Raw genomic sequence first — 144,179 nt, 5'->3', positions numbered from 1 at the left:
ATGCCTTTTCCAAGTCCACAAAACACATGTAGACCGGTCGGGCAAACTCCCATGCACCCTCCAGGACTCTGCTAAGGGTGAAGAGCTGGTCCACTGTTCGCGACCAGGGCGAAAACCACACTGTTCCTCCTGAATCCGAGGTTGACTATCCGACGGACCCTCCTCTCCAGAACCCCGAATAGACTTTTCCAGGGAGGCTGAGGAGTGTGATCCCTCTATAGTTGGAACACACCCTCCGTCCCCTTTTAAAGAGGGGACCACCACCCCGGTCTGCCAATCCAGAGGCACTGTCCCGATGTCCATGCGATGTTGCAGAGACGTGTCAACCAAGACAGTCCTACAACATCCAGAGCCTTAAGGAACTCCGGTATCTCATCCACCCCGGGCCCTGCCACCAAGGAGTTTTTGACCACCTCGGTGACTTCAGTCCCAGAGATGGGAGAGCCCACCTCAGAGTCCCCAGGCTCTGCTTCCTCATTGGAAGGCATGTTAGTGGGATTGAGGAGGTCTTCAAGTACTCCTCCCACCGACCCTAACGTCGAAGTGAGGTCAGCAGCGCACCATCCCCACCATATACGGTGTTGACACTGCACTGCTTCCCCCTCCTGAGACGCCGGACGGTGGACCAGAATCTCCTCGAAGCCGCCCTAAAGTCGTTCCCCATGGCCTCCAAACTCCTCCCATGCCCGAAGTTTTGCCTCAGCAACAACCGAAGCAGCGTCCGCTTGGCCTGCGGTACCTATCAGCTGCCTCCAGAGACCCACAGGACAAAAAGTCCTATAGGACTCCTTCTTCAGCTTGACGGCATCCCTCACGCCGGTGTCCACCAACGGGTTCGGGATTGCCGCCACGACAGGCACCGACCACCTTGCGGCCACAGCTCCGTCAGCCCCTCAACAATAGAGGCACGGAACATGGCCCATTCGACTCAATGTCCCCACCTCCCTCGGGACGTGGTTGAAGTTCTGCCGGAGGTGGGAGTTGAAGCTACTTCTGACAGGGGACTCTGCCAGCCGTTCCCAGCAGACCCTCACAACACGCTTGGGCCTACCAGGTCTGACCGCATCTTCCCCACCATCGAACCCAACTCACCACCAGGTGGTGATCAGTTGACAGCTCCGCCCCTCTCTTCACCCGAGTGTCCAAGACATATGGCCGCAAGTCCGGCGACCACGACCACAAAGTCGATCATCGACCTGAGGCCTAGGGTGTCCTGGTGCCAAGTGCACATATGAACACCCTTATGCTTGAACATGGTGTTGTTATGGACAATCCATGACGAGCACAGAAGTCCAATAACAAAACACCGCTCGGGTTCAGATCGGGGCCATTCCTCCCAATCACGCCCTTCCAGGTCTCACTGTCATTGCCCGTGAGCATTGAAGTCTCCCAGCAAAACGAGGGAATCCCCAGAAGGTATGCCCTCTAGCAACCCTCCAGAGACTCCAAAAGGGTGGATACTCCAAACTGCTGTTCGCGCATATGCACAAACAACAGTCAGGACCCTTCCCCACCCGAAGGGGAGGGAGGCCACCCTCTCGCCCACCGGGGTAAACCCCAATGCACAGGCTCCAAGTCGGGGGGCAATAAGTATGCCCACACCTGCTCGGCGCCTCTCACCGGGGGCAACTCCAGAGTGGTAGAGAGTCCAGCCCTCTCAAGGAGATTGGTTCCAGAGTCCAAGCTGTGCGCTGAGGTGAGTCCGACTATATCTAGCCGGAACCTCTCGACCTCGCGCACTAGCTCAGGCTCCTTCCCCTTCAGAGAGGTGACATTCCACGTCCCAAGAGCCAGTTTCTGTAGCCGAGGATCAGACCGCCAAGGTCCCCGCCTTCGGCCACCACCCAACTCACACTGCACCCAACCTCCTTGGCCCCTCCCATAGGTGGTGAGCCCATGGGGAGGAGGACCCACGTTACCTCTTCGGGCTGTGCCCGGCCGAGCTCCATGGGTGCAGGCCCGCCACCAGGGCTCGCCATCAGCCCCACCTCCAGGCCTGGCTCCAGAGGGGGGCCCCGGTGACCCGCGTTCGGGCAAGGGAAAATGTCGTCCAAAGTTTTTGCTCTTCATCGGAGGTTTGTTGAACCGCTCTTTGTCTCATCCCTCACCTAGGACCAGTTTGCCTTGGGTGGCCCTACCAGGGGCATAAAGCCCCGGACAACATAGCTCCTAGGATCATTGGGACACGCAAACCCCTCCACCACGATAAGGAGACGGTTCAAGGAGGAGATCTCTTCTCTAAACTTAGCTTTTTTTGTCAAACTTCAGTCGTTTCTGTAATTAAAGATACTTTACTTCGCCTTCAGTATGCTCTAAATATATGGCAATGAACGATTAATAGAGCATGCAGTGTCTGAATGACTTTGATTTATGTGGGGACAATTCCAGTTTGGTGCAAAGACGTTTGTTCATGTTTTCAGTTCGCACACTTCTCGATGGCCTGGGATTTTTCGGGTGATTTTTTTATATAATAAACTTAATAAGTTATAGCGTAATGAAAATTGCATAATTAGATCTGGACCACCTTATAGTCAGAGAGAAAAGAAATAGTTAGAATATACCAATTCAATTCAACTTGTGTGGGTTATAAGAACCTCTCTTAGACTATGCCTTTTTTTTTATAGGCAAGCATTCAACATAACCTAGCAAACACTTTTATCTACTTAACATATCCTAAATAACTAGCAAATGGATAAATCCAGATGGCTGTTAAACCAGTGGTGATGATAATGACTATGATGAAATAGTCAAGAGATTTTCAAATTCTTCATAGATGAAGACTTAAGAAAAACTAAAATTTAGAAAATTGACTATATCTTTTTTCAAATGTTTTGTTTTGAACTTGCCAGTCTTGCTCTATTACAGACTAAAAAAATACTTTCCATAATGCTGTTATGTACTTATCAATAGTATACACTAGCAGTCAAAGTCTAGACACACCCAAAAATGTTCTTGTTTTTAATAGAAATTGATACCTTTTTTATTAAGATACCATTATATTGATTTACAAATATAGCCAAGGCATTTCTTGTGCATATAATGGCTAATAATGCTTAGTCATGTATAAATGTTATCTGGTTACAGAAAAAGGTTTGTAAGTGCAGTAGCACTCCTGTTATTTTGTTCACTTGTGTTGCAAGTACTGGTATTTGTAAAGTTCAGCTTTGTGTTCAAAAATAGCCAAAATGAAACTGCTTTCTCAAGAAACATATTTATCTATTATTTTTTGCAGAATACATGTTAATAGTATTTCATCAGCAACAGAGAAATCATGATTCTAGGATGCTGGCCTTAATAGGCACAGTTTTGAAGAAAATAAAAACAAACAACGAAAAGGTTGAAATGTGTAAAAAAACTCAGATATGGGATGGAAGATGACTGGTAAACTGTAATATGGTTGGCCAGCATCATGGAATTGTTTTTTCTCTGTTGCATGTGATACTGGTATTTGATGTGTATTTAAGAAAGAGGCCAGCTGAGGAACTGTAAGGCATTTGTTTCTCCAACTACACACTTATCCTATAATGCAGTTCTGCATCTGGGCTTTCCCCTGTTTCTTCTATCCTGGTTAGTTCCAGCTGTTGTAATATGCTATTTTCTTTCATTTATGTTGCCCAGTGAAAGAAGTCAGGATTTTTTTTTTTTGGCTACAACCTAGTCTTTTGGCCTTGATTTTTGCTTTCTGTTTTGATTTTTTACACAAAAAAAAAAATTTAATTGCAATGACTTACTGTTATTTCAAATGTGAGTTTTGCATTGCTCCACTGAAAGATATTATCATGCAGTCTTTCCATTCAATTTTCCAAACATGCTTAACCAGGTCTGGGTAAGCTGGAGCTAATCTAAACAATCAAATCCAACAATTATTTGGTAATTGTTTTCAGATTGTTTAGTTTATAATGACTGTAACACATGGCACAGTGGCTCACTCACACACCTAACTTAAACAACCATGGTGTTCTATTGAATTTAGGGCAGGCGAGTGAGGGGGCCAGTCAAAGGTATCCTTCATCCTCCAGAAACTGACTGCATATTCTCACCACATTAGGCCGGGCATTGTCGTGCACCAGGAGGAACCCAGGACCCACTGTACCAGCATAGGGTCTGACAATGGGTCCCAGGATTTCATCCCGATGCCTAATGGCAGTTAAGGTGCCGTTGTCTAGCCTGTAGACATCACTGACCATCACTGACCCACCACCAAACTGGTCATGCTGAACAATGTTTTAAGGCAGCATAACGTTCCGGACCCTTTCACATCTGTCACATGTGCTCATTATGAACCTGCTCTCATCTATGAAAAGCACAGGGCACAAGTGGTGGATCTGCCAATTCTGGTATTCTATGGCAAATGCCAATCGATCTCCACGATGCCGGGCAGTGAGCACAGAGCCCACTAGATGATGTTGGGCCCTCAGGCCACCCCTCTTGAAGTCTGTTTCTGATTGTTTGGTCAGAGACATTCACACCAATGGCCTGCTGAAGGACATTTTTTAGGGCTCCGGCAGTGCTCACCCTGTTCCTCCTTAAGCAAAGGAGCAGATACTGGTCCTGCTGTTGCGTTAAGGACCTTCTATGGCCCTGTCCTGCTCTACTAGAGTAACTGCCCGTCTCCTGGAATCTCCTCCATGCCCTTGAGAATGTGCTAGGAGACACATCAAACCTTCTGGCAATGGCATGTTTTGATCTACCATCCTGGAGAAGTTGGACTACCTGTGAAACCTCTGTTGGGTCCAGGTATCGCATCATGCTACCAGTAGTGACATTGACCATATCCAAATGCAAAAGTAGTGAAAACACAGTCAGAAGAGATGAGGAGGGAAAAATGTCAGTGGCCTCCACCTGTTAAACCATTCCAGGTTTGGGGGTCATCTCATTGTTGCCCCTCTAGTGCACTCTTTGTTAATTTCATTAACACCAAAGCAGCTGAAATTGATTAACAACTCCTTCTGTTACTTAACTGACCAGATCAATCTCCCAGCAGTTTCATTGACATGATGCTATACTTTAAGTAAAATGTGTTTCTTTAATTTTTTTGAGCAGGATATATTCTAAAGTACCATAGAATAAAATACCCAATGTCCAATATAGAGTTGTATTTACTGATATCTCCTGTATGTTTGATCTGTTTTACCTGTTAATGGTGTGTGCCATCAACACTCCATCCATCCCTTGTGTTTTCCCTGTTAGACATACAGGAGTTGATAACTTATAACTTATCCTTTAACACTAGAATTACCAAAGTTTACGAGAAAACTCCAGCCCATCTTAATTCTACTCACACGTCTCCATTCAGCGTCTTTTGTCTTGTAAATGTGTCGATAATCCCAAGCAGCAAGCTGCCTGCTATACCATCCCCCCACTGCAGAAGAAACTGCAATGAAGCCTTGTTTATCCATGAGTCAGGTACCTAGGCTAAAAAATATATCGTTATTCGGAACACATGCATTTCACATGTGTTCTGTGTCCACAAAGATCTGTGTAAGTGTAGGATGACAGAAATGTTGAACACATACATAAAAGACAAACTTTGTAGACATGAAGTGTATAATGTGTGAGAACTGAAGTCCAAATATTAAATAAGCACTTTCACAAAAGATACAAGCATAACAGAACAAATGTGCTTTTTTCCAAGACTATAACCGATGATCAAGAAATCAGGTTAGTGCTGCTTGTAGTCCTGACTTCTCGGGTAGTATACTGGTTAGTGCTGCTGACTCAAATTCAGAAGGTTCTAGGTTCGAGTCTTAACATCTCCCAAAATAAGCGTTTTGAGTAGTGAGCATTTCTTATTTTTACTATTATACAATAAAAACATACATTTGATTTGAGTCTGTAACAGTCAGTGTAAATGTATGGTACTTGTAAAGGTTAACGTTTTTTTTTTATTCAGTGTTATTCTCTCAGTCGCGTTCATGCTCGCCCCCTATCTGACACTGCTGTTTTCAAATAAAGACGTTTTATAACAGAGGTGAACTCAGATCAGAGAAAGAGAACAGAAGCCCTCCCTGCAAGAAACATCCACTCACATATAAGAACAATGCAGGTTGTCACAGACGGCTGGGGTTCTTACCTGGCCGGGGCGACTAGAAGGACCAGAAGGTGGCATTAAAAGCTTCCGGGTCACGAGGGAGCAACTGTCCTGGATAAAAAGAGGACCACAGGAAAGGGACAAAAAGATTTTAACCTGTTGGGACCTGTGGCCACCGCCTGGGGGCGTCTTAACCCTCATCATACTGGGAGAATTGTCACTTCTGCCACACCAGGCAAGATGGCAGATGAACCTGCTTCCGGGGCAAAGGGCAGCACTTCCGCCACACCATGAAGTGCTGCCGGAAGATTGTTACCAGCCACCTGGAGCACATCCGGGTGGGAATAAAAGGCGCCACCTCCCAGCAATCTGGGAGCCAGAGTCAGGAGTGGGAGCAGGACGAAGCTCCCAGGAGGAGAGTAAAGGCGGCTACAGACTGAGAAAGGACTGAACTGGGGTGATTATTGCTGTGTGCATTGTGTGGTGTTTTAGGACTGCGTTTATTTATGTCAAATAAATGTGTGAATTTTATAAAGATGTGGTGGTGTCCGGGCAAGCCTCACAAGGTGAAAAGGTGAAAGATGGCGCTGTTTGGATACAGGACGAAGTCCAGCGTCATCCTGCCAATCACCTGTCCTTCAAAGAAACAGCACAGCTTACAGAGCTCGCCAACGTATCGTGCAAACTCATGTTTGTGATTATGTTTTGTGATGGTCTTTATGTAAGAGGCATTTATGAGTTACTAATCTTCCTACAGCATAAAGTCACAAGTACTGTATACTGCAGAGCTTCCTCTTTTTGATCGTCAACGGCATGCTCACAAATTACACATGTAATGCCAGGTAAAATACCTGCTGACACTTTAGTATGCGAGCAATGGTACGAGAATGCAGTTAGACTTTTTTTGGGCACATACACCACGCTAGTGTTTAGATCTGGATGGTGTAGCGTTGGCAAGCTCTGTAAGCCGTGCTGTTTCTTTGAAGGACAAGTGATTGGCATGATGATGCCGGACTTTCGCCTTTACGCCTGGTGCAGCTGTGTTGTTCTTACATGTAAGTGGACGTTTCTTGCAGGGAGGGCTTCTGTTCTTTTTCTCCGATCTGAGGTTACCTCTGTTATAATATGTCTTTATTTGAAAACAGCAGTGTCAGATTGGGGCAAGCGTGAACGCAACTGAGAGAATAAAACTGAATAAAAAACGCTGACTTTGACAAGCACTATAAATTTACAGTGGCTGTTACAGACGTAATTCAAATGTATGTTTTTATTGTATAATATTAACAATAATAGCAGCTCTCTACTCAAAACGGTAAACTTGAGAAGCTGCCAGCTTCGAACCCAGAAACTCTTGAGTGGGAGTCAGCAGTTCTTAGCATTGCACCACGCCAGCTATCGCATCAACCGCCTACCATAACCCGCTTTCTTTTTTCTTCTGTCATATTCTTGAATAAAAGCGCACTTATTTTGTTATACTTTTACTTTTTGTGAAAGTGCTTATTTGATATTTGGACTTCAGGCTTCACACCTTATACACATGTCGTAAAGACGGTCCTTGGGTGTGTGTGACAACTGTTAACATTTGAATCTGATGATTGTATATAGCGCGGAACTGAACTCTCTATACTATTCTGTCCTCTGCAACTCCTGGAGCTCAAAAGAAATACCAACATGCAGCAACATGTGGACACTGGCCAAGATCAGAACAAAAAACCAAATGCGGTCACTAACTACAATCGGATGAAGGTATGCAAATAAATATAATGTTACATTAGTGTAACAACGTTTTCCGAAATGTACAATACAGATCATAAAATGAATTATTCCAAATGTCATATATATCTAAGTCTCTTTTTTTTGTCAGTGACATCATGGATCAGAAGGTGCATATTAATTCAGCGTGAGCAGGAGTACTCAATAATAAAACTTAGTAAAAACAAATTGACATCCACAGTCATTCTCAGTCATGCACAACAGTCACATCCCCAGTTTTCCCAGTCCCAGTCTCGTTTACGCACAAGATCTGACACGGTTTTCAAATAAAGAGGGGGTATAACAAAATAAGTTTGTTTGTTATACCACGTCTTTATCTGAAAACGGCGTCAGATCCGGGGGGTTGGGTGTGTGGGAGCTTGAACATGAGTGAGAGAATAAAACTGAAAAAAAAAACCACTAACTTTAACTAAATTTACAGTCACAAATCAAATGTATGCTTTTATTGTATGATATTAACAATATAAGAGCAGCTCACTACTGAAAATGGCAAATTTGGGAAGCAGCTGATATCAAAACCGCAACCTCTTGATTGGAAGGCAGCAGTTCTTAGCATTGCACCACGCAAGCTTTAGTATCAGCTGTCTACCGTAACCTGCTATCTTTTTTCTTTGGTTAAATTCTTGAATAAAAGTGCACTTGTTTTGTTATACTTGTACCTTTTGTGAAAGTGTTTATTTCATATTTGTATTTCAGGCTTCACACATTATACATTTCATGTCTACATTTTTTCAATTATTACTAAAACATGAAAAACGTTTCTGTGTTAACTACATAGATTGTTGTTGAACACAGAACACCATTTTCCAAATGATGATGTACTATTTTACCCTATAAAGCTCCAACACTTTACTTGAAGATAAACACTGAGCACTGAGAAACTTCTTTGCGAATTGAACTGCAGCGGTGGGCGGGAGGATGGGATACCAGGCTGCTTGCTGCTTACCGACACATTTACAGGACAAAAGACGCTGACTGAGAGGTGAGAGTGGATTTAATGTGGGCCAGATTTACGAGCTTTCTCGTAGGCTCTGGTAATTCTAGTGTTAACAACTATTGCTCTAAACAACTTGTGAAAGCCTAAACTTACTTTCCTTTGTCTCACCTTGCTATTATCAAAATGAATATTGTACATAATTTTAATTTAATAAAAGCAAAAATGCTGCCAAACATTTTACTGAAATCAGGTTGCTGATTTCAAGGATTTTATGGAATGGCAACAGACCAAGCCTTAACCATGCAACTCTGATCAGAGATAGTCTGAGTGTCTGGAGTGGCTAGAGTGTCAATACCTAACCATAGAATTTGACCAATGGGGTTTCACCCATCACTCTATTTGGACATCGCTCTGTCCTGTCTCTCACCACCACCATATGGCGTCTTAAAGAATCTACCCTTGCTTTCCCAATTTTAGGTTTATATTTCCTTATTGGCAGTATATTTGGGTTATTGTGCTGATAAATTTGTTTCATAGCTTTTATTTAGGATTCTTTAAATTTTCCCAGTTCAGTTGTGTTTTTCTACCTACAGTACAACTGTAGTCAGTGATCAGAACATGTGGGATTTCTCTGAACACTCCTCTATCAACTTATACTCTATGTTGTTCTTTCTCTTTTCTGGCATGTTAAAAACTTATCCCACTGATTTATTTTTAGTTGACAGCCCTTTACCCTCTCTCCTACCACCTACTGATGTCCCTCACCCTGATCCTCTTTTCTAATTTTGTCCCCATGGTTTATCTGGCACTTTTCTTCATTCATATCTTATTTTCTCTCTATAAATACTGAACTGTTACCCCAAATCCTGCTTCTTTAAGAACCTTTTATGTTTCCGCTTAAACCTCTCAACATAAATTATTCTGCCTCAATACACTGGCTGTGAAATTAATTCTTGCCTCCTGCTGGAAAACACCTAGCGTGTTACTATGGATAATTAGCTGTCCTCCTTCTATAATTTAACCCAACTTGAATTGTCTGCATCATTGATTGATGGTGTCTCCAGCAATTCAATTGAAACTTGTACTACTGGTGCTTAATTGGTAGTTTGCTATATCCAAAGATTCTGTGCTTTATTTCATTTTGTTGGTGTGGTTTGAACGTGAATGCTAAAATATTTTTCCACTGCCTTTCATTGGGGTTGTTTTACTCTGGTTGTTATTTATTCTTATTTCTCCTCTTATTTTGTTTCATATTTAATAAAAATGAAAGAACAAAAATCTAGACAATGAAATAACAAATATAGCTTATAAAACACAAACCAAAAACCATAAAAATGAGCCTCTTTCATTCAACAACAACATAATCCTGTGAATGAGAGGAAGAGAGAGAAGAGAAGCGCTGTTCCACAGCAATTCAGTTGCAAACCAACTGAGCAGTGGCTGACTACTCATCAGCAGTGGTATTAAATAACCTATTGATCCAGGTTACGAGAAGTAATTTGTTAAAAAAAAAAAAAGATTTCCAGTGGTTAGAAAAAAGAGCATCGGTGATTGCCATTGAGAAGTTAAGACCAATTTGCTGCTATAGTGTCTAATAACAAGAGTTTAAACAATACATAAGAAAAAGATAATGAAAACAGATCAAGAAGCAGCAAAGTCTAAGGTAGTAGATGAATATCTAAAAACACAACCTTAGAAACAGAGTTACAGAAAAAAAAGGCCAGAAGGAAGCAACAGAATGACAGAACATGTGGTAGGGACTTTAAGAGAGCATATATTACATGAGAAAAAGGGGCAAAGCACATAGCTAAATGCTATTGTGAGGTAATTAATAAATGTAACTGAATGAGATGATATTTAGGATTTTGGAACAAAAGAAAAATTCTTAAAATTATTAGTCAAGGACCATAAACTAGCAAATAGGGGATGTTTTGGGGTAGTAAGCCTCAGACAGAAAAGTATAATGTATGGATTATGGAGGTTTCCTCTCAAGCATTAATAAATAAACCATATCATACAGTGCTGAAGAGAGGGACAGGGAGAGTTAGATAATTGTACACCACATGTTCTTAGGACTAATCTGAGTTAGAAAACCTGAACATAATGAGTGTAATGGGAAAAGTCCTTACTTACCAGAAGTTATCCACCAGTGTCTTTAGATGTGCCCATGAGGGAAAATATATTACAACTACCAACTAACTCTAAAGGTCTTACTGCAAAAAATGAGAGCTTGGGAATGCCAAACTAGGGAAGAACCCAGATGTCTCTTAACATGGCACCCAGTCAGTTTAGGGATTAGAATGCCATTTTTACAGTGATGGGATTTACTTGTTGACATTAAATTATACTTGATGAGAAACCAAGAAGGCAGAATAGAGGGCAAAGGAAACCAGAAGCACAGCAGACATAGAATAAATGCCTAGTGATAAAGCTCTAAGTCTGGAAGTGACACCTCTGCTTCAAACCTGTGATATTTAATGAACCAATGATCCAAAATCATTGAAGCATATTGTATATTTAGTGTTGCTTAGGAAACTGGAAAAAAGGGCTTGAACCACTGTCTAGAATTTATGGGTTGAGTGAGCATGGCACTAATAGAAGTTCAATCACAAAAAAAGTTTATTTTCATAATTACCAGCCAAAAGTGAAAACATTAAAAAAAAATTAGTTGAGAGAGTCTTCATTCCCTAAGCTCCCCACCCAACAAAACACTGCAATAGCTGAATATGGCAATATTTTGAACAGTGGAAGTCTCAATAACAAGTTATCCAAACAAGTTTGCTGTCAGGGTGAACAAAGAACAAGTGGCCTGTTGGCAGAAGCTGTTCAGGGAATTTACCGTAGGATTCATAAAGGTGTTGGGAGGGAATACTAAGAATGATTTCAAAATAATTTATTAGTAGTAGATAGCAAAATCCAGTATCAGAATTTGAACCTGGTCCTAGAATCTTGAGTTGTAGTAAATAATGTAAAAGAATAATCACTCCACATTTACTAAAAATTCATAGGTAAAGCTATTACAAACTAACACTTCTTTTTATGTTGGGCACATTGTTCTCTAGTAATTTGATTTCTTGTAAAAATAGTGCTTAGTCCTCACCAGATATAGTGCTTTGCACTTTTACCCCCAAAAAAATTTTTGGCTCATCAGACCAGAGAACATGTTTCTTTAAGTTCTCAGCATCCTTTAAAAGTTGTTTCTGTCTAGCCATTCTACCATAAATGCTTGATTAATGTAACACTGCTGAGATGCTCAGGACATGTTTTGTCAGCAGAGAACGTCTAAAGCTCTGTTAGAGTGACTACTGGGTTCATGGTCACCTCGATGAATAAGGTCCATGTTGCCCAATTACTGAGTTTAGTTGTGGACTCTAGAATGAGTCCTGGTGGTTCCAAACTTCTTCCATTTTATAATTATTGAGGCCACTGTGCTCTTGGAAATACTCAAAAGTTTTATAAATGGTTTAATACTTTTTTCTCTGATCTACTGTATGCCTCACCACAATTTATTGCAAAGGTTTACTTTGAGCTCCTTGACCTTAATGGCTTGTTGACAATCAGTGTGAATTGTGGGACCTGATATATTCAGGTATGTGTGTGCGTTTCTAAACTACAGTTGTGGCCAAAAGTTTTCAGAATGACGCAAACTTTTATTTTCATAAAGTTTGCTGCCTTAGTTGTTTTTTGATCTTTTTGTCAGATGTTTCTGTGGTATACTGAAGTACAATTACAGTTTCAAAGGCTTTTATTGACAATTACATTAAGTTTATGCAATGGGCAATATTTGCAGTATTAGCCCTTCTTTTTCAAGACCTCTGGAATTTGCCCTGGCATGCTGTCAATCAACTTCTGAGCTAAATCCTGACTGATGGCAGCCCATTCTTGCATAACCAATGCTTGGAGTTTGTCAGAATTTGTGGGTTTTTGTTTGTCCACCTGCCTCTTGAGAATTGACTACAACTTCTAAATGGGATTAAGGTCAGGGGAGTTCCCAGGCCATGGACACAAAATTTCGATGTTTTGTTCCTTGAGCCACTTTTGCCTTATGATACAGTGCTCCATCATGCTGGAAATGGCATTATTCATCACCAAAATGTTCTTGGATGGTTGGGAGAAGCTCTCAGGGAATGTTTTGGTACCATTCTTTATTCATGGCTGTTTTCTTAGCACACTCCCTTGGCTGAGAAGCAACCCCACACATGAATGGTCTCAGGATGCTTTACTGTTGGCATGACACAGGACTGATGGTAGCACTCACATTTTCTTCTCTGGACAATGCCCCAAACAATCCGAAAGGGGATTCATTAGAGAAAATTACTTCACCCCAGTCCTCAGCAGTCCAATCCCTGTGCTTTCTGCAGAATATCAGTCTGTCCCTAATGTTTTTCTTGGCTTCTTTGCTGCCCTACTTGATACCAGGTCATCCTCCAAAAATCTTCATCTCACTGTGGGTTCAGTTTCACTCACACCTGCCTGAGCAAGTTCTGCACTGTTGGTGCCCTGATCCTGTAGGGGAATCGACTTTAGGAGACGATCTTGGCACTTGCTGGACTTTTTTGGGCACCCTGAAGCCTTTTCACAATAGCAGTGGAAATGTTTTTTTGGGGATTAAGTTCATTTTCATGGCAAAAAGAGACTTTGCAATTAATTGCAATTCACCTGGGGCCTCATGTATAACGCCGTGCGTAGAACTCGCACTATAACATGGCGTAAGCACAAAAGCCGAAATGTGCTTACGCACAGAAAAATCCAGATGCAGGAATCTGTGCGTACTCTAACTTCCACGTTCTTCCGCTACATAAATCCCGATCAGCGTGAAAACTAACGCTCGTGCACGCGCATTATGTAACGCCCCAAATCCTCCCAGAATTACGCCTATTTGAATATGCAAATCAATATAAATCGCCTTTAAGCGCAGCCTTCTGTGAAAAGACAATGGGAAAAGCATGGGGAAAATATAAGAATTTCAGCGAATACCAAGTGGAGGCAAAGGAAAAACATACTATTTGTTCAAATAAACTGTGGTATAATCAACAAAAGGAAGTTGATCGAGTGATATAGCGTGTTGGAGAAACATGAAAGCTCACATCCACAAAATCGCACAGTGCCGGAAATAAAAAAGAAGTCACATATCAAAGTCGCCGTGGAAAGCCAAGTTGTAGCCCACTGTCTGAGTGTCATATGAAAGCTTATTAGGGTACAGAGAAAAAAGCCACACGGTGGGGAAAAAGCACGAAATGTCAACTTCAATCTCGACATTTCCACTTTAATCACGTAGTTTATTTTGTCATTAAAGTAGAACATCATAAAATTCATCTTAAAATTGTTTAATTAACCAGTTTCTAAAATCACATCGTAATTAAAGTAGCACGTTAAATGCTTTGTTTTGTATTTGATTTTCTATGTGCTCTATGTGTGTGAATCACTACTTGCTTCTTAAACCGGCTCTCTTCCTCCAACTGGACACAGAATCCATTACATTCGTGATATTACAGCTCTCTGAATAACTAAAATACTGAGATGTATACGTGATGTCATTTTCATGATGATAGGAGTTAAAGCACGTTATTAAACATGTTTCACTTCGATGAAATAATTTATTGCAGCAGTACTCAGGGGCGGCTCTAAGCTTGTGGTGGCACTGGGCAGAGGAAGAATCGGTGGCTCCTTCGCCCGCCAATGTCAGTAAAGTATCTTATGCACGGTGGATGGCCACGTATGTTGCAGACACTAGCTGCCTCGTGCTCATGACACAAGCATTTATCTTTTGTCGAAATTTGTTGCTGTGTTTTTAGCTGTGTTGTTATTTTATCTTTCTGTTTTATATTCAATATATATTGGCGTAGCCGTCACTGCAGTCAGTGCTTTTCTTTCCCCAAGTAACCGATCGCCATACAATCAGCTCTGTAATAGACGTTAAGCCATCTGTAAGCTTAGCGCCGATTCTTCAAAACGTTTAAAGAACATTGAAATATCTTCGTAGTACATGTTTAATTATTTTATCCTTAAAGACACTCCCAGTGAAGAATATAGATTATTTAAATGAAGTTAAAGTTTTATCTGTATAATAATTTAACAAACATATTTTGCTGCATTTCACCTTAAAAATGATATCGTCATCATATGTAAATACGCGCTTTATAAAGTGGCCCAGGTTGTGAGATATTATAACTGTAGTGCAAGTTTACAGTGGGGTGATTGTACTTATAAGTACAAACCGTTCTACAAGGAGCAATTGATTGGCTGCATTTAAAGTTCTTGGGATTAAACTGTTTTGAACCGCGAGGTCCGTACAAGAAAGGCTTTAAAACGTTTTGCAGTGGCTGAGACAGCGTGTGCTTAATGCCGTATACCGATAATTCTCTTTCCGATCAGCTGCTGCTGTGATTCACACTCAGATACAGTGATATAAATACTCCGAGAGGTGCAGTGAGAGAAATATGGAAAAAGATGATCCGCTGTGGCAACTCCTAACGGGAGGAGCTGAAAGAAGAAGAAGAAGAAGAAGAAGTGAGAGTAACAACGCTAAAGCAGTTATGGCATTTGGAATACTATGGCTGTTCCCTGGACCATTATATTGTTACGAGTTAATTACAATCAGATGCATTACACTAATAAACAATATGCGGTTAGTTTCTGTGTATTTATAAAGCCGTGTCATGAAAATAAGTAATCGCACAGGAACAGTAGCACTGCTTTGACGCTGGGTGCCGCCAGTTTGCAAAACCGAGCGGAGAACTTGCGTACGACAAGACATGAGGTACCGTGGAAAAGTGCGTGGCTTTACGCCAAGTGTAGGTTTTATACATTGCGATTTGAACGTGGAAAAGTTCTTACGCAACATTTCTGTGCGTACGCACCGTTTATACATGAGGCCCCTGATTACTCTTCATAACATTCTGGAGTATATGCAAATTACCATCATAAAAACTAAGGAAGTAAACTTTGTGAAAATTAATTTTTGCATCATTCTCAAAACATTTGGGGCCTCATGCATAATGGTGTGTGTAGAATTCACACTATAACATGGCGTACGGACAAAAGTGGAAATGTGCGTACGCACAAAAAAAAATGCATGAATCTGTGCGTATCCCAACTTCCACATTCTTCCACTACATAAATCCCAGTCAGCTTGAAAAGTAACACACGTGCAACCTCCTGCCGCCACTCCCCAACTCCTCCCATAATTATATAATATAAATAGCCCTTAAGCTAAGCTTTCTGTGAAAAGACAATGGCAAAATCACAGGAGAAAATAGAAGAATTTCAGTGAATAATAAGTGGAGGCAAGGAAAAAGTACTATTTTTTTGGTTTAAGCAGTGGTATAAATAACAAAAGGAAGCTGATCGAGTGACATAGAGTGTCGGAGAAATTCGAAAGTTCAAGTTCACAAAGTTGCACAGTGCCCGAAATAAAAAAAGAAGTCAGATTTCAAAGTCACTGTGAAAAGGTGAGTCGTAGCTCACCATCTGAGAGTCATATGGAAGCTTATTAGGGTACAGAGAAAAGACAAAAAAATAGGTACACAGTGGGGAAAAAAAAGCTCAAATGTCAACTTTAATATCAAAATTTCCACTTTAATCACGTAGTTTTTTTGTCATTAAAGTAGAACGTCATAAACATCATCTTGATATAGTTTATTAGTTTCTCAAATACCATCGTAACGTAGCACATTTAATGCTTTGTTTTGTATGTATTCTTCTATGTGTTCTATGTGTGTGAATCACTACGTGCTTCTTAAACAACCTTTCTCTTCCTTTGACAGGACACAGAATCCATTACATTCATAATATTACAGCTCTCTGAATAAATTAAATACTGAGATGTGTACTTGATATCATTTTCATGATGATAGGAATTAAGGAATGTTATTAAACATGGGAACACGGTGGCGCAGTGATAGTGACAAACTGGCGGCCCGTCCAGTGATTGAAAGATGCTTGCTGCACCATGCGTAACCTTCAATGAAATAATTTATTGCAGCAGCACTGTCTCTTTCAAACATACTAACCTCCTATTCCTGTCCTTCCTTTTCTCTATCTCCAAGTACCCAATTGCCACACAATCAGCTCTGTAGATGTCAAGCCATCCAGTGTCATGCCAGTCCAAGCAAGAATACAGCACGAGGCAGGAACAATCCAATGAACGGGGCGCCAGCTCATTGCTAGTGCTGCGACACCGTGTCCTCACATGTTTAATTATTTACAATATAGATTATTTAAATGATGTTAAAATTGTATCTGTATAATGTAAAAAAACATATTTTGCTGCATTTCATCTTAAAAATGATATCATTATATGTAAATACGCGCTTTATAAAGTGGCTGAGGTTGTGCAATATTATAACTGTATCGCAAGTTTACAGTGAGGTAATTGTACTTATAAGTACAAACAGTTCTATAAGGAAGATGGACTGATTGAGTGCATTTAGAGCTCTTGGGATGAAACTGTTTCTAAACCATGAGATCCCTACAGGAAAGGCTTTGAAGCATTTGATGTATGGGAGCACTTCAAATAGCGCATGGCTGAGGCAGAGTGTACTTGATGCTGTATACCGACAATTCTTTTTCCAATCAGCTGCTTGAGAGCTGTGATTCCACACTCAGATACAGTGGGATAAATACTTGAGAGTAACAACGCTAAAGCAGCTATGGTATTTGGAATAGTTTGGCCAGTCCGTGGACCATTATACAGTTGCAGGTTAATTTCAATCAGATGCCTTAAACTAATAAACAATATGCTGTTAATTTCAGTGTATTTGATAAAGCCGCATCAGGGATGTGGCTCTAAAAAAGAAAGTGTAATCACACTGGAACCAAAGCACTGTTTTGATGCTAGGTGCCGGCAGTTTGCAAAATCGAGCAGAGAACTTGCATATGCCAGGGATTGAGCTAGCATGAAAATGTGCGTGGCTTTACGGCAAGTTTAGTTTTTATACATCACGTTGTGAGCATGGAAACGGGAGTATGCAACATTTTTGTGCGTAGGCACGATTTATACATGAGGCCCCTGGCCACGATTGTATGTCCAACCAATTCAGTTTGACATAGGTGGAATCCAGTCAAGTTCTAGACAAATCTTAAGGATAACTAAAGCAAACAGGCTACATCTGAGCACAATTTGGAGTGACACAGCAAAGGGTCTGAATACTTGTAGAAATGCAAGATTTCCGTTTTTGAATATTAGTAATTTTGGAAGTCTTTCTGAAAACAAGTGTATATTTTGTCATTATGATTTACTAAAGGTAGATTGATTGGCAAAATGTCAAATGTATCCATTTAAAAAGAAATCTGCAACAAAATAAAAAGTGCAGAAAATGAATGCTGGTGAATCCCAGTGCTTCAGGTATGGTCCTTATTAGTTCTTAACTTAGCAGATGAGTACTAACGAAACTAATTAGTACTTAACAAGGCAAGTGGCTGAGATGTTATTCAAATAACTATTAATTAAAATGAACAGTTACAATGTTCTGTTCAGACTGTGGTATTGCAGTTTAATTAATATTTCAAAGCTTTTATAGGAGTTTTTGTGAATGAATGAACACATCTTCAAAGAAAAAAAACACTCAAAAAAAAAGGTCAGACTCTTACTTGCAGTAATTTTGTAAACCTCTAAATTCAGATATATCCATCAAAGATCAGAGTTTTTGACTTTTTATTCAATTACCCATTTTTGTGCCATAATATGTGAAGTTCAACTAAATAGATTTTCAGAGGGCAAGACTTTGCATTTGACTCAACCAGTTAAACACAATGAATTTCAAGATAACAAGATTACTAATAAACATTACATCTTTCAGAGGAATCACACTGGGACAATTCACACGCCAATTACATTTTATGCTGTGGAGTAAAAGATTTATGCCATCTGAATAGAAAGTCTATATGGTAGTGCAATTGCATAATGTATAGCTTAAAATAACATTCTAAAAGCCATTTAATCCTGTTCAGGTGTGAGGTGAGTCATAATCAGGTGCAAAGAGCAGAGATTACATTTTGGAGATGACTGAAATAAAAATTGAAAGTGATGTACAATACTATGATAAAGCTTTATCCTTTTACTTCTGCTGTGTCATTCCTGTAATTCCTTATTCAAGAATGACAGTCTGTTCTTGGTGGACTGTAGAATTATACATTTTACTAGTACTAATACTACATATTTATGCATTTAATTAGACTCATTGTTTAACTACAGGCAACTGATTTATCTGTTTGTATGTACTGTACTTATGGGTGAAAACAACTAAATTTTTTTCTGTTTCTGCTGAAGTTTATAAAATGTGGGTCTTTTTTTCATTTATATAACTCAAAGATAAGAGGTGATCAGGGGGGTTTCCAGTAACAAATGAGGTAACTTTTTAACATAGAAAAAAGGAAAAATCCTCTAAGGATTTAGAGAAACAGTTAAATTCCTACTGGCAACCGGGGGAGTCCCTGACATACCAGTATGGGAAAACGGCTGCAGCTGGGGACAGTAAACCTTGTAGCTATATTTGGTGTGGCAGAATTGGCAAACTTGATGACACCACAGAGAGTGACAAAATGGCAAAAGGCCAAAAGCCAGTCAGTTCATTACAAATACGGGATAGATTTGTGTACATAACCCCAAATTACTGGTTTTGTCTGATTTTTACCATTTCACAAAAGCAACAGCCAGGAAATGTCCTTCTGAACTTATCTCCAACTCCCTGCCAGCCCCTCTCCTTCAAGTCCCAAGACTTCACAGCCTTGGAGACATCTCAACCAGTTTGTCATTTTCACCCATTAATCTGGGATCAGTACAGTAGATCCTGCTCTCAAACATTTCTACAAAGCTTGCAGAAACATAATAATAATAATAATAATTTATTATTAATTAGGGTATATATAAAATTGGATACAGCTATTTTATGAATATAACACTAAACAGATAAATACAGGATATACAAAGCATTAAATAGAATAAAATAATAAACAAGAGTAAAATACTAAATTCAATACCTGAACAAATAACATCATTTGTGAAATAACACACACACAAATCATCCTGTGTATCTGAACAGACAGGTAGACTGAAAGAAGAGGCAGAATGTTAGGTTAAGTTAAAAGCCTTCCTGAACAGATGTGTTTTGAGCTTTTTTTTAAAAGAGTGAATTGAGCCAGCTGATCTAATTAATTTAGGGAAGTCGTTCCAAAGTCTGGGTGCTATACAGCTGAAAGCCCTTACACCCATAAAGTGCAGGTTAGTGTGGGGCACAACAAGATTGCCAGAATCAGATGACATTAGTGGGTGAACAGAAGTACAACGATGGAGAAGGTCACTGATATAGTCTGGTGAAAGGACATTTAAAGCTTTCTAGGTTATTAATATTGTACTATGCAACCTTGTCTTTGCCGATGCAGTTCAATTAACTAGCAGTAGCTGGCCAAAACACAGCCCAATGGAACCAGACTTATAATAGGGATAGTTAATATACTGTGTATTTCAAGAAGAAAAAAAAGGTAAAGGTTTCCAAACATAAAATATAATTTGAAGAGAAAGACTTTGTTTTAAATATTGAGCCTTCAGCAGTTCTGTGACCAAAAAAGGAGAAAGCAAGTAAGATATATTGATAGATAAAAATTGGGAAAGGGGAGAATGCAGGAAGGGAAAATGAAAGACCAAACCATTTGCAAATGGCACCCATTAGAGAAAGTAAATGTTCCCTTTAACAAGGCTAATGATAAAGTTTCCAGCTGAGTGTCTGAAGCTGGGTCTATCATGACAGAAAGGGTAACTTGATAAATATGACAGTAATGCCAAGCACCACTGCAGGACAGTAAGAAGTGGTACAAAATTCAAGAGAAAATTACATTGATTTCCACATAAATTAAATAACAATATGAGAAACCTTAACACCTGCTCTAAGTAGAGTATGCTGTGGTAATATACTGACTTTTGTGTTTGTGTGTGTCCTATATTATTTGTTAAGTGCACCTCATGATTTTTTAAATGTCGTATTGGGAGTTGAAAAAGAATAAGAATTAGAAAACCTCATACTTTCCATACCTTTAATTTACAAAAAGGATACAGTTATATGTGAAATCAAATCAAAAGGGAAAAAATAAGTATAATTTGCATATAACTTTAGATAAAAGAGCTACAAATATTTGTAAGTCAAAGTGAAGGGTCAGTTTTTCTCAAGAGGTTATAGGTTTGATCATTTTAAACACAGTCCTGATTCTACCTTTAGGATTGTCTGTATTTATTTTTTAAGAAACGACAAAGGTTAGTGAACATGGGTGGCTCTATCTGGTACAATATATTTCCACTCCTAACTAAAATGAATGAATATTAAAATTTAATGTGTCTATGTACCTCACTATATATTCTTCTCTATTAGTCTGCCAGTTTCTAAAACTGTTCTAATAATGACGGTAGATGAAATAAGTTTACCAAAATATAAAACAATGTAATGTCAGAGGACCAAAACTTTAAGAGAGAGAGGCAGAAGAGGCAGAGGGAGAGACATATCTGTGCAGTGAGAGTAGTACGGGTTTGGGGGTGACAAAGAGAGCAATTATCTGTAAAGATTTCCTTTTTCACAAAAATCCATTGGTCTCAGTGCATGGCTCTGAGGGAGACTCAGTCCCGTATTGATAGACTCCAGGAGTCTATGTTAGCAGTTGGTGGAGGAAATGGATTCAGAAGAGGAGATTATGGCCAGGTAGAAGAGACAGGAGTGGAGTCTCACTGCAGGTGCTACGGAGTTGAAGCACATTTGAGAAAGCAAATTCAGATTTGGCTACTGTGTTACCAGTGGTTCATTTAAGAAACTCATATTACCCCTCACACTCCCTTTTATTTTTATGTTCCTTCACATACCATCTGGCTGCTGCTCACATCAGTGATACAAGTATCATATTTCAACAACAACTGTTCTAGAGTACAGACATGAATAGGTCTGTAAGGTAAAGAAAAAAAATACATTCACAGCTTATACTAATTTTTTTATACTTTTTAAATTAGCTCTAAAAGGAAATAAAATTAAATACAGAAACTGTATATGTTCTTACTTCCTAGTTCAGGAACTACTTACTGCAGTATTTTCAATTAATCTATACTAATAAAAGGCAAAGCCCTCACTCACTCACTCACTCACTGACTCATCACTAATTCTCCAAGTTCCCGTGTGGGTAGAAGGCTAACATTTGGCAGGCTCATTCCTTACAGCTTACTTACAAAAGTTGGGCAGGTTTCATTTCGAAATTCTACGCCTAATGGTCATAACTGGAAGGTATTTTTCTCCATTAACTGTAATGGAGTTGAGCTGGAAAGACGTGGGGGACGGAGTTTTGTGTGACATCATCACGCCTCCCACGTAATCACGTGAACTGAACTGACTGTCGACGCAGTGCTTAGAAAACCAGGAAGACCTCCAAAAAGCGCGGAAGAAAATATGCATTATATAATTGAGAAGGCAGCGAAACAATAAGAAGCGAGCGAGTGACATATACTACCATATTCATGAGTGCTGCTACCTCGGAAAGAAAGCAAGGTGTAAACCTAAACTTTAAATTAAGTTCATAGACAGGCTGCCGCTGGCGTTTCACATGCCCACAGGTAATGCGGGATACAAGTTTAATGAGAGGACGCAGGATATAAACGAGAGTTTTGATCACTTTGTAACTAAGTTAAAATTGTAGGTGAAAGGGTGTGCTTATGCAAATTCTGAGAGACTGTGTTTGTGGGGGATTGACAGTTAAGGCGGGTGGGGGAGTCACGTCATCATCTCCCCTCCCATTTACCTCATTTCGCTCTGAGCTGAGCTCCGCGGCTAACGCCGTCTTCCGAAGCAACTTCGTCAGACTGCCACCAAATACTCACAGAAAAATACACACGCTGTCTCTAGAGTTTCTCCACACTGAATCCTCCAGGCACTACTTACAAAAGGTTACATTGACAATCGTGTTACGTTATTTTTAAAATCTTTCCTTTTCTTAGCACAAGCACAGCTGAGAAGCTTCGATGCATGTGCTCCATAACGCTTAAAAATAATGCATTTAATCACACTTTGCATTACAAGCAAAGGGGAACTTTTGTCAATGCATGATTTCCTGGTACACCGATTACTTTGATCAGCACATCCCTATTCATTTTAACCTCGCACCACCTTAGTTTGAGAAGAAGTATGAAAAAATATGAGGTTAACACAGAAAAACAGATCACCAATTCAAGCTTTATGAATAATCGATTCGCCATCAATAATTGTTTTGGTAAAGCCATCCTCCTTCCATTTTATAATTTTTCCACCACTAGCCATGATTAAATGAACGGTAAAAAAGTAAGAGCGAAGCGAGTGCGACTTATTTAGGCAGGAATATATATGACTGCAACACTCATGACAATGTCAATCATGTTACGTTATTATTAAAATGTTTCCTTTTCTTTTTCATTACTTCTTTAACACACTATTTCTCCGCTGCGGTAGCGGGTATTTTGCTATATATATATATATGAATGACCTCCAAAGAGCGCTGAGACTTTTGATATCATGAACGTGTCTGCAAAAACTGGGGTCTCCTGCCCAGCAAAAGTCGAGCAGCCAGCGTGCATAGCTGTGCCGGCCTTTGAGACGCTGACTGCGCTTCTGCCTTAAGTCAAAGTGAGCACTTTTAATTTTTCATCCTCCCCCTGAGCTATAGCCCAGACAAGTGCAAACACGGGACCCCTTTTCTACACCGCGGCAAAATAATATTAAGGCGATTCGCACTTTCTTTTGCATGTATACGATTATGAGGTGGTCAGCTCGGATTATGAAGACACGCATACGAGTGGAGGACTGACAGTGCCATCACAGCCGATTAATGGCAGGGACGACTCACCAGTCTACACAAGACCCACGCGACTGTCCCCAAAAGGCGATCATAACGTCAGTGAACACATCTCTCTATACTATATAAAAGAAAAAGGCAACTTTCCTTTCTTTACACCTTTTTTCCTTTTATCCCAAACCAAAGCCTTTCTCTCTTAACACTGCAGAGGACACAAAACTAATTTTCTTTAAATGCCGGTAAGGCACATTACCAGAGGCACAAATTTGAACGTTCACATAGAAAATGTAATTTCTATACCACAGCCGTCGTGTAGCGCCTTTCAAAAGGGATCTACTACCGAGAGATGATCCATATACATTTTAGCTGCTGTTAGTTACTTACCTGTTGTGTTACACAGTCTTTAAAATGTAGTTTACCCGCAACCACTCCAGTAGTGCTCAATGTACCTGTACTTCTTAAAACGTTAATGTTTTACTGTTTAATAACTTATAGACTATATTTTATTATTTTTCCCTTGCACTCAGTGACCAAAGCTATACACACACATATAGACACATACAAACATACACACAAGTATATGTATGTGTATATATATATATATATACACTCACACACACCCCTATCTACATTATATATATATATAAACACACACACACACACACACACATACATACATACATACATACATATAATTTGTGTGTGTGTATATATGAATGTGTGTGTATATATGATGTAGATAGGTATGTATATATATATATATGTGTGTGTATATGTAGATATGTATATAGATATGTAGATATGAAGATATGTATGTGTATATATATATGTGTGTATGTATGTATGTATGTATGTGTGTATATATATATATATATTTATATATATATATATATATAGAATATATATATATATATATAAATATATATATATATATATATATGTAGACTCAATCCCATTATGACAGCAGCAATCCAAGCTGTGAGAAAACAGTAAAAAGGAGGCGTGTCAGACGTCGTGGTACATTTTCTGATGCAGCTAGATGAAAAAAACTTTGTGACGCTGCCGTCAAATACACAAAACAATTACTTTGACAATCATGTTACATTATTTTTAAAATGTTTCCTTTTCTTTTCATAACTTCTTTAACACATGACATCGCTGTGAAGCTGGTATTTTGCTATATATATATATATATCACAGCGACACTCATAACAGTGACAAAACAATTACATTGACAATCATGTTACGTTATTTTCAAAATGTTTCCTTTTCTTTCTCTTTCCTTCTTTAACACACTACTTCTCCGCTGCCAAGTGGGTATTTTGCTATATATATATATATATATATATATATATATATATATATATATATATATATATATATATATATATATAGATATGAGAACAACACTCATATCAATGTCAAAACAATTACATTAACAATCATGTTACGTTATTTTTAAAATTTTTCCTTTTCTTTTTCGTACCTTCTTTAACACACTACTTCTCCGCTGCGAAGCGCGGGTATTCTGCTAGTGTACAATACTAATCAAATAATATTTTTCAAAATAATATTTTGATTAATACAGTAAAGCGTCAGTATTCAATTCTATTTTACATAAAGGAAACAAAAGTTTCTGTGCTTCAATGGTCCTTAAAACTGTGTGGTTTTGAGATTATGCTAAAGATAGAGGCCATATATGCAACAATCCATTATTAGCCCTCATAATACTCTGTAATAAAACAAAAAGAATTGTGTCTGAAACAGGGATATCAGGACCACTCCTGAAGTCAGACCTATGCTCTCCTCACAGCAGTGGCTCTGGAACCAAAGGGTGGTCTTTTCGTTACTTTGGAGTTGCTCCATGGAACAGGCTCCAAGTGCATATGTGGATTGCCAGAATATGGCTTCCTTTTGCAGAGAGAAAAATGATGATATTTGATCTTTACAGATTCACTGAATCTGATGCTGGAAATGAAACAATCTGTTGGCTGTATGGACCTACTGGAAGATTTCCAAGCTCACATGGTAAATGATGGAGAAATTGTGAGGAATGTCTTTCCTGATCAGATGAGAAGTGATGAATTGTTGATTGATTTCTGTACTACTCATTGATTGTCCATAATAAAAATCATATTTGAACACAAGGTTATTCATGAGTATACCTAGTGTTAGAGTACCTTAGGTCAAAAGTTCAATGATTATATTTATAATTGTGTCATCTGATCTAAGGCTATAATTTCTGGATACTCGGGTAAAGAGAAGTGCTAAGCTGTCAACTGTTCACCACTTGGTGGTTAGCTGGCTTTTATGGTTGCATTGCCACTGGACAGACCTGAAAAAAAAGTGGAGGTAGCTACAAATAGCAGTGGCCAGAAGATGTCTGTGCCTGTCATGGGGGCAGTTGTTGGGTGTGCATGGTAAGGAAACCTGTCAAGTATAAAAAAACGAGGCCTTCTGTGCGACGTTAGCAGCAGAGCGTGTAGACTTGAATTAAAATTATTGACATTTCATATATAGAAACAGCTATCTGTGTGCGTGTGTGTGTGTGGGTGGAGAGAGTTTAGTGAGCCATAGGAAATGAGTTTTAGAAAGTTCCAAAGAGGTTCAAGCAAATCATTCAACAACTCATAAAGTGTAAGAGGGATGTTGCCCAGGCTATTCTCTTTGGATATGAGTTCTGTTAGGTTCTTGTCTTTAGGTAAAAACTACTTTTGCTCCTTTTGTCTTGCCTTTTTTTCATGTTCTATTTTTGAAAGTTTTTTGAATAAATCTCTTCAATATTTAAAGAACTCTGCTGCTGTTATTATGAGCCAGACATCACAATTCCTCTTTGTTATTTCTGAGATTTTTGAAGTTTAAAAGTCTGAAACCAATTTTTTGGCCTGTGTAGGTTGCAGTTCTGCAATTTAAGTTAAGTTAAGTCTAGGTTGCTTGAGGTGAGGCCTATCCAGTGGACCAGGATCTGTGTAAAAGCAAAGTCTGGCTTTTTCTGCTTGATTTTAAGGCATGCACTGCTTTTTGTATTGCAAACATGTGCAAACTCAAGACCCTCAATATATACTCAAGATATTCAATAATCTATTTAGCTTGTAAGTGAATTTGTTTGGTGAGTTTTAAAGCTTTTGTTTTCACATTTGCACTGGCTTCCTCATTTTAAACCATAACAGCAGGAATAATATCTTTTCAAAATTCACATAAGAACACAACTCCCCATGGCAAATTACATTGAAATATCCTATTTTAACTTTACAAACTATCAAATTTATCATTTAATTGTAGTGATAAGATCATTTGAAAAGTATAATAATAGCTGGTAATTATATCAGAGAAAGGAAAAAATAATAAAAAAAATATCAGTTGATTGGTACTTAATATAATTTAGCAACAAAGGACAAGAGACCAAAGTAATGGACCAAATAAAAAAAAAAAAAAAACCCCAGTAAAATAGCATTTTGTACATTGGGAGATCTAGACAAAACAAAAAAGACCTTTGTGCATATGCTACATGGAAATCAAAATGTCTTTGGCAGACTGATTCAAAGCCAGTTACTTTTTTTATGATAATTTAACTTCAAACTATAACTGATTATCTTCTGTACCATAAACTTTTTGTTTGCAAGTACTAATTATGCTTACTTTACCCATTCTCTACAAATTGTCATTTTACAGCACATGTTTGTAACACCCCTTATTGATACCTAAGGGTAATTTGGGAAAGGGTCCTGGGTTTCTTCTCCTTCATTTAGCTGATTTATATCTAGTCTAAATTGATCCTTTCCTGTCACTAATTTTCTTAGTGAATAACTATATAGTAACTTGTACATTTATCATGCAAAAAGGAAATTTCCCTCGGGGATTAATACAATGTTCCAAGTACAGTGCTCCAAATCTGTTTCATTTCAAACCAAATATACAGTACATATAATTATAAGTTGCTAATAACAAGGCAGAGATTTCAAATGATCTTAAATTGGTAAGAATATTTACAGGAAAAAGGAACAACTTTTTTAAAAAAAAATAATGATAATAATAATAAAGGTGCATTATGACTTTATCCCTTCTTAAATCTTTCAAAAATATTCATACTAATTCCAGTTATTTACATATATAGGAAACCACTATTGCACAGTACTAACATAGATAGATAGTTAGATAGATAGATAGATAGATCTTTATTGTCATTGTAATTTTTACAAAGGAACAACGAAATTGAAGGTGCAGTCGACTCATTGTGAGGCATAATAGTTTGTCACGCTTGGGTCACAGATTTGCACAGAAACACAGGAGGTTGTATAAAACAGGAATTTTATTCAAACACTGCAAACAAACATTTGTCTCTTTTTCAAAAGTTTAAACACTCCATGACAAGTCAGAGATGACAGTTCCGCTAGGAATAGAGAATGTCAGAGAGAGACAGAGAGAGAGAAATAAAAGCAAAACAATCAATTCCAAAGCTAACAGGCGCTGTACAAGGCTTTTAAGTAAGTGGAGTACCACACGGAAGGTTTATCACGCGTTATAGCACAAAAACGGTAAGGAGGGTAAGGAGCAACATGAAGGTAGACTATCAGCTGTTTCAGGGATTTTCCCAGGGGCGTCTGTGTCCTCTGAGGGTGCGATCAGCTCTCCAGCTTACACCCCCCTCCTCAGCTTCATTCACATTCTTGTGAATCAAGCAACTCTCTGTACCAGGTTCATACAGCCGTGATAATATGTCTGCGTTGACGTGCTCAGAGCCTGGTCGATGCTTTACCGTAAAACCTTTACCGTAAGGTTGTAAGCCCAGAAACCATCTCATGAGACGAGAATTTGTATCTTTCTGATGGTGTAACCATTGAAGTGGAGCATGATCAGTTACCAAAGTGAAATTTTGACCCCATAAGTATTAACGAAGAGCTTTGAGAGCCCATCTAATCACCAAGCATTCCTTCTCAATTGTCGAATAATTGCATTCCCTGGGAAGTAATTTCCTACTCAAATATGTGATGGGGTGCTCTTCTCCATCAAAAATCTGTGACAGGACTGCTCCTACACCAAATGCACTTGCGTCTGTTTGTAAGACAAAATCCTTTGAGAAATCGGGTTTCCACAGAACCGGATAAGAAGACAAAGCAGTTTTCAAATCACAGAAGGACCTTCACAAATTTCTGTCCATAAAATAGGGCGGTTTCTCCTGCCTCTAGAAAGTTCTAAAAGAGAAGCAGCCCTATGTGCAAAGTTAGGGATGAACCTTCTGTAATAGCCAGCAAGCCCCAGAAAAGCGTGTACCTGTTTCTGTGTTTTTGGCCTCGGGTAAGCAAGCATCTCTTCTACTTTCCTTAACTGTGGCCTATGTAAACCCCTGCCCATAGAATAACCTAAGTAATGAGTCTCAGACATACCCAGTTTACATTTCTTAGGGTTAGCAGTAAGGCCAGCCTGTCTCAAGCTTTCAAGAACAGCTTGAAGATGCCCTAAAGTAGTTTGCTAAACATTGCTGAAAATCACAATATCATCAAGGTACACCCTGGAATATTCAGAATGAGGACGCAGGATCTCATCCATTATACGTTGGAAAGTTAGAGGTGCCCCATGAAGACCAAACAGGAGTCTCATAAATTCATAAAGTCCGTCGCGAACGCTGTTTTCTCACAACTGCTAGCCTCTAGAGGCCCCTGGTAATAACCTTTCGTGAGATCTGGCGTGGAGATATAGATCGTCTGACCCAGTTTTTCCAACAGCTTGTCAACACAGGGCATTGGATAAGCATCAAATTTAAAGACCTTATTCAAACACCTAAAATCGCTACAGAAGCGAACCGAACAGTCTTGCTTTGGGACTAATACAACTGGGCTGCACCAGTAACTTTTACTTTCACGAATTACACCTAATGCCATCATCTTCTTTACTTCTTCACACACAATATTTCGCCGCGCTTCCGGAATCCAAAACGGCTGCATCTGTACGCGAACATCAGGCTCAGTAGTGATTTTATGTTCTGCAAGGTTAGTCTTGCCTGGCAAGTCTGAAAAGACATCAGTGCTCCATTCAATCAAAGATAACAGTTCTGTCTTCTGTGAGTCAGTGAAATCGTTACCAATGGTAACATCGGTCTGAGAAACAACAGCCAAGGAAGTGTGAACCCCTTGTCTGTCGTGCTATTCCTTCAAGAGATTAATATGTAAAATCTGGAATGGTTTGCGCCGGCCTGGTATTCTAACCTTGGAATTTACTGGACTCATACGCTCCTCAATAATGGCGGGGCCATGCTATGTAGCTAGGAATTTGTGCGGGTCAGACGGGCAACCAGTACCAAAACATGATCACCAGGTTTGAATTTGCAAAGCTTACTGCGCCTATCATAAAGACGCTTCTGAGTTTCCTGCTCTTGTTGTTGATGCTCCACAGCAATAGATGAAAGCACAGAAATTCTGTCTTGCAATGAAATTACCCAATCTGCAAAGCTTGGGCCTTGAGCTGTTGTCTCATTTCCTATCCATTCCTCTTGTACAACATCCAGGATGCCTCACGGCCGCCTGCCGAGTAATAACTCGAACGGACTCAAGCTAGTGGACACCTGTGGTGATTCTCGCACTGCGTACATAACAAAAGGCAGGATAGAGTCCCAGGTTGTGGGATCATTATGAGCGACTCGCATGATTATCTGTTTTAAAGTTTTGTTAAATTGCTCAGTCACACCATTTGCCTGTGGATGCTAAACAGTGGTACACAGTTTCTTAATAGCAAAGCTGTCACACAATTGTTTCATCACGTGAGAAGTACAAGGTGTGCCCTGATCAGTTAAAATTTCTCTAGGGATGTCAATACGAGTAAAAATATCACAGAGAGCTGTGGCTACAGCGGAGGAGTTAGCCTTTTTCAAAGCAATCACCTCTGGATATCGTGTTGCATAGTCAACCAAAAACAGCAAGTATTGGTACCCATTTTTAATCTTAGGTAAAGGGCCTACAATATCTAATCCCACCTACTGAAAGGTAACTTCTAAAATAGGCATAGGACAAAGGGGAGCCCGGGGAGGTTTATAAGTGGAGACGATCTGGCAGTCAGGTCATGCAGTACAGAACCGTTCAACATCTTTTCCCATATTCAGCCAATAAAATCATTTTGATAACTGCTCTATGGTCGTATCAGCACCCGGGTGCCCTCCCAAGATGTAAGAGTGGGCCAGATGCAAGTTTCCATATGTACTCCAGGTACAACTAGTTCAATAAAATCCCCCATTAAATTATCTGAAATCACTCTGAAAAGGCAACCTTTTCTAGAAAGTGTGGGGTTTTCAAGCCCCCAGAATCACGCTCTTGGTAATAAGAGTCTTTGGCAGAGCGAGCCTGTTTAAATGCATATTTTAATGAGGTATCAGCATGCTGCAAGCGCACAAAATCTGACGGTTCGCTAATGCTCGGTTTGTGTTCGAAGGCATTTGCAATCTGAGAAGATGTAGATGGGCCTGCCTGCCACTCTGGGAAATTGGGAGGGGTGTCCTCAGTCTCACTGGAGAGATCGGGTTCAATATCTAATTGGGGCTCTAGATTCTCCCCGACCGCCACCAGTTCTTTCTCTTCATCTTCTTCCCCCCACTGAGATTTATAGGTGGCTCCACAAATGGTGTCCGATATTTATTTTTAGCAAGGATACATAACTTGACAGTCGGGTTGGCCTCCTGGACTGTCTGTCACTTTATTATGTTGGCTGGAAGGGTGTTTGTAAATAGCCCTTCAGGCATCTTTGGTGACATTCCAGTCTGGGAGGACCCTGCCTGGTAAATATTCCAGCTGCCTGTTGGCGGCGTGAGGTTGCCATAATTCTCTGGTGTTCTCCGGGTGCTCCCGTCTGGTGAGTCAGATTCCTGAATTTGCATTTCTTTGTGATAGTCTGCGGAGAAGCCGTTCCACCAGAGGACTGTTGTGTTTTCCTACTGCCCTATGGAAGGAACTGAACTGCAGGATTTATTTTTTCTTATATGTGGATTAAGTAAATTTTTCTTTTTTGGCGTTTTCGGAGAACGTTTTTTTTTATTATTTTCTTTTGTTTATTGTCTACGTCAAACCGGGGATTCGGATTTGGGCACTGGGGAGGGCGTCTGGGAAAGGGGTTCACTAATGAGCACTCAGGCACCGGGCAAGTAAATGTAAATAGTAAATGTTAATATATTTTTCAGTCCCACTTTCCTTTGCGTGAGATTTTTTGCCAGTTATATAAGGACATGCATAGGGGACAAGAGGGGCCTATGACCGAATATGGTAATGCTACTTTAACCTTCTATTATCGCCCACTTCCCTTTGGGTTGTGAAGTGTAGGAATCGCGTGCCCGTATCTTGCGGTTGCTACATATTAATTAGTTTAGGAAAAAGGGCATTCTTACTTCCTATGAATAATGGCCAGGGGCAGGAGTCCAAAACGGCAGACCAAATTTTAAAGTGGCGACCCTTATAAGTCAAAGGAAGAAGCAATGTCTGATAGTCTTTAAAATCACCATGTACACAGCGTATCTTTACAGTCTCAGTGTCATTAATGCATCTGTCATCAAGACAGTCCCGTCTAACAACACAAAGGTCACTGAGTCCAATAATGCTGAGATTCCTTGTCTTTTTTATCTGAAAAATAGGAAATATTTGAGCAACAAACCTCGGCCAATCCAATTTCCATTGATTGAGCTGGAGACAAGTGATATTCTCTTGCCATGTGACCAGGTTGATCACACCGGAACCATCTTCGATCCGCTCCACTGCGACGTCCACGGCCTCCGTAGCCTGCTCCTGTCTCCCCAGAATTGGGCACCTAATCAACAACCGGATTCCCAGGAGGCCTTCCTGACCCCATTCGATTGTCAGGTCCTGCAGCTTGTCTTTGCTCTAGCCGTCGATCAAAGTGACAAGAGTCATTCTTGACGTTCCTTCGTAGTTTGTGAACAGCACCAAACCCACCGCTCTTTCTCCAAGCGGTCTGAGAACCTTCCAGTCGTGTGGACATAATCAATAATGATTCAACATCATGACGCAGAAACTCATCTTGAAGAACTGCAGGTATCCCGGCCAATGATATATTCATGACAACTTTCTCCACAATTCGCCCCATCACGTCCCCCTCAAACCAGCAATGCACTTTATGAATCAAACCTTAAATTTGCGCACAGATGAGACCGTCCATGTTTAGTTTCCAGTCGTTAAGGGCAAAACCTTTCGCCAAAAACGTCACAGTCTTACGTAGAACAAATTGTTGCTTCAGGAAATCATAATCGCCGAGCTTATCGTGAGGCACATTCTGTAAGGAAAGTAGAGCACCCCCAGACAAAAAAGGTGTAATGATAACGGCCCAGTGTCATTTGTCCCATCCCAATAAAGTCGCCACTTGCTCAAAGGCAAAAAGGAACATCTCTGGGTCATTGGATGGATCCATCTTCGTCAGCACATTCTTTGAATTTTCAGGTGTCGAAGGCAAAAGGATGTACTGTAGACGGTTATGAAACGGGACATTCAGATCAGGGATAGGGAGTGGTACCCCACTCCTGGTACCACTTGTCACGCTCACAGATTTGCACAGAAACACAGGAGGTTGTACAAAACAGGAATTTTATTCAAACACTGCAAAAAAACATTTGTCTCTTTTTAAAACTTTAAACGCTCCATGACAAGTCAGAGATGAAAGTTCCGCTAGGAGCAGAGAATGTCAGAGAGAGAGAGAGAAATAAAAGCAAAACAATCAATTCCAAAGCTGACAGGTGCTGTACAAGGCTTTTAAGTAAGCAGAGTACCGCACACGAGGTTTATCACGCGTTATAGCGCAAATAAGGTAAGGAGGGTAAGGAGCAATGTGAAGGTCGACTGTCAGCTGTTTCAGGGGTTTTCCCAGGGGTGTCTCTGTCCTCAAAGGGTGCGATCAGCCCTCCAGCTTACAAGTTAAAAAGACAAGAAGAGAGAAAATAATAACAAACCGAATAGTAATAAAAATACTTTACAAAATATACAAATTGCACTTGTTATATATACAAATTGCACTGGTTGACTTAAGGTCTGCATTGCCCATTAGGAGAATGATATGGAGCAGTTTTATTCTGAGTTCAGGGCCATGATTGCTTTTGGATAAAAGCTGTTTTTAAGGCGGTTTGTCTTGGTTTTCATTGCTCTGTATCTCTTGCCTGATGGCAAAAACTGGAAGAGGCAATGACCAGGATGTGATGAATCCTGTGAAATGAGTATTGCTTTTTTGTAGGATCAGGAGGTGTAGATTTGTTCCAGAGTGGGGAGGGTACAACCAGTTATTCTCTTCGCTGTCCTGATGACCCTGTGGAGTGCTTTCATTTCTGAGGAAGTGCAGCTGCCGTACCACACACACAGTTCGTATGTAAGCACACTCTCGATGGAACAGTGGTAAAAGCCAAGGAGCAGATTTTTTAGAAGATGGGTCTTTCTAAAGATTCTCAGAAAATACAGTCTCTTCTGTGCCTTCTTCAGGAGCTCCTTGGTGTTGGCGCTCCAGGTCAGGTCATCCTCCAGCTCAATGCCCAGAAACCTGAACACCGGGACCCTCTCCACACAGGCCTCGCCAATGATGAGTGGCTGGATGTCAGTTTTGTTTTTTCTAAAGCCAATAATGGGCAGCATGGTGGCACAGTGGGTAGCACTGCTTCCTCGCAGTTAGGAGACCCGGGTTCGCTTCCCAGGTACTCCCTGCGTGGAGTTTGAATGTTCTCCCCATGTCTGGATGGGTTTCCTCCCACAGTCCAAAGACATGCAGGATAGGTGCATTGGTGATTCTAAATTGTCCCAAGTGTATGTGTGTGCACCCTGCGGTGGGTTGGTGCCCTGCCTGGGGTTTGTTTCCTACCTTATGCCCTGTGTTGGCTGGGATTGGCTCCAGCAGACCCCCGTGACCCTGTAGTTAGGATATAGTGGATGGAAGTCAATAATAAGCTCCTTTGTTTTTGTGGTGTTGAGGAGCAGGTTATTGACTCTGCACCACTCTGACAGCCTTTCCACCTCATCCCTGTATACCAGCTCACCCTCCTTGCCTTCTTGTGAACTTTATAATCTTGTTGCTATGGTGAGTGGGGACACAGTGATATGTGTAGAGGGTGTACAGGAGCGGGCTGAGCACACAACCCTGCTGTGGCAGAGAACAGCGGAGGTGTGGGGATCCAACCTGACCCTCTGGGAGCAAGCAGACAGGAAGTCTAGCATTCAACTGTAGTTGAGTGATGGAAGTCTCAGATCTGCCAGTTTGGACACCAGTTGTTGTGGGAGGATGGTGTTAAAAGCCGAGCTGAAGTCCACAAAGAGCAGTCTGGCGTAACTCCCCTGCTACTCCAGGTAGGTCAGGGCAGCATGAAGGGCTGTGGCCACAGTGTCCTCCGTGGATACCTTTGCTTTGTAAGCAAATTGAAAAGGTTCCAGGTCTGCTGGCAGGCAAGCGATGATATGGCTCTGCACCAGTTTCCCAAAACTCTTCATGATGACAGATGTGAGGGCCACTGGGTGGAAATCATTCAGACTGTTCGTGATGGAATTTTTCAGCAGTGGAACAATGATGGAGGACTTGAGGCAGGATGGGACAGTGGCCTGGGATAGGGACTGGTTGAAGATTATGGCCAGTTGATCCACACAGGCTTTCAGCACCCATTCAGCCACACCATCAGGTCCTGCAGCCTTCCTCGGGTTCACCTTCCTCATCAACCGCCTCACCTCACATTCTTCTACCATGAGTATGTTGCGGTTGTGAAAAGGTGGATGTGATGGAGCTGCTGTTGGTGTCGCCTCAAAGCGGGCAAAGAAGATGTTCAGCTCCTCTGCCAGAGAAGTGTCTCCCTCAGCAGCCGAGGAGTTGCTGGATTTGTAGCCCGTGATGTGCTGGACACCCTGCCACACCTGCCTGGTGTTGTTGCTCCTCAGATGGTCCTTTATCCTCCTTCTGTACGCTGCCTTGGCTTCTCGGACGCCTCTCTTCAGGTTCGCTCTGGCTATAGTGTAAAAAGCTCCATCCCCACACCTGAAAGTAGTATTCCTGGCTTTCAGCAGACTCTGGACCTCCCTTATCATCCAGGGTTTCCTGTTGGGATAAATCCTTATGTGTCTACATATACATATACATATTAATATACGTATTAAACAATTATTGATCACAAACTTTTGTAAAGTTAACAATTTCAATAGTATGTTACATATATTAATCTCATCTTTGGCTGATTTCAGCAAAAAGTCACAATCCTGAATAAAATGAATAATTAACCAGTGTATTGGCCATCCACAAGTATTCATACACACCCACACAGCAGCTGCAGGCCTGTACCTGGAGCTTGTGAGCATTGTGATCAAAAAATATTCAAATGGCCTCTTTACACAGCTAAGTAAAAAAAAAGAAAAGTTACCTCTGTCAACCGCCTCATCTGCACTGCACAAGACCTTCTTAACAGCGCTGAGGCCAAATGTTTCTCAAACGCAGGGTGAAGAATTCTGCACAGCTCACCAGTGAAGAGTTCTTCTGGAAACAGGTAAACTGTCTGTTCCAAACTGGGCACTGTGGTGTCTTCTATACGTACCAGGCTTTTCATTATTGTAATTACTGCAAATTAAAAGAAATCTGTTATGGATTGATACTGTATTTTAGCAATGCAAGCTTAAACTGTACTTTATGTGAACAGTCAGTGAGTTACTTATTTAGTAACTTAGATGCCGTTGTTAATGCTTTACTGCCAAAGTTTAGCAGGTTGGCTAAAAAATCACTTTTCTCTCCTTTTTCTCTTCAATTCCATTCTTTTGTTTTCTTTCCAAGAATGTTGGAGCTCTACTACTCTGTTCTTTTTTGTTCTACTCACACGTTCTTTGCTTCTCTATGTCTTCCTGTTGCTCCATTTCCAGGAAAAAGCTGCATTGCCCAAAGCTCACCCATTACAGCAAGCAACTGAATGCAACTGCCACTCTAACCAATCAAAGGCATTTTAGTCTTTTGAATGACACAAATCTAGACTCTTGCTAGTTGCTTGACTCTCAACTATGCAGAGTAGAGGTCTGTTAAAGGGAAAGAGATCTATGAATTGAAACAGTCATAAATTCAAATGGGCTACAGATTATTAACATGTGTTCACATAATTAACATGGAATGGCTGCATAACAGTGCCATCGTCTTAGGCTGCCCTACTTTAATTTAGTGCTTTCTCCAAATCAAAAAGCACCAGTAATTAATGGCTGGTGAGACAAGCCTTTAGCACATGTGATATCAGCATTGCCTAAACTTGCACAGCCAGCTGATTGCAGTATGTACAAAAGACTATGCAAGTTATTGTTTCAGAATATTTCACAACAACCTTCTTACTAAGTTGACAAAATAAGTTTGGTTAAATCATTTGGCTCAGCACACTGATTTGATTTTTTTCAAATTCGTGAGGCTGATTTCTTCCTAGCCATCAATTCATTCACCTGTACTCTTCTTGAATAAACAAGGGGATTTTGAACTTAATTACAATGCATGGTTATTAAAAATGAGGACACTCTGTGGCCAAATTTAAAATTACAGGAAGCGCAAAACAGTAATTTTGGCTTATTCAGTTAAAACGGTGATGCCCTACCGAACAATAACATTGTCTATCAGCAATGCTTAAAGAGATCATTGATCATTCTGAGAATTCTATAAATCACTCAAATGTAATAACCAGATTAAGACTGGTAAATAGAAGTACTGGCCTGGGGCCTCATGTATAAACGGTGCGTATGCACAGAAATGTTACGTAAGAACTTTTCCACGTTCAAATCGCGATGTATAAAACCTACACTTGGCATAAAGCCACGCACTTTTCCACAGTACCTCATACCTTGTCGTACGCAAGTTCTCAGCTCAGTTTTGCAGACTGGCGGCACCCAGCGTCAAAGCAATGGTACTGTTCCTGTGTGATTACTCATTATTTTCATGACGCAGCTTTATAAATACACCGAAACTAACCGCATATTGTTTATTAGTGTAATGCATCTGATTGTAATTAACTCGTAACAATATAATGGTCCAGGGAACAGCCATAGTATTCCAAATACCATAACTGCTTTAGCGTTGTTACTCTCACTGCACCTTCCTCTTCTTCTTATTTTTCTTCTTCTTCTTTCAGCTCCTCCCGTTAGGAGTTGCCACAGCGGATCATCTTTTTCCATATTACTCTCAATGCACCACTCGGAGTGTTTATATCACTGTATCTGAGTGAGAATCACAGCAGCAGCTGATCGGAAAGAGAATTATCGGTATACAGCTTCAAGGACACGCTGTCTCAGTCCACTGCAAAACGTTTTAAAGCCTTTCCTGTACAGACCTCGCGGTTCAGAAACAGTTTAATCCCAAGAGCTCTAAATGCAATCAATCAGTCCATCTTCCTTATAGAACTGTTTGTACTTATAAGTACAATCACCCCACTGTAAGCTTGCACTACAGTTATAATATCGTACAACCTGAGCCTCTTTATAAAGCACGTATTTACATATGATGACGATATCATTTTTAAGGTGAAATGCAGCAAAATATGTTTGTTAAATTATACAGATAAAACTTTAACTTCATTTAAATAATCTATATTCTTCACTGGGAGTGTTGTTAAGGATAGAATAATTAAACATGTACTACGAAGATATTTTAATGTTCTTTAAACATTTTGAAGAATTAGGCTTAACGTCTATTACAGAGCTGATTGATTGGCGATCGGTTACTTGGGGAAAGAAAAGCACTGACTGCAGTGACGGCTACGTCAATATACAGTATATCTATACTAATAAAAGGCAAAGCCCTCACTCACTCACTCACTGACTCACTCACTCACTCACTGACTCATCACTAATTCTCCAACTTCCCGTGTGGGTGGAAGGCTGAAATTTGGCAGGTTCATTCCTTACAGCTTCCTTACAAAAGTTGGGCAGGTTTTATGTCGAAATTCTACGCGTAATGGTCAAAACTGGAAGCTGTTTTTCTCCATTTACTGTAATGGAGATGAGCTTGAACGCCGTGGGGGCGGAGTTTCGTGTGACATCATCACGCATCCCACGTAATCACGCAGTACATAGAAAACCGGGAAGACCTCCAAAAAGCGCTGAAGAAAACATGCATTATATAATTGAGAAGGCAGCGAAACAATAAGAATCGAGTGAGTGACATATACAACCATGTTCATGAGTTCTGCTACTTCGGAAACAAAGCACGATGTAAACCTACACTTTAAATTAAGTTCATAGACAGGCCCATATAAGGCCGTCCGTCAGCGGCAATCCAATAGCAAACTCCCACTAAATATTCACGGGTGAAGGACTGTGTTTATGGAGAGGAAGATGAGATGGTCAGGGTGGTGTTTGACACAAACTCAGCGAAACTGCGAGAGAAAGTTTTAAGTGCCAGGACTAAGGTAACATTAAATACAGCCACGGACATAGCACGAGATGGCACCAGCACAGCTGGGAACCTTCGATGCATGTACACCGAGTGGCTCACGTGAACTGACGCAGTGCACAGATAAAAGGCAACAGTTCCAAAGAGCGCTGAACAAAAACCGAATTACACAATTGAAAAGGCAGCAAAAAATATGAAGCGTCTGATAAGCATATTCATAAATCCAGCTACTGCGGAAACAAAGCACACGGTGGAAAAAGTCAATGTCCCGCTAAAGGAAGACAGTGTAAAAAACCCGTGCATGCAGTGTGTCAGGTCTCAGATAAAGAAGAAGACAAGCTGTTTATTGATGCAGTAAGAAACGAATCGATGAAAGAAACCTGTCATCTTTACAACGATTGACAAACACGGAATGTAACTTGAACACAACACATCCTACAAATACGAGCCTGATTGAAAGAAATAATGATAATCAAATCCTTGATGACAGCAACACTCAGTAACACTCACAAAACAAATACTGTATATTGACAGTCATGTTACGTTATTTTTAAAATGTTCCCTTTTCTTTTTCTAGCTTTTTTAACACACTACTTCTCCGCTGCGATACGCGGATATATATATATGTATATATATATATATCCCGATCTACATACTCGAATAATGGATACTTTATTCGCCATCAATGATTGTTTTGGTAAAGCCATACTCAGTGTATTCATTAGATGAACGGTAAAAAAGTAAGAGCGAGGGGAGGATGCAGGCTGTAGTGCGCGTCAACTCTATCTGAATTGCGCGATCACATTTCAAAAAATATATCTTTTCAAGTTCTATTTAGTCCATATTTGTCAAACTCAAGGGCCACGGGCCACATCCGCCCGGTGTAATTATATCCGCCCCGAGATCATTTTATATACTGTATTATTGTTATTAATGGCCCAGGTATATGAAGCGCTGGTAACACAATAAACTACAGATCCCATAATGCAGCGCTTCAGCTGCCTTGCCTAACACTTACGCGTTAATCAAGTCTAGCTTATGATGCTGCAAGTTATTGCGAAGCTAGCTCACACGATGCTGAGAGAAAAGTTGATTCTGAAAATAGAGCCTTTAAAACCGATGGGAGGCTGAGTATATGTTTACTGAACCCGTGTGTCTCATTTGTGGAGCTAATGTGGCTGTAATTACAGAATTTAATCTAAGACGGCACTATGAGACAAAACATCAGGGTAACCTGAATGCAATGCAGAAGATACAGAAAGCAGAATAATTAAATAAGAATCTGACACTTCAGCGGACGTTTTACCGTGCACAATCACAAAGTGATTTCAAGTGAAGCTGCTTTTATGGGAGACACAAATGCACCTTGCCCCACTTTCCCTGTTGCCAAGTAATGTTAAACCAAGTCGTCACTAGGTGTTCCCAAATACGCACTTTGCTGATAAACTGAGCGCACTGAGTTTGCACTGCACTTTGGTGACTTTGAAGAACAAAAAAAGTCCGTCTACATGCGGCTCGAACCTTGTGCATGTTTGGTAGCACATATCTGTGTGAGAAGCTCTTCTCAGTGATAAAGACTAACAAAACAGCACACAGGAGTCGCCTCACTGATGAGCACCTGCAATCCATCCTGAGAATCTCCACAACACAGAACCTCACACCAAACAGAAAGAATTTGTTGCCAAAAAAAGATGCCAGGCGTCCAGCTCTAAAATGACATATGAGCAAAGACAACTGAATGATTTGATTTGTTATTGCTGAAAGGAACACATTTTATTTATATTTCCAGGTTTTGTTATGCAGCATGTTCATATTTGAATTTGTATAATTTTGACAGGATAAATTTTTATGGAGAGCAAAATCTTTTGGGATATTTAAAATCTAAGATTATTTTTATATAAAATTACATAAGAGTAAAGAAATTTGAATGTTTGTTCTTTTAATGTTTACTTTATTTCTAACTTGTATAATTTAGACAGGATATATTTTTATGGAGAGCAAAATATTATAAGTTGTTTAAGGTTTGAGTTGATTTATTCAGGAATAATATTCCTGTCTGTTTTTACCATTCCTACCAAAGATATTTCTGTCGACTAAATAAAAATTCCTTCTATTTAAAATTTAAATAGAACTTGAACAAATACGATAGTTCATAATATGCACGCAGACTAAATATATGTGTGTATATGAAGATATGTATGTGTATATATATATGTATATATATATGTATGTATGTATGTATGTGTGTGTGTGTGTGTGTGTGTGTGTGTGTATATATATATGACAGCAGCAATCCAAGCTGTGAGAAAACAATAAAAAGGAGGCGTGTCAGACGTTGTGGTACATTTTCTGATGCAGCTAGACGAAAATAAGTTTGTGACGCTGCCACCAAATACACAAAACAATTACTTTGACAATCATGTTACATTATTTTCAAAATGTTTCCTTTTCTTTCTCTTTCCTTCTTTAACACACTACTTCTCCGCTGCCAAGCTGGTATTTTGCTATATATATATATATATATATATATATATATATATATATAGATAGATAGATAGAGATATATATATATAGATAGATATGAGAACAACACTCATCAATGACAAAACAATTACATTAACAATCATGTTACGTTATTTTTTTAATTTTTCCTTTTCTTTTTCGTACCTTCTTTAACACACTACTTCTCCGCTGCGAAGCGCAGGCATTCTGCTAGTTGAATATAAAACAGAAAGAGAAAATAACAACGCAGCAACAAATTTCGGCAAAAGTTAAATGCTTGTGTCATGAGCACGAGGCGGCTATGCAGTGTCTGCAACGGACATGGCCATCCACCGTGCATGAAATTGGCGGGCGAAGGAGCCACCGATTCTTCCTCTGCCCAGTGCCACTACAAGCCTAGAGCAGCCCCTGAGTACTGCTGCAATAAATCATTTCATTGAAGTGAAACACATGTTTAATAACGTGCTTTAACTCCTATCATCATGAAAATGACATCACGTATACATCTCAGTATTTTAGTTATTCAGAGAGCTGTAATATCACGAATGTAATGGATTCTGTGTCCAGTTGGAGGAAGAGAGCCGGTTTAAGAAGCAAGTAGTGATTCACACACATAGAGCACATAGAAGATCAAATACAAAACAAAGCATTTAACGTGCTACTTTAATTACGATGTGATATGAGGAACTGGTTAATTAAACGATTTTAAGATGAAGTTTATGATGTTCTACTTTAATGACAAAATAAACTACGTGACTAAAGTGGAAATGTCGAGATTGAAGTTGACATTTCGTGCTTTTTCCCCACCGTGTGCCTTTTTTCTCTGTACCCTAATAAGCTTTCATATGACACTCAGACAGTGGGCTTACAACTCGGCTTTTCACGTCGACTGATATGTGACTTCTTTTTTATTTCCGGCACTGTGCGATTTTGTGGATGTGAGCTTTCAAGTTTATCCAACACGCTATGTCACTCGATCAACTTCCTTTTGTTGATTATACCACGGTTTATTTGAACAAATAGTATGTTTTTCCTTTGCCTCCACTTGGTATTCGCTGAAATTCTTATATTTTCCCCATGCTTTTCCCATTGTCTTTTCACAGAAGGCTGCGCTTAAGGGCGATTTATATTGATTTGCATATTCAAATAGGCGTAATTCTGGGAGGAGTTGGGGCGTTACATAAAGTGCGTGCACGAGCGTTAGTTTTCACGCTTAATCGGGATTTATGTAGCGGAAGAACGTGGAAGTTGGAGTACGCACAGATTCCTGCATCTGGATTTTTCTGTGTGTAAGCACATTTTGGCTTTTGTGCTTACGCCATGTTATAGTGCGAGTTCTACGCACGGCGTTATACATGAGGCCCCTGGTGTTTTTAGCTAAAAGCGAGAGATATTGAGACCGAAAAATAGAGTTACAAAAATTTTCAATGTCAAGAAAACATGTATAAAACAAAAAAAAAATCACTTTGTTTATCACTTACATTCTTTTGGCAGCCACAAAAAAATGATATATTAACTTTTGTTCTCTTAGGGGTGTTATGACACCAAGGGCTGCTAATAGAGATGTAGCCAGGTGTCCAATGAAAATACTGATGCTGCTACAAATGTGAAAATGATTATGTGACTGGGTCTAAACAAGTGACGCCTGGAATGGTTTAAGGCTGTCTCTGTGCCATTGACTTGATGAATGCTGAGTTGGGTGCAGAACACTTTACTGAAAACAAATTGAGATCAGGGTCTAGAGAGAGAGACAGAGAGATTCTAATAATTTTGAAACAGAGCAGTGTAAGTGATATTAAAATAAGAACACGCTACAAAACACTATAAAAAGATCAAAAGTTAAAATTAAAAGTTCTGATATATTTGGGAAATCACAGATAATTAGTGAAAAGTCACTTTTCAGATAATATTGTATATTCTACTATTCGTGCTAGACATGGACTAGTACAATTTAAGATAGTAAATTATACACTCTTCCATAAACTCATACTCCCTAAAATCTGTCCAGGATTAAAGGCCACCTGTGAGAAGTACTATCACTAATTATTTGTCCACATGTTTTGGCTCTGATCTTGACTCTGACTTTGCTAAACAACTATATTTACCATGCTTTCAGAAGTATTTTTAATTTAAATATAGCATCTTTCACCAGCTGCAAATTTTGAAATAAATTCAGATGGAACATGCATTCTCAAAGACTGCTCTAAGAGTACTAGCCTTTTATTGGATTGCTAGCTTAAAAAAGCAGACCTAGCTCAATTAGAAGAATGCTTGGCTAGGAAAAATGTTTTGCCATTTGAATCCAAAAAACGAAAGTTTCCTTAACAGGGATACAGCTATTTTACACCTTTCTAAAATCTATAACGTGAATATTAAGTATGAAATGAATTTGACATATCAAATAGGGGAATATATATATACTGTATATCTGATGATTAGTATAATGCATTGTGAGAGGTACCTGAACTGTGAATTTTTGCAGCACAGCCCCATGGGCAATTTTTGTACCTTCCACTGCAGTCACTACCATGATCCATTCCAATCGTTACATTTATATTTATTTGCTTGGTAGACACTTTTATTCAAAGCGACTTACAACAGAGATAAACATAGTCAAGTAACATTAGGCTAGGGCCTGTTTGTTCAGCAAGTGAAGTAATAAGTAACAAACGTGAATTGCCACAAGTGAAAGGAGGTAATAACTAATAATTTACAGTCATCGATTATAATTTATAAGGCAATCAAACTTAAACTTAAGATCATATAACTTTTCTTTTTTACCAATATTCACAGAACAGATGGGTTTTCAATTGCTTCTTAAATACATTGAGGGAGTCAGCAGTACAGTTGGAGGTGGGTAGCTTGTTCCACCAACTGGGAACTACACAGGAAAACAGTCTGGATTGAGACTTGATACCACACAGAGGTTGCTTTACCAGATGCTGTTCACTGGCAGACCTGAGAGGGCAAGAAAGAGCGTAGCATCGCACCAGTGACTCCAAATACAAAAGTGCTGACCCACAGACTACTCTGTAGATAAGCATCTGGAATATGAACTTAATGTGTGCTGCAAAAGGGAGCGAATGTAGCTGAAGAGAGGAGTGACATGTGCCCGCCTCATCTGGTTAAATACAAGATGGACTACTGCATTATAGATCATCTGCAGCAGTGATTTGCAGTAGTCCAAACATGACAAAACCAAAGCCTGGACCAGAGGTTCTGCTACATACTCTGTCAGATAAGGTCTGATCTTGCAGATGCTGTACAGTGTGAACCTAAATGAACGAGAAACAGTAGAAATGTGGTCAGAAAAAGCTGCTTATCAATCACCACCCTAAGGTTGCATACAGACTTGGCAGATGTTAGCCACAGTGTGCCAAGCTGTACTGAGATAGGGAGTTGAAAAGACTGGCTGGCTGAGATCTCAAGAAGGTTGGTTTTTGATAGGTTGAGCTGTAGATAGTGGTCCTTTATCCAGGTTGAGATATCAGTAAGACTCCAGCTGATACTGCATTGTCCTCCGGTGGGAACGACAGGTTTAGATGTGTATCATCAGCATAGCACTGAGAAGAGAACCCATTTGATTGGATGATGATATACATAGCAAAAAGTAGAGGACCCAGCACCAATCATTGGAGTACACCAGTGCATGTCTGGTCTGCCTTTAATAGGTCTCCTCGTCAGGACAAGCTGTAAAAACTGCCCAAGATGTAGGACTCAAACTATCTGAGAGCATTTCCAGTGATGTCAGTATCAAAGATGGAGGCCAGAAGAATTTCATGGCTGATTGTGCCAAAGGAAGAAGAGTGATCTTGCAGGATCAGGACCAATGACATGTTGGTAGCTCTAGCAAGTTATAGCTGGTCGATCACCATTAATAGAGCTCTCTCAGTCTAGTGGTTTGGTTCCTCTTCAAGCCAGACTGGTTGGTATCAAGCATTCCATTCTGTACAAGCAAAGAAGAGACCTGCTTAGAAATGGAAAGTAAAGAGAAACGTCAGTGGCAGAGAGTGGACAGAATGTGAAGAATGTTGGGCAATGTTTGGAAGGAGGCATAATGGAAGGCAGTGAGGGTGAGAACTGACTGCTGAAGGCAGCCACCCTATCCTGAATAAAAGTGGCAAAGTCATCAGCAGGCAAAGAGGTTGGGAGAGAAGGTGGAGGAGGGTAAAGAAGGGAAGTGAATGCAGTGAATAGAGAACATGTGTCAGTCAAGTCAGTTTTGGGAGCATGCACTGGTACAGTGTGTTGCCGCAGCCACTACACGGCGAAACAATTTGGGATGCCGGTTGGCAACCCCCCAGGCAGACACGCGGTCCAGTCCCACCCTCCGGAAATGACCCTCTATCTGCCACAGCCAGGTGTTACATGGGCGACCCCTTGGTCTGGTCCAGCCACTCGGTTCCCCAAAAATGAGGATCTTACGAGCTGGATCTCCCTTGGGGAAATGCACCACATGGCCATAGTGCCATAACTGACGCTCCCTCACAATGCAGGTAATGCGCCTCATTCGGGACTCCATGAGCAACCACTCATTTAACACAAAGTCAAACCAATGGTACCCAAGGATTTTCCGGAGAGACACAGTACCAAAGGAGTCCAGTCTTCGTCTCAGGTCACTGGATATCATCCATGTTTCACAACCATATAGCAAGACAGGAAGCACCAGGACTCTAAAGACTTGGACCTTTGTCCTTTTGCACAGATATCAGGAGCGCCACACACCCCTTTCCAGTGACCTCATGACCCCCCCATGCTCTTCCAATCCGTCTACTGACTTCACAGGAAGAATCACCAAAGACATGAATGTCACTGCCAAGGTACGTAAATCTCTCAACAATGTCAACACTCTCTCCGCAAAAAGACACACTGCTGATGGCTGTGCCCAAGAGGTCATTAAAGGCCTGGATTTTGGTTTTTATCCAGGACACTCGCAAGCCCAGACACTCAGACACCTCACTAAGTCTCTCGAACGCCCTGTTTAGAGCCTCCATTGACTCTGTGAAGATCACAGCATTGTCAGCAAAGTCAAGATCCGTGAATCTTTCTTCACCAACATATGCCCCACAGCTGCTGCACCCCACGACTTTGCCCAACACCCAGTCCATACAAGCATTGACCAGAATAGGAGCAAGAACACACCCCTGACAAACCCCAGGAATCAACTGAGTCAGTGGTGTGTCAGTGGTGCTGTTAATTCTTGTCTGAAAGAATTTTACCTTATCATTGAGGGTGGCAGAAGGAAAGGATGCAAGAAGGGATTCATACTTAGCCAGGTCTGTCTGAGCTTTTGCCGTCCTTCATTTCCTTTCAGCTGTCCTGAGGTCAGTCCATTGATTGTGGTGTGCTTCTGAAAGCCAGAGAGTCTTTTGTGTGCAGGTCTGGAAGAGAGAGGACAAACATTGTTAAGACACGAAGACAGAGTCAAGCGTAGGATGTCCGTGGCAGAGTTGGTGTCGAGGGAGAATTGGTCAGGAGGAAGGAGAGCAGAGGAGACAATTGAAGAGAAATAGCTGGGAGAGAGGGTGCAGAGGTGGCAGGGGAAGGATACAATGGGGGGAGTAGAGCAAGAAGAGGGAAGCAGCTGAGAGAACTGAATGAAACAGTGGTCAAAGGCGTGTAGAGGAGTGACAGTTCCATTTGTGGGAATGTAGTGGCATGAGAGGATGAGGTCAAGCAGATTGCCAGCCTTGTGAGTTGGTGGAGTGTGAAGCAGTGTGATGCTGAAAAAGGAAAGAAGGCCGAGAAGCAGCAGGAGCGCACTATAGGTGGATGTTTAGGCCCCCATGGATTAGAAATTAGTTCATCAAGGAACATCTTGAGCAAACCTGGAGGGTGATAAACAACATCAATGGTCATGTTAATTGGAAAGGAGACAGTAATAGCATAATATTTAAAAGTAGTGAAATTGCATAGGTTACCCAGAGAGGTGAATTTCCAGCTCTTAGATGTAAGAACACTTGTCTGCCCACTGCAACCAATGGAGCGGCAGGAGTGGGAGAAGTTGAAAGCAGAGAAAAGTGCTGTCAATGTTACTGTGATATCTGGTCGTATCCATGTTCTGTGTCATAGCCACCACTTGAAGACCCCTTTGGGTGGTGAAACCTGAAATAAAGTCTGCTTTGTTGACTGTAGACTGGCATTTCCAAAAGCCAAAGGAGAAGAGAGTATCTGACATGGTGGCTTGACACAACGGACGAAGGTTGCCTGGGTTTCTCCCTCTCCTGCTAAACAGGAGAGAGAAATATCTTGTGTTAAAAATGGGAATGTATTTTTGACACATAATGAAGACGACATTGACAGGAAAACAAAAAAAAAACCAGCACCTTGGTCAATTAGGAGTGTTTCCTTGGCTTATGGGGTGTCCTTGTTCAGTGGACTCACAATCTTTACACAAGGAGGGCCCGACCTCTTGCTGCATCCAAACGGTGCCATTTTTGGCCTTTACACCTGGCGCAGCTGCATTGTTCTTATGTGTGAGTGGACGTTTCTTGTGGGGAGGGCTTCTGTTCTCTTTCTCTGATGTAGAACCCTTATCCTTATCTGAGTTCACCTCTGTTATATCATGTCTTTATTTACAAACAGCAGTGTCAGATCAGGAGCAGCGTGAACATGACTGAGAGAATAAAACTGAAAAAAAAAAAAAATTAATTAAAGCAAACTTTTACAAGTACCATAAATTTACACCAGCTGTAACAAACTCAAATCAAATATATGTTTTTATTCTATAATAGTAACAAAAAGAGCAGGTCACTACTCAAAACAGAAATTCTGGTTAGTGGCCGAGCTTGAACCCATGACTTTATTATTATGAGTCAGCAGCTGTTACCGCTGCACTACCCAAGCGGTCATGACAGCATTGTACCCTAAACCAATTTCTTTTTCTTCGGTTATGTTTCTAAATAAAAACTTGTTTTGTTACATGTGTGCCTGTTCTGAAAATATTTATTTGATATTTGGACTTTACACATTATACATTTCATGTCAGCATTTTGCCATTAGTACTGTAACATGAAATAAGTTTGTTTTAAGTATATGTTCAACATTTTTCGCATTTCCTGTCATCCTACATTTACATAGCTCATTGTAGACACGGCACACACATGAAATGCAAGTGTTCCAAATAACAATTTATTATTTTCCCTATACAACTCCATGTACCTTACACCTTAAACTAGACTTGAACTGGGAAAACTTTTTGCCTGAGTTGACTGCGGTGCTTAGTGTAGGATAGCAGCTTCTACTTTCATAATTAATCTTTGGTACGAGACTGTATCAAATGCTTTTTGAAAGTCTATGTAAATTATGTTGTATGTTTTGTTTTTGTCAAATTCTGTAGTTGCTTCTTCAAAAAGTCCTAAAGATTAGCTTGTCAGAACTTTCCTCTCATAAACACTTGCTGGCTGTTATTTAGCATATTATGACTGTTTAGGTAAGCTTCTAATTTTTTCTTATAGATAGATACTTTATTAATCCCAAGGGGAAATTCACATAATCCAGCAGCAGTATACTGATACAAAGAAACAATATTAAATTAAATAGTAATAAAAATGAAAAAAAAATAAAAATAAGAAAAGCAGACAATAACTGAGTAATGTTAGCATTTACTCCCCCGGGTGGAATTGAAGACTCGCATAGTGTGGGGGAGGAACTCAGTCTGTCAGTGGAGCAGGACAGTGACAAAAGTCTGTCACTGAAGCTACTCCTCTGCCTGGAGATGACACTGTTCAGTGGATGCAGTGGATTATTCATGATTGACAGGAGTTTGCTTATGCCCCGCTCTGCCACAGATGTTAAACTGTCCAACTTTACTCCTACAATAGAGCCTGCCTTCTTAACAAGTTTGTCCAGGCGTGAGGCGTCTTTCATCTTTATGCTGCCACCCCAGCACACCACCGCGTAGAAGAGGGCACTCGCCACAACCGTCTGGTAGAACATCTGCAGCATCTTACTGCAGATGTTGAAGGATGCCAACCTTCTCAGAAAGTATAGTCTGCTCTGACCTTTCTTACATAGAGCATCAGTATTGGCAGTCCAGTCCAATTTGTCATCCAGCTGCACTCCCAGATATTGATAGGTCTGCACCCTCTGCACACAGTCACCTCTGATGATCACAGGGTCCATGAGGGGCCTGGGCCTCCTAAAATCCACCACCAGCTCCTTGGTTTGCTGGTGTTAAGGTGTAAGTGGTTTGAGTCGCACCATTTAACAAAGTCTTTGATTAACTTTCTGTACTCCTCCTCCTGCCCACTCCTGATGCAGCCCACAATAGCAGTGTCATCAGCGAACTTTTGCACGTGGCAGGACTCGAGTCATATTGGAAGTCTGATGTATATAGATTGAACAGGACCGAGAAAGTACAGTCCCCGCGGCGCCCTGTATTGCTGAACACAATGTCAGACCTGCAGTTCCCAAGACGCACAAATTGAGGTCTGTCTGTAAGATAGTCCACAATCCATGCCACCAGGTGTGAGTCTACTCCCATCTCAGTCAGCTTGTCTCTAAGGAGCAGAGGTTGGATGGTGTTGAAGGGCTAGAGAAGTCCAAAACATAATTCTTACAGCACCACTGCCTCTGTCCAGGTGGGAGAGGGATCGTGTAGCATATAGATGATGGCATCCTCCGCTCCCACCTTCTCCTGGTATGCAACTGCAGAGGGTCGAGGGTGGTGGACCTGTGGCCTCAGGTGGTGAAGCAGCAGCCGCTCCATGGTCTTCATCAGATGTGACGTCAGAGCAACAGGCCGGAAGTCATTCAGCTCACTAGGACGTGATACCTTTGGGACAGGAGTGATACAAGATGTTTTCCAAAGCATTCGGACTATCCCTGTTCCAGGCTCAGGTTGAAGATGCTGTAGAGGACTCCCCAGTTCCAACGCACAGGCCTTCAGCAATGTGGCGATACACCATCTGGACCCGCTGCTTTGCTGGCACAAAGTCTTTTCAGCTCTCTGCTCACATGGGCTGCTGTAATTGTGGGTGGGGATGTCTCACCTATGCTGGTATCAGCAGAAGGATGGTTGGAGGATGCAGTACTCGAGGTGAGAGTGGGTTAGAGTGATCAAACCTATTAAAGAAGTTGTTCATTTGGTTTGCTCTCTCCACGTCTGTCTCGATGGCGGCACCCCGCTTCGAGCTGCAGCCAGTGATAATCTTCATCCCATCCCACACTTCCTTCATGCTATTGTTCTGCAACTTCTGCTCCAGCATTCTCCTGTACTGCTCTTTCGCCGCCCTGAGCTGGATTCGGAGTTCCTTCTGCACGCGCTTCAGCTCATGCTGATCACCACCTTTAAAAGCCCTTTTCTTCTGGTTCAAAAGGCCCTTTGATGTCACTTGTAATGTATGGCTTGTTGTTAGCATAGCAGCTTACTGTTCTTACTGGAACTACAATGTCCATACAGAAGTTGATGTAATCAGTTGTGCATTCAACAGCCTCTTCAATGTTCTCATTATGTGACCCCAGCAATATATCCCAGTCTGTAGTTCCAAAGCAGTCTCTCAGAGCCTGCTCTGCCTCAGGATGAGCGTGTGGTTGTAGGTAGAGCCATCACTCTTGGTTTGTATTGAGGCTGAAGCAGAACCAGGTTATGATCTGCTTTCCCAAGCGCAGGCAGCGGTGTGGCGCTGTATGCGTCTTTAACGTTTGCATACAGTAGATCGATAGTCCTGTTTCCCCGAGTGTTACAATCCACATACTGGGAGAAGGCAGGTAATGTTTTGTCCAGCGTTACATGGTTAAAGTCTCCAGCGATTAGCACAAGTGCCTCAGGGTGCTGCGTTTTTAACTTAGCAACTGCGGAATGGATGATGTCACTCGCCATCTCCGCGTTCGCTTGAGGAGGGATGTAAACAATAACAACAATCACGTGTCCAAACTCTCTTATTATAGGTTCTATAATTTTGCATGACAAAGAAGTAAGACTTATTGGCTCTGTAATTAACAGAATCCATGCTCTCTCCCTTCTTGAAGTTTGGAGTCACTTTGCAACTTTCCAATCCTCATTAATGGACACTGGGGTGAAGTGACTGTGTATTTCCTCTCTGATAGCTGGCATACTATAGTAGAATTACTATAAGGTTTGCTTAACTAAAAGCTGAATTACAGATTTTAATAATGATATCACTGGAACTGGAAACTGCAGTTCAACAGTTTTAAAACTGACAATGGGTGACATTGTTAACAATGTATTAAGTCTTTATAGCCACATACTTAACAATAATTGTAGATCTGTTATTCCTACAATAATAACATTTATTTCTATAGGACATTTTCGTATACAGGATTCATGTCAAAGTGCTTTACATGATCTCAAAGATATAGTTGCAAGAAAAGAAAAACAAATTAAAATTAGGTAAGAATAATCTATACTAATAAAAGGCAAAGCCCTCACTGACTGACTGACTCACTCACTGACTCACTGACTCATCACTAATTCTCCAACTTCCCATGTAGGTAGAGGCTGAAATTTGGCAGGCTCATTCCTTATGAAATTCTACGCGTAATGGTCATAACTGGAACCTATTTTTCTGCATATACTGTAATGGAGTTGAGCTGGATGGCCGTAGGGGACGGAGTATCGTGTGACATCATCACGCCTCCCACGTAATCACGTGAACTGACTGTGAGCGCAGGACGTAGAAAACAAGGCAGAGCTCCAAAAAGCGCTGAAGAAAACATTCATTATACAATTGAGAAGGCAGCGAAACAATAAGAAGCGAGCGAGTGAAGCATATTCATGAGTGCAGCTACTGTGGAAACAAAGCACGGTTTAAACCGTAAGTTTAAATTAAGTTTATAGACACGCTCCCACTGCCGTTTCTCATGCGCAGTGAGGCATACAAGCATATTCATGACTGCACCTACTTCGGAAACAAAGCACGGTTTAAACCTAAAGTTTATATTAAGTTCATAGACAGGCTGCCGTTGTCGTTTATCATGCCCATGACTAATGCGGGATACAAGTTTAATGAGAGGACGCAGGGTATAAACTAGAGTTTTGATCACTTTGTAACAAAGTTAAAATTGCTGGTGAGGGGCTGTGCACCAATACTCACAGAAAAATCCAAAAGTTAATACACATGCTGTGTCTAGAGTTTCTCCACACTCTGAATTCTCCAGGCACTACTTACAAAAGGTTACATTGACAATCATGTTACGTTATTTTTAAAATGTTTCCTTTTCTTAGCACAAGCACAGCTGAGAAGCTTCGATGCATGTGCTCCATAACGTGTTAAAAAATAACGCATTTAATCACACTTTGCATTCCAAGCAAAGGGGAAGTTCTCTCAATGCATGATACTGCGGAAACAAAGCACGGCGTGAACCGTAACTTTACATTAAGTTTATAGACACGCTCCCGCTGCCGTTTGTCATGCCTACCATGAATGACGGTATTCGCAAGATACAAGTTTACTGAGAAGACACGAGGTATAAACGAGACTTTGGATCACTTTGAAACAGAGTTAAAATTGCTGTAGCAAGAAACTGAATGAAACGTTAATGTTTAACTTTTAATAACTTATAGACTACATTTTATTTTTTTCCCTTGCACTCAGTGAGCGAGGCCAATGGGTGATCAGTTATATATATATATATACTGCTCAAAAAAATTAAAGGAACACTTTTTAATCAGAGTATAGCATCAAGTCAATGAAACTTCTGGGATATTGATTTGGTCAGTTAAGTAGCACAGGGGTTGTTAATCAGTTTCAGCTGCTTTACTGTTAATGAAATTAACAACAGGTGCACTAGAGGGGCAACAATGAGATGACCCCAAAACAAGAATGGTTTAACAGGTGGAAGCCACTGACATTTTTCCCTCCTCATCTTTTCTGACTGTTTTTTTCACTAGTTTTGCATTTCGCTATGGTCAGTGTAACTACTGGTAGCATGAGGTGAAACCTGGACCCTACAGAGGTTGCACAGGAAATCCAACTTCTCCAGGATGGCACATCAATGTGTGTCATTGCCAGAAGGTTTGCAGTGTCTCCCAGCACTGTCTCAAGGGCATGGAGGAGATTCCAGGAGACAGGCAGTTAGTCTAGGAGAGCTGGACAGGACCATAGAAGGTCCTTAACCCATCAGCAGGACTGGTATCTGCTCCTTTGGACAAGGACAAACAGGATGAGCATTTCCAGAGCTCTACAAAATGACCTCCAGCAGGCAACTGGTGTGAATGTCTCTGACCAAACAATCAGAAACAGACTACTTGAGGGTGGTCTGAGGGCCCAACGTCCTCTAGTGGGCCCTGTGCTCACAACCCAGCGCAGTGGAGCTCGATCGGCATTTACCATAGAATACCAGAATTGTCAGGTCCACCAATGGCACCCTGTGTTTTTCACAGATGAGAGCAGATTCACCCTGAGCACATGTGACAGACATTGAAGGGTCTGCAGAAGCCATGGAGAATGTTATGCTGTCTGTAACATCATTCGTCATGACCAGTTTGGTGGTGGGTCAGTGATGGTCTGGGGAGGCATATCCATGGAGGGACGCACAGACATCTACTGCATAGGAAATGGTGCTCTGACTGCCATAAGGTATCGAGATGAAATCCTTGAACCCATTGTCAGACCCTACGCTGGTGCAGTAGGTCCTGGTTTCCTCCTAATGCATGACAATGCCCGGCCTCATGTGGCAAGAGTATGCAGGCAGTACCTGGAGGATGAAGGAATTGAAACAATTGAATGACCTTCACGATCCCCTGACTTAAACCCAATAGAACATCTGTGGGACATTATGTTTCGGTCCATTAGGCGCCGCCAGGTTGCTCCTCAGACTGTACAACAGCTCAGGGATGCCCTCATACAGATCTGGGAGGAAATGCCACAAGACACCATCCGTCGTCTCATTAGGAGCATGCCCGACGTTGTCAAGCATGCATACAAGCTCGTGGGGCCACACAAGATACTGAAAAGCATTTTGAGTAGCAGAAATTAAGTTTTGAAAAATGGACTAGCCTGCCACATCTTCATTTCACTCTGATTTTAGGGTGTCTACACAATTGAGCCCTCTGTACGCAGAAAACTTTTATTTCCATTAAAAGACTTGGCATCCTTTTGTTCCTAAGACATTGCCCTGTCGTTATTTGTATAGATATCCAATTTCATATTGAGATCTGATGTATCTAATGTGTTTCTTTAAAGTGTTCCTTTAATTTTTGTGTGCAGTGTATATATACAGTATATATATATATATATATATATATATATATATATATATATATATATATATATATATATATAAAACTGATCACCCATTGGCCTCGCTCACTGAGTATATATTGTCACGCACGTGCGCATGGGAGGCAGCTAAAGGGCTGGAGTGAAGGCAGTTCTGAGGCATGCCGGGATGTGGCAGAGTGCACTAACTCTTTTTCTCACTTCCCTGTAGACCAAACCCGGGAGGCTCCACCTGGCTCTCTTGACATCACTTCTGGGACCGAACCAATGGAAACAGACCTTACCAGCTCCGGCCCCCCTGATGTCACATCCGGGCCTGATCCAATGAATAATGAACACGTGTCCGATCCTTATGACCTCACTTCCTGTCTTCCCCTTTAAAAGCCTACCCTTTTCCCTTCTCCCCACAGTCTGGTTTTAGACTCTGGTGTATGCACTTCAGTGCCAGTGCTTTGAAAAAGACTTTTGCAGCCAGGATACCAAATTATATGGGTGGCTGCCCCAAACCTTTATCTGTCTTTGTCTCGTTTTATTACAATATATATATATATATGCCAGCAACACTCATAAAAATGACAAAACAATTACATTGTCAATCATGTTGCATTATTATTAATATGTTTCCTTTTCTTTCTCATTACTTCTTTAACACACTACTTCTCCGCTGCGAAGCGCGGGTATTTTGCAAGTAATGAATAAATCACAAAAAAAAAAATCAACCAATAGAGACATTCAACAAATACACAATTAGTAGAAAGTTAGAGTCCTTGCATATACTATAATTTTTTAAGTGTGTAATTATGAGTCTGATGTAAAATGTAAAAATTCAATTTAAGATGGAGAAAATAGTAATTTTGGGATTCTAAGGCCAAAAAACTGTCTAGTCCTCATTGGGCACAATATTTAGCTCATTTGTAAATTTTATATAATTAACGTTATTCATCGAAAGTATGTAGTGAACTAAATATATAATCAACACATCTCTGTGATTTAAACGTTAGTTATGCAGACATGTCCATTTTGCTCTGCTATGATGAAAATGGTAGATCACAGGAGGAGCGTGAGGAGGGCTTGTGCCTCCTCCAGACCGCGAGGGGTCCGTCCTGGTTCTATTGGGAGCCACGGGTCGAGGGCATGGAAGCCTACCCTGTAGGGGCCATGGTTACCGCCAGGCGGCAAATCCGATGCCGGTTCATCCCGTGTGCCTTAGAGGACGGAGGAGGGCGTGCCTCCTCCAGAAGGAGTGGGCGTCCGTCCTGGTTAGACAGGGGGCCTCGGGTACAGGGCTTGGAAGCCCAGCCCTGTAGGGACCCGTGGCCACCGCCAGGCGGCGCCCAGTGCCTGTTTATTTCGGGAGCCTGGCACTTCCGCCACACCAGGAAGTGCCGGGGAAGACGCACGCGAGACACAGATGGCTTCCGGGTGCACAGGGGTGTGGCCGCTGTTAAGTGCCGGGAAGCAGCTGGAGCCCATCCGGCTCCCCATAAAAGGGGCGCCTCCCTCCAGTCGGGGGTGGAAGTCGGGAGGCAGAAGGACTGAGCTGGAGAGAGAGGACGGGAGGCGGCCAGGACAAAGGCAAAGAGACTGTGGGCCCTGGACTTTGGGGGAATCAGTGCAAGAGGCACTGGGGGTGCACGTGAGCACAACCTTTGTAAATAGTGTAAATAAAGTGTGTTGGGTGAAAACATGTCGTCCGTCTGTCTGTGCTGGGACCAGCGTTCACAGTGGCGTAGTCGGCAGGATGCTCCGCCTGGGACAAGGCGGGGACCTGTGTTCAAACAATTATTATCTGTGAACGGCCCGGCGCAGCAGCGGACCCCACACACTGGCCGCGGGAGCGGCCGGCACCTTCCAGCTGGGAGTTGCGCCCCAGAAACCGCCACCGGACAGCGGAATGGCTTTCCCCGGGTGCGGAGGAGAACCCGACATCGCCGCTTGCAGATTTGCTGTGTGTTCTCGCCGCTCAGTGTGAGCAGCTGATGGGGAAGGCAGACGCGTCGAGAGAGACACCGCGTGAGACGGAGGATCGGCGCGGCGCTGGAACCGGAGGCAGGCAGAATACAGCGGGAGTGGTGAGTGTTGCCGTTCCCGTAAAGCAAAGGAGGGGGTTCGCCGAACATGGCTGTGACCTTTAGGGGCGATCAGCTCGAGTAGGCAACTCCCGACAGCGGACGCGCGTGCAGACGGCTGAAGAGGCTGGGAGATCGAACACGCAGGGAGCTGGTAGGATCGGGGCTGCTGAGTGCCCTGGGTCCTAGCGCCCTGCGCTTCAAGCCGCAGCTGTCTCCTGCCGCTCTGCCTGGGCGCAGACGGGCTGGATTTGAGCTTTGCTGTGCTCAGACCCAGACCGTCGGGCGTCAAGAGAAGAAGGAGGAACCGGGGTGAATGCCGGTTCCTCCGATAGGAGAGCGGCGCTGGGGTGCGCGTCCGAGAAGAGCCGTCCTCTGTGCGGGCAGAGGAGATCCCCTGGCGGCTGGGCGAGCCGCCTGCGAGCGTGCCGCGGACAACAGGCGGACGGGCATGGAACCTGCGACGGAGGACTTCAGCAGGCAAGTCAGGGGCTGTCGGAGGGGGCAGGAGCACTGCGGGTACGGGAGACCGGCAGGGCACTCGGGCTGAGTGTCCTGGCAGTGCTTCTGGCCCTCTTTTCCTTTTTTCCACAGGCCCGAGGCCCCGACGAGTGCTGAGGACGACGTCGTCAGGGACCTGCCCTCCTGAAACGGGCCGCTCCGCGGGAGGGCTCCACGCCGAGAGGCCAATAGTGTCCCAACTGCGGGAACAGCGGGGCGAGCGGCGAGACCACAGGGGCGCTGGCGCCGGAGGTGCCGAAGACGGATGTCCCAGGGTGCCGTGTTGGACCCTGGGGCTTAGTAGGACCCTCACGGGGCGTGCTGCCTTCCGGTTGTGCCGTTGGACCCACGTGTCCTCGCTAGCGGTGGGGCACTGTGGCCCCGCCGGGCTGGAGCCCGCGGGACGCCTTAGAGGACCGGAGGAGGGCGTGTGCCTCCTCCAGAACGAGTGGGGGCGTCCGTCCTGGTTAGACAGGGGGCCTCGGGTACAGGGCTTGGAAGCCCAGCCTGTAGGGACCCGTGGCCACCGCCAGGCGGCGCCCAGTGCCTGTTTATTTCTGGGAGCCGGCACTTCCGCCACACCAGGAAGTGCCGGGGAAGACGACGCGAGACACAGATGGCTTCCGGTGCACGGCCGGCACTTCCGCCACACAGGGGTGTGGCCGCTGTTAAGTGCCGGAAGCAGCTGGAGCCCATCCGCTCCCCATAAAGGGCCGCCTCCCTCCAGTCGGGGTGGAAGTCGGGAGGCAGAAGGACTGAGCTGGAGAGAGAGGCGGGAGGCTGCCAGGACAAAGGCAAAGAGACTGTGGGCCCTGGACTTTGGGGAATCAGTGCAAGAGGCACTGGGTGTGCACGTGAGCACAACCTTTGTAAATAGTGTAAATAAAGTGTGTTGGGTGAAAACATGTCGTCCGTCTGTCTGTGCTGGGACCAGCGTTCACAATATATATATATATATATACAATATGTATATATATATATATACATATATATATCGTATATATGAATAACCTCCAAACAGCACGGAGACTTTTGATCATGTGAATGTGTCTGCAAAAAGTGGCGTCTCCTGCCCTGGAAAAATACTATTAAAGTCAAGCAGCCGGCGTTGCAAATATACTCTTAACACTGCAGAGGACACGAAACTAATTTTCTTTAATTGCTGGTGATGCGGTAAGGCACATTACCAGAGGCAGAAATTTGGACGTTTACATAGAAAATTTGATTTCTATACCACAGCCGTCGTGTTGCGCCTTTCAAAAGGGATCTACTACCGAGAGATGATCCATATACATTTTAGCTGCTGTTGGTACTACTTACCTGTTGTGTTACACCGTCTTTAAACTTTGTAGTTTACCCAAACCACTCCAGTAGTGCTCAATGTATCTTTACTTCTTAAAACGTTAATGTTTTACTGTTTAATAACTTATAGACTACATTTTTTTTTCACTTGCACTCAGTCACCACAGCTATACACACACATATAGACACATACATATATATAAACATATATATAATTTGTGTGTGTGTGTATATATATGTGTGTATGAAGCGTGGGTATTTTGCTATATATATATATATGCCAGCAACACTCATAAAAATGACAAAACAATTACATTGTCAATCATGTTGCATTATTATTAAAATGTTTCCTTTTCTTTCTCATTACTTCTTTAACACACTACTTCTCCGCTGCGAAGCGCGGGTATTTTGCAAGTAATGAATAAATCACAAAAAAAAAAATCAACCAATAGAGACATTCAACAAATACACAATTAGTAGAAAGTTAGAGTCCTTGCATATACTATAATTTTTTAAGTGTGTAATTATGAGTCTGATGTAAAATGTAAAAATTCAATTTAAGATGGAGAAAATAGTAATTTTGGGATTCTAAGGCCAAAAAACTGTCTAGTCCTCATTGGGCACAATATTTAGCTCATTTGTAAATTTTATATAATTAACGTTATTCATCGAGTATGTAGTGAACTAAATATATAATCAACACATCTCTGTGATTTAAACGTTAGTTATGCAGACATGTCCATTTTGCTCTGCTATGATGAAAATGGTAGATCACAATAGGAGCAAGTGATGGCTAAAAGCAAAATCAAAACAGGCCAAGATCAAAACCAAAAATTTGAAAATCAAATACTAGATTTCAATATGCAAACCAAAAGTCAAAAAATATGTAGCATTCCAATTTTCTTAAAGGCAGTCTTGAAACTTCAACACAGAGAAATAGAAAAATGGATGCTGGCAGTGTTATTTGTTCGGTGTGATGATCTCACTTTCAGGCTCCACAAACAATATAAAACAGCAGAGCCCATGGTCAAAAAATGAAAGCAAATCGGTTGTGAAAATAACAACAAATCAACATTAAAATTTATAATGTTGTTAAGATAATAAATGCAAAAAATCATGCATGAAAAAAAAATACATAAAACACCTTACACAACATTAGAACTCTCTAGATGAGAACATGCCATTTTGCCCAAAAAGTTCACCAGTCCTGTCCAAAATGACATCAAGTCTAGTTTTGAAAGTCCCTAAAATACAACCCATACATTTAGCTTCCCTAAACATATGTACAACTTGGTCCTGACATCTCTGTGGACAGTCAACACACATTATCACATGCTTTTTAAGATTGTACTGAAATCCTGAAATTCTGTCCAGGCTTTTATTTCATTCATGAATTTATTTAGCGTTGTTAGTTTTGTCATAGTTAATCAGGATAAAACATCCTTATTTCAGCTCTCTACCCTTGGAATAATTCCAAAGAGTGAACAACTCATCATTGATAACAAAACAAAAAAAAATGAAGGAAAGGACCATTTGTACTGGCACTGAAGGAAAAGTTTTTTTAGGATTAGTAGAGCTATTAGTATAAAACTAAGGGAGCAAGTTCCACAGAAAAGTAGAATGAAATGGAAGACGACCAGAGACAAGACCTTAAAACTTTGTCCAAAAAATTGAGTATTTCTAAATTTCTTATTGTACTTTCAGTGTTGGTAATTTGGCAGACCACAAGGGCAAGATAAAGAGACCAGAAGATAAATAAAAGTCAAAAAAATAAACCAGGTTCAAAACTAGTCTGCTGAAAGCATTTGTAGTCAAACCCAATATGTCTTTCCAAAACAAAGTCAAAAAGAACTTGACCAAAAGCTGAAAATGAAAAGTTCTAACTAGAAATGTGCAATTGAATGGTTTTGGAATTACCTACAAACTCAAATAATGTGACTTGATGCAGCCCAAGTAAAACTGAGTTGTGTAGATGGTGTCACTAACTGCAATTTCTAGGATGGCAACATTAGCAATATACATTAGCGCCATAGCAACTGTTAAAAAAAAAAAAATAGTAATGAGAAGTCACAAAATGATGTTTTTAAAAAAATAATGAATAACACTAAGAAACAAACACAGGATTAAAGTGAAACTACTGAAATTACTTCCAAAAAATGACACAGAATCATGATACTTATGAATATGTCTCATATTACTTCTTTTTTCTAAATGCAGAATAATACAAGAAAAAAAGACCAATTAATTAAACAATCAAATCAATAAGAGGTAAAATGACCCACTGATTGTAAAACTGGATAGAACACAAGCCTGCAGCCACAGGGGTACCCGAGGACTGGACTTGTAAACTATTTACTGTAGATAGGCACATCCAAAATAGCCAAGAAAATGTAATGAGATGTTTTAAAAAGGACAACCCAGCCAATTACTTTTAAGTTAAGAATTATATGAACTGTTTGAAATGTATAGGCTATATCCAGTTTTCAGTTCTGTAAATGTAAGACAAACCTGAAATCAGCAGTTGATTTGCTATTCTAAGAAGAATAAAAATATGGATTAACTTTATTTTACATTAAATGACCTTTCCTGCCTTATGTCAGTTACAGTAACAATTTTTACCCTTTTTTTATTTCAAAAGGTCCGAATGCCACCTTTCAATAAATCTCAAGAGTTGTGCAATAAAAAGAAAAAATGGGTATTTGTGTTTACTATGAGATTTTAAACTGAATTGCTTCTCTTAGATGCACATCACCAAAAAATAGGAGTTGAAACTTAAAGATCTTAATCTAAAAAGAGGACTGTTGTGGCATTTGATATGTTAAATCAAGCTCTTTTAGTAAAAACACAAGCTAACTCAAAATGTATCTGCTATTTTGGTGGAGATGGACATGTTTTGTTGATTAGGTTGAGCTCACATACAAAGAACCAGCATAAAGAAAAGCACATTCTTAAACTACTTTCTAATTGCAGTGAAGTTTTATTTATTCCTGTAAGGGCAATTTAACTATACAAATGTAAATTCCTATGTTTTATTAATATATTCATAACCCTCATATGCCTTAGTTTTTAATGTATTGTTGTGTTTAATTTTATTTAAATAAATGTTTCCAGAATAGCACAGGACCAAAATTTAATTTGACAGTGGACATCCATGACAGACAGAGACACAGACAGAGTGAAATAACAACAGTATTAAGAGAAATTCAGCATACACTGCTGAAGGAAAAATGGGGCTTCAGGGGGACATACAGTTCTGGATATAAACAGAAAACACAATTTACATGGGATCCATCTCTCCACATCAGTTATTAGTCAAGATTCCTATTTTTAATTGAAAAGATTTTAATTCTATGTAAATTGTGTTTACTGTTATGCCTGGTGCTGATTTTTCTGAATTACTTTAACAATGTTTTAGCAAAAAAAAAATACAGGTGTTTTGCATGTTGCGAGTATACAACTAGATAAATGATATGAAATACAATATGTATTTGAAATACATATTTGAAAGGCGGCATTTTTAGCAAATATTTTCCAGAGCCGGTTAAAGTGTAAAGATGTCAGGTTTGGTACATTTGCGTCTTTTGAGCACCTTGCCGTTGTTATTCAAGGAGTTTCTCAGTCTCTAGTAATGTACGTATAGACCTCCTAAATATAATGTGTCTTTCATGGATTTAGTGATTACTAAAGGATTAAAAGTTGATGTGAGGCAGATCGTGGATATTGATTTATCTGACCATTTTTTCATAGTATTTAATGTAAAAACACTGACAGCTACAACTAGTGAGAATTGTATTGTTAAAAAACTCTATTTTCATACATCTGAAGCTTCAGAGTTTGCTAACACTCTAAACAACCAGTCTGTTTGTAGTGCTTACTACAATAGTGATAATAATGTACTGTAAATAGTAAGGTGGGAAATTTTAATGCTTAAGTAAGAGCTACCGCTGACATAGTGACTGGTGAAGATATAGTTTAAAAATCCTCCAGTACTATTATACCATGTGTCACAGGTGTTTTGCATGTTGCGAGTATACAACTAGATAAATGACATGTGAACTATGTGACACGAGTTCTCTTCTGTTTTTATCTTGGTGGACATTTTTGATATTGTTTGCTATGTTTAAGTCATTCAATCATGAATTTTTTTTATCTTCTTCTCTCCATGAAAACATGAAATTTGAACAAATCTGCATCCTTATATTTGACAGTTCAGTTGAATTTAACCTTGAAAGTTGTTGTGGCACTCTGCTCCTACACTTCATGAGGAGAGCTGTGCAACAACAAAGAAGGTTGTACTATTGTAATGTATTTCTGTTGTGGCAATAATAGATAATAATAGTTTGTGAAGAGGATTGTGCTTTATTTTGTGTGTTGTATTTGCCACATTTTTTGACACCCATTTGCACAGAGTATATTAAATTTGGAATAATTGTCAACATTATAAAAAACAGCTTGTGTTTTTGTAAGATCAAACAATTATAAAGAGTCTGACAAATGGCAGGAAACCACAAGCAAGATGGTTTGATTAACTAATAGCAAAATCATTCCAATGTCTAATGTGCATAGTTCTTGAAAAGAAAAAAAAAAAAAAAAATTGAAAGATATTATTGAATAACAAGGACTTGGTCCTTGGCCTCTATTTTATTTTATTAAGTCTGATTATTTTGTTAGCGTTCGTTTATTTTTTGGTTATTTCTCTATGTTCAAGCTTTTGTTTATTCATGTCTGTTACTTTTATTTACTTTATCTTAGTTTTCAATTATTATGCTATTGTTTTGTATGTTTATTCTTTTAATTATGTTTCATATTTTTGTATATTCAATCCAAGGTGATGGGGTTTTTACTTCAACTGAGAGACTGTCCTCAGATCTATTTAACTGCTTAGATAACTGCAGCCTAGTGCTAAGTCATTAACTCCTGCTTTTATTGTTCAGCTCCCATTCTTGGATTGCCTTTGTTCTGTGTTTTTTCAAGTGTTAGTTTTTGACTCCCTGGCTTTTATACTCTACACATGTTTCTGGATGGTGGGCTTAGTTTTGATCTTTTTCATGTTGCTATTCTCTAATTCTCTATAAATAATTTTACTTAACTCATATTACTCATAATATTTTGTTAATGTGGGCCTTTTTTATGGTTCCCCTCTTTATTTTTTTAAAGAATTTTGTTGCGCCCCAATTAGAGTGTTTGATCTCACTCTCTGTTTCTCTCTTTATTTCCTAGGACACAAAGTGGAAGCAGAAGTGGACAATGGCGGATTAGATGTAACGCATTGTCAAAAACTCTGGGCCCACGAGCATCAGATTTAGCAACTCCTGGCCAGATGGATGCACCTCAGGGAACTGAAAGCTCACCTGCTGAAAGAATCGTCCTTGGCAGCAGAAATCATTGCAACTCATCGCAATTCAGCAACTTCAGCTTCACACTGTGCCACTCACTTTAAGGGCCAATTGAGTTTTACCCCTGTGCCCCTTAAGAACGATGATGACAAAACTGAGGTAATCAGGCTGGGGGTTAAGGCTAGATTGCCTCCATCAGCTCAGGCAAGCATCTTCATAACCGTTTCAACCCTCTCTGCTCCCCCACCATGCCAGCAGCCTAGGGTGATGTATTTATTATTGGAGATTCTAGTGGAGATTCTCAGTGCTTGTGTACTAGAAGAGCGGCGACAGTCTTCGGGATGAACAAGGACAGGGCAGGGGGAACCATTGTAATACATGTTGGAGTAAACGACCAACAGTTAGAGATTCTCAAAGTGGATTTCATAGAACTTATTAATGCCATGAAGGAGAAAACCCGACTGCAATAATCTTCATTTCAGGTCCCTTACTTCTGTTTAGAAGATTGGACAAATACTGCAGTTTTCTGCTGCCATTAAACAACTGGTTGAAAGGTTTCTGTGGGGGACATAACATTGGTTTTGTGGACAACTGGGATCTCTTCTGGCAGAGGCCGTGTTTCTTCAGGTGAGATGGTCTGCAACCTAAAAAATTCGCCACGTGGGTCCTCTCTGAAAACATCTGTAAGGTAATTTCTCTATGTAATTCCAATCCAACATATTTATATAGTGCCATGCTTGGAAATAATAATTCTGTAGTAAGCTCTTCCTCAAATGTGAACAATATTAACATTATAATAATCAACGTCAGTCTAAGTAATAAAAAAACAGACAACGTTACATAAATGTGAATAATTTAATTACCATTTCACTTCTAGATGTGAACTATGTTAAAACTATTAACTATTCAGTACTATTTTTCTGAGACCTTAAATAATGATTATTTTAGTGATAGGAAAATTGACTTTCTTACATTACATAAAACGTGGCTCACCTCTGATGGTGCAGCTGTTTTATTTGAATCTTCACCTCCAAATTACAACTTTACTCATGCAGTTCGCCAAGGCAAGAAAGGCGGCATTTTAGCAAATATTTTCCCGAGCCAGTTAAAGGGTAAAGATGTCAGGTTTGGTACATTTGCGTCTTTTGAGCACCTTGCCGTTGTTATTCAAGGAGTTTCTCAGTCTCTAGTACTGTGCGTATAGACCTCCTAAATATAATGTGTCTTTCATTGATTTAGTGATTACTAAAGGATTAAAAGTTGATGTGAGGCAGATCGTGGATATTAATTTATCTGACCATTTTTTCATAGTATTTGATGTAAAAACACTGACAACTACAACTAGTGAGAATTGTATTGTTAAAAAACTCTATTTTCATAAATCTGAAGCTTCAGAGTTTGCTAACACTCTAAACAACCAGTCTGTTTGTAGTGCTTACTACAATAGTGATAATAATGTACTGTAAATAGTAAGGTGGGAAATTTTAATGCTTAAGTAAGAGCTACCGCTGACATAGTGACTGGTAAAAATATAGTTTAAAAATCCTCCAGTACTATTATACCATGTGTCACACACGTGCGAGTAGTAGGCAGCTAAAGGGCCTGAGTAAGTGTAATGAAACATGTGACCGGGGGCGGCGGAGTGCACTGACTGTCTTTTTCAATTCCCTACAGACCTTTCCGGGGAAATCCTGCAAGGTTCCGGTACCTCAGAAGACATCACTTCCAAAGCCGGCCCCTTTGCTGATGTCACTTCCGAAGCCGGCCCCTTTGCTGACGTCACTTCTGGTTCAGGCCATTTTGATGACATCAGTTCCTCTCCGGGACTTTAAAGCCTCCATCTTGGGCTACTATAGCCAGTTCTAGTTTGGACTCTGTGAAATGCACTTCGAATTTCTGATACAACAAACCCTTTTGCAGCTGGGAAATACAATATATGGGTGGCTGCCCCAAACCTTTATGATGTCTTTGGCGTATTATTATCACAGCGGCGTAGCCGGCAGGATGAAGTCCCAGAAGGGCACGAACATGAAATCAACCAGGTAGGAAAGTACTGGGGACAAGTTTCTGGGGGTGCGTTTGGGGGTCAGGAAGGACTCCGCTCCTCAAATACAGCACCGGGCATATAACTTACCTAAGGGAGAGTGTGAAGGGGACGTACAGACGTAGGCTGGTTTCTGGGGATAAAACGAAAATGGCTTATTATGCTCTCTCGAAGGAGAGAGCTGAGCAGCCCATTGGGGCTGAGGCCCCAGATAAATGTGGGCTATCCCCAGTCCAGCAGGCAAAAATAATACAAAACTGGGAATTTGATCCAGAGAGATCAATCCAGACACAGGCTATGACCCTCTGGGAGCAGGTGGCCTTATGGCTAAGGCCATTTGAACTATCCACCTGCCAAATAGTGCAGCAGGTAGCCTGCTTTATTTTTTTAAAGAGCCGCCCAAAAAACTTTGCCCAGCTGGACTGGGGAGATTTCCATTCTATGGAAGAGCTTATAAAGCTTGTAAAATCATCCATGCCAGTCAAAATCTGGTAGAGCAGAACCGTCCTCTAGTGGATTTTCTAGAAATTACGTCCTACAAAATAAGTCTCTTCCACATAAATTGGAGCCTGTTTCTGAGTTCCCGGGCCGCCGGGCATGCAAGCTACCCAGGAACAAGGCGGGATGGAGGTGGAAGGGGGGAGACGGTTTGTGTGTTCTTGCCTGGTTTGTGAATTAGCTCACGCCCACCTCCTTGGAGGCCATTTAGGCTCCGGAAAAAACTTTAGAGCGGATTAAGCTCAGATTTAATTGGCCGGGAATTAACGAGGAGGTTCGCCGTTTTTGTATTTCTTTTCCAGAATGTCAATTACGGCAAATTCCTAGGAGGGACCGGGCTCCTCTCGTTCCCCTTCCCTTAGTTGATGTCCCCTTTGAACGAATTGGGGTCGATATTGTAGGACCCTTAGAGCCCTCAGCCCGAGGACATAAATATATATTAGTCCTCGTGGATTATGCAACCCTATATCCGGAAGCTGTTCCCTTGCGCTCAGCTACATCTAAAGCTATCGCATGGGAACTAGTAGGAGTATTTGCACGTGTCGGTATTCCTAAAGAAGTCCCAACAGACCAAGGAACACCTTTTACCTTGGAGACGTTCAGGGAAATGGCCATGTTAATGAAAATAAAGCACATAAAGACCGCGGTGTATCATCCTCAAACTGACGGTCTAGTGGAGAGGTTTAATCAGACTCTCAAGCAGATGCTTCACAAGGTGGTTAGCGGGGATGGGAGGAATTGGGATCAACTCTTCCCCCTCGTTCTCTTTGCCTATCGGGAAGTCCCACAAGCCTCTACGGTGTTCTCTCTTTTTGAATTGTTATACGGACGACAATCCCTAGGTATATTGGATATTTTGAAAGAAGGTTGGGAAGGAGAGGCTCTTCCCTCTACAAATATTTTGGACTATATCGCACAGTTACGCGATAGATTTGGGAAAATTCAACCTATTTTAAAAAGTCATATGGAAGAGGCACAAGCAGCACAGACCCGTTATTATGACCGTGGCATGACACTCCGAGAATTCCATTTGGGGGATCGTGTCATGGTATTAGTTCCCACCTCCCATTCTAAATTGCTCGCCCATTGGCAAGGCCCTTATGAAATTAAGGAGAGAAAAGGATTGGTCAACTATTTGGTGAAACAACTCAATCGTAGACCAAGTGAGCGGCTTTATCATGTGAACTTGCTGAAGCCGTGGAAGAAGAGGGAACCAGATCCCTCCTCCGCTCAGCCCTGTTCATTCTTTGCTCACATGGACACCCTTAATTTCGGCGAGGAATTAATTGGAATCAGCTATTCTGTCCATCTCAGAGGTTTTGCAATGACTTCTGTCGGCTTAACCAGGTCTCCCTGTTTGATGCTTATCCCATGCCTCACGTGGATGACCTCTTCGAGATGCTTGGACAAGCTAAATTTTTGACCACGCTTGACATGACAAAGGGGCTGACTTCGGAAGTGAAATCAGCAAATCGGTCGCCCGACCTGGGTATAGGGGCGAAAGACTAATCGAACCATCTAGTAGCTGGTTCCTTCCGAAGTTTTGCTCAGGATAGCTGGCCCTCGTTGGCACACAGTTTTATCTGGTAAAGCAAATGATAAGAGGCCTTGGGGCCGAAACGATCTCAACCTTACAAGTTTTCGCTAATTCATCGTAAGGGTTCTCTCCATGCCAATGCTGATGCTCTCTCTCGTGCCCACAACCTCTTGGTGCAGGACGCCCGACCCGATGGGTCTGAGCTGAGGGGGGGCCTCGTCACACACATGTGAGTAGGAGGCAGCTAAAGGGCCTGAGTAAGTGTAAAGAAACATTTGACCAGGGGGCGGCGGAGTGCGCTGACTGTCTTTCTCAGTTCCCTATAGACCTTTCCTGGGAAATCCTGCAAGGTTCCGGCACCTCAGAAGACATCACTTCCGAAGCCGGCCCCTTTGCTGACGTCACTTATGAAGCCGGCCCCTTTATTGACATCACTTTTGGTTCCGGCCATTTTGATGATATCAGTTCCTCTCCAGGCCTTTAAAGCCTCCATCTTGGGCTACTATAACCAGTTCTAGCTTGGACTCTGTGAAATGCACTTCATATTTCTGATACAAGAAACCCTTTTGCAGCTGGGAAAAACAATATATGGGTGGCTGCCCCAAACTTTTATGATGTCTTTGGCGTATTATTATCACACATGGAAGTCAAAAAGTGTGTCTGATTTAAAGAAAACTTGCTGGAGAGCTGAGCTTAATTGGAGAGAAACTAAATTGATAGTTCATTATGAAATATTGAAGTCTAAAATAACGGAATATAATGACATGGTCCATCTGGAGAGGGAGGGCTACTTCTCTAAACTTATAAATAATAATACTGGTTATCTAAGAGTTTTATTAAGGACCTGTACCGATTGGCTAGACTGAGGGACAGAGCTGGGAAAGATGTGCAGCAGTTTAGGGTAATAAAGGATAAAGATGGAAACGTACTCACAAGCAAGGAGAGTGTGTTGAGCAAATGGAAAGAGCACTTTGAAAGGCTTATGAATGAAAAGAACGAGAGAGAGAAGAGGTTGGATGATGTGGAGATAGTGAATCAGGAAGTGCAACAGATTATCAAGGACGAAGTAAGGACGGCTATGGAGAGGATGAAGAATGGAAAATCCGTTGGTCCAGATGATATAACTGTGGAAGCATAGAGCTGTTTAGGAGAGATGGCAGTGGAGTTTTTAACCAGATTGTTTAATGGAATCTTGGAAAGTGAGAAGATGCCTGAGGAGTGGAGAAGAAGTGTACTGGTGCCGATATTTAAGAATAAGGGAGATGTGCAGGACTGTAGTAACTACAGGGGGATAAAATTGATGAGCCACAGCATGAAGTTATTAGAAAGAGCAGTGAAAGCTATGTTAAGAAGTGAAGTGATGGTTAGTGAGCAGCTGTATGGTTTCATGCCAAAAAAGAGCACCACAGATGCAATGTTTGCTCTGAGGGTGTTGATGGAGAAGTATAGAGAAGGCCAGAAGGAGTTGCATTGCCTTCTTTATGGACCTGGAGAAAGCATATGACAGGGTGCCTCGAGAAGAGCTGTGGTATTGTATGAAAAAGTTGGGAGTGGCAGAGAAGTATGTAAGAGTTGTACAGGAAATGTACGAGGGTAGTGTAAGAGCGACGGATGCATTCAAGGTGGAGGTGGGATTACATCAGGGATTGGCTCTGAGCCCTTTCTTATTTGCTATGGTGATGGACAGAAGTCCCCGTGGACTATGATGTTTGCTGATTACATTGTGATCTGTAGCAATAGTAGTGAGCAGGCTGAGGAGAACCTGGAGAGGTGGAGATATGCTCTAGAGAGGAGAGGAATGAAGGTCAGTAGGAACAAGACGGAATACATGTGTGTAAATGAGAGGGAGGTCAGTGGAATGGTGAGGATGCAAGGAGTGGAGTTGGCGAAGATGGATGAGTTTAAATACTTGGGATCAACAGTACAGAGTAATGGGGATCGTAGAAGAGAGGTGAAAAAGAGAATGCAGGCAGCGTGGAATGGGTGGAGAAGACTGTTAGGAGTGATTTGTGACAGACGGATATCAGCAAGAGTGAAAGAGAAGGTCTACAGCAGTGTTTTTCAAACTCGGTCCTGGGGACCCCCTGTGGCTGCAGGTTTTTGTTCCAACCCGATTCCTAATCAGTGACAACACCTGATAACACTGAGCTCATTTAATTAGCTGTTTTATTTTCTTTTATTCGACATTAAGAAAAGAAAAGCAGCATGATTTTTACATTTATAAGACATTTATAAATATTTCTGCTTTTGCTATAGATTTAAATGCTTAACTTTCTTTTGTTGATTTCATTATACTTTGCCCTTTCTCTGTGCAGTTTTTCCCCCTTCATTGTATTTTAATAATGACAACTTAAAACAAGCAGATCAGAGACACTGGCAAACAACACTGAATAATCAAATGCTGCAACTACTTTAGCGTCAGACCCACTAATTAGTGAATAATGGATTAATTAAACAATTAGAACACCTTGAAAAGTAGAATTTCAAGATGAAAATACTGTTAAAAAGAAAAAAATACATTATTCCTATATAACTGCTTGGTACATTTTAATATTTTTTTTTAGCAAACTTAGTTTTCTTATTTCTATATTGTTCCCTAAATACAGAACTTGGGAAATATCAGTTAAATTCATTAGCCCAGGAGTTCAAGTAAAAACAGAAGCTTGTTGGAAGAAAAACCTGCAGCGACAGGGGGTCCCGAGGACCAACTTTGAGAACTCCTGGTCTACAGAATGGTAGTGAGACTGGCTGTGTTATATGGGTTGGAGTCAATAGCACTGACCAGAAAGCAGGAGACGGAGCTGGAGGTGGCAAAGTTAAAGATGCTAAGATTTACATTGGGTGTGACAAAGATGAACAGGATTAGAAATGAGTACATTAGAGGGTCAGCTCAAGTTGGACGGTTGGGAGACAAAGTCAGAAAGGCAAGATTGCATTGGTTTGGACATGTGCAGAGGAGAGATGCTGAGTATGTTGGGAGAAGGATGCTAAGAACAGAGCTGCCAGGCAAGAGAAAAAGAGGAAGGCCCAAGAGAAGGTTTATGGATGTGGTGAGAGAGGACATGCAGGTGATGGGTGTAACAGAACAAGATGCAGAGGACAGAAAGATATGGAAGAAAATGATCCGCTGTGGTGACCCCTAACGGGAGCAGCCAAAAGAAGAAGAAGAAGATGCAAGAGTTTTATTCTTTACTATTGATCATTTGCTAAACCCAGCTCAATCAAAATAATGCCTCCAAAAAACTACCAGTAAAAATGTGAGGCCTTTGCTATATTTTTTAAATACAAAATTAATGATATTAGAAATAATATGGTACATCTCCCCAAGCTGATCCTATTAAATTCCATTATTCCGTTTTAAGCGAATTAAATTCTTTCACCAGGATAGATTTACCTGATCTATGTAGAATAATTTCTCAACTGAATCCCTCCACCTGTGTCCTTGACCCAATACCAAAAAGATTTTTCAAAGAAGTATCCGATATGCTGACTGATAGTGTGCTTGACATAGTAAACTCATCATGAGATACAGGAGTCTTCCCAGACTGTCTTAAGTCAGTTGTAGTTAAACCCCTGCTCAAGAAAGATAATCTTGACTCTTCTATTTTTGACAATTGTAGACCTATTTCTAACATACCATTCTTAAGTAAAATTCTAGAAAAGGCAGCCATTATGCAGCTAAATGATCACTTGAATAAGCATGCTATTTGTGACAAGTTTCAGTCAGGTTTTAGAACAAATCACAGTAGGAAACTGCACTGGTTAAAGTAGTAAATGACTTGCGTTTAAATGTGGACAGAGGCCGTTTATCTATTCTCATTGTAAGAGCCATTTTCCTAGTTCTATAAGATTCATGAATATTTTACTAGATGATAATGCATAAAATATGGGAGGTTCCTATAACCCCCGCGAATAGAATTGTGTTGGTATTTTCCTATCATTTCTAACAGGTTTGACTAAAACAATAATCTTCAGTTAGTGACAGCTTTGCCTTGAGTAAGGAATGGAAGGCATATGGTTTTAAACCGTGCCTGGGCACAAGAATATGTAAGAAAATAGCACTTAATTCATGTGCTGTGCCGTATGCTTAAAGCAAACAGAAGCTAAGAATCTTTAAGTATATAAGGATTTAAGAATCTTTAAATAGAGAAGAAAAAGTAAAGAACTTTTAAGTACAGAAATAACTAAAGTTTCTCAAGAAAAGCTAAGTTTAAGACAAGATACATTTTTCCCCTTTTTTGCCTTTTATTCTAAGTGTGTAACTATTTTTTCTTTTATTATTGTGTGGATTATTTGCTTTTAACTTTCACTAAATATTTTCAAAACAAACTTTTGGACTGTGAGATTTCTTTAGACACGCGTTTTACCCAGCTACGCTCATACTCTTAGATCAGAGTGCACCATTTGATACCATTGATCATTATAAGAAGTCAATACCACTAGAATGGTACCTAAACATCTTCCCAGAGCAATTTCTCCCAACAATCCAAGAACACTTTGGTGACTAACAAAGCCTTTTCCAGCATGATGGAGCACTGTGCCATAAGGCAAAAGTGATAAGTAAGTGGCTCAGGGAGCAAAACTACTTTTTTTCTGGTAATCCTTGGGTTCCAATTTTTGCCTTTGATTTTTGCAAGTTTTTTGACATTTCATTAATTGGTCCTAGCTTTTTAGTCTAACACTGTTTGATGTCATAATAAATATTTACATGCATTGTAGTCACTCTATCAGGAATCTGGTAATAGTGAAACCACTTCAGTTGTTGCTTTCAGAGTAAAGTTCTGTAAAAAACATTTACAAATAACTAAAATATCACACTTAATTAGAAACAGAATATTCCTACTGTTTAGTTATCATATGTATAGTACATAAATGTATTTCACTTCTCTGTATTTACCATTTGTACATTCACTTTGGTTTATTAACTATGAAATTGGTCTTAAAAATTCAAGGGTCCATTTATACCCACAGCCACATTCATACTTGGTCAATTTCGAATCACCAGTTAACTAAAACCTCTCACCTTCAAGGATGTTGGAGGAAAAACTGGAGTAAAACCCATTCAGATATGGCAAAATGGCCAAAGACAAGACACAAGATTCAAACTGAGGATGCTGAATCATTTGTACAGCAGCACCACCCACTGTACAACCATGTGATCCTTCAGTAACATACTAGAAAATTTTCTCACTTGTGTACAAATAAGGAAATAAAAGCATAGCTGTGATTAGTAATTGTAGACTACAGGGCTGCATCACCCAACTTAAAAAGCAAGCAATTCATGTAGTCAGCTAATCAGTGGAAGTCAAGTGTGGTCAGGGAAAACTCCTGTATATATAATCCAGCACTATTACATAAGCTAACATAATACTAAATTGTTCAGCAACAAAAGTTATTTTTGTACAGCAGGCATAACAACCAGCAGCATGTGTATAGTACATGTACATTAATTCTAGTGTTCTGCTCCACATGCACCTGCTTGAGTAGAATCAATCTGCGCAGTGTTTAAAAATCCTCATCAGCAAATGATACAACTATACATGGCAACTCTATGTAGCTAATCTATAAGCTAATGTTATTTTTATGTATGAGTTACACAGGCAAAAATTGTTTTTATTTGCGTAGGATACCTGAACATTAAGGTAATAGTTTTTTCTGTGAGTGGGCAAAAGAGATACATTTTAACAATTCTCCGTCTTCTTGATGGGTTTCTGAAATGAGGAAAGAACTTGCATGTGTATCTCTTTCATCTTGTGGTACAACACTTGAAAAGCTATTTTGCTCTGCTTAGCTTATGATGGTAATTTCTATATTTAGAAAACAATAATACTGTGTATCCCAGTTTTCCTTTCATTTAACTTAATATAAAAATTTTTTAGAACTACAAATGTACAAATGTCTTGCTTAATAATTGTAAATTCACATATAATGTTCATTTAAAACCTAAAATGCAGTTGGAGTATAAATTAAATCATTTATTCCTGCTGTGTTATATAGGGTGTTCCAGATCTAATTATGCAATTTTCATTACGCGATAACTTATTATGTTTATTACACAGAAAATCACTTGAAAAATCCCAGACCATCCTGAAGTATGTAAACTGACGACATGAAGAATTGTCTTTGAGCCAAACTGGAATCGTCCCAGCATAAATCAAAGTCATCCAAACTATCTGGACCTGCATAATTAGATCTGGACCACTCTGTAGATAAATATAATTGCCTAAAAAGAATAAAAATGCATTTTTTTTCTGTTTCAATTAATGCATGAATGGATCAATATACTTTCCCTGTCTACTCCTAATGTAGACACAGGGAGACAAAAGCAATAGCCAGGTGTAGAACTGGAACCCAGCACATGAATCAGAAGTGCCAATCACCACACAACCTATCAAGCTATTACATTTGACTATTTTTGCCATATTGACACAAAAACTAAATATTTTACATATAGCTAGATAGTTTATTGCATTTCTAGAGCATTCAGTATGTGAATGCTTAGTGATCTTTTGATTCTGGTTGTAAGAGCCAATCTTAGAAAGTTAATGTTTTAAATTAAACTCATAATAGTGTGTGCTTAATTTAAATAGAACATAATTTTATCTCACACCTAAAGATTATGGTATAAACTTTCCCCCCTGTAAGTTAATATGAGATAGATATAACACAGTGTGTTAATTAAGTCAGTGTGTGCTTTGGAATAGGCTTATAGCTAGGATGGACTGAAAGACCCATTTGCAGTTTGTAAATGGGATAGACACACAGTTTAGAAAACTTAAAGAATGAAACAAGTGTGAAAGGATTCAATGGACACAGAAAGAGGTATGGTGGCAGCTGCCAGTATACTTGAATTAGGCTGTTTAAAAAAGAAATTGTGGTTCAGTTTTTATAGAACTCAGTCCAAAACGAGAACAAAAAGACATGCAAACATGGCGGCATTAAAGGCAGGCCAGGGAAGTGATGTAATCGGGGCAGGAACTGAAAGTGACATCTTCAGGCCTAGGACTGGAAGTGACGTCATCGGGCTGGAACTGGAAGTGATGTCATCAGATCCAGGTCAAATTTCCCGTGGTTGGTTTGCCAATTAAAAAGAGTAAGGATTAGTGTACTCTGCCATCCCCTGGTCTGGCATAGAATTACCTTTGTTTGAGCGTTTTAGCTGCCTCCCATGCACACGTGTGTGACACGGCCCCAGACACACTCCACAGCCACTAGGTAGCTTAAATATTTGGCTTCATTCATCCCAAAGAAATCCTTCTTTAAATAATTTAGAGTGGGAGGTGATAACAAGGACCATGACATGATCTCTGGGGCGGAACTCCAGTAGAGATATTTCATGATCATACTGACAGACCTGCACAGCTTGAGCCTTTTCCATGTGAGTTTTTACTATAGACCTAACTACATGATGTACTCTAGAATATTTGTAGAGGAAAGTGCCTCCTTTTCCCAACCTTCTTTTAGAATAACAAAAATACCCCAGGGCTGTCTCAGAACTTTGGGTAAACGCAGCTACACTGGTCTTTGATTGTGTAAACTGAGACAAGTTTTGAGATTCTTAATCAGATCTGAATAAGTATGAAATAGTTGTAACCAGATTCATCAAGTGTGTGGATGACTCCATGCCTATGAAAACAATTCACATAATTGCTAAAAAGAAATTGTTGATGAACAGTGGCATTCAAAATTTACTAATGGCTTATAGCAATGCATTTCCGGTTAGCTATGTGGAAACATACCACAAATTCTGATATTAGCTTAGAAAATAGCCATTAAAGTTGAAGGTAAGCTAGAAAATCAGTATAATAGTAATCCCAATATACAAGATGTAAACTGATGCAAGGTTTATACCTGATTACAGGAACTTAAGCCTAATTAATGCATATCCACATTTTCTTTTCCAGATAAACCTAATGCTTTCCATATTTGCTTTAATTGTAATAGGAAACAACCTTCCATGCCAATGCCTGCTGTACCACGATTCATTCTTTTCTGTTTCTATGAATGATGCAAGGAGGATTTTTAAATAAATAACCTATAAGCTATTGAGACTGGATAGAATTTCAGTATTTATTTTTCTTTATTAGCTTGCATTCTTACAATGGCAAAGAAAACAAAAGTTTACTGTCTCAATCACAACATCATGAAGAAATGCTTTGGGAGAATGGTCCCCGGAAATATTAAATGTAATATTCCAGATAGTTTAGACCACCTCCAGTTTGCAAATGATCACAAAAGGTCTATTGAGAACGCCGTGCCAAATTACATATTTCTTCTACTTCCTACCATCCTGGCCTACATAATAAAAAATGCTATGCCCGAGTAGTCTTCATAGGCTATATCTTAGCATTTTGTATTGTTGTGTCATTGTAGCTGATTAGCAAGCTTCCAGACTTGGGAATTGCTGCCACTATCTATGACTGGATTTTGTACTACCTAATTGTTAGACTTCCACATGGACAGATTGGCAACATTACTTGATTTGTATTGATTCTTAACAGGGTTGTGTATTGAACCTCCTCCTTACTTCTTGTTCATCTATGACTGTGTTGCCAGGGGCAGATCCAAATCTATCATTACATTTTTCTGATGACACCATTATTATAGGCCTGATTATAAACAATGATGAGACAGCTTACAGAGAAGAGGTCCACGTATTGACTCCAGCACCAGACACCAGGACAACAATCTAGTCTACCTCAGTACCAGCAAAACTAAGATGCTGGTCATAGAGTCCATAAAGTAGGAAACAGACAATACTCACATCTTTAAACAAGTGGTATGCAAACAGGAATAAGGAGTGCATCAGGTCTGTAGGTTTGTATTTTTCTGTTAGATGAAATGATGTTCTATCAAAAAACTTGTAAATCTGGCCCATCGTCTTTTGTCTTGTAAATGTGTCGATAAGCACAAGCAACAAGCAGCCTGCTATACCAAACCCCTTCCCTCCTGCAACGCAGAAAGGGCCCAGCTCAAGCCTTTATTATCTTGGAGTGAACTGCTGGAGTTTTAGAGGGGAAATAATAGATATTTGGAACACATGCATTTCATGTGTGTTTCATTTCTACAACAATCTATGTAAAACATAATAATAAATGACAAAATGTCGACATGAACTGTATAATGTGTGAAGGCCGAAGGCCAAATATCAAATAAACACTTTCACATGTGCGTTCATCGCTGCCAAGTCAAGCATGTTGTAGCACACAGCAACCGGCCACCTATTCGCACTGAATAAGGTCAAGCATTCTGGTGCATGATGTCAATGCAGCACCAGTGAAAAAAAGAAAGCAACAAATATATGTGACATTTTGAAGAAATCATTTTCTGACCTAAATAGTACCAATCAAAAAACATCATTGCACTAATGCAATATTATTTGAAAACTAACAGCATCAGATCGGTTGTAAATTTATGGTACTTTTAAAAGTTAGCTTTTTACACTTTTATTCTCTCAGTCACAACCATGCTAACCCACGATTTGACCCTAACTAACAGCATGCTCCTTCTCAACCACTGCTTTTGAGCAACGTCTGGTGATGCCACCTCTGCATGGTATCAAACCTCAGTAGAGACTCTTTTCATGTGTAGTTCCTGGCTGACAGAACGATCTGTCCATTTGTAGACCATTTTGTTTGGTGATCTTCTGTTTAACTGATATTCATTGTTAGCTTTTTGTAACCTAGGAATTGTAAGTATGTTGTACTTTGTTCTCAGCTCTTCATTTGTGTTGATATAGTTTTGTAACCTTGTCCTGTAACACTTGTTCCAAAATAGTCCCCTAGACTGAGGTTTATTCGATTATGTTGACCTCCTATGTAACTCGCTTTGGATAAAAGCATCTGCTAAGAAAACAAATGATTATGTAAATGTAAGCCCTGTGAAACCTTTTCTAGGGCAATGTGGAGTACTTTTTGTGTTCACATACTTCATGTTAAATTCGAGCCATCATGTGAGTGTGGCACCCTGCCTTGAAAATGTGTGGATTTTATTAAAGACTTTTGATCAAGCTTAATGATTATGAGATTATTTTTCACATTTACGAAATTCACTACAGTTAGTATAGTGAATGCATTAACACAAAGCATCAAAGAGTGAAATACTGTAACTTGTATGCACCTACAACTGAACACCAGCAAAACCAGGGAGCTGGTGGTGGATTTTAGGAAGCCCAGGCCCTTCATGGACCCCATGATCATCAGAGGTGACTGTGTGCAGAGGGTGCAGACCTATAAATACCTGGGAGTGCAGCTGGATGATAAATTGGACTGGACTGCCAATACTGATGCTCTGCGCAAGAGAAGGCAGAGCCGACTATACTTCCTTAGAAGGCTGGTGTCCTTCAACATCTGCAATAAGATTCTGCAGATGTTCTATCAGATGGTTGTGGCGAGCACTCTATTCTACGCAGTGATGTGCTGGGGAGTTAGCATATACAAGAGGGATGCCTCACACCTGGATAAATTGGTGAGGAAGGCAGGCTCTGTTGTAGGCATGGACCTGGACAGTTTGATATCCGTGGCAGAGTGACAGGCGCTGAGCAGGCTCCTGTCAATCATGGAGAATCCATTGCATCCACTGAACAGTATCATCTCCAGACAGAGGAGCAGCAGCTTCAGCAACAGACTGCTGTCACTGCCCTGCTCCACTGACAGACTGAGGAGATCGTTCCTCCCCACACTATGCGACTCTTCAATTCCACCCAGGGGGGTAAACGTTAACATTATACAAAGTTATTGTCTGTTATACCTGCATTTTTATCACTCTTTAATTTTTTTTTTTTTTATCAGTATGCTGCTGCTGGAGTATGTGAAATTCCCCTTGGGATTAATAAAGTATCTATCTATCTATCTATCTATCTATCTATCTATCTATCTATCTATCTATCTATCTATCTATCTATCTATCTATCTGTTTTGATATTGAAATTTGTGAATGTTTCAATAATATTCTTTTCCACATGAATGATGAATTAATAATGCATTTAAAAATGAATTCCCAGACAAAAAAATACTTGGACTTTTGAATTAAATGCTTCATGTCCACATCTTTCAAGTGAAAAGAATGAGTAGCAAACAAGTTGCTAAGTAATCAATCTGAAAGTCAGCATGGAAAATATCTGAACTTTTGCTTTCTTTATGATGATGATTGCTTATTGTAAACAAAGAATGTGAAAGGGGTCTAAACAATAAAGCTTTTGAATAAAGCATATCAGTGAATATCTATTTTACAATACTATAAAAGGCTAGAAGAACAAAATAAAAATAAACCAGTCCACACTATTAAAAAAATCCAAAATTCAAGGTAGATTTTGAGGCAACAGAGGTCTGAAGAAGATATACGCATAAAGCCTGCTTCACAGCATACATTATATCTTGTACTTTACCTATTAATGTTATTTAGTCTGAATATACTGTAATAAATTTTGAAAGATGCAGAAGAATGCCATAGCAAATTAATTAGTCATTTAATGTGGCTTTAGTTGTAATTGTGAATAGTCACCTAGAAATACAGTTGAATGATTAAATACAACAAGACATGTGATTAAAAAAAAAAAACTCGAAACTTATCATCTTGCATTATCGCAAAATGTTTGAGACTTACCAGGCATGCTTATTGTGTTCATCTACTCTCACGCTTGAAGAGACGCACACACTTAGATATGACACACATACACATAGTGATCCTAGCCTTCAGTGTCCTGAGTGGTGCCAATTGCCAGACACGGCAGATTCTCTATATAGGGAATCACTATCACCAGCACTAACAAACATGCAGGTGTCATCATGACACACATAAAAGAGCAACTCTTTTGCTTATATGCTACTTACTAACTAATCTTTCTTTTACTAAAGTGGTTCTAATTATTAAGGAGCAACCTCAATAAACTTGTGAATGAGAAAGTAGTAATCTAGCTCACACTTGGTATAATTTTATTATTTCAATTACCCTAGATAAAAAGACAAAATATAGACAATATAAAAAGCGCCATAGTATTTATTAACGTATAACAATACCAAAAAGAACACAATATAATAGAAAATAAAAGAGATTGCAAAGATTGGGTACCATTCGTTTGACTTTGTGTCAAATAAACGGTTGCTCATGGAATCCTGAATGAGGCACATTACCTGCATTGTGAGGGAGTGTCAGTTACTGCACTATGGCTATGTGTCGCGTTTCCCAGAGGGGGATTCGGTTCATAAGATCCTCATTATTGGGGACCCAAGTGCCTGGACCAGGCCAAAGGGTTACCCACGTAACACCTGGCTGCGGCAGATGGAGGGTCATTTCCTGGGAGTAGGACTGGACCAGATGTCTTCTAGGGGGGTTGCCAACCGGGATCCTGAGTTGTTTTGCCATACAGTGGGTGCGGCAATGCACTGTACCAATGCATGCTCCCCAACTTGACTTGACTTGCAAAGTCTTGATATAAACAATCTTAGAAAAGCTTACTGAAAATCAGAAATGTCAAGGGGTTAATGTTCTGGATGGCTTTTGGTTTAGTGATCAGTGTTATTTGCAGGTTACATTTTCTGATGTCCAGATCAGATGGTCTTTCTTCTCTTGATCTCTGACTGTGCTTCCTATGTTGCTTTTCTGTTGTTTTCTTCTTCATTTTAGTCCATCAGAAGAACCATAAAAATGCACAAATTAGGCTTCGGACATGTGCATTGCACTCATTTGATCTTGTTCTGATGATGAATGACTCTGATCAATGTGATCTTTTAAGTACCACCACACTCCTTTCTTTTATAAGCTGTAAACTAATTATATAATGCCTAGCCCTACAGCATCCATCAGTTTTCAAGATATAAATTAATTAAAACAGTTTTTGTGGCATGTGTACTTATTTCCCATTCCCAGGTCACAAACTAATTGGAAAAGAAACTGACTGGAACAAATGTATAAATTACTAGTATATTATAAAAGAATGCCTGCAATGCCTGTAATTAAAGTCCTGTAAATTCAGTTCCTCCGGGATCATTTGAGCAAAATAATGAAAATTTAATATAAATGGGCTGCAGTTCAAAAATTAAAGATTTGCAATGCCAGAACATGACTAAATTTGCAAATAGACATTTATACTAATGTTACCAATAATTTCAATAAACACTGTACAAGCATATTGTCATAAATTCTATTTGGGGAACCTTTCAGGAGTATTTCAGTAAAAGTATAAAAGAATATAATTTAAACAAAAAATATCCTTATTATGATCTATAAAATTAAAATGCTCCAATGTTCAAGAACATTACAGTAACAAAATGCTATGTACAGAAAAAACAACTGACAAACTATGGAACAGATTAGTGTAGCTTTGCGAATTTTCTTGTTTTCATTCTTTGAGTTAATGTAATTAAAAAAGTAAGAGTAACCATCTGATTTTAATCAATAAAAGTAATGGATTTTTAATTATGATTTATAACTGATGACTCTTTATATTTTGTTCTTCTTTAGAAAGAAACATATGGGCTTGGTTAATCAACTTAAGGATTAAACTCAATAAAACTAATTATTTCATGTAATCTACAATCCATGAGACTTTTGTTGCCCCAAACAGACCAAAAGATTAATATTTATTTTACCAGCAGGAAATAAAATCTATCATGGTAAATGAACAAACTCAATAGGCAATTAATAAGATAAATTATACAATTCTTTAATTAAGAAAATATTACTTATCTTGACATTACTCTTGGTTAGCAGAGCAGAACAAAATGCTGGGAATGTGATAAGAAATGAAAGCTACACAAGCAACTTAGGCAGTCATTAAATTCAAAAAAGAAAATGACACCGCTCTTCTGACAATAAGATTACAACTGAATTATGTAAATATTTTTATTCCATACAAGTAAAAAGTGCAACACAAAAATGTTTACTCAGAGAAAAAGTGTTTTGTAAGAAGTACCTCATTCACAATGTTAAATATATGGGACATGGCAGCTGGACAGAACCCCACACTTGGACGATTCTGAGCTTTATGTGTTATCTTCAACATTCATATAACTTTCATTCAACACATTCTCACAAAATCTTAAACTGCTTTCTTGTGTTCACTGACATTGCAAAATAGAGGTCTTTTTTTAACACGTATGATCCTGAAAAAGTACATACCGTAGATACTCGCGTATAAGTCGAAAAATTTATGCCTTAAAATTCATTCATAAAAACAGTGTTGACTTATCCGTGGAGCAACACAATTTTCCATAGAATTTGGGTAATGGCACAGTGCTTTTATTTAAAACAGTCAATCAAAATCAGTGTTCGAAGTAAACAGTGCAGTGATTAAAAAGAACTCTTCATTAAATAAATAATCAATAAAGCAAACGTGGAGGTTTAAAAATCAATAAAATAGAAAAACAATCCTTTAAAAACCTGACCTAGCACCCAGGCTACCACACAGCTGCCAGCGAGCGCTCGTTCGTTCGCTCGCTCGCCCACTCGCACACCCCTCTCTCTCTCTCCTGCTTTCTCCAGCCCCCTCCGTCTTTGTTTCTCTTCCTTGTTTTTTTTTTACTCCGTTTTGGCTTCCATGCCTGCTAGCGCTCATTCGCTCGCTCGCCCACTCACACACCCTCTCTCTCTCTCTCTCTCTCTTTCTCTCTCTCTCCTGCTTTCTCCAGCCCCCTCCATCTCTCCGTTTTTTTTGTTTTACTCTGTTTTTCCTTCCTCTCTAATTGACTTGCGCTTCTCTTTATATGCAGAGAGGACATAGCAGCTGCAGCACATTAGCCACAGGAACAATCACGGATGTAGGCAGTCCCTCACCTGGTGAGAAACGCCCACACCGCAGATCGCCCTGAGGCTCGCTAAGTCGCGGCCGCAGTGATTATTTATTTAAAAACTAAAACGGTCTTTGCTAAGAGATCCATGGACCCATAACACCACATAAGCCTTTGTTGGAATTTCAAGCATTGTCTGTCAGGTTTACGCGGTTTATGAACAGATATGGGCTGTGCCTTCATCAGCGAACAAAAATCGCGCTGAAGCTGCCGAAAGATCTAGAAGAAAAGGTCAGTTCCTTTCATAAACTAATTATCAAGCAAAGACAAAGGCATGACTTTGATCTCAGTAACATTGGTAACATGGATGAAACACTAATGACATTTGATGTGCTGGGGAATCGAACTGTAGCAGGTATTGGTGAGAAGACCGTACTTGTTAAGACAACGGGCCATGAAAAAACCCAAGTTTTACCCTTGACTTATACGCGGGTCATAACAAATTTCTTAATTTTCAGCTTAAAAAATACTCTTGACTTATCTGTGAAATCGACTAATACGCGAGTATCTACGATAATTTATTTTTTTCACTCCCTTGACACTCCAATATCTTCTCCTGGTGGGGATCACAATGAAATACAATGAGTAGCCCTCCTTATTCTAAGCATCAGTAACCAGGAACTTCTAAAGAATTCCCATGCTCTCCCAGGCCAACACAAAAATATACCACCTCCAATATGTTCTGGACCTTTTTGTGAAAGAAACACAAGAGGATCAGCACTGGAGGAGGTGCAATTAAAGCATTTCCCACAAAACATCTAACAATAACTGAAAATGATAGGTGCAAAGCTGCACACACGATAAGAAGGCTACTCTGACGTTCCATACAAGTAAGAACCAGTCTTGTCCAGTAAATATGTCTAGAAAACACTTACAGGTGGACCTTGCAGTTTGACAAAAGCAGAAACTATTAACACTAGAATTCCTGAAGTCTACGAAAAAAATTGTAATCCCGGGCCACCTTAAATTCCTTTGCATCTCTCTTCATCAGCATCTTTTGTTTTGTAATTGTGTTGATCAGCACAAGCAGCAAGCAGCAAGTTCTCCCAGTTCAAGGCTCCTTATCCGCGTGTGATGTGCCTGGAGTTATATAGGGTAAACTAATAAAATGCCCGTGCTTCGCAGCGGCGAAGTACTGCATTAAAATTTTTATTAAGAAGAAAATTTTAAAAAACCTTTTTAAACTGAGGGAAAATATGCCAATAATTATTTGTTAAGGATCTCTTTGTATACCATGTTGTCAGTTCGGCCCTCCGGTTGTAACATGACCAAGCTGTGCGCTGAGCTTACTCTTTAATCGGTTTCAGTTTCATGGTTTGTTTCAATTACGACAGTATTTGCAGGATTTGTTATGTTGAAGTGACATTCGGCATCTGTCAAGCGTTGTAAGCACACAACCGGTTTCATCGATAAAATCACATCCAGTTTTTGAGAGTTTAACCATTCATAAACATCAAAGTGTCCGCTACTGAAATCGTCACCTGTGAATCTAAGATGTTTAAGAGGCATTGGCGGTTGTCAAAAGGTGTAAAATATTTGGCCATTTTGGTACACTTGAAAGTGACAACCGAACAATTCAGCGGCAGCCATCAACTCACATGCAGAACCATAGGTGAAGGGCTTAAGCATTTCACTCTTATAGTGCTCCTGTGTAGTATAATTATCTCCTACACCTTGAACCTGTCCCAGTCATTCAATACATAAGACACAATGTTCCTCCGGATATCAAGAGTGAGCCTGATATGGCCGTGCAATATGTAACAAAGAGAATGGAAAAGGTAGGTGCCATCTCCGGGCATGGAAACCACTCGGTAAGTGACAGTTCTTTGATCGATAGTGATCACCTCAATAGACATGGTAATGGGGGTTGGAATGATAAAGGAAATGGGTACCTGAGAAATGTAAAGTAAGTCTAAAATACCTATACAATAACTATAATTGTAATAAACAAACAATAAAACAGCAGAGAAGCCGTGGATTAAACAAAAAGGCTGTAGTTATCAGTAGGGAGACGTGAATCCCGTGGCGAAGCAAGGAAGGGAATGTAGAGACCGGACGGTCTTATATAGACAGGCAGCCAACAATATGGGAGGGATTGGGATGGGGGACCCAATGCCACCTCACACGGTGGCCGAGCTGCAGGCTATGGACGTATATATGTACGTAAGTAGGATTCAGTTAGCGTTGGGAACCTGTGTACCAAATTTCTTGAAGATGGGCCCATAAGTAACAAAGACTGTTGAAAAGTTCAATATGGCGGCCAAGAATGGCATCATACCACCAAAATAAGTATGTACATTGGTTTCGGTTAGTACAGGGAAGCCTCCTACCAAATTTCGAGAAGATGGGGCCATAAATAAGAAAGTTCAATATGGCGGATTTTGTTGACCGTTATGACCGTTACGCATAGAATTTCGAAATGAAACCTGCTTAACTTTTGTAAGTAAGCTGTAAGGAATGAGCCTGCCAAATTTCAGCCTTCTACCTACACGGGAAGTTGGAAAATTAATGACGTTCGAAAGTTCATTATGGCGTCCGACTGTGGTGTCATACCAACGAAATAAGTACGTACATCGGTTTCCGTTAAAAGTTCAATATGTCAGCCGACAGTGGCATCACACCACCGAAATAAGTACCAAATTTCAGCCTCTTACCTACACGGGAAGTCGGAGAATTAGTGACGTTTAGAAAATTCAATATGGCGGCCGACAGTGGCGTCATACCACTGAAATAAGTACGTACATTGGTTTCGGTTAGCGCAGGGAAGCCTCCTACCAAATTTCGTGAAGATCGGGCCATAAATAAGAAAGTTTAACATGGAGGATGTAGTCGACCGTTATCGACCATTATGACGTCACGTGTAGAATTTCGAAATGAAACCTGCTTAACTTTTGTAAGTAAGCTGTAAGGAATAAGCCTGCCAAATTTCAGCTTTCTACCTACATGGGAAGATGGAGAATTAGTGATGAGTCAGTGAGTGAGTGAGTGAGTCAGTCAGTCAGTCAGTGAGGGCTTTGCCTTTTATTAGTATAGATAACACAGTATATCGTTATTTGGAACACATGCATTTCACATGTGTTCCATGTCTACAAAAATCTGGGTAAGTGTAGGATGAACTGCCAGATCTAAACACTAGTGTGGCAAATTGCTTGTGTACTAAAGTGACTTTAACTGCAGGTAGAAGTCCTATTTTACTTTTGGTGCTTTGCAGATTTGCATTGCGGTGCAGCAGTCTATTAGAGAGTGAAAGCACTGTGAAGAAGCTTTCTGTTGTTACGGTTCTGCCTTTGTCCAGTCTGATAGCGGTCACGGGACATTTGTATCTTTGATTGCTGGTACAACAAATAGTTCTGAGCAGGCATTAACCATAGTACCAACTGTGGTCATCGCTGCCTTTTTTCAAAAGAACAGAGATAAATAGTATCAACTCAGAGAGGGAGAGGCAAGTTTGTTGTACCACATGAATGTCACTGAGAGAATAAAACTGAATAATAAAAAAAAATTCTAACTTTTACAAGTAGCCAAAATTTACAGTGGGTGTTACAGACTCAAATCAAACATATGTTTTTTTTTATAGTAATAATAGTAATAGCAGCTCACTACTCAAAACTTGAACTGGCAACCTTTTAGTTATAAGGCAACAGTTCTTACCTCTGCACTACCCAAAAAAACACATTAACTTTCTGTCGATTGACATTTGAGCTGGGGTTTGTAACTCATTGACAGCAACATGAAAACTGAAGGATTTCTTTTTTTTTTAGTCAATCAGTCAACCCACTATATCCTAACAAAGGGTCATGGAGGTCTGCTGGAGCCAATCCCAGCCAACACAGGGCGCAAGGCAGGAAAAAATCCCAGGCAGGGAACACACACTAGGGACAATTTAGGATCGCCAATGCACCTAACCTGCATGTCTTTGGAGTGTGGGAGCAAACTGGATCACCTGGAGGAAACCCACTCAGACATGAGGAGAACATGCAAACTCCACTAAGGGAGGACCCGGGAAGTGAACCCAGGTCTCCTTACTGTGAGGCAGCAGCACTACCACTGCGCCACCGTGCTGCCCCCCTTTTTTTTTTTTACATTGGTTATATTCTTCAATAAAAGTGCAAGTTTATTTGATATTTGGACTAAAGTCTTCACAAATTGTACATTTCATGTCATTATTAGTCTAACATGGAGAAAGTTTCTGCTTTAGCTCACATTTCCTTTCATCCTACACTTACCCAGATCTTTGTAGACATGGAACACACATGAAATGCATCTGATGTTTAGCTCTGGCAGTGCCATGCTGAACTCCGTCAGGCGGATAGCAGGCTGCTTGCTGCTTGTACTGATCGGCACATTTACAAAACAAAACACGCTGATGGAGGGGTGTGAAGGAATTTAAGGTGGCCCGGGATTACGAGTTTTTTCGTAGGCTTCAGGGATTCTAGTGTTAAGTACTCTAAAAATGAAAACAATATAAATGCATTTCTTTCTTGAAAAAATTGCTAAGATTTTCAGTTTGTAGTTGCTTAATAATAATAATAATAATAATGAATTTTATTTCTAAAATAAACATATTATAGTATATATATATATATATATATATATATATATATATATATATATATATATATATATATATATATATATATATATAGTAAAGAAAGCAAAGGGACAAAGATAAAGATCTGGGGAGTCCACTGCTATACTACTGTAAAGTAGTAGTAGCCAAAAAAAATCAACTTCAAGAGAGTAGCCGCAAAGAACTGAGTCAAACATCGACTGACTAATAGAGTGAATGATTAGGGTTTTATAGGTGAAGGACAGGAAGGTGTGGGATCTCAGTTGGAAATGATGTCTGTAGGAAGGCTTGGTATAGCAAAGGAAGTGGGTGGAGTCTAAGCTGGGTTTTTATTTCGGTGGTCTGTGGAAGAGGGAGAAAAGGCATTAGTACAGTTCATCAACTCCTATATATAATGCTAAGGGTGGTCTGTCTGCCATGCAAAAATTTGCAAAACCCTAGAACATGAACCTTGGTTTTGGTCTCAATTGAGAGCTTATGCTTTATATGAAAATGTGTTATAGGAATAAATGTTGTTTTTGTGATAAATGTAACATGAACCATGAACTGGATTTGCAGGCTACCTCAGCCACAAAATTATGCTTTGGGTTCTTCTCACGTCGAGTTGTGTCATTAACAGGAAAAGCATCATTGCTGACATGAAAGGGTACCACCAATAGCTTTGCTGCCAATGAAGCATTTTGTACAGGCTGACTGATCTCAAGCATAGCAAGCACCAGTCATACACTGTGAGCACAACAGAAATTCACACACAATCAAAGAATTTCAGGTGCAGACTTCCTCCACTACGTTAATGGGCTGACGGCTGTGCAAGCATGAGGCATGTCTGTCAGGAAAAGAACTGTGGTAACATCAGATAGCAGTGAAGGACATTGCAGCAACATTGACAAAGAGATCTGGGGTGCTCAGTTTCATGAGAAGTACATGCACCACCTTTGTTTGAAGACTGGAGGTCTATGTGTTGCTAGTATAGCATAAAATAAAAGTTTACCTTACTGCCTGCACCTGGGAGCATCCTTGCTACATGTCCACACAACTGGCCCTTCACATTCAGGAAAAGCGGTATTTACACTGTGACATCCTCCTGCAAAGTTGATCTTGTCATCTTATTACAGAGAGTCAACCCAGAAGTCCTGCCAGGAGCATCATTTTAACCAAGTTTACTAATTTTTCAGTCATAGGAGAATGTAGGAATGTAAATTGGTATGTCCTGTACTCGGTCCAAGTGCTTACCTTGTGCTTTATCATCTCAGTCCAGAATTCACAAAACAAATGACAATGGAGACATTCATTGGGTAATCTCATAATCACCTAAAACCTCAACTATAAATAAGACTATGAGGTACTTTTGACACAGATGCTGCCCCAAACCTGTAGAACAGGAAGCCACATGTATCCAGAATACAACAAGAACCGCATATTTAGAGTTGGTAATTTACATGCATTCTGCATCATAGTCAAATTTGCCTGGGAAATGACATGAGTAGAACATTACCTAAAAACAACACAGATTTAACTACCCAGATTCCACAATCTTCCAGGTTTTGGCTGCAGTTTAATATCCTCTTTATGAAAATCATAACATAGAGTGGAGATGAGATGCAAACTTGACAAGAATCCTATTCTCATTTGGATTCAACTTAACATGAGTTAAGTGTGCAAATATAGCCTTCACTCTGCAAATACTGTACAAGTACTACAAGGTGCACAACCCTCATGTTCTTGTACTAATTTCAACAGATTCTAAGACTATCAAATTAAATTATTCAAATATTATTTAACTGTACTGCTGAAAAGTTTTATTTGAAGGCAAGCATCAAAGTTCAAAAGTGTTGGCATTGTAATATTGGTTTATTTTCCAAAACCAGTTGTGTACATCACTTCTTGTGGGAGAAAGAAACTTGAAATATATAAAAAAAAATAAATATGTCCTCATCTAGAGCCTCTTACAAATAATTAATCAAACTAAAGAACTAGATAAGCTTGTTTATGTGCCTTTAATTTCTCTTCATGAAGTGGGATACACTCCATTCTAGCAGCCTTTAAAGAAATGGTCACAGAATAAAGATAGAGGCTCAAACTTATTGACAACTAGATTTGCATAAGAGTGCTGAATTATTCCTGACATTTATTCTGATTAAAGACCCGGGGCCTCATGTATAATGCCATGTGTTGAATTCACACTACAACATGGTGTACGGACAAAGGTGGAAAATGTGCGTATGCACAAAAAAAGTTCCATGCACTTCCCTTTTACAAATCTCAAAGATTGTGAAATGCACGCAAATACACGTGCCTACAGTCCCAACCCGACTCCACCCAGAATTTTGAATATTTTAATATTCAGATCAATATAAATATTACCTTCCGTTCAGTGTTTGGTTAAAAAGCAATGGAAAAGGCACATGAAAAAAAGAAGAATTTCACTCAGGTGGAGACAAGGAAAAGCATACTATTTGTTGGATTAAGTAGTGGTATAAGAAACAAAAGCACGGTGGAGACACTCAAAAGTTCAAGTTCAGAAAGTCATACAATGCCCAAAAGAAAAAAGAAGTGGTCAGATATCACAGTCAACATGAAAAGGTGAGTCGCGGTGCATTGTCTGTTTATTCTGTTTCAGACAATATTACTGCTGCTATGCAGAGTACATCTTCGGGTGTTGACTGCATACACACCTCTGCCTCAGAAACCACTGGGAGGCCATCTGCCTATGCGCTGACAAACTGTTCAGGAGTCACAAAATGCCATAGTGGATGCTCTGAGATGTGGCCAATGAACTAAGTAATATAAGGGCTGTATTATGTAATGTTGACCACAAATTAAATAAATTGGTTAAAAAATAAGTGCTGCATCTGATTACCTGTTTTTACATTCTGCTAATTACATTCAAACAAAGTTGTAATGCTGTCCGATCTGGCTGATTATTTGGTGGGTCAGGGTCAGGTTCATCATAGCGCATCTGTTGAGGTATATACTCATGTTAATTGATTATGCCACAAAATACCCAGAAGTAGCAGTGCTGTGATGGGCAGCTGCTTGGTCTATTGCAAAAGCACTCTTGGATATGTTCACACATATTGGTATCCCTCGCGAGATTCTCACTGATCAGGACACACCCTTTATGTCTTGTATCATGAAGCAGCTATGCTAAAGTTTCAGAATTAAGCAGTTACATTCCATGGTTTATTATTCACAGACAAATGGCCTGACTGAATGATTTAATAAAACCCTAAAGCAGATGATTCGGGTGGTAGCCCATGACGATCCTACCTTCTGGGACACTTTTGCGCCTTTCCTCTTGTTTGCTGTCCGGGAGGCCCCACAAGCGTCTGTTGGGATGAGTGCTTTTGAACTATTATTTGTGCGGCAGCGACATGGGGAGTTGTACATTTTTTTGGTGGAATGGACGGGGACATGCGAGACAACCCCTTGGGGGAGGTTTGTTGACTAGGTCGTTTCGCTGCAAGACCAGATTACTTTTTTGTCTTCTATTGTGATGGAACTTCAGTAGCGCGAGCAGGAGGAATAGAAACAAAATTATGACAAGACAAGTAAAGTTCATAAGTTTAAGAAGGGGGATAGTGTGCTGGTGTTGATCCCATTCGATCCACATAAATTTCGGGCCGAAAGGAAAGGGCCGGCAGTGATAGAAGAGCGTGCATCACCAGTGAATTATAAAGTCAGAGTTCCCGGGCGACAGAAACCTGTTCCAAGTTTGCATATTAATCTTTTTAAGGAGTAGCATGACCATCACAAAGTCCTGGTCACGGCCGCAGTGGTCTCCCAGACAGAGGTCGCCATTGGGGATAATTTTACTGACACCCAGAAAGCAGAATTGATGTTGCTGATTGGGGGAACTCTTTTTGGCAACACCTGGCCAGACAACGATTGCCAAACACAAGATTGTCACTCCACCTGGTGTTGCTATACAGGTGCCTACACGCTTACCAGAGGCAACAAGGAAAGTGATACACGAGGGAGTCCAACACATGATCCAGTTAGGAGTTATTTGACCGAGCAACAACAAATGGTGAAGTCCATTCGTATTTGTTTTAAAGTCCGACATTTCGTTTTGGTTCTGTATTGATTTTAGGCGTTTGAATACGATTTCCAAGTTTGACGCTTACCTGATGCCGTGCGCGGACGAACTGTTGGAAAAGCTCAGGCAGGCTTCATATATTTCCACCCTTGACCTCACAAAGGGTTATTAGCAGGTCCCCTTGAAGGAGTCTACTGTAGTTGCGAAAAGATCGTGTTCACCAATCCAGATGGGTTGTTTGAAATTACGGAACTCCCTTTTGGTCTCCATGTGTGACACCCTGTGTAGTGGGAATTAGGTTCACCAGCCTACACTCTAGGTGTCTAGTATGTGAGACCGAGCGTGACCAGGATGATGGTGTAAGACATGGAGACACGGACACAAAAAGGGTTGGGTTTTTTGAAAAATAAAGTGAGGCTTTATTTACAGGTGTACTTAAAGAAAACAAAAATAATGTCCTGCGGAATTTATATATCAATACACAGTCCAATACCGCAAAGGTCACACAAAAAAGAGTAATCAAATGGAGCCCAAAAATAGTGACTATATACAGTATTTATAGTGTTGACTGAAAGTCCCAAAGGAAAAAATAAAATACACACAAACTAGTGAAAACCATATATACACAAACCAAAAATGAAGCTGTCTTCCTCCACAGTGCTCCAAATCAGGAAGCTTTTACTTCAAACAGTGTAAACAGGACTCACCAAAAACAACAATATTCAAAAATACAGAAAAAGTGTATATACAAAAATAAACAGTGCACCAATAACCACAACCCTATATATACAAGAAAAAAATATTTACAATAAGCAAGGCACAAGCCGTGATGCTTGGTAAATTCAAAACATTGTTCTACCAAGTACCTTTCTCTAAGACGATCTAGTGAGAAGACCCCCTCTAGAGAAAAGCATCCACTTGCAGAGCCACAGCACCATACGTCACCACAGTTGTAGACCCGCAGTTACAGACCTGGGGCCTCATGTATAATGCCGTGCGTAGAACTCGCACTATAACATGGCGTAAGCACAAAAGCCGAAATGTGCTTACGCACAGAAAAATCCAGATGCAGGAATCTGTGCGTACTCCAACTTCCACGTTCTTCCGCTACATAAATCCCGATCAGCGTGAAAACTAACGCTCATGCGCGCATTATGTAACGCCCCAAATCCTCCCAGAATTACGCCTATTTGAATATGCAAATCAATATAAATCGCCCTTAAGCGCAGCCTTCTGTGAAAAGACAATGGGAAAAGCACGGGGGGAAATATAAGAATTTCAGCGAATACCAAGTGGAGGCAAAGGAAAAACATACTATTTGTTCAAATAAGCCGTGGTATAATCAACAAAAGGAAGTTGATCGAGTGATATAGCGTGTTGGAGAAACATGAAAGCTCACATCCACAAAATCGCACAGTGCGGAAATAAAAAAGAAGTCACATATCAAAGTCGCCGTGGAAAGCCGAGTTGTAAGCCCACTGTCTGAGTGTCATATGAAAGCTTATTAGGGTACAGAGAAAAAAGCCACACGGTGGGGAAAAAGCACGAAATGTCCACTTCAATCTCGACATTTCCACTTTAATCACGTAGTTTATTTTGTCATTAAAGTAGAACATCATAAAATTCATCTTAAAATTGTTTAATTAACCAGTTTCTAAAATCACATCGTAATTAAAGTAGCACGTTAAATGCTTTGTTTTGTATTTGATTTTCTATGTGCTCTATGTGTGTGAATCACTACTTGTTTCTTAAACCGGCTCTCTTCCTCCAACTGGACACAGAATCCATTACATTCGTGATATTACAGCTCTCTGAATAACTAAAATACTGAGATGTATACGTGATGTCATTTTCATGATGATAGGAGTTAAAGCACGTTATTAAACATGTTTCACTTCGATGAAATAATTTATTGCAGCAGTACTCAGGGGCGGCTCTAAGCTTGTGGTGGCACTGGGCAGAGGAAGAATCGGTGGCTGGCTCCTTCGCCGCCAATGTCAGTAAAGTATCTTATGCATGGTGGATGGCCACGTATGTTGCAGACACTAGCCGCCTCGTGCTCATGACACAAGCATTTAACTTTTGCCGAAATTTGTCGCTGCGTTTTTAGCTGTGTTGTTATTTTCTCTTTCTGTTTTATATTCAATATATATTGGCGTAGCCGCCTCCGCAGTCCTTGCTTTTCTTTCCCCAAGTAACCGATCGCCACACAATCAGCTCTGTAATAGGCGTTAAGCCATCTGTAAGCTTAGCCGATTCTTCAAAACGTTTAAAGAACATTGAAATATCTTCGTAGTACATGTTTAATTATTCTATCCTTCAAGACACTCCCAGTGAAGAATATAGATTATTTAAATGAAGTTAAAGTTTTATCTGTATAATTTAACAAACATATTTTGCTGCATTTCACCTTAAAAATGATATCGTCATCATATGTAAATCGCGCTTTATAAAGTGGCTCAGGTTGTGCGATATTATAACTGTAGTGCAAGTTTACAGTGGGGTGATTGTACTTATAAGTACAAACAGTTCTACAAGGAGCACTTGATTGGCTGCATTTAAAGTTCTTGGGATTAAACTGTTTTGAACCACGAGGTCCGTACAGGAAAGGCTTTGAAGCGTTTTGCGTGGCAGAGACAGCGTGTGCTTAATGCTGTATACCGATAATTCTCTTTCCGATCAGCTGCTGCTGTGATTCACACTCAGATACAGTGATATAAATACTCCGAGTGGTGCAGTGAGAGAAATATGGAAAAAGATGATCCGCTGTGGCAACTCCTAACGGGAGGAGCTGAAAGAAGAAGAAGAAGAAGAAGAAGAAGAAGAAGAAGAAGTGAAAGTAACAACGCTAAAGCAGTTATGGCATTTGGAATACTATGGCTGTTCCCTGGACCATTATATTGTTACGAGTTAATTACAATCAGATGCATTACACTAATAAACAATATGCGGTTAGTTTCGGTGTATTTATAAAGCGCGTCATGAAAATAATGAGTAATCACACAAGAACAGTAGCACTGCTTTGACGCTGGGTGCCGCCAGTCTGCAAAACCGAGCGGAGAACTTGCGTACGACAAGACATGAGGTACCGTGGAAAAGTGCGTGGCTTTACGCCAAGTGTAGGTTTTATACATCGCGATTTGAACGTGGAAAAGTTCTTACGCAACATTTCTGTGCGTACGCACCGTTTATACATGAGGCCCCTGGAAGTGACGTCTCTGTTGTTTCAGGACTGACTTTGTAAACTTACTTTTGGAAGGTTTCGGCAGGTCTCGGCAAAGCCCGGAAAGTAAAGTCGGGTCAAGGACCTGTTCAGAAATTAAGCGATAAAAACGAGAAGAAAAAAAAGTACATCAGACCAAATAATACGCATCATTGTGAAGTTCAGAGGGTTTCTGCCATCATGTTGTGTCATACATCAAACTAAACAATATGGATCGTTTCTGTGAAATATTAACATTAACATTTACGTTGTGTTAAGGTCTGTGGGAACCATTTAATGTGTCGGCAAAACTAAAATCATCAAGATCTGTGTTAATTGAAAATAGTTTTTCGTTTACATTCATGAAATGAAATATACAATATAATTACAATGTTTGCACCACGTTAGAGTTTAGTAAAACGTTTATAATAAAAGTGATTATGTTTTTTTAATATGTACTAGGCATGTGTGCAATATTGTACTAAACCAATTTGGAATAAATATTTAAGCCAATCTAATATTTGTAAACATGTATGTGAAGAGAACGGCAATACATATTCTACACTGAATTATGCTATATATTAATTGCATTATATAGAACTTCTCTAGTTTTTGTCACTTATTATAAATGACGGGCCATTAAAAGAAAAAAAAAATACTAATAAGAACACAATTTATTTCTTTAGCACCCTTCCTATGCCCAAAATTGAGAAAGAACAACAGGACCGTTATAACATTGACTACAAATAGTATCTCACTGAATAAAGATAAATACAGGATATACAAAACATTCAAATAGAATAAAAGACAATAATTCAGACTAAAAAACCCTGTCCAGTTCTCCTAGGGTAACTGCCTGTCTCCTGGAATCTTCTCAGTGCCCTTGAGACTGTGCTGGGAGACACAGCAAACCTTCTGGCATTTCACATATTGATGTATCCGCCATCCTGGAGAATATGGACTACCTGTGCCAGCTCTGTAGGGTCCAGGTATGGCCTCATGGTACCAGTAGTGACACTGACCGTAGCCGAATGCAAAATGAGTAACGAAACAGATGAGGAGGGAAAAATGTCAGTTGCCTCCCTGTTAAACAATTCATTCCTGTTTTGGAGGTCGTCTCACTGTTGCCCCTCTAGTGCACCAAAGCAGCTGAAACTGATTAACAAGCCCCTCTGCTACTTCACTGACCTGATCAATAGCTCACAAGTTTCATTGACTTGATGTGATACTCTGATTAGAAAGGGCTCCTTTAATTTTTTTGAGCAGTATATTTTAATGTAATACTGTATTGTGGTTTTATAAGTCACTACATAAATCACTAAAATACACTCAATGATAGTTTTAGATAGCCCCACACTTCAGTCCTTCACAAATGCAGTAGTTTAAAAACATCATATTTTAATTTCTCTTTGAGAAGCATGAAATATAATTGTGTTGAATCTCAACTTATGAATACATTTTTGCTATGTATGTATTATTGAGGGACTTTTTTTTTTAAATTAGATGGTCACTTTATTTTAACAAGCAAAGTAAATAACCTGTTTACTCTTCACCCTCAGATCACACTCTATGTGTTTATCAAGTAGAACTGAATATTTTCATTTTCTGCACAATACTGTAATAACTGTACCATTCAGCAGGCTAAAATGACTCAGTGAGACACACAAACACACTCATTATGCATACACACTATGGGTGCCGTCATTGGTTCCCCTGTGGATTGGACTGTTGAATCGACACAATGGCTGTACATGCTGCGGTCTTTGGCGCATGTCGTCCCAGTAGCATGTGAGGTGTCACCTATGGTTTACCCTGCTCCTCTCCTTCTCCCTGTTCCAGTCTCAGTTCAAGATTGTCGAGATGACAAAAGTATTTTTTTCTGAGATGTTCAATATGTTGAAAAAAATTGCCTGTGGCCAGCATCCAGCATAATGTTTTGTCTAAATTCTCCACACCTCTTTTTGTAGCATTTTTATCATTTCCGGCCATGGCATCTCCTATCCCTGTGCAGATCACATTGTGCACCAAGGATGTGTCATTTGTTTAGACAAACTTTAATGTCTTCACTGGCCTATTCTGTGTGGCCAGCAGTCGAGATGGGAGCTCTGGCTTATTTTTCCTTATTGTGCTAAGCATTGTTACCTTCGTCTTGAGGAGCTACTGTGCCTGTTTGTGTAAATGTACTTTAAATTATTGCATATGGCATTGTGGCCATGCAGCTTATGTCATGTCCAGGCAAACCCTCTTAATTTCTCACAGGAGTTCCTCCATCTGACTTCCCCTTGTTAATGAAATGACATCCTCTGCTCTTCTGTATCTCTGTGCTTGCATGTTATTCATAGCTTTGGACTGGCTTATCTTTTTATGCAGATGATGTTTCAGTGTTAAAAGTGACACTTCATCACAGCCTTCTCAGCTCACAACTTGCCTCAGTAAAATTAAATTAAAATTAAAACTTGAACAGAGCAAAACTCTGATGACCTCATCAGACCTTTTACTCCAAAGAATCTTGGTGTCACTTTGATTCCTCCTTTTCTTATTTCACCTACATATGTAAGCCACATTAACAAACATTCTTACTTACACCTGTGTCACATTCCTTATGTTTGCTCATTCCTCTCCTTTTCGAATGCTGAGAAACTTGTCCCTGTTTTTATCACATCCTTTCATTGATTATTGTAAGTCACTACTGGCAGGTGCCACTTCTAATCTTATATCACAGCTCCAGCTGATTAAAAACTCAAATGCAACAGTCCTGACACAAACCACCAACAGAGAGCACATCACAGCCATCCTGCTGCACCTTCACTGCTCCCTGTGTCTTACAGGACTGATTATCAAATTCTGTTATTGACCTGCCCACTAAGGTCCTCTCATTCTGTGCCCCCAGATCAGCTGACTCCATTCATTTGTTTTTAACTCATTTGTTTAGGAAGACATTGAACAGACCTGACATTCTGTCCCTTCTTTCAATTTACCCCCTTTATCTGTCCAGATACTCGGGGTTTGCAATTTTATCACAATTTATGCTATTTGTTCAAGATTTGTTTGTAGTATTATATGTTTTATTTCAGTCTGCATTATTGTCTTTTATTCTACTTGAATGTTTTGTATATCCTGTATTTATCTTTATTTAGTGAAGATATTATTTGTAGCCAATGTTATATTGGTCCTGTTGTTCTTTCTGTATTCTGGGCAGGGTGCTATATAGCTATATAAATAATATGTTCTTATTAGTATTTTTCTTTTTTTTTTCTTTTGATGGCCCATCGTTTAATAATAATAAGTGACAAAAACTAGAGCAGTTCTATATAATGTAATTAATATATAACATAATTCAGTGTAGAATATGTATTGCTGTTTTCTTCACATGCATATTTAAATGGCTTAAATGTTAATTCTAAATTGGTTTAGAACAATATTGCACACATGCATAGCACATTTTAAAAAAATGTAATCACTTTTATTATTAACGTTTTACTAAACTCTAACGTGATGTAAACATTATAATTATATTGTATACTTCATTTCATGAATGTAAACTAAAAAAATATTTTCAATTAACACAGATCTCGATGATTTTAATTTTGTCAATATGTTAAATGGTTCCCACAGACCCAACACAATGTAAATGTTAATATTAATATTTCACAGAAACAATTCATATTGTTTAGTTTGATGTATGACAGACGTGATGGCAGAAACCCTCTGAACTTCACAATGATGTGTATTATTTGGTTTGATGTAGTGTTTATCCCTTCTCATTTTTATTGCTTAATTTCTGAACGGTTCCTTCACCCGACGTTACTTTCCGGGCTTTGCCGAGACCTGCTGAAACCTTCCAAAAGTAACTTTATGAAGTCAGTCCTGAAACGAAGGTGACGCCACTTCCGGCTCTGTACCTGCGGGTCTACAACTGTGGGTCTAGAACTGCGGTGACGTATGATGCTGTGGCTCTGCAAATGGATGATATTGCCTCTAGAGGCTGTAACTCCGACCCATTAAACTGTTCAACGTCATCCCTCCGTGGGCACGCGATAAGGCCGGAGTTATACTTCACGCGACGCATGCTGCAGCGGACGCTCCTGCTACGCAAACATTGTAGTGTTTATACTTGCGCGCGTACTTTATGTAAATCTGGAGGAATCCACCAGGTGGCAGTGCGAGATATTATCGCGGTGAGAACATGTTCGGCTTCTCTGTGTTGTGAATTGCCTAGAACACCTATTAAATTCCGATAACACCTTACCGCAATATCTCTGAAAAGGATGTTTATTGATTAAATCCATAAATCCAGGGATGTATGTGTCAATTCCAGGAAGTATTGGGCACGAGTGAGAAACAGTCCCTTGACGAGCCTCAGCTCATCACAAGGTGAATACAAGCACACACATACACTAGCGTCATTTTAGCGGCACCAAATCCCCAAATCTGCATATCTTTGGAAGGAAACCGGAGCACAGTGTGTAATACAAGCAGGAAATACAAGCAACATAACTCCCTGCGAGACAGCAGTGCTATCGCTACGCCACCGTGACACCCCCATGTGTGTAATTATTCCCCCATGTGTGTATTTATTAACAGTATTCATTATTTAAACGAAATTATATGTAAAATGTAACATACACATTTTAATGCATTTCATCATGAAAGTGATATCAAGTATAAATCTAAAGATTGTAAATGTGCAGAGAGTTGGAATATCATACATTTAATTTGTTCTGTTTGGCGATCTATTGCTGCTTTCCGCTGCTGAAGCAAAATGCCAACATACAGATGCATTCGTGGTGCTTTTATATTTAAGCATCACATATTCCCGATCGTAAGACACGATACATTTTAAAAGTCTCACATACCATCTTTTGTGCCATCTATTTTTTATTGTTTTACTTTACCTGCTGTCAGGTCCAAGAAGCTCGTAGCGATTAAAAACTGGGATGACGTTTACGACCGTCTGCTTTAATGATAAAGTAAACTACGAGGTTAAAGTGGACTTTTTGAGATTAAAGCCGAAATTTCCACTTTAATCACAAAATACATGTTTTCACCGTGTCCTTAATTTTTTTCTCAGTGGCTCAAATATAACGCTATACATTATGTTGCTGTTGTTAAGTTGCAAAAATTAAAAAATAAAAAAGACATATATAAATGACATGATACATTTTAAAAGTCTCACATACCATCTCTTGTGCCATCTATTTTTTTTTTTTATGTTTTTTTGGGCAACATAATGTATAGCGCTGTATTTGAGCCATTCATCAAACAGCAAACTGCGCACATCGATCCTCGAAGGATCTCTATAGAGGCTTGCTGTCACATGTAGATAGTAAACAGAGACTCTGACGTCACGTTTCGACTTTTAGCCAACTGCGCCCCCCGACTTTTTGCTGGTACTGCAACGCACGCACACGTCACGTTAATTTCTGAGGACCTGCTCAGAGGACGCGTGAAATGAACACTGGGAATGCGTGGCAGCCATGATGCGGGCGCGTACGCGTTCTGAGCGTGAAGTATAAATGAGCCCTAACGCAACTGTGAGAAGTGCCGTCTCCTGTCCAGCAAAAATACTATAAGAGTTAAAGCAGCTGGCGCGCGCACGCATAGTTATGCCGGCTTTTAAAACGCTAACTGCGCTTCTCCCAAAAGTCAAAGTAAACATTTTTTCTATTTTTTTCTCATTCAGTGAGCTACAGCTCAGACAACTACAAACATGGGATCCCTTTTCTAAACCGCGGTTAACAAATACTGCGATGCTTCACACTTTCTTTTACTCCTTTAGTGTTATGGGGTTGTGGGAGACACACGCAAGAGTGGTGGACTGACAATGCCATCCCGGCCGGTCAATGGCAAGGCTGTCTCTCCAGTCTACACGAGACCCACCGCAACACTCCACAAAAGGCGCTATTATGGTCAGCGAAGACGTCTGTCTGCATTATATAAAAAGGAAAAAAGCAAGTTTCCTTTCTTTATACTTTTTTAACCTTTTTTTTCTCAAACAAATGCCTCTGTCAACACCATGCTTAACTAGTCTTATTTAATTACTGGTAATGCCAGTAAGGCACATTACCACACCATGGTGCACCATTGACCTATCAGCGAATGATGGACCAGATCCTGCATCCCCATTCCACATAAGTGGGTGCCTATGTTGACAATTTGGTCATTTTCAGTAACGACTGGGAATCTTATCTTGTCCACCTTCAGGCAGTGCTTGACAGTTTACGGCTGGCGGGGTTGATGGCCAACCCTAAGAAGTGCAAACTGGGTATGTCAGAGACCCACTATCTGGGATATTTCATTGGGATGGGTTTGCTCAAGCCTCAAATGGACAAGGTGGAGAAGATGCTTGTATATCCCTGTCCCAAAACACAGAGGCAGATTCGTGCCTTCCTTGGACTAGTGGGGTATTACAGGTGGTTCATTCCCAGTTTTGTGTAGCGGTATTTCACTGACTTGATAAAGGGCAGAAAGAATCATAGTATTGTCTGGATCGATGCCTGTGAAAGAACTTTTGTGGACCTAAAAGCCACTTTACCATCATTCCCAGTTCTTTGCAATCCAGACTTTAAGAAGGAATTTATTGTGCAAACAGATGGTAGTAGTTTTTGTTTAGGAACAGTGCTGTCACAGTGTTTGAGAGGGAAGAACACCCCATCACGTTTCTCAGCAGAGAGCTACTACCCAGGGAGGGTAATTATTCAGTTATTGAAAAGGAGTGCTTGGGGATTAAATGGGCGGTAGAGGTCCTCCATTACTATCTCTGGGGGCGATGGCTTACTCTGGTGGCTGACCACTCCCCACTACAATGGATGTAAAAACAGAAGGATATGAATGGGTGACTCACTAGGTGGTCTATTAGTTTGCAGGCTTTTGTTTTTGATGTTCACCACCGTCCCAGGGCTGCACTCACCAATGTTAACATTCTCTCCCACCTTGCCAAGCCCGGCTTGGACAGTTGCTTTGCCCACACCGTTGTGGACAAAACTGAGAGGGGAGATATGAAGTTTCTAAACACTTTTGGGACTCCCTCCAATATGACGACATGCCGAAGTGTGTCCTGAAGCTCAATCGCCGCGTCTGTGGAAGACGGCATATCCTTTACCAAGACAACCACAGGTTCCCAGCACTTCAGCGACTTACCGTGAACTGTTGATGATGGGTGATGCAAGGAACAATATAAGTGCATGGAAGAGTATTACATGGCCACTAGCCTGGCCAGGACCATGTATGATTGCTGTGTCTGTGTATAGGACAGTGGTAAATAACCGTGCTACTCCTGGTTCAAGCAAAATAAAGCTGGTTTTGTTAAAGTACTGAGACTCAGCCTCGTGTTTTGGGATTCAAGATAGGGACTCACACATCACACAATGTGCGTGTAGTTCACCACTCTGATTATATTTGGAAAATCGTACATTGCTGCAAATTGCATTTTTATGTTTGTCAGTTCATCCAGAGTGTAAGGAGATCTTATATATCTGGATGACAAGAGGATAATACCATCCTATACAGCTGGCATGACGCGACTCAGTGATGACAGTGAAATACCCGATCAGTCAGCAAGTTTGCGTTGAAAAGCTCCTGCAGCTAAACACTTGAGAGAGGACAGAACGTGCAAAAGAGTAGATACAGCACAATTCCTCAAAGTCTACCTTTTTAAAGCTGCCATTTCAGCACACAGCTCCAACAGGATAGCTGTTGGAAATGTAAGTTGACTTAGAAGCCAATTGTCATTTTCTGTAAATATGCACTCTCTTTTATTTCCTCCATTTGCGATGTCTTCTAACAACACTAAAGCAGCCATGGTAGTGGGAATAGTTTGGACATTCTGTGAACCATTATATTGTTACAGAATGATTACAATCAAGTGAATTAAATTTGTAAACGATATGCAATTAATTTTGGTGCTTTGATAAAACCTGCATCATAGAATCTAAAAAAGTAAAGTATACCACAGAAATAGTACAATTGCTTTGACGCTGGGTGCCACCAGTTTGCAAAACTGAGCAGATAAGTGAATATACAAGGGGGGAACCTGCCGGGAAAATGTGTGTGGCTTTATGCTATGTTTAGTTTTTATACATCTTGAAGTGAGCATGGAAACGGGTGTACGCAACATTTTTGTGCGTGCACACCATTTATACATGAGGACCCAGATGTTTTCAGCAGAGAGTATAAACAGCTTACATACCCCAAAATAAAAGTCTCATTCCACTATATTCTTGTTCTTCTCCACATTTCTTAAGTTCAGCTCTTACCTCTTTTGTGAAATTTTCTGTGTACGTGACAACTGTCAAGTCTTACTAGGTACAGTATGTGCAATCAGCCAATGACATCAGCCAATTTCTTGAATTATCCCCTGGAACATTCTATCTCCTAGTTGCTTGCACATCCTAGCTTGCTTAATCCTTTATGCTACTTTTAAGAAAAATATTAGATATAACATGTACAATAACTGCATAACTATGTGGCCCTTTAGATGATTATATAGCTATTATTCTCTCACATTCTATAATCAGCCTTTTCAAATTTTTGAATGGTATACTTGTATCCCAATTGGTAAAACTGACAAATTTGTATTTCTTACAAACTCCCATATGCAGTGTCTTTTATGACAGTTTTTTTTTCACACTGCTCTACTCTTGTAAATACACTTAAAATAAATAACTTTTTCAATATTTATCCCATTCACTATGAACCAGAGAGAGACTGACTGCTATTATCCTATAAGCATTTAGTGCACCAAGTAAAAGCTGATGTCCTTTTTCATAAATACAATATAATACAAAGCAGTACAATTTATTTTTATATAGCCACAAAAAATACAAGAAATGCCACAATGGCTTTAACAGGCCCTGCCGTTTGACAGACCCCAGCCTTGACTCTCTAAGAAGACAATGAAAAACTCCCATAAAAACCCTTGTAGGCAAAAAATGGAAAAAACCTTGGGTAAGGCCAAAGTGCAACGAGAGATACCCTTCCAGGTAGGATGGGTTTGCAGTTGGTGTTACAAAAAGGGGATAAATACAATACAGTACACAGAACAGAACATAAGTAATCCTCAGTACAATATAATAGTGCAATAGGAATATTACAAATACAGACCAGATTTTAACAGTAGATGATATCACATAATACGATTTGGATTTGTTCAGAGTCCTGGAGACCCTTAATGACAATGTAAAAATAACTGCCATATTTCCAATTTTCCTTTTTTTATTACAACAGCTTAGAAGTCACCATCTTAAATTTCATACATTTATTATGCCAAAATTGTTGGTGGATGTGTCAAATTTAAAGGAAAAAAATAGAATAAAAGTTTACATAAAGATACAGTAGAGAAGTAATGTTAAAAGTATATCTCACCCAATACAAGAAGAAAATTTAAAAAAAAACTCAGTAGATGAGTAAGAAGTATCAAAAGCCAACTAGAGAAAAATATACCAGAAAATATGAAATTCAATCTTGAGTATGTTTTATTATTTTAGTTTAATATTTTAGTGAAAGATCAGTCAAAATGAGGTGGTGTATTTATCGTATGTCTGTAAGTGAGAGTGGTCCTGGTGATGGACTAGAGTCCTGCCTAGGCCTGTTTTCATACCTTTGCCCAATCCTGCTGAGATAGTTTTTAGATCCTGCAACCCTGAAATGGATTCAGAATATTCTACACCTTCACAGTTCCTGAACGAACATGAATGTTACCCAATGAGTATAGAGTATTTTCTAACCTGTGATAGATTGACGTGGTCCCGCTTCCTGGGGTTCCACCTCCAAAACACAGGAAACGTAACATTTAAAAAGACAGTACATAAATATTTTAAGCATAATAAAACACTACATTTAACATATCTACTAAATAATAATTGGACAGAACAATATTAACTGAAACTATTGTAATGAATGAGATGTTACGATTCAACCAGGGATCTTCCACTGCCTGGTGTTCAGATTCCTATTTATTAATTCAATGTTTTACTTTTACCTTAACAGCAGTTACACCAACTTGTATATTTTGCATATGTTTCTCAGCCAATGCGTAACATATTATATTAACTTTTATGTCAACACTGTGGTACCCTCAAAGACAGTGCATTGCTATCCAAACAACATTATCTACTTGAAGAATACTAAGGAACTAAAGAGTCTGCTGAATGAGAAAAAGAAGGAATTTAATCCGGTGACAAAGAGGCTCTAAAGGATGCATTGTGAGTGCCGAAAAAAGGTAACTGAAGGAAATAAAACTTACAAGGCTAAAACAGAAAACAGACTTACTCAGAATAACTTAAAGGATGTCTAGAAATGCCTGGGCATATTTACTGGACTCAAGCGATCCAGAACTCAGGTGCTAGTAAAGAATGTGGACAAAGCTAATGCCCTGAAACAATTTTTAAATAGATTTTTCATCCTTCTCCCATGTTCTTCCAATGGCAAGTCTCCCCATAGCATTTCTACTACAGCAACAACTACTACCACATCAAATGAAATGATAGACAGTGACGAGTCTATCTCTGACAATCATTATGTGCTGTCCATAACTGTCCATAGCTGAAGACCAAGTAAGGAGACAACTGAGGATGTTACACACAAGAAAATCTTTGGGACCAAATGGATTCAGTTCTTAAGGCTTGTTCTAACCAAATTTGTGGTTGTCTCTTTCACCTGTTCAGTCTGTCCCTGAGACTCCAGAAAGGGCTGCTGCTGTGGAAAACATCTTGCATTGATCGTTTTCCAAAGAAGGCCTTATCACCTAATGACAACAGACCAGTGACACTGACATCTCACATCATGAAGACCTTTGAGAAACTGGTCCTGGGCTGTATGAATTCTCTAGTGGTAGACCACCTGTACTTACTGAAGTTTGTTTATTGGACAAAGATTGGAGTTGAGGATGTAATTACCATCTGCTCTACAAAGCTTATTCTCACCTGAAAAAAGCTGGAAGCACTGTAAGGACAGTTATTTTGTTTTCTCCAGTATCTTCAATATTTGTTACAGCCAATAACATACAGGAATATTATGAATACACAGGGGGAGGCTGCATATGTAATTTTATTGTGTACCAGGCAAATTTTGTAAATGGCATTTGAATAAGATTGTACACATCCTGTAAACTGTGTCTATTATTTCCATATTTTATGCTGTTTTGTTTGAAGTCAGTGAGGCATTCAGCCTTTGGGACTTTTCTCCAAACCAAGTGTCTTGGGCACTTGAAGAGCCATTAACTGAGCAAAAGACAAGAAACTATGTTCCAGTTGTACTGTACCAGATGCAGTTCTTCCAATGACAATTACAACAATCATATAGTCTTTGTCCCTTTGGCTACTTGAATGTCCCAAGGTAAACTAGTATTAAAAGCAAAGCTATGTGCTGCTTTATCTAATATTTCCTCCTCTGCCACCAATTTTGAGGTGCATATGGGTATTTTTGGTCTAACATTTGGCTGCAGGATAAATTGCCAATTTCATCTGGGAGCAAATGCCCCTTGCACAATACAGCTGTAAAACTAAGATAAATTCCTAGCAACAATGTTGCCTGGCAATAAAATGTCTGTCATTCACTTATTCCAGACTGAAGGAGCTGAATCGTTTCAGTCTAAGAAAAAAAATATTATAATAGTGGTTAGACTTAGGAAAGGAATTATTAGAATAGATGCCAACAGTTACTTTAAAATAATTTTGACAATAAAAGGAGGTGAGTAAAAAATATAATATATGGTAGTGTGTGCAACCATTTAACAATGGTTAATCTCTTTTCAGCTTAATTATCTTGTTCTAGGAGGTACACTTAGGTTAGCAGTACATGTCTCTCCATTCGCCTACACCTATCAGCAACAATCCTCCTAGTCTAATTTCCAGTTCCTTTCATGTTTCCATCTCTCTCACTGCTGCCATGTAATTTAAAATGGAAAGAACCCCAAATCCAAATTTACCTTTCAAAATGATCTTCAATGCTAACAAACCATTTAGCAAATGTAAAGGTACCCAAAGTGTATTTAAAGAAATATTAACCCTTGAATAACATATGTGAAATCTCAGTTTGTTACAGACTAATCCCTAGAATCAATGTGCAGTCTAAAGTGAGTGATCTGATGAGGCATTAGATACTGCAATGTGCAAAGCTTACTCTGTAGATTTTCTCTTTTTCTAAATAGAGGTATTCTATTCTATTCTATGTTTTACAATGGCACTCTCTGGTATAGAAATATATTCAGCTTTGCATAAAAAATAACACATGCATATAAATAAAGTGGTTAAAATAAAGAAAGCATTAAATTAATTAAGAAATGTCTAAAATAAGCCTTAACTACTACTGGAGCCTTGAAGTTTTATTTTAAAACTTTATTACATAAATATAAGAACAAAAAAATATATATATTTTCACGTGTTTTTATTGTAAGATTCCTTTGAGCAACTAGTACCTTTTTAACCTTTAAGCTACATGTGAAGTGAGATAATACAGCTTTATAAATAAAAAACTAAAGTTCTTCTCTTCTCTTAGAGTGACCAGGCCTTCTTAATCTATGGCTTAGCTCACAATTGTGCATTTCATAATTGTCACATTTAATAAAATGTAGTGTACTGCAGTGAAGTGCTTTTAATGATTTCAAAGTGGAAGAAGCTGTTTGCATGTACATTTAACCATATATTCACAGACAGACAGTACAGACAGTAAACCAGACTGGACATTTTATTTTGTCATCCAATGTAAACATGCCTTTTTTTGTAGAAACATCTTTTTTCATTTTTGAACCAGTGCTGCGGTGACATGGCTATCTCAGAACTATTTATGCTATAAAATTCTATACAGAGCTTAAGCAGAGCAGTAACATTGTATATTGCAATCTTATAATGTATATACTTGTATTAAAGCAAGTCCTGAATGTAAACCGCCACTTTTAAAATAGAAAAAATCTGAAATTCAAGACCAAAAGAAGCACTGAGTGATAAAGAAAACCACAGTTTAACAAAGTAAAAAAAAAATTAAAAATGTATAAGGGTTTACAAAACAAAATTAATGCAGTCTATATAGCATACTGCTATAAATACAAAAAAGAATGAGAACATTAAAGGAACAAAATAGTCATTTGAAAAATTCAGGTTTTTTTTACACCCTAATCAATATTTTTAAGAGAAAAAGAAAGAGAGATGTCATAAGCATAAATTGTGTTTTTTCAGATACTGCAAGGAAGGCAGAAAGGTAAGGTAGTTATACTCATTAATCATTTCACTGGAGAGTGGCGATGCTTTACGTGTTGATTAGCATATGTATTCTGTTGGCATGATAATTGTTCACCTTGATAAAAATATGAGTGTCTGTGTATTGATGTATCTGTCTGATTGCTATGTCATTTAAACAGATGGCACCTCACAAACATTAACAATGCTTTAACAATGCTTTAACAAATCACATACCAAGTGGAATTTAACAAAGACATATGTATTGCATTTGCCATTCCAACAGATGGTGCAAACATTTGTAGTAATACATTTTATTATTACAAACATCCACCCATCCATTTTCTAACCCGCTGAATCCGAACACAGGGTCACAGGAGCCAATCCCAGCCAACACAGGGCACAAGGCAGGAACCAATCCTGGGCAGGACACACACCAAGCACACACTAGGGCCAATTTAGAAGATTTAGAATCGCCAATCCACCCAACCTGCATGTCTTTGGATTGTGGGAGGAAACCGGAGCGCCCAGAGGAAACCCACACAGACACGGGGAGAACATGCAAGTTCCACGCAGGGAGGACCCAGGAAGCGAACCCGGGTCTCCTAACTGCGAGGCAGCAGTGCTACCACTGCGCCACCATGCCGCCCTTATTACAAACGTTTTGAATGAATTGTTGGAGTTACAAATGCAATGCTTTTATTACTATGTAATACAAAATACACTCCAATAGATGGTGCACTGAAAATGTTACTACTGAGATCTACATTGATTATTTAGATTTCAAACAGTCTTAGATAGATAGAAGAGTAATAAACCTATGAGAATATGCACATATCTTTATCATTTGCCCATTAGCATTCTAGACTGTAAATACAAATTTCAACTACAAATGCTGTGTTAACTAAAAGTACTTTATCCTCTCATTATTTAGTCATTTTACTTCAAGTCAACACCCTCCTTACCGCGAGGCTGAAGCGCTACGTTTTCACCACCGGGCCACCATGCAGTCCTGAATGTTAAAGTCTTTTTTTAATCTAGTAAAGTTGTCTCTCAGGAGGTTTGGAAAGATTTTTTTATCTCACTCAAATATTAAACATTTACAAACAAAACACCAAATTTGTCTGGAAACTGCTGTCTTGATGTGGGGCATGTTAGAGAAATTAATCAAACTGGAAAAGCAGATTTTCTGGTTATATGACTCACACTGCACAAACAATTATTATAAGGGTTAGTCTGAACAAGTTCTTATGCTAATTGTACAATGCCAAATGGAGGTTAAAAATCAAATTTGCAAAAAAGAAAAGTAAATAAGAAATATAAGCTTTTTTCTAATTTCTATATTCTTATCCTGAAGAATTTTAAAAATAAAAACCTTTCTCTGATTGTAAAAAACAAACCCACGCTATTAAATGCTACCATTATATCAGATGAGGTTTCACACCGCAGGTCTATAGAGTCAGATTACAGACAAAATTCTGAATGTGAACACCATAGATTTTGTGAGCACCAGTTACGTTTTAAACACATTTTGAAATTGCAAGCAACATTTTGAATGTTATTTTTGGTATTTTGAGTGCAGGTGATACATTTTACAAAGCTTTCTGGTCAAGTGATTTTTGGCAGCATCCTTGTGCAATGTTACTGCCAAAATGATCTGTGTATGGATAGAAAGAAGCAAGGTTTGGAATTTGTTTGTATAACCAATGGGAGTAGTTAGACTGACTTGTAACTCTTAATTTCTACTTTCTAATCTTGTTTATGATTACAACTGCCGCAATATCAAACACAAATAGTAGCGATTACCACTTAACATTTAGTATACATGATCTGTCAGAGGTCATGTCACAGATAACCATTAATTACCTGTGAGTATTATGTATTTATGTGACATATACTCTTATTTGGAATATTAAAATAATTTTAACAAGAACATGTCATTCTGGTCAACAAAGCTCACTTATCCTAATCACACTAGTAGGAAACTGTCAAGTATCTTGTCCTCAGACGAAGGATAGTTTCTGCCACCAAATACTACCTGTAATCTTGAACTAGGTAAACGGGTTGGAAAATCGCTGAAATATTGCAATGAAATAGCTCCAGAAAATGAGGGGTTGAATGTTGTCAACATGCTCAAATGAACCTAACCTTCCTACTTTGTTCCAACCACAGTAGTGTTATGCTGCACTTTGTTTAGTTATCACTGTTAACTCATTTAGCTGGTTGTTTCGTTGTTTAATAGCATCCAGGGTTTTCATAGTTCCCTCTGATTTTAATTCATTTGCAATTTGTTGTTATATATTTTTTTGTTGCTGATGCTTACAATGTAATCAGTCTATCCAGTTTCCAAACCTTTTTTTCATGGAATTCTTATTTTATTTTATTTAAACTAGGGGGCTCCACCCCAAGCTCGTTTCACTCGCCCAGCCCCAGGTTGGGTTTAAGGAATATACAATTTAAAGAGATTGTTATTTTCATGGGAATTGTTACATATGCATTATTGTCACTTTTACTTTACAACTTTTGTAAAAACAATACTTGTCCTTTATTTCCAGCCCCGGGCATCGTTAAATCTTTATTGCAGGACATATAACGCTGCTCGTGTGGTGAAAGGGGGGCGGCTGGATGCATGCTAAGGAGATGCCGTCGGATTTGCTGCTGCTGCTGGTGAGCTGAGTGTTCTTTTTGTCACGATGTACGTCGATCATTTAAAAGCCTGTAGAGCAGCTGTCTTTTTGCCACTTCATGTCTCTGACGCTCGTGTTGTGAAGGGGGCTTAACACACACTAAGGAGTTGCAGTCAGATTATCTGCTGGCGAGCTGCGTTTTCTGCTTGTCGCACTTTGCGTTGATCATTTCAAAACCTGTACAGCAGCTGTCCTTTTGCCACTTTGCATCCCTGCCACTCGCGTTGTGAAAGGGGGGGTTAATGCACACTAAGGAGAAGTGGCCGGATCATCTGCTGGCTTCCTGCTGCTGCTACTGGCATGCTGTGTTTTATGCTTGTCGCTTGTTGATGTTTTAAGAGCTGGGAGCACATGATGTCTGTCTGCCAAAAGCATTCCAATAACTGCTTGGTTTGATGTCCATAAGCTTGTTTTAAATGTTGTCTCACTGCCTTGTCTCACGTGACATCAAATTGTCTTTGTGGGACATTAAAGTGTCTCTTGTGGGACATCAAATTGTCTTCCGAGAAGATCACGTCTCATCTCCCTAACCTCCCTCCCTTCCAGGATTTTTTTTATAATAGAGAGATACTACTGAAGTCATTATTTGAACTGTGTTAATAACTAAAGTGCAAGAGATATTGTTCCCATATATTCAGTGCGCTTCTAATATAATATTTAAACCATAAGCTGAAGATCTGCAGTGCTTGCGTGTGTATGATTGTGTTCTGTGGTGGACTGGCAGCCTGTTAGGCAAGGCTGCTAGAATATTCACTGGCTCCTGTGAATTAAAGTTGGATAAATGTAATAAACTCCATAGCATGTGTAGGAATAAATATATATTTTGGTATGGAAGAGTGTATAATGATACATGTCCAATTGAGGTGCAGCTTTGCCTTTTTTTACCCTTTATTGTTGGTATTCTGGATATCAAATGGTATTTGATAAGCAGTCAATGTGCTCATAAAACCTTTTAAATTTGAATGTGTAAAGCTAAATGTTTTTAAAGAGTGACTCACCTTGACATCCATCCATCCATCCATTTTCCAACCCGCTGAATCCGAACACAGGGTCATGGGGGTCTGCTGGAGCCAATCCCAGCCAACACAGGGCACAAGGCAGGAACCAATCCTGGGCAGGGTGCCAACCCACCGCAGTCACCTTGACATACTTTTCATTTACTATGTTCCTTCTATTTATCTGAATATACTGTACAGTAACATTGTAGGGCGACGGATCGTGTAATAGCAGCACTGGCACAAGGCAGGATCCAACCCTAGAAGGAGCACCAGTCCATGATAGCTCAGTTTAACACCCACAGCAACATTCAGTGAAATTGAGAGAAATTAAGAGTTGCCTGTCAGTGTAACCAGCATGCTGACGTAAAGCATTCAGTTCCAAATAAAAGACTATACCAAGTATGCAGCAGTTTCTGAACTGAATCTGAAAAACTTTACCTGTTCCATTCATACACAACCTTTACAGCACACAACAATAAATTACAACAATCACATTTACCTTTCAAATACTAAGTGGGCCACTCCACCCATGTTTGCTTCATTGTTTGCTGCAGAGACAGGCGTCACCTTCACCCTTTTAAAAATGTGTTATGTTTTAAATCTTCCTCTTTCCTGCTTGACCATTGATGAGGTAATGGCGCTTAGCGAGGTGACAGAACAGAATCAATCATTGGATACAACACTGCCAAACTGTCGAAAAAAACACATACTTTTACTAAATTCCCAGCCTTGAACCATGGAGTTACAAGGAGTAAATGATACAAATTTACCTTTGAAGGTGGAGAAGGAGATGTGACTGGTTATCAATGACTACTCCATTGTCTATAAGAACAAAGTTGTGCCCTTGTTTCTCTCCAAGAATGCTGCCAAAAGCCACCTGAACAGCAAGTGTTGCAAAACATATCATAGTGAGCTCTTTTAATAAATATTCCCCTTTTACATTTTACCATTATTATTGTTCCTGTTATATTATCATTAGCCTTTATTTTCTCTTGAGATCACATTTAATCAATCGTCATTTGGGGTTTCACAGCCTCAGTGATGTAAATATAAATCCAGCACACATTGAAAACGAGCTTTATCATTTCTCCTCAAATGTCTTGTTTGTTCTGGCTTGTTTAAAACCAAGCAGATTGAAAATAACCCTCTACTTTACCATAAAGTAAGCAGGGACATTTGAGAAAGAAGATGAAATCCTTAAATTAACAGACATTATTATTTCCTGAAGTAATGGTATTTCAATTATTCATTCTTTATACTTATAATATTTTGTGGAGTTCAAAATTATGTTTGCTATGAAGAAAAGATGCTGTCACAAGAAAATCTGTCAAAAGCACTGATTGTGCTGTTATATGGCTCGACTGACTAAGGTGGTTTATTTTAGTATTCTGTGCATAGTTCAAACCTTTGTTGAAGTCAGATTAAACATTCATCCATCCATTATCCAACCCGCTATATGCTAACTACAGGGTCACGGGGGTCTGCTGGAGCCAATCCCAACCAACACAGGGCGCAAGGCAGAAAACAAACCCTAGGCAGGGTGCCAGCCCAGCACAGGGCTAGCACACATACACCCACAAACCATGCACAAACTAGGGACAATTTAGAATCACCAATGCACCTAACCTGCATGTATTTGGACTGTGGGAGGAAACCTGTAGGAAACCCAAACAGACATGGGGAGAACACTCAAACTGTGCGGTAGCAGCGCTACCCACTGCACCACTAAGCCGCCTCAGATTAAACAGTCATTTAAATTTAAACAAAAAGATCTTGTGGGACATATTTAGAACATAAATTTATTTTTGAGAGATACTGTGGAAGGATTGCAGAAAAGACCTTTACTGTATCATTTCTGGAATCAACATCAAAGGTGCAATAACTAACTTGTAGAAGGCAGGTCACATTTACAATAATCAATCAATCAATCAATCAACATTTATTTATATAGCACATATTCATACAAAAAAATGTAGCTCAAAGTGCTTTACAAAATGAATAGAAAAATAGAAGACACAATAAAAAATAAACATAAGTCAACATTAATTAACATAGAATAAGAGTAAGGTCCGATGGCCAGGGTGGACAGAAAAAACAAAAAAAACTCCAAAAGCTGGAGAAAAAAATAAAATCTGTAGGGGTTCCAGACCAAGAGACCGCCCAGTCCCCTCTGGGCATTCTACCTAACATAAATCATCATATTTTCATGGAAGGACCTGATGATGATGGTCACGTAGACTTCTGGCTTTCAGTCCATCATTGTTGGAGCATCATGATGCTTTGAGTAGGTGGTGGTGGCGCAGGCCGCCACCAATACATTTTCTATTCATTGACACTTGAGTTCTATGAATCCCAGTATTGTAAAGGATGATAACACACATACTGTTTGTAGTTCAGGTTGAATTCACTTTTTTAGAGACCCAGAATTCAAAAGTAGTGATCCAGAAAGAGAGAGTCATAGAGGCTAAGAGACATGATGCAGATGCAGTCTTCAGCACACTATTACACATAGGACATTTCAAGATGAGCACTCTTAGTAATCAGTGATCACTCTGTAGTTGATATCTGCTGTATATGCAAAGTGTAAAAACATGTGCTAAATAATTAATTACAAATGTCAAACAGAAACAGTTTCTTGGACATCAACAGCAGCCATTGTAGACACCTCAGTGCTGACAAGAAACCTCCGCAATTCCTATGGAGGTCGACAGTAAAAATCCACTTGAGTGCTGTAGCAGCAAAGAGCAGCGGGATAAACACACCTGGATTTGCTTTAAAAAAGCATTTGTCTTTGCCAGCAGCATCCCTCCCTTGTGAATACATTCATTCAAGGTCTGGATTGGCGATCAGTAACAAAGTTGTCTTAGTCAAAGCACAGCATAATAAATCATTTAAAAAAAACGATTGTTTTTCTGTCTGTACCATTCATAACCAATCTTTCAGTTACATACACACAATCCCAGTTATAAACATATTTACCTTGCTCCCCTGTCCCTTAACAGTCAAAGTAAGAACAAATAATTAAATATTCACATGGAATTAAGTCCCTGAACCCACAATCTGTCCATTGCTAGTATTGTTAGCCATAATCACAGTTGAAACTGTCAATAAAATGTTTTTTTTTAATACACATATTAACAAGATACAGATTTACTTTATGGTGAGTGAGGTGTCATGCCCATATTGTTAGATCTCTTCTTTGCAGCATTCTAGTCAACATTTGGAAGATGTATAATTTATAGTTTTGTTTAAACATAAAGTATTCTCAGGCACAACAATTTAAAATGTATTGATGATCCACAAACATTCATTTTACCAGAAAATTCTGTTGTGCTTTTTAAATCTGGTGGTGGTAGGTGTAGTTAAAACAAAGCTTGATGAATATAAATTCAAAATGCTGAGCTGACATTAGCAGTGGAAATGAAACCAGAGTGGTCCAAAGCACAGAGCTAATATGTGCAGTGGAAATAGAGCACGATTCAAAGCACACCGCTGACATGTACAGTTCAAAGAAAGCTTTGTAAAGCATTGACATATTCAAAACCATTTGCTGTAAAGTGTTTCCGTAAATCTCGTCTTAGGCCTTCTTCTTTTTCTCCTGCCTGGCAGCTCCATCTCTAGCATCCTTCTTCCAATATACCCAGCATCTCTCCTCTGCCCATGTCCAAACAAATGCAACCTCACCTCTCTGGCTTTATTTCCAAACCATCCAACCTGTGCTGACCCCATAATGTACTCATTCCTTATCCTGTCCATCCTAGCCACACTCAATGCAAATCTTAATATCTTTAACTCTGCCACCTCCAGCTGTGTCTCCTGTCTTTTTGTTAGTGCCACTGTCTCCAACCCAAATAACAAAGCTGGTCTCACTACCGTCTTGTAGACCTTTCCTTTCACTCTTGTTGGTAATCGTCTGTCACAAATCACCCCTGACACTTTTTTCCACTCACTCCACTCTGCCTGCACTCTCTTCTTCACCTCTCTTCCACACTCTCCATTACTCTTGATCTGTACTGTTGATCCCAGGTATTTAAACTCCACCTTTGCCAGTTCTAGTGCATCCTCACCATTCCTATGACCTCTCTCATTCACACAAATGTATTCTGTCTTGGTCCTACTGACCTTCACTGACCTTCTCAGAGCATATATCCACCTCTCCAGGGTCTCCTCAACCTACTCCCTACTCTCGTTACAGATAACAATATCATCAGCAAACATCATAATCCACAGGGGACTCCTGTCTAGTTTCCTCTTTTAACCTGTCCATCACCACTGCAGATAAGAAAGGGCACAAAACTATTCCGTCATGTAATCCCACCTCAACCTTAAACACATCCATCACTCCTACCACAGACCTCACTACTGTTTAACTTCCCTCGTACATATTCTGTACCACTCTTACATACTTCTCTGCCCCTCCCTACTTCCCCATACAATACCACAACTCCTCTCTAGGGACCCTGTCAAAAGCTTTTTTTTTAGGTTCACGAAGACAGAATGCAACTTCTTTTGGCCTTCTCAATACTTCTCCATCAACTCCCTTAGAGATAACATCACATCTGGAGTGCTCTTTCCTGGCATGAAACCATACTGCTCCTCACTCATCATCACCTCCCTTCTTAACCTAGCTTCATTACTCTTTCCCAAAACTTCATTCTGTGACTGATCAATTGTATCCCTCTGTAGTTACTACGGTTCTGTACATTACATTTCTTTTTAAAATCCATACCAGTACACTTCTCCAATTTTCAGGCATCATTTTACTTTCTCTCCTAAACACCTCCAAGCTTTCTCAGGTATGTCACCTGGACCAACAGCTTTCCCATTCTTCATACTCTTCATAGCTGTCCTTACTGCCCCCCTAGTAATCTATTGCACTTCCTAGTAAACTATCTCTACATCATTCAACCTTCTGTCTCTCATTTACTTAATTCATCAACCTCTCAAAGTACACTTTCTATCTGCTCAACACACTCTCCTCGCTTGTGAGTACGCTTCCATCATTATCCTTTTGCCGTCACTGTACTTTGTATATAAGAGCCAGATCGAATGTTATTTATTTATTTTCCTTTATTTATTTACTTACTTCCTACAGCGTACAGTCACATGTAGACTGCAGAGCTTCCCGTGTACATATACAAAGTACAGCGAAGGCAAAAGTGTGACGTGCATTCTTTCTCTGATGTAGAACCCTCTCATCATCTGACTTCACCTCTGTTATAGCTCGTCTTTTTGTGAAAACAGCAGTGTCAGATGGGGGGTGGTATTGTGAACGCAACTGAGAGAATAAAACTGAATAAATAAAACAAACAAAGCTAACTTTTACAAGTTTCATAAATTTTGTATGTTTTTATTCTAAAAGAGTAAGAATAAGAGCAGCTTACTTCTCAAAACGGACTCGTCCAGGGACGAACCTGTGAAGTTTTGATTACCAGTCAACAGTTGATACTGTTGCGCCACCAAAGTAGTCATATCAAAGGGGTGTCAATGTCGCACCCTAACACAGGTTCTTTTTTTGCAGTTATATTCTTGAATAGAAGTGCACTTGTTCTGTTATATTTGTACCTGTTGTGAAAGTGTTTATTTGATATTTGGACTTCAGGCTTCACACATTATACATTTCATGTCTATATTTTGTCAATTATTACTACAACTTGAAAAACGTTTCTGTTTTAACGATGTGTTTACATAGATTGTTTTGGACACGGAACACACATGAAATGCATGTGTTCCAAATAACAATATAGCATTTATAAAAGGCGGCATTTTGCTTGACTTCTCACAACTGTAAGCAACTGACACGCAGGTAAACAGACGAGCTGAGAAAACTGTGCAGCGGTGGGGGGATGTGATAGTACGCTGCTTGCTGCTTATCAACACATTTACAGGGCAAAAGACGCTGACGGAGAGGTGTGAAGCGATTTAAGGTGGAATGGAGGCTTTTTTCGTAGGCTTTGGTAATTCTAGTGTTAATGTTGGGGAACAAATCTTCAGCCAATCTTTTGACATGTTGCTCTCTTTCACCAATTGTGACCGACACAGGTGCCTTCTGCACAGGTGCTCCTCTCAGTCCTTGCATGGTATATATTAAATAGGGCTAGCGGCCTGATGTGCATGCATCCCCTCAGAAGAGCTAATATGCACTACAAAAGTAAGTTACTTTTTCTTGGGATCCCCTTCTCACACTAAGGCATGCACAAATTTAAACACGTCACACCTTTTCCTTTGCTAATGGCAGGTGGCTAAAAAGAAATGCTCGGCCTGATGACGGGGTATGCATAGCATCCTCCACTAGGCTCAGTTGTGCTAAGCCTCCTTTTCTCTTTAATTGTGGAAGCAGAAATTTCATGTTTACTCTTAAAAAATCAAAGTAGCCATGTTTAAATTAATATAGAAGAATTTGGTTATAAACAGGAGCATATGGAAAAAGTATAGGAATATAAGAAAATAACTGATTTGTTAATTCTTCAGTTTTTGGACCCATTAGAAAGTTTCTATTAAGTTCTTTCCAGAATGATGAATACATTTTTGCTAGAATAATTTTTTGAAGATTTGCATAATCCTGGCATCTAAATTTACCTTCGTAGCCTTTTGAGTGATATGAGAAGAGATAAATTAAAAATGACACCAAAACATCCCAGAATCTTTAAATTACTTGTAACAGATATTGAAGGCAACATTGCTGGTCAGATATATACAACATTAACACTGATAATTTTGACCCAATATTTTTTTATGTAAAAATCTGGAATAATTTTTTCCCTTTGAATATATTTTATATTGACATAATTCCATATTTTACAATGCCAACATTTTTAACATGTTGCAAATGAATTGTATCAAAAATGTAAACATGATCCTGAAGTGGATATCTAATCAACCAATACATTATATATTTTATTCTTAAGAAAAAATACCATACTACAAACTAAAGTGCAATTTGAAACAATAAAATATAAGATCCTTCCTTTTTAACATCTTTCAAAATGCAGAATAAAGGTGGGAGTACAATAATTTGAGTTAACAATACTGTAAAAAGTACTATTTGAGTATGATTTTTCTTTATTTCTGCCTGTAATATTGAAAAAAATTTAATTTCCTATTTATTTCACTCTTTTTAAGACTTTCTGATCTGTTTGAATTAATACAATGTTCAAGTTCCTTGTGTTTTATTTGTTCTTATTTGAAAAAGATTAAGAAAAAAGTAATTAAATTGAAGATTTCCCAATCTTGTTTTTCTTCACCTTATGCAAGCAAAGGTTGAACTACATAGTACAAGCAGACAAACATTGATTTAAGTTTGACTTGCATAGGCTAGAGGTAAAATAAAACATACAATGCACATAGTGCAAAATGGTACACACAAGAAGAGAACTAATAGACACGTCTTAAGTACCAGTACTTTACACAAATACAGGGTCTGCATAATGATTAAGCAAAGGCCTATAAACAAACTGTCCTTCTTATACCTGTTACAACAAGAGTGGGAAATGGCACAACTGGAGTAGCCATTATTCAGCCTGATGGCTACAGAAGTAAAAAAATAAAAAGCCTCAGTTGTGTCTCATGGGAGAATATTAATGGATATAATTGGCAGTATTAGTCGTAAAGCATTTTATTCTTTCATCATCCTCTTTTCTGTTATAGTGAGTCCAAGTTTGGTCCTTTACTTTAGTAGGCCTTTCTTATAGATCTATTTGGTAAAAGTGAAAGTGATGCAACAGCAGTACAGATCCTCAGCTGAGGCTGCCTTAACTAACACAGTTAGATTACAGGGGTCTGGTATGGTTTGACATTCATAATTCTGGCCACACTGTCAGCTTTTCCAGATGAAATTAGGCTCAGTGAAGCATGTAGATTAACATACTAGAAGTATGGAAGGAACAATTCAGGATGTCAAGATTTTCTCTAACCAGGGCCTACAGTTGTTTCAGCTTAGCCTCTTAAACATACTCACAATACGTAGAGTGGGACTTACTGGTCAGTAGCTATTAAGGGCACTGAAACTTTCATTTTTAGGTATTGAGGAGCTATGCAGGATGCCTTCCAAAGTCATGGCACTCTCTACATCAGAAAACAACTGTATATAGGAGGTAAAGTACCCTACAGACCTGTCTTTAGCAAGATGATACCAGCAGACTCCACCATTTTGCTAGCCCATAGTTTTTTCAGCTTTTGTGTTATCTTATTGGCAGGGACAGAGTGGGAATACAGATCTCAGCAGTCATTCCTTCATAGGAGAAATTATTTAGCTAATTGAAACTGTTCAAATACCCTTCTACTACCTGATTACAGGTCCACTTGTAGTTGCTGATGTTCCTCATTTAAACCTGTGAACATGATTTGTTGCAAGGCTGTGAGAATTTTGCCAAAGATATAGATGGCACCAAGGTTGCAAATGACATAACAGGCAAACAGTCTATCAAGGTCATGAGGGACCATTTAGCTTGAGAGAAATGAGAGGTTAGGGGGTGGTAGAGAACATTCCTACTTAGTGCATCCAAAATTTAACACTACTTAGAAACAAAGACAGGATGTGTGAGAGAGGTCATTGTTGTCTGCAACTTGCTCCGATAAAATTTGTCTTTTATCATGGGCTGGGCTCTGTGTGCATAAGAGCAGTGAACCAATGAATGCTCTCCTTGAAGTACAATGCTTATAATGCAGTGATGAGGAATCGAGATCATGGGTGTTTTGGACCTCACAAGCAGAACAGAAGTTCATCTGTCTGATTTCTTGTGTTTTATGTACCATGACAGAATGGAAGAAAGAAAGAAAACTGGCAGAGAATGTGGCTGAACTCACCAAAGTAGTTCAGCTACAAGCTCTTCATACATTGCCACAACCATTAGGTAACATGCTATTGGAAATTAGGAGAAGGGTTGTACTAGACGTTCGTCATTGAGTCAGTTAAGTGTAACAAGGGCTGTGATTTTCAGTCATTTAAACTTGTATGGTTGAGATCAACTATGGATGGCAAATCTGACTTACCCCATGTCTAGAAGTCATATAATGTCACTAGTTTTAAGTTGGGCTCTTTTTATGTCTTTTGTTACTTTAGCCTGAAACAAGTTTAAGCAAGTAGTTATTTAATTTCAAAAACATTTTCTTTTAAAATTTTTGATATTCCCTTTGCAGTAAGATCACTTCAGACATATACTCTTATTTTATATTTATTTTTGATATTTGCTGAAGCTGACTAAGCCATCTAACCATTTAGAGACTTTGAAAGTGTATTTTTTTCAGGGAATTCTTACTTTGGCTATTTTTTTAAATACTGTTGAAGTTGCTACTTAAACTGCGTTGATAAATAGTAAGAGCATGAAAAAGATATGACAACTGTACATATTATATAGTTAATTTTTATAACCTTATTATTTACATTAAATACTGAAAATCTTTTATAGTAACATCTCATACCATTAAATTATTAAGCAACTTGCAAAACCTGGGTAGCTCCTAGAAAGCCTAAACTATGAGGATGCACTTTAACAAGATATGTTAGAATAAACAGAGTTTGGCAATTGAGAGTGCTTAATGACACACTTCTAATATCCAGTTATAAAACAATTATCTGAACTTATTATGTGCATTCAGTCCACATATGCATGAGAAGAATCAATCCTGAAATCATGGCAATACGTAATAATAACAATAATAATGATAATACATTTTATTTATGTGGCACCTTTCCATTTCTGAATGTTCTTCACAAATATTCAAAATAATGCAATATGAATAAAATTAAATTAACACAGGATACAAAGAAATATCAAGCATTAGACACCAAATAACAGATAAATACTTGAAAGTCAATGTTCTTAATTAAGAAACAAGCAGAAAAAAATACAGAAAGTCTTAAATTATTAACACCATTTATGTACAATTACATGTGGGAATATAAATGTTGATGTTACAATTACCCACAACAATAAGGAACATTGAATAGGATAAGAGCAGAATTAATTTTCAGTTTTACAGCCAAACACTAGAATGACTATTCATTTGCTGTTCAATTCAGATCTAACAGTCCCAGCCAGACCTCCACACCACTGCAAAATAAACACTCAGGAGGAGTCATCCCATTTAGAGATGCAAACTCCTCAAGTTTTTTTTTTTTTAAAAAACATTTTTGTATGATATATTAAGATTTGTTTCATTTTTGTAAACATTGTTTTACTATTTTTAAAGAGAAAAGGGGGAAAACCAGACAAGAAAAGTTCAATATCAAAAAGAGAATAAAGTTCCCCTCCCATCGGCACCCACAACCCACCCCATTTGGTGAATGGTGATGAAACAAAAGTGTTAGCCTCATGTCCTACACATCCAGATTACAACTAAATAGGCAATTTTTAATAAGAGCAACAAGTTTTTCTAAGGAAGAGACGTGTGGAAATGAAGGCCCACAATGATGCGACAGGAGGGCAGGACCAAAACATGAAAAAAGGAATGAGGTCCATGGTGCAGGGTCTAAACATATTAAAATTGTTTTAAAGTTGTATAAATCCTAAGGACAATTCTATACTAAATAAATTGATTAAAAAATATGAAGCAGTTTTTGATTTCTTTAAACTTTCTTTGAATCATACGTTGTAGTTTAAGGCAAAAGAGTACTGCAGATCTGAGTCCAACTTAACACAAATAGCAAGAGGCATCTTGGAGATGTGTGTACAGAACTAAGGCAGGTTTATATTGAATACTGGTTATGAATATGAAATACACAAACAAGCAATAAAACAGAAGATAAGCAGTCTAACAGCAAGTAAAACCCTCAAAGCATTGTGATGTATTGAGACAGATAATTTAGAGCAGTGACAATGAAATCCCATATTTCTACAAAACAGTCCAAAATCATGACAAACATCATATAAATGGAGGAAGATGACAGTAGGAAGAAGGGGTAAAAAATGTTTTGCATTGACATTTATTTGCTTAGGAGATGCTTTTATCCAAAAGAGGTAAACATAATCTAGTAATGTTAGGCTGGGGCCTATTTCTTCAGCAAGTGTATTAAGACAGGAAACAAAAGTTGATTTCCAGAGGTGAAAAAATGTAATAACTAATACATTTACAAACATAGATTAACAATCTATAAAGCAATTAACCTCAATATAACAAGAAATCAAACAATAGTATGAAAGATCAAAGGTTTTTTTTTTTAATCATTTAGATATTTATTGAACAGATGAGTTTTCAATAGTTTCTTATGCATATTGAGAAAGTCAACAGTTCAGATGGAGGTGACCAGCTCATTCCACCAACTAAGAACTACACAGGGAAAAGAGTCTAAATTGACATGTATCACGTATCACGACATATATCACGTAGAGGTGGAATCACCAGATGCTGTTCGCTGGCAGACTTGAGTGGGCAAGAAGGAGCATAGTACTTCACTAGTGTCTCCATATACGCAAGTGCCAACTCACTGACTACTCTGTAGTCAAACATCAAGTATTTGAACTTGATGTGTGCTGCTACAGGGAGCCAGTGCAGCGACCTGAAGAGATGAATGACATGTGCCCACCTCAGCTGGTTAAATACAAAATAGGCCACTGCATGCTGGACCAACTGCAGTGATTTGATAGTACATGCGAGTAATCCTGCCATAGTCCAGTAGTCCATACAAGACAAGACCAAAACCTGGACCAGAAGTTGTGCTGCATATTACATCAGATAAAATCTGGTCTTGTGGAAGGGCTATGAGAAACAGTAGAAATGTGGTCGGAAAAGGATAGCTGCTCATCAATAACCACCCTAAGGTTGCATACTGACTTGGCAGGTGTTAGCTACAGTGAGCCAAGCTATATAGAGATGTGGAATTGAACGGAATGGATGGTCAGGATCACATGAAGCTAGATTTTTGCCAGGTTGTGCTGTAGATAGATAGATAGATAGATAGATAGATAGATAGATAGATAGATAGATAGATAGATAGATAGATAGATAGATAGATAGATAGATAGATAGATAGATAGATACATGGTGGTCCTTTATCTAGGTTGTGCGCTCAGTAAGGCATGCAGAGATCTAGCTGATACTGTGTTGTCTTCAGGAGGGAACGGCAGGTATAGCTGTGTATATTCAGCATAGCACTGATAAGAGAATTCATGGGTTTGGATGATGGAGGTGGTGTACAGAGAGAAAAGTAGAAGACCCAGCACTGATGTGCCTTTGACATCTCCCCTCACCAGGACACACTGTAGGATCTGGCAATAATGCAGAACTTAAACCATTTAAAAGCAGTCCCAGTGATGCCAAGGTCAGAGAGGGTGGCAAAGATTTTTGTTGCTTAGTACTGATAGATCTGTTTTGGTTCAAACTTTAAACATTTGAGACATATACATTAATACAGTAATCAGACATACTGTATGAAGATGACTTCTCTATCCCTAGCCTTTGCCCATTATGTGATAAATGTTTGGACATTTCAGTGCAAATATCTAAATTACAAGCATGTCTGCAAATACTGTAAAAATGTACAAAATAGTGCAAAAAAATCATAAGATTTACCAAAATAGCAAAATATGTGTCACAATCTGCCAACTCCAAGCAGATTTTTGATATTCCAATGTCCGTTTGATATGTTCTTAAGAATTCTTGGCATCATTTAGGCACCTGGGAAACATAATTTCATTAAGCTGAACAGTTGTCATCATGACCTTTAATTGCTGTTTCAAAATTCAAATTGCTACCCAAGCTTCCCCAATCCACTAGTTCTTATTTATTCAAGACATCTGTTGTCTTCTAGCTTATTCTACCTTAGGGTATTTCGAATTTTCTTGTGCACCCAGAAAAAAGAAATACAATCATATTACACTAGTTTTCATGCCTATTGATTAGCAAGAAATCTGCATTATATTCTAAGGAGACTGCTCCATTTAACATGGCTGCTTCAACACTATGATGTTATGCCTCACAAAGCATCTTTGAGTGCTGTGGAAAAAAAAGGTTTGCCTAAGCTGTTCACATGGCAAATTTGATAAACAAGGTTATCAATGAACCCAGCACATTTGTTGTGAAAAATGCTTTCATAAATTTTGCAGATCAGCACTACTGTTTTTCAAACAGTACAGGCACATTTGAATATTGGAGTCTTCATTTCCTCTTCACAGTTTGCAATTTAATTCTTCTCCAGTTGATCTAATTTCTGTTTGTATTATTTATATCATAAGGCAGGAGTGGCACTGGTTTATGTATATAGCAATCCTCCTGTATTCTGATCGACGGTCAGTTTTGACATTGTAATTTTTTATAACATACTGTATGTAATGTCTTGAACCTTTCCATTGACTGTGAATAAAAATTCATTTCTTTTTACCTTACTCTACTTTATACTTTCCACTGTGCCATTCACAGTATTGAGATCTCCTCTTCACAGCACCCCATCTATGTTTTCCAATCTAGTGCCATCTTCTTCATATTTCTTAATTGTATTTTTCTTTTCCATCCTCCATGGTCTTAACCTTCATAGGCTAACTCTCTCTCTTTCTTTCCTAGGACACGAAGTGGAAGCGGAAGTGCACAATGGCCGATGGTGATATGGAGCGCATTGTCGAAGTACTCCAGGCTCTCTAGAACCAGATTCAGAAACTCCTGTCCAGACAGAGGCACCTGACGGAACTGAAGGCTTGCCTGGCTTAAAGAGTCCTACCTGTCATCAGCAACCTTGACTGCACACTGTGCCGCTCACTTTCAGTGAGTTTTATCCTGGCGTCTCATCGAAGCGACAATGACGAGGGAATCGGCCTGTTTCAGTAGTGCAGAAGGGGGGTTTAAGGCTAGTTCACCTTCAACGGCCCAGGCAAGCATCTCCGTCCAGAACCGGTTCGACCCTCTCCGCTCTCCCATCATTCCAGCAACCACCGGTGATTTACTTGTGATTGGAGATTCTATCGTACGAAACCTAAACATTTCTTGCCCTAAACAGAAATCTTTTGTTTTTTGTTTTCCCAGTGCTCGTGTACAAGATGTTATGAGAAGAGTGCCAACAGTGTTTGAGAAGCACAAGAACAGGGCAGTGGGAACCATCGTAATACATGACGGGGTAAATGATGTGACATACCGACAGCTGGAGATTCTTAGGGCGGATTTCGCAGCCCTTATTAATGCCACAAAGGTGAGAACCCTGACTGAGAGAATATTCAACACGGGTCTCTTACCTCTGGTTAGAAGATCAGATGAGTACTACAGTCATCTGCTGGCATTAAACATCTGGTTGAAAGGGTTATGTGAGGGACAAAACATCAGTTTCATGGACAACTGGGATCTCTTCTGGGATAGGCCACATTTCTTCAGGCGGGATGGCCTGCATCCAATAGATTCACTGTCTGGGTCCTCTCCAAAAACATCTGTGAGATAATTTGTCTCCCTTGACTATGTACGTTGAATACTAACTCATTCCATAATGTCTTGCTGGGACACGATAACTCTGTAGTGAATTCTAATTTAAATGTGCACTGCATCAATACTTTAATAACCCACCTCAGTTCATGCAAAAAAATCAAGACAATGAGGCATAAAGGCGAATAATTTAATTACCATTTTACCTCTGATGTGCACTTTATTAACACTGTAAAAACTAGACTTCAGGCTACAAATTAAATAAAAAATCCGCTCAAAGCTGCATTAATACAAATAATTTAAGTACCATTTGAAACACCAGTAACTCTCTGACAATTCAGTTCTGCTTTTCCTTAAATATGGCCTTATTAAATGTTAGAGCTTTGACCATGAAGACTTTTTCCATCAACGATCTTATTAGTGATAGGAAAATTGACTTTATTACATTAAGAGAAATGTGGCTTAGCTCTGATGGTGTGCCTGTATTAATCAAATCTGCACCTCCAAATTACAGCTTTACACATGTGGTTCTCAAGGTAGAAAAGGCGGGGATGTAGCTGCGTTTACCCAGAATTACCAAAATTCTGCAGCTCCAGCTTGTAAATGGGATTCAGCAAAAGCCTGATGCTTTGAAATGATTCCACAGACAAAATATCTTTATTTTTAAAAGTTTTAGTTAACGTTCAAAGTAAAACAGTTCACACAAAAAATAAAATAGCAAAAACTAAAAAAGTTTGTATTTAAGAGAAGTTCTGTTCAAAGCTTATACATCTTGTTACATTTCTAATTGTTACAAATCACTTCTAAAAATTTCTGAACCATTTCTATGTTGAAAATGGGTCTTTTAAGTCCCTGTGCACTGGGACCTATTCTAAAAAACAACTGACTCAATTATCATACTGTATCTTAATTTTAGCGAGAAAGTTCTATCTCATACTATCTTACAGTCGGAAAACACTATACTATTGTCTATTACTATGAAAGAAATTTATATTCTATTGAAACTAAGCAAACACTACTATGGGTTTAACTCAAAGCTTTAACTTTCTAAGATTGACCCTTACAGGTGGTTTAACAAATATTTATTGGAGTCGGCTCAAGTGTAAAGATGTGAGCTTTCGTACATTTGCGTCTTTTGAGCATCTTGACGTTGTTATTGAAGGAGTTTCTCAGTCTCTAGTATCGTCCATGTATAGGCCTCCTAAATATAATGCGTCTTTCTTTGAGAAATTCTCAGAATTAGTGTCAATGATAATTACTATCTATGACAGGTTTCTAATTGTTGGCGACTTTCATTTTCATATCTATAATCAGTGTGACCCGAAGCAAAAGAATTCATGTCCCTCCTGCACTCTTTTGATCTGAGCCAGCACGTTAGTCAGCCAACACACAAAGGGGTCACATGCTGGATTTTGTGATGACTAAAGGAATAAAAGTTGATGTTAGGGAGATCATGAATATCAGTTTATCTGACCATTTTCTCTTACTATTTAATACAGAAATACTGATAGATAAACGAGAAGCGTATTATTAAAAAATGCTTCTTTGATTTATCTGCAGCTTCAAAGTTTACAAACATTTTAAGCATTCAGTCCGTTTGTACTCCTTACTACAATAGTGATAATAATGTAAATAGTAAGGTGCTAAATTTTAATGTTACTGTGAGACTTCCGCTGACATAGTCGCTCCTGAAAAGACAGTTAAATTCTCCAGCACTGTTACACCATGGAAGAACCAAATAGTATCTAATTTAAAGAAAACATGCCAGAGAACTGAGTGTAAATGGAGAAAAACTAAATTGATTGTCCACTATGAAATATCAAAGGCTAAAATAACAGAATACAACAACATAGTCCATCTTGAAAGGTGGTGCTATTTCTCTAAAATTATAAATAACAACGCTAGTAATCTGAGAGTTTTATTCTCTAAAATTGATTGTTTGCTAAACCCAGGTCACTCAATGGAATGCATGCAAAAAACTTCCATCGAAACTTGCAAGACTTCACTATATTTTTTAATAACAAAACTAATATTAGAAATAATATACTACATCCCCCCAATACTGATCCTATTAAACCCTGGTATTCCATTTTAAGCAAATTAAACTCTTTCACCAGGATAGATTTACCCAATTTATATACAATCATTTCTCAACTGAGACCCTCCACTTGCGGCCTTGATCCAATGCTGAGAAGTTGTTTCAAAGAAGTATCTGGTGTACTAATTGATAGTGTTCTTGACATAGTAAATTCATCATTAGATATGGGGGTTTTCCCAGACTCTCTTAAGACTACTGTTATTAAACCCCTGCTCAATAAAAATAATCTCGACTCCTCTGTTTTTGAAAATTTTAGACCTAATTTCTAACCTGCCTTTCTTAATTAAAAAAGGCAGTCATTACGAAGCTGATCACTTGAATAAACATTCTATTCTTGACAAGTTTCACTCAGGTTTTAGAACATATCGCAGAACAGAAACTGCACTCGTTAAAGTAGTAAATGACTTGTGGGTAAATGCAGACAAAAGCCATTTATCTGTTTTCATCCTCCTAGATCTGAGTGCCGCATTTGATACCATTGATCACAATATTCTTATAGAACGACTTAGTCAGTGGGTGGGCCTCTTTGGTAATTTCTTAAATCGGTTTGAGTATTATTTAACAGGTAGACAATTTTTTGTTAGTTGTGGTAATTATACTTCGAAGACGCAAGATATTCGACATGGCGTTCCACAAGGATTTATCCTGGGTTCATTGCACTTTTCAATCAACATGCATCCATTAGGTCAGATTATCTCATGGCATAACAAGAGATACCACAGCTATGCTGACGACACACAGCTGTATTTATCAATAGCGCCTGATGATTCTGACTCTCAAGGTTCACTGACCCAATATCTTACTTGTGTTTCTGAGTGGATGAGTAGATACATTTCTCAAACTAAATAAGGACAAAATAGAAATCTTAGTGATTGGCAAAAATGGATATAATTAGGATATTAGAAATAAACTTGATCCATTAGGCTTAAAAGTCATATTTACACTTAGGTCATTATTGACTCTGACCTAAATTTTAAATCACATATTAATCAGATCACTACGACAGCAAAATATTGCAAAAATGTGATCTCTTACAATGTTGCAAGATGCTAAAAAAGTAGTTCATGCTTTTGTTTTTAGTTGACTAGATTACTGTAATGCACTTCTCTCAGGACTGTTCGAAAAAGACATCAATCAATTGCAACGAGTGCAGAATGCAGCTGCCAGAATCTTAACTAGGAAAACAAAATCCGAGTTTTGATGTCACTACACTGGTTACCTGTGCAATTTAGAATTGACTTTAAAGTACTGCTTATGGTTTACAAAGCCTTAAATAATCTCGCTCCGTCCTATATTTCAGAATGTCTCTCACCTTACACTCCAAATTGTAACCTTAGATCTTGATCTTCAAATAAGTGTCTGCTTATAATTCCAAGAGCTAAACTTAAAAGAAGTGAGGCAGCCTTCTGCTGTTATGTACCTACAGCTAATTTAAAAAAACTGGTAAAAACCAATTATTTTAATGCGGCTTTCTTATAGCTTCATTTAAGTGTAACCCTGATATTCTGTATATGCATTTAATTATCATTTTTATCATGGCTCCGTGATCCGTACTAACCTCTACTTTTTCTGGTTTTCTGCGTCACCACCACCTGATCAAGGCACCATGCAGTCCTTACATTGATGAATCGAAGACCAAATGTCCACATGACCATCATCATCTGATTCTTCCAAGTGAAGCCTGAAAACCATGAGTATTGATTTAGATAATTTATGTTACAATGCCCAGTCGAGGCTGGGCGGTCTTGTGGCTTCAGAAACCTCTGAAGATTTTTTTTTTCCGCCAGCTCTTTGGAGTCATTTTTTTGTTTGTTTGTTTTTTTCTGTCCTCCTGGCCATCAGACCTTACTTTATTCTTTGCTACTTAGTATTGTCTAATTTTATTTTTATATTTTTCATTCTTCATCTTGTAAAGCACTTTGAGCTACAGTACATACTGTAATTTATATGAAACATGCTATATAAATACCATGTGAGTTTTCTTCAGTAATTTTAAATGGTGTTTACATTTGCCCCCACACAAATGCTCACAAAGTTCAGTGGTAACTCATTGATGTAATCACTGACTTTGAAAGTGACAACACAGACTTACAAAGAGATTTAAATATTGTAGATCACTGCTATGAAGCTATTAAGGATGCTTATGCTTTCCCCAGTGCCCCACCTTGGTAATTCTGATCATTTTATGAGTCACCTTATTCCTTCCTTCAAACAAAATCTGAAAACTGTAAAGTCAGTAAAGAGAGCAGTTGGAAAGCAGACCTGCAAGGCAACAGACGAGCTCCAGGAGACTGCTTTGCCTATAGAAAATGGAATGCCTTGAAAACTGCCATCTCCAACATACACAAATACACCAATGCTGTAGCCTTGGTTTACCCCAGAGCTCAGACAACTGTACCAGGATAAAGAGTGTGCCTTCAGATCTGGTAATCGTGAGGAATACAAGAAAGCCAAGTATATCTTGGAGAAAGTGATCAAAAGTGCAAAAATAAAGTACTCAGATAAACTGCAGGAGCAACTGTCTGCAAATGAAAGTGCATCAGTCTGGAGAGGTCTTAATCAGATCACTAACTACAAGAATACAAATATCAAACAGTTCTGTTGATCCCAGTCAGTTTAGCGGTTGCTTTGAAAGACAATGGGACGTAAGTCTACCTGATGGTCTCACTGTTGCTACTGTCTCATTTTCAGTTTCCCCGTCCTGTCATTACCGCTAAATACATCTACAGCTTATTAAAAAACCAAAGTATTAAAGAAAAACTTTAGGCCTGGACCTTATTTACACTTCTACCACTTGTGCTCAGTGCAGACAAGTTACCTACAGTATTTGCTGACATTTTCAACAAATCTCTGCATCTGTGCACTGCTCTTGCCTTCTTCAAGACATCCACCATTGTTATACTAAAAAAAATAATTCAAAAGTCACAGGCCTGAATGACTACAGACCATGAGTTTTAACATCTATGGTAATAAAGACCTGTGACCACCTTATTCTGAATTACATAAAGAATGCTACAAAAGTCTTGCTGGACCCATTTCAGTTTGCATACAGAGCCAGCCAGTCTATGGATGATGCAGTGAATTTAGGTCTGAGATTTATTTACCAATGCCTTGATAAGTCAGGGGCATATGTGAGGATCTTGTTTGTGGACTTTAGCTCTGCTTTCAATACAATCATTCTACAGCTCCTAGATAAGAAACTCATCCATTTTAACATGCCAGTTAAATCTACCACTAGATCACAGACTTTCTTACAGATGGAAAACAGTATGTGCAGTTAGGAACATAAACGTCTGATCTATTAACTCTAAGTACTGGTGCACTGCAGTTTATGTGTCCTTTCCCCACTACTCTTCGCATTATCTACAAATGACTGTACCTCTGATGATTCTGCTGTCAAACGTCTTGAATTTGCAGAAGCCATAATTCTAATAGGTCTCATTTTAACACTAGAATCTCTGATGTCTACGAAAAAGGTTGTAATCCCAGGCCATCTTAAATTACTTTGCACCTCTTTATCAACATCTTTGTCTTGCAAATGTGCCGATCAGCACAAGCACCTGCTATCCTATCTCACCCCAGCTCTGGGTGTCAGGTGCCTGGAATTGTATAGGGTAAATATTATATTGTTTTCGGAAGGCATGTATTTCTTGTGTGTTCTGAGTCTACAATGATCTGGGTAAATGTAGAATGACAGAAAATGCGAGGCAAGAAATGTTGAATACATAGCTAAAACAGAAACCTATTTCATGTTACAGTACTAATGACAACATTTTGACATGGAGTGTATAATTTGTGAAGACAAGTCCAATCAAATAAACACTTTTACAAAAGGTTTAAGTATAACAAAACAAGTGCACTTTTATTCAAGAATATAACAAAAGAAAAACAAATCGGGTTAGCTGTCCTGTTCTTCTTATGATCAAACTTTTCTTTGTATTTAGCTCCATTCCCATTTCTGTTAGTTCTTCCATCTAGATTATTACTGTCTTTTGTACCTTATCAATCAAATCTTTTATTTACATTTACTTGCATTCAAACTGGATTCACATACTAGTTATCAATCATTGCTTTTCAAATCCTTTGCTTACACTTCTTCACAATCACATCCATATACAGTGCCCTCTATAATGTTGGGAACAAGAACACGTTTTCCTTGATTTGACCCTCTGCTCCACAGTTTATAATTATAAACAATTTAGACGTGATTAAAGGGCACATTGTAGACTTTCATTTAAGAGTTTTTGAATACATTTCAGCCACACTATGTAGAAATGAGAAAATTTTTTCTACATGGTCCCCCCATTTCAAAGCTCCATATTGTTTGGGACCTAGCAATAGTAGGTATATTACAGCAGTTATATTTAGTAATCTGTCTTATATCCTTTGCATTCAATGACTGCTTGAAATCTGTGATTCATAGGCATCATCAGGTGCTGAGCATCTTCTCTGGTGATGCTCTGACAATGCAGCTATCTTCAGCTTTTCCTTTCTCTTCAGCATATTGAAAGCATGCACAATTGGATTTAAATCAGGTGACTGGCTTGGTCATTGAAGAATTTTCCAGTTTTTAACTCTGAAAAACTCTTGTGTTGCCTTAAAATGTATTATTATTATTAGCATTAAATTTGGGATTACAGTGATCCCTCGCTATATCGTGCCTCGACTTTCGCAGCTTCACTCCATCACGGATTTTAAACGTAAGCATATCTAAATATATATCACAGATTTTTTGCTGGTTCGTGGATTTCTGCAGACAATGGGTCTTTTAATTTATGGTACATGCATCCTCACTTTGTTTGCCCAGTTGATTTCATACAAGGGACGCTATTGGCGGATGGCTGAGAAGCTACCCAATCAGAGCACGCATTATGCATTAAATAAAACTCCTCAATGATATACGATATGCTTTCAGCGCGGTGCTTCTCACACTTAAAAGCTCTAACAGCACGTATTGATTTTTGATTGTTTGCTTTTTCTCTGCCTCTCTCACTCTCTCTGACATTCTTTGCTCCTGACGGAGGGGGTGTGAGCAGAGGGTTCTGTTTGCACAGAGGCTGTTTGCTTAGAAGATACGGACGCTCCTCTAAAAAATGCTGAAAGACTACTTCACATTGATCACTTCCTTGCAGCCGCTTTATCGCGGTGCTTCGCATACGTAAAAGCCCAACAGCCTTATTGATTTTTGATTGTTTACTTTTCTCTCTCTCTCTGACATTCTCTGCTCCTGATGCACACTTCTTTGAAGAGAAAGATATGTTTGCATTCTTTTAATTGTGAGAAAGAACTCTCATCTCTGTCTTGTCATGGAGCACATTTTAAACTTTTGACTAAAGGGTGTTATTTCATGTCTAGAGGGCTCTAATAATGTTAAAAAAATATTTAGAAGGTCATAAACAGGATTTCTATGCTCTAACTGCGAAAATATTAGTTTTATAAATAAAGAATCCTACTTCGTGGAAATTCATTTATTGCGGTAGAGTCTGGAACGGATTAACTGCGATAAACGAGGGTTTACTGTATAACTGTGCGGAGAATATTTATAAACAGTATGGGAAAGTTTCTAAGGGCTTAAAATATATAAAAATAACCATACAAACATATGGTTTCTACTTCGCAGATTTTCACCTATCGCGGGGGGCTCTGGAACGCAACCCCCACAATCGAGGAGGGATTACTGTAATAACTTGTTATAGGATAAAGCATTTAATGGAACTTGAGCAGATAAGATGTTTCTATACACCTCAGAATTCATTGTGACACTGCTGTCAGCAGTTTTATCATCAATGAAAATAAGTGTGCCAGGAACTGTGGCAGCCATAGAGTACATGCCCAAAACATAACAACCCCACCACCATGTTTAACAGATGAGGTGCTATGCTTTGGATCATGGGCATTTCCTTTCATCTCCACACTTTGCTCTTGCCATCATTCTAATACAGGTTCATCTTTGCCTCAACTGTCTACAAGAGCTTTTTTCCAGAATTCTGCTGTCTCTCTTAAGTTCCTTTTTGCAAACTGTAATCTTGCAATCCTGTTTTTATGGCTAACTAGTGGTTTGTTTGTTGTAGTTTGGCCTCAGTATTTCTGATCATGACGTTTTCAGTGGATAATAGACACAGACACATACACATCAGCCTCCTGAAAACTATTTCTGATCTTTTTGACAGGCATTTGGAGCTTATTATTTACCATAGTGAAGATTCTTTTGTCATAAGCAATGGATCTTTAATTGGACTATCTGTCCCTTTGCAATTACTGAGCTTATCAGTGCATTCTTTCTTCTTAATGATATTCCTTCCTAATAATATCCCAGACAGTTGATTATATAATCCTACATTTTTAAAGATTTTTTACCAGTTGTTCTTAATCATCTTTGGAGATGCTACATCCCATTCTGTTTAATTTCCTGTTATCATTTTATTGCATGTTCTACTTCAGCTTCTGTTGCAGGCACCATATAGTCATCATTTTGGTCATCATTATATGGTCTCAGTATTGTATTTTTCTGTATTTTTTTTTTCAAAAAATACTCCACACTCCCAGCACCCTTCACATATCTGTCATTAGCTTGTGTTTGCCATTCATGATTGCTTTATATAATTTCCTTGTTCTTTCTCCCAAGTCCTTGAATTTCATAAATCCTTTATTTTTTTAAAGATCTTCTTCTATTGTGATTCAGAATTGCTCAAAATATTTACTTTTTATTCATGTTATGATTTTCTTAACTTTTTTTCTTAATCTTACATACCTCCATAATTTACAACTCAGATCTGCCTATAATTTTAAGGGTATACTTCCTCAAAATATAATTTAAATGCAAAATATAAATCGATGAAAGCATAAATTAATATTTGGTTTTAATCCTGTCATTGTACGACAAATCATGACAAAAATCTTATTTTTTTCTGTAAAATGGTTGAGAGCAGCATACATCAGACTAATTCTGCTTTGCCAGAGTTCCAAGCCAGTCATATTCAGTAATGGTCTAAAATTACTGCTATCAGAATGATGATGATGTTTGCTTTGGGCACACTTAAAGCAGCAGTTACATTGTAATTACTTCTTCTCCCATCTCTGGCAGGGGTGGTGGTTTGGGGCTATGGGCCTGAAGGGCACTTGCTTGGAACTATCTCCCATAACAAGAATAACACAATTGCATTTTGCATATTCTTCTCAAAATTTTTACAACCACAGCACCATTACAAACTTCTGGGATTTTTTGGAAACTAGATTGTATTGAATTTAAAGGCAGAACTTTACTGTTATCCTAAAAAATAGCTACAAAGCTGCCTTGCTGACAGTCCACACAAAGTTCTTGAAATGAAAATACAGATCTTATATTACCCTATTTACACTTTTAGTTAGGAAATTGTCCCGGGACTGAGCAATTTATGTCTGACTGAAGAATGGATATAAATATTATATTAATTTACTGTATAGATTTCATTTAAAGTCATCTTCTTTATATAATCCATCGATTTTTCAACCTGAATGACAGGCATCCAAAAAGTCACAAAAACCATGCCTGCCTTCTTTTCTGGTCTGAATGCCCAGACTCATCCCAGGCAGAGGCTTAAAAGTCTAAATATCAGAACATATCAGAAGGAGAAAGGGAAAAAATGTGAGAAAACCTTTGGCCCAAGAAACCTAAACAAAGTTATTTTACCATTTAAATATTTATTAAAGAAGATTTTAAAAGAAGGAGCACAAAGTCAGCTTTGCAAATTTGAGAGACTGCAGAGAATTGCTGAGAGTATCTGGTGTTTTCTGTGGTGTGAGAGTTAATTTAAAAATACATTTTGCTCCTAAAGTTGGGTTTTGGTTTCCAGTAAAAAAGTGATGGAATTTTAAAAGCTTTTTTCCTTTTAGAATGGATTTTTGCTTTTCTTTTCACCTGCTCAGGAGCAAAAGTAGCTAGGTGTTTGGAGGTGTACTTGGAAAAGTTACTTATACTTGTTATTGTTATCAGTATAAGAACTAACAATGAGGAGGCATGGTAGAAAGCAAAAGTAACTGATATTAGCATCAGTAAGTAAATAACCTCATCCTAGCAATAAATAGTTAATAATGCCCGATTAGCCACAAAGGGCTGTAGGCAGATAAGATAGTAAGAAATTAACTGGCAGCTGATATTCACTAAGCAAGTTTTACTTTATTATTTATCCATCCATCCTCTTCCGCTTATCCAAGATTGGGTCGTGGGGGCAGCAGCTTGAGCAGAGATGCCCAGACTTCCTTCCACTTCTTCTAGCTCTTCCAGGGGAATCCCAAGGCATTCCCAGGCCAACCGGGAGACATAGTCCCTCCAGCGTATCCTGGGTCTTCCCCGGGGTCTCCTCCTGGTTAGACGTGCCCGGAACACCTCACCAGGGAAGCGTCCAGGAGGCATTCTGATCAGATGCCTGAGCCACCTCATCTGACTCCTCTTGATGCGCCCCTTCTGGATGACTGAGCTTCTCACCCTATCTTTAAGGGAAGGCCCAGACACCCTGCCGAGGAAACTCATTTCAGCTGCATGTATTTGCGATCTCGTTCTTTCGGTCACTACCCATAGCTCATGACCATAGGTGAGGGTAGGAACATAGATCGACTGGTAAACTGAGAGCTATGCCTTACGGCTCAGCTCCTTTTTCACTATGACAGACCAATGCAGAGCCCGCATCACTGCGGACGCTGCACAAATCCGCCTGTCGATCTCACGTTCTATTCTTTCCTCACTTGTGAACAAGACCCCGAGATACTTGAACTCCTCCACCTGGGGCAGGATCTTGTTCCCAACCCTGAGAGGGCACTCCACCCTTTTCCGGCTGAGGGCCATGGTCTCGGATTTGGAGGTGCTGATTCCCATCCCAACTGCTTCACACTCAGCTGCGAACCGATCCAGAGATAGCTGAAGATCACGGCCTGATGAAGCAAACAGGACAACATCATCTGCAAAAAGCAGTAACTCAATCCTGAGTCCACCAAACTGGATCCCCTCTGGCTGCACCTAGAAATTCTGTCCATAAAAGTTAGAAGCAGAATCGGTGACAAAGGGCAGCCCTGGCGGAGTCCAACTCCGGAAACGGGAAACGGGTTTGACTTACCCAACTTACTTAAGGTTGTAGAGCTCGTCCACTGTTCTGCGACCAGGACGAAAACCACAGTGTTCCTCCTGAATCTGAGGTTCGACTATCTGACGGACCCTCCTCTCCAGGACCCCCGAAAAGACTTTTCCAGGGAGGCTAAAGAGTGTGATCCCTCTGTAGTTGGAACACACCCTCTGGTTCCCCTTCTTAAAGAGGGGGACCATCACCCCAGTCTGCCAATCCAGAGGCACTGTCCCCGATGTCCATGCAATGTTGTCCAGGCATGTCAACCAGGACAGTCCTACAACATCCAGAGCCTTGAGGAACTCCGGGCGTATCTCATCCATCCCTGGGGCCCTACCACCAAGGAGTTTTTTAACCACCTTGTTGACCTCAGTCAAAGATGGGGGAGCACACCTCGAGTCCCCAGGCTCTGCTTCCTCATTGGAAGTCATGTCAGTGGGATTGAGGAGTTCTCCGAAGTACTCCCCCCACCGACCCACAATGTCCCGAGTTGAGGTCAGCAGCGCACCATCCCCACCATATACAGTGTTGACACTGCACTGGTTCACCCTCCTGAGACGCCAGATGGTGGACCAGAATCTCCTTGAAGCTGTCCGAAAATCGTTCTTCATGGCCTCCCCAAACTCCACCCACGCCTGAGTTTTTGCCTCAGCAACCACTGAAGCCGCATTCTGCTTGGCCTGCCGGTACCTATCAGCTGCCTCCAGAGTCTCACAGGACAAAAGGGTCCCATAGGACTCCTTCTTCAGCTTGACTTAGTTATTTATTTTAGATTTAACAGTTCTTAGCTGTCTTTAAGTAGAACAGTTAACTGGGAGACAGCGTCATGGTTCATTGATACAGGGGAATACAAACAGTGCAAGTGGAGACCTTTTAAGTAAGGAAAAGGAGGAGTGCAAAATTAGAAAAACAGACAGAGAAAAGTAAAGTTAACTTCATAAAAGGACAAACAGAAGGCAGTTGAGAGGAAGAATAGTACAGTAGCTTAAGGGGACAGAAGGTGTAAAATAGCTGTAGCAGTTCTATAATCTATTTTCTTTGGCTTAAATTTTTTAGTTTTACCAGTTAATTTAAATAATTTAATTTTAATTAAAAAACAAGTTAAGGCAGTTTTAGTAATCCTAAATCAAATTTTAATAAAGAGACCAGTGTAATGTAAGTCCTGTTAGATTTTGGACTTTTTAGATGATGGCCTGGAGGAGCCAGTCGTCTACGAGAGCTACATCTGCAGGACATGCCAGCTGATCAAGCACCTTGAGCTCAGTGACGCTGAACTGGAGGAAGAGTTGGTTCCCTGTGTTGTAGTGGAGAACTGAGACCTGGCCCAGATGTCCTTTAGAGAGACAGTGTGTACCCCTAAGGTGGCACGAAAGATCCAAATTCAAATAGTTTAGTGCCAGGCTAAGGAGGGGAACTGAAGTTCTCTCTGTGCCACGTGCCAGTCCAGGAAAGGCTGAGGAGATCAGAAGGCTTAATGCGTGGCTGAAATCTTGGTTCAGGGTAAAAGGGTATAGGTTTATGGGGCATTGGCACTCCTTATGGAAGAGATGGGACTTGTACTGCTGCAACAAGTTACATCTGAACCGGATGAGCACCAGTGTATTGAGGAGGTGAATGAGTAGACTAGTTGAGGATTGTTTAAACTAGGGAATGGGGACAGGGAGTTTAGGACAGGCCAGGTTAAGAACTATATATTGTGAGATGTGGCCGGCTTGTCATCCCGGCCAATGCCCCTAGGCCACCAGATGGAGCCCGCCCTGCAGTATGGAGGTGCCCCGAAGACCAGCAGGGAGTCATGGGACATGTAGTTTTTATACAAGACCCTGCTGGATACCACAGGGGCCACAAGAGGGAGCTGCAGGGAGTACCGAAGACTGCTTCGTGCCCTATAACCCGGAAGTGAGTCAGAGGAAGAGCAACGTGCTTCCGGGGTGAAAAGAAACGACTTATACCTGACCCGGAAGTGATTGAGAATCACATGGACTGGGGATTAGAATGCTTCCGGGTCAGGGTATTTAAAAGGACTGTGGGAGCTCCCAGACGGGGAGCTGAGCTGGGTGGAAGGGTGGCAATGCGTCTGGGAGTCGGAGGATTTTTTATTTGTAGTATTGTGATTGGTTTATATGAGTATAGTGGAGGAGAGGGTGCTTTGTGCACTGTGGCATTTAAATGAAGTCAATTATTGGACTTTTACCTGGTATCTGGAGTCGTGGACAGGGGTTCAAGGGAGCGATCCTGCCCCCTATCTGTCACAATATGGAGAAACAAACAACAGTGTAGAAATAAAAATGTGTCAAGTAGTTTAAAGTTTAACTCAACATTTAAATGTAGAAGGAATAACACATTAAAAATACCTTGCCTTAATGTTAGAAGTATCAAAAATATGGCAATTGAGTTGGAGTTGCATGTAGCAGAGCATAATTATGCTATTATAGCAATAACTGAAACCTACTAAATAACAAAGATGGACATGAGTATAACATAAATAGATACACATTTTTAGGAAGGATAGACAGAACTAAAAAGGAGGTGCAGCTGCTGTTTCCAAGGAGGTTATGCTCAAGCTTTATAATGCACTGGTGAAGCCTCATCTGGAGTACTGTGTGCAGTTTTGGTCTGCAGGCTACAAAAAGGATATAGCAGTGCCGGAAAAAGTCCAGAGAAGACCAACTAGGTTGATTCCAGGGCTACAGGGGATGACTTATGAAGAAAGATTAAAAGAGCTGATCCTTTTCAGTTTTAACAAAAGAAGATTAAGAGGTGACATGAGTGAAGTGTTCAAAATTATGAAAGGAATTAGTACAATGGATTTTTAAATGAATCCATCAAGAACACAGGAACACAGATGTAAATTGGTAAAGGGCAAATTGCACACAAACATTAGGAGGTCTTTCTTTACACAGAGATCCATAGACACTTGGAATAAGCTACCAAGTAGCATGGTAGACAGTAAGACTTTAGGGACTTTCAAAACTAGACTTGACGATTTTAGATGAATTAAGTGGACAGGACTGGTGATCTTTGTTGGGCTGAATGGCCTGTTCTTGTTTAGATTGTTCTAATGTTCTAAAGAGGCAGGAGAACAAAATATAAGGCCTATAACACAAATAAAATACATCACTTTAATAAAGTCAGGGTTAAAAACAAGGGTATCCACACAAAACAAAAATGTCAAAATCAAGAATCAAGAACAAAAAAACAGCAATGCTGAAGCTATTTTGAGAACAGCATTGCAGAGACATGGCAGTTGACAAAAACTGATACATATGCAGTTAACATAACAAAAAGCTTGTAATAATTAATAAACAACTTAATATCAATAAAATATAATATTATACTATTAAAACATGCACAGAACAAGATATAAACAAACATAAAAACTAAATATTTAACCCAAAAGTTTAAATAAACAACAAATAAATTTGAGCAAGGGCATCATCACTGGCTATACCACAACAGTTTCATGACAAGAAGACAAAGCCTATCCTGGCAGTCCTGGCTGGAAAGTAGACGACTACTCTGGATGGAATACTGACTTCAATAAAATGTTTTCTTAAGTGCATATATTGATAGGGGTACATTTTGCACAAAGCAAAAAATTTACCACACAGTTTTCACGTATTTAATTGATTAACTGTTTAAAACATTCATTCCTTCTGTGACATTCCTTTACTGTATCTCTCATTCCTTGACATCTGGAGTTGCTGTTTTGCTCCTCTTTTGTTGGATGTGCCAATAACCTTTAAGTACTGCTACAAGCTTATGTTGCTCTACTAGCATGAAGGTTGTCTCGTTTCTTGGACTAGTAGTCTTTGGTTGATCAATTGTTCAGTGCTTGAGTCATAACAGTTTGTAAATTTTGTGGTGAACATGCATCAATCCGATCACAAAAACCCCAGATAGCACGAGCCACTTGATATGCGGTGTTCTGGAATCAGCTGGTGAGGAATCACATTATAGTAAACAAGTATTTATTCTGAGGTCCAGGATTATATCAAATCTTTCTTTGTGGAACAGACCCCTGGTTTTGAACTTGGCAAATTTATATTACCATGACCTGCTGAATTTTTATTCCCAAGTTCTAATTGTCAGCGCAGGCTGTATATCTTCAACCATTTCCATCTTTTTTTTTAGACTTTTCCACATCTACTTAAAATTTGCTCAACTAAAATTAAAACTTAACAGTCTGAAGTGCTCTGCCAAAACATTGTAAAATATATTTTATTATGGTCACTAGATCCTAATGACTTGGTCTCCTCTCCCACTGAATTCAATCTGATTATTAAAGAATAATTGTGAGACAAACTCCTCCTCTCATTGGTACTTTAACATACTGTGTTAAACAGCCGCTGATTATGTCTATGAAATCCAGCTGTAAGGTTATCCAGTTAATATATTAGTAAGGCTCCCCCAATAAAACATTTCCAACTAAGTTTGCGTTTTAATACTTCAAAAAAACAATTGTCTACACTTGGTCTCTGTAATGCACTCCCAATATCAGGCCTATTTCTGTGAGGTAATTTAGGTAATCTAGACATCCTCATTAATATATTGTAATGGTATGGAGTTCCAAATATGGCAGGAGATATGAGGCCTCCATAAAGCTCAACAAAAGCAAGGCCAGAACCTTCAAATGCCATCCCAGAAAAAATTACTTCAGACGAGTTTGCCCCAGAAATCTACCTGCAAGAAATAGCTGAAAATGACAGTCGGTCTCGAAAGTTCAAAAAGACTATGATATACAGAAATGTATTCCAAAGAAGGTTAAACCATAAAAACTCTGGCTTATAAAGACAATCCCAAACTGCAATCTTTATAAATTGGAGTTTTATTTACAGAAATAGTTGAAATAACAAACATGCTTAAAATAGCAAAAAGTATGTGCCTTAAAATGCAATCCAAGGCAAACAAGACCCAATACGTAATGTTATAAAAAACAAAGAAAGAGCAGAAAAAAAAATCTACACACACACAAAAAAAAAACTACTCACTATAAAGTCCTTCACATTAGAACGGACCCTGGCTGACTCCTTGCTTTGAGCTACTTTTCAACAAAGAGAGAGGATCCAGTAGCAGTGATGTCAGGGTGGCCCCATCTCCTTGTGCTCCAGCCAAAAAAAAAGGATCAGTACTGCCTTTAAAAAAACAATTATTGCATCACATATAAAATCAGTGGAAATAGCATAAAGACGGGAGAAATAAACACTCCACATAAACAATAAAAAAAACAACTTGGAACCAGTACATAACGGCTGTTATTCATCGCTCATTTAATACAGTCATGAATCCAAATACTTATTTACATAAATGGTTACTTTCTTACTTTAGTTTTTCCATGTCTTTCTTAAATGAATGATATCCAATCTCTGTTATACTCATCCCTATTCCTTGGATTTAGCCAGGTTTCTGTTATTGGTATGATATCATAATTATATGCAACTATATATAATTCTATTATAAACTTATTTATTTATTCCTGGTAGGTGTAGCATTAAGACATCCAATTTTAATGACTCGATTGTTAATTTCAGCTTATCATCCACAGGTTTGAAATTTCAAAGATATCTTGTTTATATGTATTAATATTATTGTTCATTCTTTTATATGAAGTTAAAAATCTGCTTGTTATAAACTCTTTTCCATTCTTGCCAAGTTAAACAATAATCAGATAACCTTCCAATATGATTCCCTAATAATTTGGTACCTTTCCAGTTGAAATGTAACCCATAACAGTAGCACATCTACTGTATCTATAAAGTGTACCATACACCGATGCCCTACTATCTTTCACCAAGGTATTAAACCTTCTAATCTCCTCAGCCTTAACAGGACTGATGCATGGCACGAACAGAACTTCAGAAAGTTAACATATAAATCTTTTTCTTTTTTTAAAATCACAGAAATGACAGCCTGTTTTGGCCCATGTCACTTGTTCCAACATGGACAATGAAAAATGTGGGAGCTTATATACCTGCACATGGGGTCTCTCATATGTCTACCAGTAATGCAGCATACTCTAAAAGACTCTACACCACTACACTCTTTATGGAGACTGATTTTGAAGTGATCCCCTATCTCCCACCTTAGAAAAAGTTTCAGTTTGGGTCTGTGAAGTCCTGCAGGATGTATGCAACCTCTGATTCTGCAGTTGAAGCTCAGTTATCTGTGTCTTTCTGGTCTGGGGCCTTTTACTCCCATGCCTATTACAACACAGGATAAATACTTATGTTTAGCAATCTTTAACTTAACCTTCTGAATTAGAGGGCATTTCATCCACCTCCACTTTGGCCTCCCTCACTATCTCTTCCCTTCACAGTTTTACTCACATATTCACTGTTTCTCCTCATCGCATGTCCATACTACTTCAACCTATGTGCCTGTATTTTCTTAGATATTTCTTTTTTGTATCTCTGATTGTCTCATTTCTTGTTCTGTCACTTTTTGTAACTCCACACATCTATCACAACATTCTCATTTCTGACACACCTAACTTCTCCGACGCTCCCTTTACTGCCTGTGTCTCAGATCCATACATCATTGCTGGACTTATCACTGTCTTAAATCCTTGCCTTAATTCTTTCATCACACAATACTCCTAATATCATCTTCCAATCATTCCATCCACACAATACTCTATGGCTAATCTCCATCTAATTTTACATCTTGGGCTACCACTGATTCCAGATATTTAAATGTATCCACTCTTTCCAATAGTTCTCCCTGTATGCTAACTTCTGAATTCTTATCATCACTAACTCTTGTGGAAAAATAATAAACAGTTTGATCAATCTGACAAAAGCCATGCAGACCCTGTCTTGTCCATAGTGCAAATGACAAGTGCAACTTCTTGTTTCTCCTAACGAACAAAAAACCACAAGTGACCAACTGATGAACTAAAACCACAAGTGACCAACTGATGAACTTAAAGGATGTGGTAAATGCTGATCCAAGCAAAATGTTGTAAGATGTAACGGTCTGAAATTCTTGTGCAACTAAAGTCATAGGACAAAGGCCCTATAAAAGATTTGGGACACCAACCCCTCGAGGCAGATGAAGGGCAGGTGTCCTAGGACTGTGCTTCTCTGTCATCTTACCTTTGCCTGGTGTGTATTAATAAAAGATTTTTTACTAACTTTAATTATATCTCTCTGTCTTCAGTCACAAGAAACAACACTATAGAAGAAGTGTCAACAGTTTTCTGGTGCCCAATGTGGAGCAGGAGATAAGCGGGAAGACCTCAGCGATCTGTCTTCTTGAAGCAGACTGCTGCTACTGTGTACACCGGCAGCAGAGTAAGCAGCTCCGATAAAAGTTAGGACTGCCCTGTCCTGAGA

The 144,179-nt window shown here is 39.4% G+C and overlaps 1 protein-coding gene across 4 annotated transcripts; it reads right to left on the bottom strand.

Annotated features, from left to right (window-relative positions):
* Nucleotides 1–34,367: 34,367 nt before the first annotated feature.
* On the bottom strand, nucleotides 34,368–108,751 carry LOC120533797. Of its 4 annotated transcripts, none has more exons than XR_005634625.1 (5): nucleotides 47,714–47,882; nucleotides 47,309–47,614; nucleotides 46,656–46,768; nucleotides 35,899–36,092; nucleotides 34,368–35,579 (listed from the first exon to the last, which is right to left on the bottom strand). XR_005634625.1 is itself a non-coding variant. In XM_039760761.1 (4 exons), the coding sequence occupies exon 4, from the start codon at nucleotides 35,567–35,569 to the stop codon at nucleotides 34,835–34,837; it is 735 nt and encodes a 244-aa protein (XP_039616695.1). In that variant the 5' UTR covers nucleotides 35,570–35,579; nucleotides 35,899–36,092; nucleotides 46,656–46,768; nucleotides 108,593–108,751; the 3' UTR covers nucleotides 34,368–34,834. The 4 variants fall into 4 exon arrangements, 2 of the variants coding, with proteins under 2 accessions (XP_039616695.1, XP_039616704.1); XR_005634626.1 differs by having other exon boundaries at nucleotides 47,309–47,611; XM_039760761.1 differs by lacking the exons at nucleotides 47,309–47,614; nucleotides 47,714–47,882 and adding an exon at nucleotides 108,593–108,751.
* Between the last annotated feature and the right edge of the window lie 35,428 nt (nucleotides 108,752–144,179).

The sequence above is a fragment of the Polypterus senegalus genome, chromosome 1 (assembly GCF_016835505.1).
Source record: "Polypterus senegalus isolate Bchr_013 chromosome 1, ASM1683550v1, whole genome shotgun sequence".
NCBI lineage: Eukaryota > Metazoa > Chordata > Cladistia > Polypteriformes > Polypteridae > Polypterus > Polypterus senegalus.
The sequence above is the reverse complement of the archived record's forward strand: the minus strand, read 5'-3'. Positions and strand labels throughout refer to the sequence as shown.

Coding starts and splice junctions, on each gene's coding strand:
- LOC120533797 (XM_039760761.1), bottom strand. CDS start 35,569: ATGATAAGGGAGGTCCAGAGTCTGCTGAAAGCCAGGAATACTACTTTC.